The sequence below is a fragment of the Amphiprion ocellaris genome, chromosome 1 (genome assembly GCF_022539595.1).
Source record: "Amphiprion ocellaris isolate individual 3 ecotype Okinawa chromosome 1, ASM2253959v1, whole genome shotgun sequence".
NCBI classification, from domain to species: Eukaryota; Metazoa; Chordata; class Actinopteri; family Pomacentridae; genus Amphiprion; species Amphiprion ocellaris.
This window is the reverse complement of record NC_072766.1, coordinates 18,515,107-18,640,854: the sequence shown is the minus strand read 5'-3', so window position 1 is coordinate 18,640,854 and position 125,748 is coordinate 18,515,107. Positions and strand designations below refer to the sequence as shown.

Below are 125,748 nucleotides of genomic sequence, written 5' to 3'. Positions count from 1 at the left end.
TTTGTTGCTGTTGATTTTTCTTTGGTGCTGGCTGAAACGTCTATGGGGAAGGGTTATGTATAGTCATTCTATGTTCTATTTATTATAAGATTCTTGCCGAAGAAAACTACAAAAGGGCAAACAACCCTTTTAGAAGTAGCCCTATCCAAAAAAAAAAAATCACACTATTAAAAAAGGTTTCTGATTTGTTAAACCACAAACCTTTTTTTTCGGATCCAAACTGAAGTCTCAAAGCTGACAAGCCACTTGATAAAGTTAAACAAAGCAAGAAGAATAAGAATATTAGAGTTTATTTTGATGTGAAAGTACCCTTCTACAAATATTGTATCAGTTGATTGACAATAATAGAAATATATAAAACATAAAGAAGTCTGAATATACAACAAAATTTTTTTTTTAATTACAGCAAAATTATATCCAGACATGTAGCGCATACTGGCTGTGTTTCATATTACAATTAAATCTGTGTTTTACATTAGTCAACAAAACGGATTAATCTCTGCTAAAACATTCTGAATGTGTGCAAGGTAAAGATTCCACAAATTTCATACACATCTACTCCAGAGAACAATGAAGCCAAACTGAGCAATTTTAACGGTAATTCTTTTAAGAGTTCATTATATGTAAGTCATGGTGAGATAAGAAACACAACTAGAGAAATATCAGAATACTGTATTTTATTTTAATCATAGCTGTGGTTTGAACTATATCTTTTTATATTTACATTTTAGTTCAAACACACAACACATTTACTCCTCTGCATTCACTGTTTTGGGCTTTGGTTCATGTATTTCAGATTCCATCCCTGGCAAACTAGTTCTCCTACGTGCAGCTGTCTCAATCTTCTGCACCAGCTCTACATCCCACGGATGGGTGACAAAGCTCAGCACCTGCCCATCCTCCACCCCTCCTGCTCTCCCCACCCTCCCTGCTCGGTGGATGTAGTCCGTGTGAGATTCTGGGAAGTCATAGTTGACAACCAAACGCACTCTGGTAGTGTCCAGGCCTCGTGAAGCAATGTCTGTGCATATCAGCACATCGACCATGCCCTTCTGGAAGGAGTGGAAGATTCCGGCACGCACAGCTGCAGGCATCTCCCCTTGCAGACGTGCATGCTGAACCCCCATCTCTTCCAGTGAGTAGCCCAGCCAGTTGACGGTGGTGGACTTGTTGCAGAACACTAGAGCAGCGCCCCCTTCTTTGTCTTGTTGCATCTGCTTCAGGGCCTGATTGAGCTCCAGGATTTTGTCAGTTCCTTTTACCTTCAAGAACGTCTGTTTGACATGGGGCATGAGGAAGTGCAGCATCTTGCTCTTGACAATCACTATTTTGCCGAGGTCTGTCACCTGGCTAAGCACTTCTCCGACACCGCCTGGGAAAGTTGCCCCCACCACCAGGAGTTGGGCCTTATGACTCAGGCCATGTGTTTCCTTGGGATCACGTGCAATGTTTGTGTGGTGCAGGATGTTCTCCAACATGTCAGAAAAGCTGGGGTCAAACATAGTGTCAGCCTCATCTACCACAAAGAAGTTCAGCTCACTCAAATCCAGGCAACGTCTTCGCAGGGCCTTGACCAGAGCACCCGGAGTAGCCACTAAAATATGTGGACAATCCCTTTTGAAAACCATCTTGATGTGTCCGACACCTCGCCCACCACCTACAGTCCTTGTCAGCAGGCCAAACGGAGCACACAGTCTCCTGGACACAGCAGCCACTTGCTCAGCTAGCTCTCTGGAAGGCACGAGAATCACAGCACGAACCTTGTGTGTGCCCTCAGCATACATCTCTGCCTGTTTATCAGCCTGCAGTCTCTGAATAACAGGCAGGAGGTAACTCAGTGTTTTTCCGCTACCCGTCTCTGCAGCACAAAGAATGTTGTGACCTCTCATGACCTTTGGGATGGTCTGTAGCTGTACAGTGGTGGGTTGGGTAATGCTGTCACTCTCCAAAGTTTCTACCAGCTCCTTGCAGATGTGGAGTTTATTAAACGTCACTGATGATTTCTGTGCGTTGTCCTCCTTTTGGTTTTCAGCAACGTAGGGCGCAACAGGCTTAACGTTGTTAATAGAGAAATAGTCACCGAATGACTTGTTATGTTTCCATCCCGTCGAGCTGAGAATGGGCTGCTCGAACTTCCCAAGGACGTATCCAGCAGACTGGTTCAGATTTGGGTTCTTACTCTGGATGAGCAGCTTTCCAGCTTTGATGGTGTGGATCTTGTTTTTGCCTCGAGTCTGCTTCACGTTTTCAACGCGCTTCTGCAGGTAGCGAGGAACACGAATAACTACGATCTCTTCTGGCGTCGCTCCCGTTTGACAAAAGCGACTCTGACTGACTGAACAGCAAGCAGACACTTTCACAAGCTCTGAAGAATAAAGTCTACTTGAGCCGAGAGCTCTGGACGCAGCCAAAGCCAAATAGCCGACCTTCACGGACTGCATTCTGATGCTTAACAGGCTTGCTAGCATCCAAGAGTCAGCTGAGAAGAAGAGAAACGTGAATAAACGACAAAAACATGGAAGTGAAAGCGCTCGAGTACACTGCGAATCGCTAAAAAGTCACCTTAAAAGTCGGAGAAACACCGTACATCTGTTAGCATCCTCCACGACTTGACAGTAGAATCGCCATGCTGTCGTGGCGAGTATTGATGATGTCACTAGGCGTGGAGTGATGACGTGAGGAAAAAACTATGCATACAAGAATGTCAACATAAATTTAACTGGTTCAAAAATTCCCAAGTTCATGACAATTATTTAAACATCACTAAGAAAAGTAAAAATCCGGGAGACTATATACATTAGAATCTTTTGTTAAATTAAGTAATATCATAAAAAATGTAAAGAGAAAAAAGCGATATTTGCAACATATGACTGTAGAATGTTTTTATTGCAGTAAAGCTCTAAACATTTTGCTAATAAAATAAACACTAATATAATGAGAAAATATAATTATAAGCACAGACATTGGACGAAAAGGAAAACCCAGCATGCAAATGGTCTTCTCGTCTGACTTAGAGAAAGTTACCAATCTCATTTCTATTGGTATGGTTTAAAAAGGGTTGAATTTAGCCAACTGTGCACAAAAGGTTTGTTAGCTGCTGGTGGCAAATTCTCAACCACTGACTGAATCCATATTCTCGTCAGGTGTGACTTTGAAGGATAATGATCAGACAGTGTAACCAGTACACAGACACACTATAAAAGGCCTCCTTAAAATGCAGCTTTAGTCATATGACAGGACACCACAGATGACAAGAGAAAGGAAAGAATAGGCTTTTGGCATGCTGGATGTTGGCATGTTAGTTTGAGTTGTAGCCAGGAACTTGAATGGTTAGAACTCCACCATTTGTTGTATATGAAATTATATCAAACAGCGCGGTACGACAGACAATCTGGCGCATGATGGTCTGGATGAACGTGTGCATCAATGTGACATTACGTTTTCCTGTCCACCAAAGTGTCCAACAGCTTCACCAAGCTCATCAGGAAGAGCGGAACAACATACCACAAGCAGCATCGACAAACTCATTAACTCTATGCATCACTGATGTGTGACTCTTTACTGACTTAGGATTTCTGGTCTATGAGCCCACTCCATATCTGCACATTATCATTTCCAATATAGAGCTTATTTGGTTGGTTTGTGATGTCCATTCTGCTGTAAAGATGCTGTGTATTTGAACAAAAAATAATTATTCCCATATGTGAAAAGACAGGATATAATTTTATAAAATATTACCTGCTGCATTTATATGTTTGTTCAGTATATAATTATATAACATGAATAAAATAGAGTAAATATATGCAGTTTTAAACAGCAGACTAATCGGCCATTCCTGCACAAGTGTTCTACCTGATCACTGTACATTTTTTGGCTTGTTTTGTTTAAGTCTTGTACATTGTATGCCTGTTTTAATGAAAAATCAATTAGCTGATCACTGACCTAGTGAATCAGCACTGCCTGCAGTACCCTATTGTCAGAGATTTTCATAGATTGGATGAGGGTGAGAAAGAGCACTGTCATTGACACAACAGTGACAGTCAATAGCAGTCCACATGACTCTGAGTTCTGTTCAGTCCTCCTCATCAAAGACCAAACCTAAGACACCATGATGCATGAAAGAACACATTTGTTATTTGAAAAATCTCACATTGGCAAGAAGGTAGACATTCATTATGTCTGATTAGTGTTTGGACTTTCTCACCTTTTAAAGCATGTAACAACAGTATGCAGTCTACACCTCTAAATTACTGGATAAAGGCAAACACAGACATATTTTTCATGAGTCTGTCCTGGAGTTCTAAGAGGGATAATCCAGTATTGTTGCTTTGCCACCGGTGTGCAAGGTTATAAAAAAAGGAGACTAATCTCTCTAGGCATGCATCCAGAGAGGTGCCAAAGGGGAACACTTGACCGTTCTGTTTTGCCCAGTCTTTCTCCAGCTGTCTGATGGGAGGGATGTTTTCATACTTTTGAGTCATGCATTTCCCAGTACATTGTTTCCTGCAAAGGACAATGGTATTTCTACACAGCATGCAAAAAATCAGCTGTCGGCATCAGTGCTGCTGTCACATCTAGCATTGATCGTACATCAGCCACCCTTAACATGTGCTCAATGAATCAGCTCAGTGATTGATTTAGTGTAGCTTCAGAACATTACACACACGTTCAGTTATAGTCGCTGTCACATGTTGGACAAACCACAGCTCTGGCAGCTGGAATCCCAATGAACTTATTGACTGTCTCTTGAAAGAAAGTAAGAAAGAATGAGCTTGGTATGTGCAGCTAAATATGGTACACTGCTATACTGCAATCTTTTTTTTATGAAATGAGCCTCATCACTGCATATAAGGGTTTATGTTCAGTTCATGTCCGACCGGAGGCTGAACTAGCTTCACCAGGCAAGTCAATATTCAGTTTCACAGACTGAACAAAAGAGGGCAGCATTAAACATCAAGCAAATTTTCAAGTCACCCCAAATCTTAAAAGGAGCAATGATGGCAACAGTTTGCTTTGATTTCCAAGTCTACATTTTCTTCATACTGACACATATGAAGTAAAACATACATTGTCTTTGGCATTATTTGTTCTGCTACTATTAGCTATTATGCATACTTTCCACCCTTTCTGCCAGAGCACTTTTATCAGCACTACTAGTCTATTACTCAACCACACACACAAAAAAGACACAAAACAAAAAGTCAATTACAGCTCTTATATTCATGCATTTCATATAACTTTGTTTTTTTTTTATTTTGCTTTTTAAGAACTGGCTCTGTGAACCTTCAGTTACTTATCAGCTGACAGTCTGACACAGAACTGCATGAAATTTGATATTTAGTGAACATTGCACATGTTGCCATGGTGCTGCAGTGCATTTCTGCAGTGTGTGCAAACCCCAATCCTTGAAAGAATGACACCTCTGAAGCAGGACTGGTGTGGGGGCAGATGCCGAGTTTGTGTTTTGTTTTTTTTCCTTCATAACTTTCTTACTAGAACATAATATCACAAACCACATCTACAGCCTCCCACACAATTTGTTTTCTTTATCTTCTCCCTTCAAAGGTCATCTGTGAAGATAAGACATACAGGTAACCTGAATTAGAACCGGGTGGGTCTGCAGAAATGACTGCTGCTGCTGCACAGGAGAAAGTTCATTCAAGTCGCACGATATGATTAGTTAATAAATGAATTTAATATGAATTTAAATATACATGTATACATGGCATTGAATTTAATAAGAATTTATATATACATATGAAATATAGTTAGGTTTTCATTCTGTAAATTAAGGAACATTTGGATTAATCACAAAAAAATAACTGTCATCCTTTTTATATTTTCTTACAGTTTACTATGTGTGTTCACACAGTACTGTAGTCATTGTAATTGAATATGGCAATGATTATTGCATCCTTAAGTTGGCAATCTTATTATCAGTATTTTAGATTTATTAATTAAATACATATAATATGAAAAATAAAATGAATAAAGTAAAATTAAAACAATAAAACAGAAAAAAAGAAAAAAACAGACATTTCAAAGGGACAATTGGTCATACACTGATTTTGAATTTGTTTGACTAAATCATGCAAACCTTAGGATCAATGGGGACTTCTTTGAAGAGCATGATTAATTTTAGACTGGACATTACATACATTTACATGTGCATATGAGTCATATATTCACAGCAACAACAAGTAAGTGCTGCATACGGTGGTCTTCAAAATAGCTGCTGTCCAATACTCTGAATATGTTTATTCAAGAAAATCTGGATTCATTAGAGAAAAGTATGTTTGTGCTCTTTGAATGAATTCATGTTACTAACACATTTTGGTGAAATGGAATACTTTAACAGTATTTGTTGTCATTTTGTAGAATATGTTGGTAGGATTACATTAAAGTTTAGTAGTGAGACCACTGATAATGGGCATTTGGAACCTTGAATGTAATCAAACAAACCCTTGAAGAGCTGAGAAGAACAAACATCTTTTGGGAGAGAATTGCATCATCAGGTGGCATTTAAGTCAAAAAGGGGTTAAAATTTGTGCTTTTTCTTGGAAATAAAGACCACAGGAAATGTGATATTGATGCTTTCAGCTGCATTTGTGAGCTGAGCGCTTGTCTGTACGCCCACATGCATCTAGCATAGGTATATGTAGTGTGTCTGCATCAGAAAAATAAGAGGGTGTTGTCAGCTGTATATGCAGGAGGATGGCATGATTACATCAGAATCTGCACTGCCGACATAAGTTTTCAAAATTTAAAAAAGATCTGTTTTATTTCTTATCATTGCCCTTGTTCACCTTGATTTTAGCACTAATATTACATAGTGTATCGTTTCTGCTGCTTCAAGCTGATTATAATCTATGATTGGCAGAATGAATGGCAGTAGTAATGAACATAATAAAAACTTAAGATGTTTTATGACCTTGCTTATCAGTGTCGCTAAAACCTTTGGTAAAACATTAAAAACTTGCTAGACAGAGGCACACATTGTTGATCAGCCAGGAGCCTGTAGCTTGTGCACTTGTCCAAGTGTGTGCATGATGGTGACAGCAAAGAAACAATTTGAATATGTCCTACATTCTGCTAATAATGTAAGTTAATTGCTAGTAAATGTCAAGAGTTTGCACTACTGGTTTGGACTTTTATCTCTGACATGGTGGAAGCAGGAAATAAGAGACTACTAACACAAATGCTGTCAGACTACAAAATCATCAAAAGCAACAACCCATTACATCTTTATAGTTCACCTCTGTGTTGCTTAGCCAATAAAGATTAACCTGAGGAGATTGATAGGTTGGATAGAGGCACATAGGCTAAAGGGAATGGAAAAGAACATATAGTGACGGATTTATCTTCGTTTTATTCTAGCTGCAGATTTACTCAAACTATCTTTGGTAGGAAATACTCAGAACTGCACTGTGATTTAAATAAACAAAGACAGAAAGGTACAATTTAGAGCAGCAATATACAATCTGAGTACCAAAAATGCACAAGATATACAAGAAAGAAGTGCATATTTCTCTTTGACTGGCCATATATGCCCATCTTTTTAACCATCATTCCACTTGTGATTCAAATTTTAGACACCTAGTAAATGCAAAATTGTCATTTGAGCAGCCAGTAAATGGGAATATCAATCCTCTGAGCTCTTACATGAAGGGAGCGGGGGGCAGCAAATGAAAACGTATAGTATTATATTTTCAATGATGCCAAGTAACAGATGCTGTTTAGGCAGCGCCATCTCCTACTACCTAAATGAGCGACGAAGCCATGGTCCAGATGTCAGTCTCCTCTTCTCTACCTAATACAAGGTAGCCCATTCACAATGCTAAATGAGGCTGATTAGAAATTAATGGGCCTCTGTGTGTCCTGACTGGCTCCGGGGATCTAAAGGTAAAAAGTGCAGCTTGTCATTATACTCACCAATCCTGGCTTGGATTAGAACCACACAAAGAGGTTGGATTGAGAGCCAGGTGCAATCGGGTGTAATCTAATGGTGGGTGGATGGAAGAGAATGGAGGAGCAATTAAATAGAGGGAAGTGGGTGTAGTTGCTGCAAGGTCATTCAAATGCTTGTGTGTTTTGGTTTGCAAAAAAATAGGAGGACAACGAGGATAATATTAGATGTGCATGAATTTTAGATTGTGTTAGATGTGTATAATAAATTATTGTGTTTTTCAGGAACGAAATAGTAAATTTTAGCCTCGTAAAGTTTATTAGCTCCATGGATGTGTGTGTGTGTGTGTGTGTGTGTGTGTGCGCGCGCGTGCCCGTGTTGTGTTGTGTCTGCTGACGTCACCACTGGAACTGCCTTGTCACGCGGGGTTAGTAAAAGTTGGGATCGGAGCGCAGGAGAAAGAGAGAGAGAGAGAGAGAGAGAGCGAGAGAGAGCGAGAGAGAGAGAGAGCGAGGGACCGGGGCAATTATACGAACACTTCATCGGCTTTAAAGCGAGCATTAAACACACAAAACACTTGTTTTTTGTTGAGGATAAGCCGGGAGTCGGAGACAAACAGTGACACCGGGAGAGAACAGAGGGGGTAGGCGACTTTCTCTGAAGTTGAAGCTACAATTTCCCTCGTAGAAGGAGCCCAGCGACCCGTGTTTTTTTTATTTTTTCCCTGGATTTGTCAAACTAAAGAGGGGGGGAAACGCGGCTTCGTGTATGACACGAGTTAAATGAGTAACAAGTTAAAGTTTTGTGGCAGTCGGTAAATGTTGTGACATTTTAGGACGGCGTAATTTCGCTCCAGCGGTCGACGGTCGAGTGGCGGGGTAAAACCCGAGCTGTCAAACCCGATGACTACTGCAAACTGCCCCGGGAATGAGGAGCTGGACTTCAGACTGATCTTCGGGGAGGACGGGCAGCAGCAGCCGTTAGGCCCTGCAGGTCAGTGTGTTTTAATACTGCATGTACTGGTTGTAAACTCAGGGTAAAATGTGCTGTAACCGAAGTTACACATCTGTCACTGCCGCCTTACTTCGGCCGGCAACTTTCTAACCTCAGTCTCAATCCGTGTTTTCTAGAAAATAACCCCAACAAATGTTTATTTACGTTAATACAAATATTCAAATATTACACGTCTCTTCTTTCGTAGTCGTCAAGCTAATGTCCAAACCAGCAGCTGTCATTAGCTTGACATGCTAACTTAGCGGGTTAGCACAAGTGCTGTCACTGTCGTTTGTTAATTTAACAGCCGAAGTTATAAGTTGTAAACGTCTACTAAATTTTTGTTTGCAACAGACAGCGTGTCGACTCTTAACCTGACCGCCGTTTAACTCTGAAAGGACTGTCTGCAGCAGTGTTGTAGTTTGGTTTGATATGCTCTTCAGTGCGAGTATGGCTGAGAGAGGGAACAGTTTGAATGTCACTGAGACACATTTCTGCAAAGTAGCACATGCTAGTGTTGACAGAACTTTTATTCGCTCAGTGTTTACATAATAAGTTAAAGGAAGGGCAGGTATGCCGTTGTAATATTTGAACAAAACAAAATGGGATTGTATTACTAGACTACAAACACTGCTACAGATATTTATCAATTATTTTCAAATTTAAGCAAGTTGTTTGTATCTAATTCATATGAGATATCAGTTGATATTCGTAAATGGACAGATGTTATGTTAGAGCTGAGTTAGAGTTATGCAAAGCTGCACTGCTTCAGCAGTGTTTTAGAATAAGGTCTAACTAATACAAGCGAATTGAATTCTGTTAAAGTTTGTAAACTTTGTCACTAGCTTAATGGGTTACAATAGGAGGTTACAAAATTTATTATTTTTAAAAACTCAACCAACCCTGAAAATTTTTAATTTAGTTTCCCACAGAAGTTACTGGTTAGTTACTGTTTTTTTTCCTCGTGGTAGATGTCACAAATGTTGTGTAAAGAAGAAGTGAACTAAACAACTTTTGCAATGGGTTTAGTTATTAAAATGTATTAACAAATTATTATAATTGTTTAATGACAGAAACAAAGTAAGCGATTAGCAGAGCTTAACTGTCAAGGATTGACTATAAAATGACCAATGTCTATTTGAAAAGAACAGAATTTTTAAATTAAGTGGAAACTTTGAGTATGCTGGCATCATAGGCTACTTGGTAGTTCCATTATCAAAGATGCCGTATGTTTCAGACAGAATACTAAGGGATATGTCTAAAATGATGCAAAAAAGAAGCCATTTTTTTCAGCTGATAACATATTGCAGTCATAAAAATTAGGTGGATATTCCCCTTACTTTAAGTTTGTTTCACACCAAAGCAGGTAGATACCAAAATAAATGTGTGATAGTTTTTATAGCATCACAAAACTTGATTTATTTAGGTTTGTAATTTGGTTATTGTCTGAGACTAATGCTTACAGTTAACAAAGGAAAAAAAATTATGTATGTGCTTTGCACAAATGCACGATAAGCCTTAAGTAGTATCTTACAAAATTTGCTACAACATGTGTTACACATGTCTGTACTGAAATCGGAATTGTAGTCAATATACTGATCATTAAGTAGCGTTGAATGATTTAGGGAAAAAAGTTAAATATGATTTTTCTGTCCGATATTGTGATTTCTGATATAATGTTTCAAATTCAAGCTTCAATGAAATATTCACTGTGTATAAAATAGATTTAAAACATATGATGGAGTATTACTTTATGAGATACCATCAAAAGTGTGACTTTCACACAAGGAGGAGGCACAAACAGAACAGTTTGTATCAGACACGGTGCATCACATATATCCTAAACTGCAACCTTTGTTGCAAGTTGCATTGTTTCAAATCATGAAATGAACCCTATTAATTACCCAGCCTTAATATAAAAATAATTAAATTGTTATTTGTTTTAGTGGATTTGCATTTTCGTTGACTCAACAGGTTGTGTTTAAGCATAATGTCTAGCTGAAAGCAAACGGGTACAATTATTATCAATTAATTTCAATTATTAAATTTCCCTTTTGATATTTACTTGTTGTCGCTTGGTGCAACAGAATCATACAACAGATTTCAAGGATTTGCCTGCTGTGGAAAAAAGGCAAGAAGAGAGAAGTGCATTCGCCAGTGTTGGACAGAAATAAGCACTAATTTGCTGATTGAATTTAATGATTGCAGACACTTGAAAAGTGTGAAATAATAATAAATCAGAACAGACACTCATTTGCAGACAAACAGATTTCCCTGATGGATGCTAGACTCAGATGGTGATGAAATATAAATACTCAGTAGTTGAAGTGGCTGTAGAAGATTAACTATCTAGTATCGCTAAATATTGCATTCTTACTTGTGTAACGACAGAAGCTGCTGTTTTTTGGGGTTTGAGAGAGTTTTTTATGTAGTTTAAAATCAGGTATATATGTGTATAAGGGTCTTAAACACCTTACATTGTACACAGCCTAAACAATATAACGGTCAGAGCTGGATTGAAATCCACAAATTCATGATTTTGTGGTGTTTGCGTCTGTCTGTGGATCCATTGTAATTTCAGCCTCTTCATTTGTTACGTCTGGGTCTACAACACAGGAACCAGTGGACTCTGCAGCTGTGTCATTTTTTGTGAAACTTGGATAAAGTAATGACCCCATGAAGGTTTGGCTTGTACAATCTTAAATCAGATTTTCCTTTGATTAATAAATGAGTTTGATTTGGAGATGGGACGAGGGGAAAAACTACATTTGGAATAAGCGTAGGAATAAAAGCACCACTGTGCAAGTGGTTTTAATCTGGTCTGGACTGTATGACTTGGCCCAAAAAGGGAAGGGGGGATGCTTGTCCAAATTAATAACTGCAGTGTAATACAGGATCACTCAGCTACAGTAACAGGGAGTTGCATGCTCCTGAGTTAGTCTCCTCCTCTGAAGGCGAGGCACAAGTCAGGGCTTGTTTTTGTAACAACCTGGGGATCCTATAGTGTGAATATCTGAGGTTTCTACTTCTCTGACTTTCTTATTGTTACATGTTGCTTGAACTGGACTGTTCTCAGTTCAGTGCATTTGCAGTCAATTCTTTAGACTTTTGATCGAATTGTTGTAAAAAAGCAAAGGTTAATGTCTTCAAACATAGAAAATAAACAGCAAGTAATTGTCAATATCTAATTTTGCAGCTGCATAAAAACCTCTACACTAAGAATACTCATGTTTATGACAAATCTTGTCTACATGTGTGTTTTAAATGTTTCCTCTTCATCTGATTCTTTATTGGAGATGACTAGTAAGTGCTGACTTCCTGTACACTTTGCTCTCCGCTCAATTGCTGGTTAGCTTGCTGTCTTTGTACTTGCATATGTGAATGTGAAGAAAAATCTGTGTAATGGTGTGGTACAGTATACCACACCTCTGTCTGTCTTTTTTGTTCTGCTGTTCTTTGTCTACTTGTATGAGTGTCTGTCTCCTGCTCTTTGTTTGCTTGTTACTCAGGAAACACTTACCTCTTTTAGGTGAAATATTCCACTGTTCTATTCAGAGTCATTGGACACAGTTACTGTAAGGGTTTTCCCCTGATTAGTACAGCTGAATAAGAGAACAAGCGACTCTGAAGTAGCTTAACTAGAAAGTGAGACAAAGTCATTCAGAATTAATTGGGAAAAAAGGCAAAGAATTGCTGTAAAACCTGGACTTAGTAACAACAATGTTATTGGACAAAACAATCTGTTTAAATCTGTTTAAAATGTCCTTTAAAACCTCATCCAGGTGTGACCTAATGGTCGAATGCTTAGGATGTGTACCACAAAGACTGAAATGTCCTTAGCTGATGAGGCACCGGTTCAACTCATTGCTTGCTAGGCCTTTACTACATGTCATTCCTATTTAGTAACTATCTCCATTGTGGTACAAATAAAGGCAAACTATGCATAAAAAATCTCTTCTTCGTTCCTTTATGTTTTCTTTGTGAGGGAAAGTAATTAAAAATGCATTCATTAAGGATGAGTGTTTTGGCCAAAAGATCATATGATGATCTTTTTGAGCTGATTCACGATCCTCAATCTGAATCAGAATTATTCTCACGGGTTCAGTTGTACTCATTTGATCGCTTGCCCAGGTACAAAGACTGTCACTTTAACGCAAGGCTAATGGCACAATTCATTAATTCTGCATCCTGCTTGCATCCTGTTTTTTTACTGAGTTTGTTTTCCCAGAAAGTTCTGAAGTGGTGATTGTTATCCCTGCCACTTTGACACTTCTTTCAATAGGATGACTACCTACTGGTACCTATTCTTTGTCCACCATGTGATCCTCTTTTACTAAATGTGCAGGCTTCCCTTGAGCATGTCTTTCAGCTGCTTTTCCGGCGAGTGTCTTAACCCACAGACGGATGCCAACTTAACCATCTTGGACTGCATCTGGTGACAGTAGTTGGTTATCTCATCATGGGCAGACTGTATAGCGTTCTTATTCTGCTCTGCAGCTTTGGCGAGCTTGGTGTAGTGGCACATGAATCAGTTCTCCACCTGCTGCAGGTTCTGGTCAGAGTGGTCTTCAGGTTATCTCCCAACAATCTGGATGATTCCTTTGGAAAGCAGGTTGTGTGCCAAATTTAAGATAATATAGGATATTAAATTGTTGGATCACCCAAACACCCAAAAACACAAATTAATTGGTAAGCCAATATTGTTCACCACTTTTTGCCTTTAACATGTGCCGACATCTGCATATACTGAATATATGCCATCGAGTAACAAGAACATTCAGTATAGTACCGAAATATATTAATGCAACTCTTCAAACACAATACTGACAATTTTTAGTTTATATTTTAACTGTGCAGTATATATGTACATATTACATTTAACTATATATATTAATGAATTGCCAGATTTAGGGGTTCTTTATTACACAGATGTATCAACTGATATATTTTCTTTGGATTTTTGAACTTTTAAACATCAATATGACCTCAAAAACTGTTAGCTTGTAATTAGAAACATGCATTAATTTATTAGGTGTATGGTACAGACAAAGGTCGCCCAACTGTTCAGTTTTTTTTGTGTTTTTTTGACTGCATTAAGAATCCTAAGCTTTTCACCTAACAATTCACTGTTGGTTCATTCAGCTGTGGTTGAAATGGTTTAAGTGCCATATTTAGACAAAAATTTAGCCCCACTAAATATCCAATGTAATGTATGCTAGACTCTAGCTAGTAACGATGACTAAACGCAGGAGGAATGGGGGTGTAACTGAATACTGCCTGAGTGAGACAATATTTTGTGCTACAAAACGATCATGATATGCCATTGAGAAGTGGAAAATCAAGTAAAGTCAACTGATTTTCAACATTTGGCTATGTGACACTGACATTCTTGTGGGAACATTGATGTTTTCACTCTCACTTGAGGATTATAAGCAATCTGTATTTAAACACGAAGTGAGGGAAATTTTCCTGATCTTATCTTGTTTTGAGTGGTTTTTCAGCCACTGTCTTTTGGAAACAAATAACCAATGGATGACTTGAGACTGGGACAAGAAGTAGTGACTCTGTGTGACAGCTTGCGCAAAGTGATTTTAAGACTTACCAGGAACTCCTAATCAAAGTGTGTATTAGCTGTATTCCATTAGGTTTATCCCAGCTGACATGAAGACGAGGTCAGGTGACTGACGAGTCAGTTACAGAACCAGCAAACTTCTCGCAAACTACAGTTTGCAATTAGTGTGAATGTAGAAGGAAACTCAAGAACCCGGAGAAAACCTTTGCATGAACAGGAAGAACATGTAAACTCTGCAGTGAAAAGCCAAGAGCCCAGAACCATATTGTTGTGAGATGACAGTGCTAACTACAGTGTTACCATGCAGCCCACCCAAATTGAAATTTGTCTCATATGTGCCCTTCCAAGCACTGAAAAAATTAACATCAACATGTCTTTTCAAGAAAGCGTTTTTATGTTCGGCATAGGCAGAAGAATTGGCGCATGGATAAAGATACAACAGAAATGGGCATAGTGAATACATTGTGATGCACAAGAATCATGCGACTTAAGCTTTTGCTCCACCGAACAAACTAAAAATACCAGCAGCCAAAAACATGTGATCTGTGTGGAGCAATAGGGAAACTGAAACATCCCTTAAATTAATAAATGGAACAAACTAATATACCATGCTTCCTACATTATTTTCCACTGTTTGAGGCTTGACTTTCCCTCCTCTACTTGCGTCATGTCATTGCATTTTTCTTCTGTAATGGTGTGTTGGCACAGTGTTTGTTGTTTAGTTTTAAAAATCCAATAGAATTAAATTTGAAGAGATTCACTTATTTTTCTGGAAAGTTAGTTTAAAGTCATGTTACTTTTGGAGGGGAAAAGAATAATCAATATAGAAAATAATAAATGCGAATAACTGCCGGTTGCAGTCCTATGGTAGTGGAAAGATATCTCTAAACCTATACCTAAAAAACACACGTCGATTTACACACGTGGGTACACCCATGTATTAAGAAGTATGTAAGTCATGTTTTCAGTAACTTTATGCATAAATCTTTTATTCAGTCAGCCATAGACCTTTTTTACTTTGTAACTTACAGCCAACTGTCATTGTGTAACAAACAGCACTGAAAGTGACAGTGTTAAAGACTGGTGTGTAATGGTTTCGGATGCTACAGACTGCCGCCTCGAACTTGCTTTCATGTATAGTATCAAACAGGGTAAGCCTGATTCTACATACTAATTATAGAAGATATTTCTCTTCATTGGTTTTGAATCTTGTTTGATTTATAAAGACAATCCAGTCCATCTTATAGTATGGTACAACATGTATTTGGACTGGAGATATCACTCTCCCTACTTGCAGGAGAGTGTTGTGAAGAGGTTGTTTGAATGTTAGAAATAGGTATTGGTGAGTGTGAGTTCATGATTATGCAGTAGCCTCATTGGGTGTTAGAGGTGATATGAGGCACAGGGGAAGAAGTGCCCTTTATGGGTGGCAGACTAGTAGATCCAATGCGGAGGTGTCTGGCTGTCTGCCCGGACATGCCATGTGGGGTTCAGATGGCAGGGTGGAATGAAAGGAGAGAGGGGCACACCATTCTCTGACTGCTGGTGAGGGGAACATGAACAGCAGTTTTGTTCACTCGCTCACCTTAGGTACACTTTTCTCTGTTTCTGTTTTCTTTAGGTTCCACATTTGTTGACTTTTTTCCTGTGCATTTCTGTAACTTATATATCAAAAGAAATTTTTTGTGGCTTGTCAGGTGCTGCCTTACCAGCACAGGGAATTGTAGACCCGCCACCAGGACGACTGAGGCTTCTTTCCTCTCACTGCTTTCTCAGGATATCAAAGAGACCACCAGTGACATCAGAGAGACTGTTCTAGGCTAATGAAATCTCCAGATGCCAGCAGTCACCATAACCACTTAGTGACTTGTCAGGTTGGATTTTGTTCTGTCAGTGAGCTGTGACATTTCTTCTACCTGTGGGATTTATCTTTGTCATGCTTAGAGATGGGGATCTGTCAAGGCATATTTTTATCATAATGAAGTGATCAACGGAGTGGAGAAAGCTTTTTTTCCCCCTTGCCTGTGTTGTTGTCATTGCTCTACTTCTGTGAACCAAGAGCACGATCCTCTCAGTCCTTGTCGTGGGAAAGACTGAAAGACTGAAATTACATCGCTCTCATGGTGGACTATTTTGAGCTCCCAAAGAGAGTGGCAGAGGGCAGGCGGCAGGTTCTAGTGACTTGTTCATACTTAGAGCAGGAGAATCCCTTTCGTCCCAGCACGTCTGCAGCCTTCAACTTTTTACTGCTCAAGCACTTTGCGATCTTAACGAGGAGAGGAGTGGAAGAATGCTGTGTGCCACATCGCCAGGTGAGTGTGTCAGCACTCCCAGACTGTAGCCAGGTGTGTTTGGTGTGTATATGCATTAGTCGAGGCTTTTAGATTGAGGGGTGGGCGCCATCACTCAGACAAACAGCTGTTATTACAATTCAAGGTGTCATGAAGTCTGTCAAGGTGTTGTGAAGGATGTCAGTCATTAAACTTTAACTAAATATCAACAGAAGACATTACATTTTTCACTACAAACACATATTTATGGCCAATTTAGAGAGCTGTATCCAGCCTAAGCTGAAAATATGCTCAGCATAAAATCTTGCTGATAGAATGGACTGCTATGCTCCCACTACACTAATTACCAATTAAAGTAGTAGAGCTTTTTTATTGTAAATGTTTTCATTAGGGCTGCAACTTTTGATTATTTCCATTGTTGATTAATTTGTCAATTAGGTGTGAGACAAGGCGCTGTTATGAGTCTAGAGGTATAGATATTTTAACCAAAAAGTAAAAGATAGCGAGGTCAAAAGTCAGACAGTCCTGCATGAGGTCTCCATGTGGAGTTAGATCACCCTGTGGATGCCCCCTAACCCTGCTGAATTGAGGGGGTCCCAGCACCCAGTGTGATGAATGAGACGTTTGTTTCCCCGGGCCGAGGCATGAGTAACTATGTGTGGCATCTGTCTAGTTTAAATTTAGTGTAACTGAAGCTACCGCTGGCTGCGCTGTATCAACATGTCAGAGGCAGCATTACACCAGAGAGAAAGCTGTCGAACTCCTGCATCTAGTTTCATTTTTTTCTTTCTTTCTCTGGTCCCCTTTTACTATGAGGCGCGGCTTGCCACAGGAGGATTAGGGTGGTTTGAATCCCACTTTATTTTAGGCCGTCCCTCAAAGCCATATTTCAGTCAGGCTAATGCTTGGTATTGGCAATTTTAATTTAAGCAGTTTTTCTTGTGCTACTCTTGTTATGTGTCTAGTAGTCAGGTGTGACCTACTTTAAAATTTTCAGTAGAGTGTGATCATTACATTGAACTTTACTGAAAAGGTAAAATTATAAAAGGTTTTAGATGCAGTGAATAAGAAGATAATTTAAATGTTTTCAAAAAAGGAAGACTTCAGGAGTCACTTTAAAACTTGTGATGCACCATTTACTTTTCAGAGAGTGTGCTGATACAAATTCCATCAGAACCCCATGTGGCCGAGTAGATCCTACTACATAGGTCAAAATTGGAACGTGGACCATGTGGACTTTGACAACTGGACTAAAAGGGCATTACACACCAATTGTGGATAGATGTTTTTGTCCTATCATTATACAAAATTTGGACATTTTTAGTTATGCTCAGCAGAATAAATAAGTAAAGCATGGATCGGGTCTCTGTGGTGTAAGTATTCTAAACATGTAGAAGTTGTAGAGGTGTAAAAAAACGTGAAGGAAGTTTTTCTGTCTGGATTTATATACTACTTCCATTTGCGTTTTTGGAGGGCAGATTGCTGTCATCCTGTTTGCTCCTTGATTATTTCCTGGTTGTTCCTCTTTTTGTTTTTGTTATTTTGGGCCTGATTGCAAATATGATAAAGAGTAACATGGTTGTTACAAGGCTCCTCTCAATACAGAGCTGATGAACCCTTTTTTTGAGCACACAGGATTTCTTAGTACCATGTCATCATATACTCATTATATATTCTACTCCTGTGCAGACAACCCAGAGAATGGGAAGTGGTTTTGTTGCTGCAGTTGTCTAATTAACCTGTGTGAATGTGGGTCAAGGCCACCAGGTCGGTCGGATATCGTTGACATTAGGAAAGTGTTTGGATAATCCAGGGACATAGCATATACGATAAAATCATCTGTATGATTTGTTATAAACCTGGATGGAGAAAATTAGTGGACATGCGTGGTATGTATACTGTGTTTCCATAAAAATAGTAAGCAGGGCCTTTTTTAGATCTCAACAAGCCTTTATTTTGAGCAGGTTTGCATCAGAGACAGCATTTCATTTCTTATTCCCTCTATTTGATAAATATAATTGGTTTTATTTTAGTACAAAACCTCATTTTGATCCACTTCCATTTTGGTGAAGTTATTGTATTAGGATGTTAACACATACCGAACAATACATAACTGGCAAGTACATTATATGACAGTCACAACAAGTTTATCCACCCTCTTTTTTTCCCAGGCCGGCCTTTATTTATGATTACACCCCCTGGCCATTATTGCAAGCCTGGGTTTTAATTGACTCCCGGTATTTTATTTGAGAAAATACGATACATTGTAGACTTACTCTCCCAGTCTCATGGTGTGCAAATGTCAACTCTTGTGTCTCTCCACATCTCTCTGCTCTGTATTTCTCCTCACGCAATATGCTTCTCTCACTTTCTCTTTTTCTCTGTCACACAAAGGCAGACAAAAGCTCTGTTTCTCTTTGTGTCCCTCTCCCTTGCTCTTTCCTTCTTTCTTTCTTTCTTTCTCTCTGTCTCTCTTATTCTCCCTCTCCTTGGTTGACTTTTTCAGGCACTTGCACTGTCAGCTCTGACAGATTGTTTAAATGTCACCCCTGCTAGCCGTAGCCTCTGATGTTATCTGCTCTTGTTTATTACAGGCCACCAGGTCGCTTGTGTTCGCCTTGGAGGCCTATATTTTAATGCACAATAGGTCTCCTGCTTCACTGTACATATATATACCATCAAGACAAGTTTTGTTTTTCCGTGCACACAAAAGTTACGTACAGAGTTTGAACATCTATTTTAATGCAATGGAATAATCTTGATTACTCAAACATCTGTGTTTTCATGCAGCAAGTCAATAACCAAATCTCTCCCCTACCCCTCCATTCCATATTTTTAAACTACGGCTGGCATTTTTCACATGAATTTGGGTCTATGAATCCATAGCTGAGAGGATAAGCTCTTCAGTTTTACATGGTAGAGTTAAGACCTTGTTATATTATAGTCAGAAAGCCAACATTTCCCCCTTGAGCAAGCATTTGGCAACAGTGGGGAGGAAACACTCCTGTTTAACAGGAAGAAAACTCCGACAGAACTAGACTCTGGGTGGGCGGCTGTCTGCCTCGACCAGTTGGGGTTAGAGGAGAACGAAGGGAGAAAAAAAGTGAGCACTGAGAAACAATAAACAAAAAAACATGTATAGGAAGTGTTTTTCAGTATTTGTTATTTTTTCATTTTGATGTATCTATCTATTACGCTTAATGCATTTTTTGTTGCCACTGACGGAAGTTGCTGCTTTGTTATTATACTGCTATTCGTATTCAGCCTGTTTAGACAAAGTATTAGAGTGGTTGTGGTTTTGGGTTGTAGGTGTTTTCATTTGCCTTATTTTGGTTTTCATTATATTTTGTTGAGTTTCATTAATACATGTTTTTTTATCCTCTCATGTTGATGTTTCTTTTACAGTTTATAAAACACCTTCATACATTTATTTGGAAGAAAGTTTATTTTTATTAAAATAGTATAATAGGTAATAACCTTTAATGAGAGATTTTCAGAGTACCAAATTAATGTAGTGTTTGAGAGGGATCTTAGTGCGTTGGTGGATATTTAGTTCAGGTGGTTACTTGGCACTGTGTTTATCCCATAATGTTATCTCGGCATGAGATTGTTAATTAGGAGCTTAATTTAGCTGCCGGCATATGTTAACATTGGCTTAGGCTGCCATTGTTAAGCCTCTGCTGGCTGTCGAGTCTTCTGTGACAGCACCAGAAGGTTTTTTGATGTAACTTTAACATAACATTCCTGGATAAGACAATAATAAGGTTCTGCTGATGCTCAAATAAAATGAGACCTGTATCTCAGGATTCTGTTGTAAAAGAGTTTTGTACCTAATGACTCTAGACAGATCTAGGTTGTCTTATTGTGGTTCTCTTTTCTCCTCACTCCCACTGAATTTGTACATGTACACAGACCCAGCCACCTACACATAAAGGGATCACCGGTAGGTTTGGCACAAACCCAGTCAGCAAGTTTAGAGCCACAGGTGTAGGCCAACCCTTACAATACGCGTGTGCAAGTGCGTCACAGGCTCTGTGTTTAGAAATGCAGGCAACCAGCCAGCTGCGGAGTTCTTGGAAAACCCAGGGGGGAAGGAATTAAATTTGCTTTTGTGAGCTCTGCTGGTAATCACTGTTAATATCTGTATGAACCCAGATTTTAAATGTAGAAAGTTTTTTTGTTGTACAAATTGAGAGGGGTTGTCAAAATTGTTATGAACTATTTATTTAATTAATCAAAGTGTAATTTTTTTTCAGTGTCACGTGTTTTGTTTTTTTGCCATCAGTTACAGTCAAGCCACAGTGGGTCACTGCATAAACATGAACCCTAATAAACTCCATACAATGGTGTATACACACTTTAAATTTGAGAGCTACTATCTGATTTGTACTGTTGTACTGGCAGACATTCTGAGTTGAGGTATTGGCATTGGGCTTGTCTTTTGTAAGAAAGACAACTGGCAGATGTCTAAAAACATTAAAATAATGTTTCATTACGCATTTAGATTTAATTCTATATTCTTTATTAAAATGTGTCAGTTGAGTATTTATTTAAGGTACACAGCATTTGTCCCTTGATGTTTACAGTAGATTGTGTGTTGGCACACTTTTTGTCCGGTCTGTTTATCAGCAGCTCTTGAAGAGGGCTGAAAGAAGAGACCGAGCTAAACACAAAGCCTTCTGTACAGTGGATGTAAGCGGAGCCTGTTCTAATCAACCTGCTTGCCCACCACAAAGGGAACCCTGGCTTAGGTTACCCTCCTGCATCAGCAGCACATGGTGTTTAGGCTAGTTGGTAACCTAAGACAGTAACATGTGTTGGGCATGCGCACACTCGCACACATACACTCACATGCAAAGGCACATTCATATACCCATACAGTATGTGCACAAAACACAGGAAGGCACAGAGGTACAACCACAGGCACACAGGAACATACAAACTTACACCATGCGCCACCTACACTAGACATGTACACACAGAGAGTGGGAGACAGAAAGATCTTGGGCACATCGACAGGAACCTGCAGCAGCAATGAGCTTGTCATTCTCTCTGGGAGAGACAAATTCTTCCCTCCCTCCATAGTAAACTGGTCTTTCTCAGAATGTGGGCCTGTGTGTCACTGCCGGTCACAGGACCCTGACACATTTAGTGTGCAGTGAGAGTAAGAGGAGGGAGGGGAATAAAGTCTGTACGGATTATCCCCCAAGTGAGAATCCCCGGGCAGTGTGACGGTCAGCAAGAGGTCTCCCGAGCTTTGTGTCAAGAAGCCAAAGTGAATGCTACCATCACCGGTGGATTAAGTTGTTCCCTGTGGTTACCGTGAGAACACAATGGTCTTGGTGGTGTGTCACAAACATCCACCAATCCATGCTTCACTGAAACATGTCCCAGTGAGGCGGAGCTATTATTAGCTTAGGTACAGCAAAGCCTCTTAGATATCTTTATTTAACCAGATTGGCTGTCTGATGTATGGACACTTGAAGAGTGTGTGACGCACAACCCTTTCAGGAACAGTGCAGGGGCTTTGCAACCAAGGCCATTGATAAAACAACCACTCTACTACATTCTCCTCTCCTCTCCTCTCCTCTCCTCTCCTCTCCTCTCCTCTCCTCTCCTCTCCTCTCTCTCCTCTGTGATTCGATCCAATCCGACCTCCTCTCCTAAGGTGACAGGAGTTTGGCTCTGACAACGGGGTTTCCCAACACCCACTCTTTTTCTTACACTGGGGGGTTTTAGGTAGCAGGCTAATCTTATCTCAGAGTCAGGACGGGGCTGTAGGCCAGGTAACATGGTCGCCCCCTATCTGACCCCCATCCATGCACTACCACTTATTTCCTGTCCTCACTGTGTATCATGGTAGGTAAAAAATATGCCACTGTAGAAAAGTAAATGAACTTTTTTTGGCATCTCACCTTTGTCTATAATACCAAATAACCAAATGAATGTCTGTCGTATACCAAGAGGAACAGAATATGGTAAATAGCATGGCAAATAAAAAAATGTTAATCTGAGCTTAGATCACTGACACTGTAGGACAACTCAACAGAGAGATTTTTCATCTGTTTTGTGACAAGACTGAGAAACCGACAGTCCAGACAAGGTATGGCTCTTATTTCTATCACAAGACAGGGCTCCAGAATAACTTTTTACTTTTGGTTCCATTGGTTTTTCACTGCCTTGTCACGCTAATACATTTTAAGTTCCCATATACATTGGTAATTACTTAATGTATTACATAAATGATTGTAAACAGAAATAAAGGTACAAATATGTATTCTGTACTTTTAAAACATAGTTCTTTTTCTACTGTGCCTGCACCTATCATGAAGCAGAAAGAATTTCCTGAAGATACCTAACGTTTAATGTTTTGTTTTGGAATGCTGATGGTCCCGCAGCAAAATCACTGTTCCCAGCCATGCTTTTGCCACAACATTATACATTTCACTAAATGCATTTAAGATTGTTGACTGATTGAGAAATTCCTTGTGGTGATGAAAGGTACAGTGGCCAATGTGGATGCAGACACTCATGCAGTTTTGAGGGTCAGAGTGTAAACTAAGTTGTTTTTTTAACCTGCAGTTCACAGATGCCCCTACACGCCTCATGCGTTGGCCAATTCAGCAATTTAACAATGTTCTATAAATACCACAGATGCATCTGTTGATGCTACTAGGCAGCTTGTGCACAGAGAAGCCTCTAGTCCACACTCAGTTATTACAGTGCTGCAACTCAGACAGTTGTGTAACTGAAAATTAGCTGCCTCTGTCACCTTTGTCACATGCTGATGCTGACTTGTGCTGTTGTGGGCTTTTTCAACCACCCAAGTCTTTCTATGACTGATTTAATGTTTATTCAGTATATTGTTTGTGTAAATTTTCTGCTTTTTTCTTCTTGTTATGTAGCAGCATTACTCTATATTTCGTAAGGGTCCTGTTACCCCTGGTGAGTGATTGCTCGTTTTTAGATTATTTGCTTACTTTGCGCATTTGACACCAGCTGAATCCAGTCGACTTAATTTTTGTTCATTCTGGCTACTTACAGATCTATGAGAAAAGTTCTGGGTTTTCTACAAAATCTGTTCATGATACTGCTGAAATGTTCATTTTTGCTCAGCTTGTATTTTTGAACATGACAGTTTAGAATAAAACTGATATATCTACTAAATATGTGACAAGTTTATGTTGCTGTTGACCTACTGTATAGTTTTAATAAAAGTATATTTGAATATTATCCTTTTAAACCCTAACCTATGTATTGTCTTAACCTCCTCGTGCCTCTTTCTGAATATTGCGTCTTAATATCTGTCCTCCCCTGTGCTGTAAGGTGTTTAGCAATAACTTCTTCTCGGAGAAGGGGACAGGAAGGCACATTGTCTCAACTGTTCTCTTCTTTTGGTCTGTATCTTTCTTCCTCTCAAAAAAAAAATCAGTGAATCATGTTAATTAATTCAAATCCTTTGACAGATTGAAGTTTTGCCCATCTCATATATTTTGAAAAGCATGTCAGTGAGGGGAAGAAGGATATAATAGAACACTTCATGACAGGGGATGTGTTTTCAACCAAATATAGACTCTAAAGCAGATATTCTCTGTTACCATGCATTGCTATTAATATCTCTGCCCCCACTGCATTTTTTTCTGCAATTTAAATGTTTTTGTCATAACTGCACTTTAAATTAAGGGATTTTTTAAAAGATGGCTTCATGCTGAATGTAATTTGTTGTCCTTTTTTTTGCGGTTTTTGTAGGAAAAAAGAAAGACTATATTGCTATTATTATTATTATTACTAAAGACTAAATTATTAATGTGTATAGGGAACACATTGCAGCCCAGAAGAAACAACATAAACTCTAGTGGAAGAACCATGTGTCCCTGTAAAATTATGTATGAAGTTTCTGTTTTGTTGTGAGCTTGATAGAGTATATATCACGAGGAAAAGGATTATGTTTTGGCAATGCTTTGGTATTCCTCCCTCACTTACCTCACATATGTGTATCTGTCTTCGTAGCTGCCCTGTTTTGTTCTCACTTTTTCTTTCCTTCTCTCTTTTATATTCTTGTCATGCTGTTTCTCAATTCAGGCTATCATTGAATCAGAGGATACACTTTTTTTTAAAAATGGTTTCAGCTTCCTTCTCTTCCTCTCTCTGTGTTCCTTCTCTTACTCCCTGTCAGTCAGTCAGATGCTGTTGTCAGAGGATCCACTGCTGGGTCTTGTGACAGGCAGGCAGGGCCAGCGAGAAGCCAGGAGCTATAAATAAAAAGCTTGCTGCTGCTGCTGCTGTTGTTGCTGTTGGATAGAGATGGCAGACTGAATTCTAGATACCCAAAATCATTTAACTTTTAACAAACTTATTTAAGACTAGCTTAATGTCTAGTTAAATTCTCATTTGACATAGTTGTCATGTTACTGGTGAGTCTACCACTTAGGAAAGCAACAACAAATAAATTATGGAACTACCAGTTTTTCTCTTTATCCAAGTTTGATGGTTTAGGATTTGTTTTTTAATACTATTTTTCAGTTTTAAATCTAACAAAAATGTACTTTTAGGTAGGTAGGTACATTTGAGGAATAAAGGGAAGTGCTTTGTAACAATTTGACAACCTTATCCTGTGTTGGCTACACTGTGGTTTTAGCTAAGCTAAATGGTTTTTTTTGCATCTTTATTGACTTAAATTTTTACCCTGGTCATTTTGCCGTTTACTGAAGGATGTTAACCTTTGCATTTTTTGTAGTTTGCCAGCACAGTAAAGCAGAAGTTTTTATCATTATCGCCTACTGTAAAAGCTGACAGTAGGGTTGATATTACAAGGAGCTTACATTGTTTTACTTGTCATGCTATTTTCTATTTACAGTGGGTGATACAGTATGTGTTTTTTGTAACATATGTGGTGTCTATAATATTTGGTGCTGTGCAAAAGTAAACACTGTTGTGAAGTTGTCTCCTCTATGCAGAGTACCCATACAATACATACACCTTGTAGCAAGTGAAATACACTCATGAAGGCAATTCAGATATTCAGAAAAAATGGAAATTATTTCCTATGCTTCTAATGTGGCAGTATTAATGTGTCACATGTGAAACACTGACAGGAGTTTGGGGTGGGGGGAGTATTCCCAATGGGAGCAGCAGAGCATATCCAGTGTAAGTTTATCAATAAACTCTAACCGAATAGTGCCAATGGACACAATGGACTCTTGTCAATTTGTTTGTGTGTGGGTGTGTTTGTGTGTGTACATGCTGCCTGTGCCGGATGACCTTTGGTATAAATAGCCTGCCGGCGCTAGCTGTGATGACAGCCGACAGCACGCACCGTTGTGTGAATTTGTTTCCTGAGTAGTGCTGTTCATCGGTTATCCCTCTTGGAACAATGCCTGTATGACTCCCTGCTACCCAGCAACACTCTGGCCTCTAATTTCCTGAAACTGGGCTGAAGCGCAAACTCATGGAATAACCGCATAAATAATTTAACGTAATTTTGGCAACCAGGGACTCAAGTACAGCCCTGATGTAGTGCCATGTTGTGTGAAAACATGACTGAAGGATGATGGATGCACTATTAGTAGGAGGAATGTATTATGAGCAGGTGGACCTATTACATCTTTTCTTATTCCCTTTAAATGCGGCAGATAGTGTAATAGACTGTGTGTGTGTGTGTGTGTGTGTGTGTGTGTGTGTGTGTGTGTGTGTGTGTGTGTAATAGACAAAACCCTATATATGGTTACACTATTATATTTGGTTCCTTTGATGTTGCCTCAAAACCATTGTTTGATTCTGCATCTGCTGAGCTAGACAGATAAAGCAGTACTTTATTCTTCGATTAATTGTATTCATCCAGTTCTGTCCCTTATTATCTTCCGTGGCTGTGACCATGATGGCAATAATAGCAATAATTGTTTTTTTTGTTTTTTTTTTTTAATCAAAAATTTTTTTACATAGTTATTCAATGATGTCAAACTAAGGAACATTACAAATGGTAGTAACAGAAAACCAGATTGCTGTATCGTAATCTTCTCATCCTTTTCTTCTCCTAGATCTGGAGCCTGATGACAGCACATCGTTCTATATCCTAAATGTAGGCCAGCCCCAGTCTATGGTCTCTAACCACCAGTCTATTGGCCTGCCACGTCATGGCATGCAGTCTCACTCCCAGGTCATCAACACTTCACCACGCCTTCAGTCACACAAACCAGGACCTGAGCTCCAGAGCTATGAGACACAAGACTCCAAGTATGCCACCTCCCCGCTGTTGCCCTCTGTTCCTGTGGAGGCACCAAAGGCCTTTGAGTGCCCCAGTATTCAGATCACCTCCATCTCCCCCAGCTGCCAGCAGGAGATGGATGCTAATGAGGAGGATCTGAGGGCCAATGGCCCTGATAGGGATTACCACGGTGAAAGGCCTTTGTCCAGAGACCACCTGTATTTGCCGCTGGACCACTCATACCGGGACTCTTCGCTCAGCCCCAGCCCATGCAGCAGTCTCTCCTCAAGAAGCTGGTTCTCTGATGCCTCCTCTTGTGAATCATTCTCACATGTCTATGACGATGTTGACTCAGAGCTGAATGAAGCAGCTGCCCGATTTACCCTGGGCTCCCCTCTTACTTCCCCAGGTTGTGCCTCCCCTCAGACTGGGGGTGGAGTTCTGGAGGAGCAGCCCCACTGGCAGCACCACCACCCTGCCTTTGTGCACCACTCCCATTCAATCAGCCTGTCTCCTCGACAATCCCCCTGCCACTCGCCACGCACCAGTGTCACTGATGAAAATTGGCTTAGCCCACGTCCACCTTCCAGGCCTTCCTCACGTCCCACCTCACCCTGTGGGAAGAGGCGTCACTCTAGTGCAGACATCTGCTATCCCGGCTCATTGTCTCCTCATCACTCACCCACACCCACGCCAGGACCGTCACCTAGGGGCAGCGTGACAGAGGACACTTGGGTTGGCAGTCCTTCTGTTGGCATGTCACCCTTTCAGTGCTGCCCATCTGAGGCAGACATCCCCTCCAAAACAAGGAAGACCTCACAAGACAGAACAGCTATGCAGACTGGGAAAGGGGAACTGGGGCTAGATGACCAAGGAAATATGTCTCCTAATCTAGACTCACCTTCAGATGAGGCCCTCCACAGCCTGAAGAAGGATGGGCCTGCAGAACAGTTCCTCTCAGTACCCTCCCACTTCTCATGGAATAAACCCAAGCCTGGTCATACACCTATATTCAGGTAAATTTGCTGGAGGATTGTCTAATACCAAGCTAAATTTAACTTCATCTCACAGATGCACTCATCTAATCCAGCTTAAGCAACTGAGTCATGCAGATGTAGACGAGTCAGTAGGAGAAAATGTTTTTTTTTCACATGACAGCAAGGGTATGTCTCAAATAGTTCAAAGAATTTTTCAACTAGGCAACAGACACCTCTACATTATTAGAGAAGTAGAATCTTGAAGAATGGTATCCTAAATCCTAAAGTAGTGTTCACCTAAGAGCCAAAAACAGAAGGTGGTGTTTTTTTTTGTTTTGTTTTTTTGTGAATTAGCAATGCAACCACCACTTGGCACAACAGCACATGTTGTCAATAATAAAAACAATTGATGGGTCATGGCTAAACAATAGATCTCAGTGGTGAATGTTTTAATAAGAGTTGCGAGCTGTCATAAAAAGTAAACACCCTTTTTGATCTAGGAGAGAAGTTGCAGTGCAGTAAATTAGTATCATATAGCTATGTTAGACGACTATTTAGCCGGTGGATGAAACCCTGCAGATCAGTATTCAATAACTGGTGAACTTTGAGCTTTGTATCAGCAGCATAAATCTGATTTAGCTCCACTGTGGAGTAATACAAGTTTATTAGTGTGAGGAGGGAAACACAGGGACACACATGTGCTAATTTCTGTGAACACATACACACAGAAAGAGGAGTCCGCTGTGTGTTCTCCAATGTGTGCAGCAGATGAAGACATGGCCTTGTTTGTGTGCACTGGCCCCTAGCACAGTAAATCAGTACAGGGCACATATGGCAAGGAGGCCACCCCACACACCCACCCACCCACCCACCCACCCACCCACACACCCACACACACACACCCACACACACACACACACACACACACACACACACACACACACACACACACACACACACACACACACACACACACACACACACACACACAAACACACAAATACTTTCTCACACAGACTTAACACTGTCCAGACAATAACAGGGTCAGCTCTAAGATAAGTCACAATTCTCAATTTAATCTTTTTGTCCATCACTTTATATGTGAATTTTCCTGCTAGAGCTACAGCTAAGACAGAAACAGAAATATATATTTTTTGCTTGCCTAACTTATTTACAATAATAGGTGCTTTCATTGGCAACAAATATAATTCTTGACTAAATTTTCATTTTCAGACAGGAATTCTGTAGCAGACGACAGTCAGATGGTGTAAACCCCTGTTTGCCATGAGATAGGGTGTTGTTGATCTGCCTATGTGCATGCATATGTGTGTTAGTAGTGTTTTGAACAGATGGCCGAGGTGGAATGGGTGGGATTGGGTGGGATGAAAAACTGGTGGGGTGTTCAGACACTTGCTTTGACAAAGAATTGGATCACGCCTCACTTCTTGAGCTGTCTACACGACATGTTAATTAACTATTGAAAGTGAGGTGCCACAAGCTTTATTTAAACAAAAGGCCGGTTTTGCTTTGTGGCAATGTAATACGTAGATCTCCAGTCACTAAACAGAACTTAGGCTGGAATTTCTTGTCAAAAAAAAAAATCGTGGTAACAAACAAATAAAAAAAAAATGCAAAAAAAAAAAAATAATGGGATAACCTTTGGGCTGAAAAAGGCTTCATTTGATGGCAGCAGTCTAGGTGGAATTACTTTGCTGATGGTAATATTGGTTAAAGGTTATACATTGTGGGCTCACCAGTATACATAGATGGTAACTAATTGCAAATTGAGTCAGAAAATAGCAAGAAAACATCACAACTGTACATTGTTTTCCTTCATTGCTAAATGTTTGTCAAGTCTAATCATTGTCAAGACATCGTTTTGTGACTCGACCTCAATTCATGTAACTTGTGTAGATGCAAGATTATCCTAATTCATTTGATGGAAATTTTGCCAGTGGGACTGTGAACGCCATAGAGAAGACTATGTTATGGGAATGAACTGACGCACCTACACTATGGCTTAGACATTTGAGAAAGGTTGTGCTATGTCAGGACATAGTCCATCGCTCTTGCTCCATCACAAGCTCATGTTTCTTCTGTACTCCTCTGCTCCTGTTACTGTAGCAGCAAACCCACACTTCCTTGATGGTTATGTCATAGCTGCTGGGAGGAAAACACTGTCGGAGTGATGATCTTGTTCTTAATAGTGTCACCTGCTGTCAGTGAAATTGTAGATGGCAAATAATACCTAAAAGTATTGTCACTGTTATGCTGACTATTTTGATATTGACAGATTACTGTAGATAATATATTAATTATAGCATCATGCCATTTAAATGGCTATATAGTAGGCAGGGGAAGAAAAACAAACTCCAGCAAGCAAAACCAAAATGTCAGTTATTTTTGTGTCTGTAATGACATTATTTGCACAATCTGGCTCATTTCTCTTTATGTACATCAAAATTTAAAGTCATTGGAGAATCTCCAGTCTGTAGTTCAGTTATATTTAAAACTACAAGGCTCCATATAGCAGCACAAAACCTTTACAAAATATCTGACACTTGCCTTTTCTTTCCAAAATGCAGTCTTCCTTGTGGGTTTGGTGCCAGCCTGTAAGGCAGTTTATAAAAGCAAAATGGCTCCACTGAAAGCCTGACTCACATGTCTTTAATCCAGTCTGATCACACTGGTCTGCATGTAGCCAGCATTTGACAGGCATTTGGAAGAGGAAGAATTAAGGGAATCAGCCATGCTGGCTAAAGCTTTACAAACTTTCCCTTAAAATTATTTGTCCTGTCAAAGATCTGTCATGCAGTTTAGTTTGCATGCTAGGAGTCGGTGCTGTCTTTGGTAGAGTCAAATAGAAGTATATGCCACCATGTGACAGAGCGCACAAAGAGCCTACAGTGGTCAATGCTGAGGAAGAGATCAAGTATGAGACCGCCCATACTTTTAGCTGCCTACACTGTTGAGACAGTTCACTGATTCAGGCCTCACATACACAGCCATCGGCTTTCAGACACAAATGCATGTACACTTTGATAGTTTGGACACACGCACACGCACACGCACACACGCACACACGCACACACGCACACACGCACACACACACACACGTGCAGTTTGATTTACAATTACAAACTGTGCTATACAAAACAAACAAATTAAGCAATGTCACTTGTAGCTTCTGTCAGATAAAACACTTGAATTGACACATGTAGCGTGTGCTGCTCTGCAACAGACTTCTTGGATCATGAATAATTAATTGTGTACACTGTCAAGATGTGGACTACAGGTACAATAGAAAGAGTCTTCAAGTAAAACATATGTACTGTGTTAGCACAGATATTACAATGTGATGTTACAGATAATACAGAAAATAGTAGGATTATAAAATCTTAGCAAAAGACCAGGTGAAGGTATAATATAAGCAGAGTACAATTTATTAGTCTTCATGAAACTTAACTAATTTACACCGAACTGTGGATGAACTATATTCTGAAAATTTTATGGGGTACTATCTGAATAGACAGAATTAATACAATGACAAAGTTGTAAAGATTACTGTGAAAACATATGACAGAATTAAAATTAATATTAATTTGACTTAGTGTTCTAGTAAGTTTATTTCATTTAAATTGTTCCTATGCATTAGTTTTTTTGTATATCTTTAATACGGTTTATTTGGAATGTGGCACAACACTCTAAAATCCCTACTTTTAGTGGATAATAGTAAAATGCATTTAATAAATCATAATCATGAACAATACATACAACAATCACTGAAAAGGTTATAGCTTTGTTTGTTTTATACTAATGGCTGACGCCAGTGTTTACAAAATGTTTTGAGGATAAAGTGATCTAATGCACTCAGATGGAGGGATCCAGTTTCTCTGTGGAGACGGCCATTGAGTGTTTTATTTTTGAGTGCAGCTGTTCAAATATGATTGTGGCCTACACAGATAACAAAAAAGAGGCACGGAGGAAAAACACACAATGCTAGCCGCTGCGATGCACTACACATAAAATATACACTTGTACAGTATCCACACAGTCACACACACACAGTAATTTATGCACTGTCTGACACACACTTTTGTCCTGCCACCCATTCACTGACCCACACAGTGAATGGGTAAAGAGTCAGAAAAAAAAGTCCCCTTTAGGAAATGATTCACCCTTAAAGTCTTAACATGACCTATTACAAGTTGTTGTGTTTAAGAACAGGATTAATGCATGTGGGCATTCCAGTGATTCACTGTCTGATGGTGCTAAGCACTCTGCATTTTATACCCCCTTTTGCACCTATTGCACTGTATCAACCAATGAAGGGGGAATACCGCATTTTCAGCCTTAAGACAGGTTTCTGTCATCAGCCATGAGTTAGACTAAGTTTGCCCTGCTTGACCTTATACTATAATGTCACAGGATTAACATATCTGTGCAGAATTATTAAAATATGGAAAATACTAATGTACGTAGACCCAAGCAAATTTTCAGATTTTTTTTTTTTGATGCCCTCTCAATCTTAACCTTTAGGACAGCTTCTTCAAATGTATTGCCTGTCTACTAATTGCTACAACCACAAACATTTCTAGATTAGGTTTCAAATTAATTTTTGACTACACTTTTTTCACAACACTGTATGCTTTTAGAGTTTCTTACCAGAGCTCTAACATCCTCTGCCTCTCTGTGTGGGTGTGAATGTGCAATGCTTGTGGTATTCCTTCCTCAGGACCTCCTCACTGCCTCCTCTAGATTGGCCACTGCCAAGCCAGTTCAGCCAGTATGAACTGAAGATAGACGTGCAACCCAAAGCCCACCACCGAGCACACTATGAGACTGAGGGCAGCAGGGGAGCCGTCAAAGCAGCATCTGGTGGCCATCCAGTTGTCAAGGTAACAATTTGTGTGTTTTCCCACAGGTTTGGGTCATTTCCTACTGCGCCTTAAGCAAGGTTATAATCCTCCAAAATTTGGCTGTCGAAACTGACCTGAAACTTTAAAGATTACAATTTCCAAACACTGAATTATTGCTCAACATCGTGTACATAAAGGAAAATTACTTTTACAGAACACAAGTGAAAGTAAATACAACCATTGATGTCTCTACAATATTAAGAGGTTGAACTTTTATCTGAGGTCTGTTAACACTATTCTGGCAATGTTTAAAAAAATTACACCCTGAGTACTTATCCAGCTCCCACTGTACTAACCGCATAGCCAAAATGTCAACTACTGGAGTCTTCAGTGGTAAAATTTAAAGTGAAAGGAGGAGAAATATCTTGAACTTAAGTTGTTTTTTTTAACTTACCAGCAGCAGTTTGCATGTGACTGAAATGTATTTTCTCTTAAAAGTTTGCACAAGGAGGCTCCCATTGCACTTAAAATACAAATGCCATTAGCTGATGATATAAACCTGCCAGGATATCTTTTGCAGGACCTTGTTGAAAATGCTTTCACCTGCTTTCACAATGAGCTAAGCGTCCACCATTAATCTACTAATAGTAAAGATACATTATTGGTCTATAAATAAGTAATTGTTCAGCCTCGTAGCTCAAACATCCACTGGTGAATGGGCATGAGCATTAGATTTAGGGTTTCATTTTACATATTTGCATGTGCGCATTGTCACATGGATCCTCTCCTACTGCAACACTGTCAGTCAGCCTGTTGAAGCAGCGAGATTTGCAGGCAGGCAAGAGACCTGTCATGATAGCCCAGTCAGCTGGTCTGTCATCTGATAGCACCTGTGAGAGACTAGGTGAGCCTCCAATGAGCTATGGCTGCTTTTTTCACAGAGACGGAGAGAGAGAGAGAGACAGAGAGGGAGAGAGAGAGAAGATTTCAGTCTCATAAATTTTTCAAGGCTCCCGTGACAAGCTTTCCTTGTGTGTATGATTAAGAAAGGACCAAATGCTGGGCCATATCTATTGTTGGGGAACCTAACAATGGCAGAGTTCAGGCTGACAGACTGGTCAGCTGTCCATTTAGCCCAATATGACTGCCATGTACAGAACACTACCCTCGGAACACCTACATCTGTTCTGTTAGCACTGCAGTGGAACGTACATAATTTTCTTTGCCAAATTTTGTGCAGTGGAACTGAATAAGCGTTTTGTCTAAATGGTTTTTTTTGGGGGGTTTTTTGGATTGTTTATATATTATTGGCCCCATTTGGTTTCCCACTTGGACTAAATTTGTACTGTTAGTATTGTATTTGTTAGATGGGAAGTTTATTAGTCCTGAGGTGAGCTCAGTCACTGCTCATTATACACATTACACAGGCTATAACAATTAAGATAAAATACAACACTTGAACAGCTGTGGACACAAAATTTCCTGAAACAAGGCCGTCTAAACTGCTGCCATTTGTTGCTTTAGAAACAGCCTATGTCCTCATACATTCAGTCATGCAGGCTCCCTTCAGGCCAATCATTAACCATTTCTACCTCAGTTAGACCAAGATTCAATCCTGCCATATGTGACGATGCATAATTTAGCTGTCAAATTTTTTCAACCGAACGTTTGCCATGGTTGCCCTCATTTCTCATCCCCAAAGGCAATTGTTTAGTTTATCACTTTCCTTGCAGTAGCTAGTGACAAGAAAAAAGTATATCTTCGGTCAGACAAGGTAATTTCAAAGTTGATTCCAACTCCAGCTGCAATCTGGTCTGCAGTACCGACATGCTTAGCCTTGACAATCATTGCAGTCAATTTAACTGTTCTGTAAAAGCAGCAGACTCAGGTTTGTTGGTTTCGAATGGTTTTTATTATTGTTATTATTGTTTGTTATTCCTGTAGGTAATTTTTTAATGTTATTATGGTTATTAGTTTTTGTTGGGCTAAATATTAACCAAGATTAGAATCTGAAAGCAACTCCAATAAAAAGTAAATAACAGTTGAGGTCAAGGAGGCAAGAACAGATGATAAACTACAGACGAAGTCAGGCTGACTCACCATCGTCTACTGTTTCATTTATTTAATTTTTTTTTAGATCAGCATGGTTTACCAATCACTTTGTTGTGTTCTTGATAAATTTCAGTGCAATAAATCTCCTGTAATATGATTTGACCTAGATCTGGGAAGATCGTTGGTCAGTGTTTCTAAACATACAGCTGCTGTTTACACTCTGTCACAGAATGCTGCCACTACTTGTGATGGAAATGAAAATCAAATCCATTTCTGCTGGAATGCCCTTTCATGATCAAATTGACAGACATCAACGTGTTGTCATGGACAGCATGAGCAGAAAAAGCAAGAGAAGTACACATACCACATTTACTTGTCATCAGCCGCAGTTTGCAGAGCTCTGTGCAGAGAAAATGTGTGGGTGAATAACTTACATGGGTGAGAAGGGCGAAACAAGTGCGAGCAAGTCGTTTTTTATGTATATACATGTATATGTGAAATGAAGCTAAAGAAATCTTTACACCATTTTGTAGTCAGGCATTACACATATCCCTCCACGCTTTTCACTGTGGAAGCAGTTTTTAGGTTTATGTTTTTCATGTCCTTGATAATGTCCAAATGTGAATAAGTGAACGGCTGTCTTGTACTGTGTGAGGATGGATACATCAGCACTTGTCCAGCAGGTCTAACAGTCACTCTTTGTTTACTAAACATCCACTCCTCTATTGTTAATCTCTTTAGCTCCGTTTTGATGCTCTGTGCAAAAAAGTACCTTATATGAAAGGTCACTTCTTTATGCTGTTATGTCATTATTGTTTGTACAGAAACATTTACTTCAAAAACCACACACACACACACACACACACACACACACACACACACACACACACACACACACACACACACACACACACACACACACACACACACACACACACACACACACACAGTTTTCTTTGAGGTTATCAGAACATGCAATGAGATGCGTGTTCTTTTAATATATCTAGGAAAAATGGTAAAAATGCCTAAACAGCAAAGACTGAATCTGATTAAAGGGAGTCTAAAGTCATTCAGCCTCTGTTTTGAGCTAGTATACATTGGACGTAAAGGGGTCAGACCATTTGAAACCGTTAACAAGCTTGCATATATCATATTTCCCAGGTGCACTGCTGGTGTGAAGTAAGCTGTTTGCTGGAGGCAGAATGTCACAGGTGCATGTGTGATTGCAGCCTCTCTGTATTTCAAACACTGCACATATTAAAGGTTTTGGTGGGCAGCAGAAAGAAAAGGAGCTGTCCCTTTTTATAATTGAAAATTTTGTTTACAAATTGTCATCAATATAGATTTAGTATGATTTCAAAGATATATTTTGACTTCGCTTTTTGGCTGCTGTTATGAGCATTTCTGTTATTCTTCTATTCTTTTCTATTCCATTTCTCACTCCAAATTCTAAGCAAACATTGCTTTCATGATTTAATATTTTTGATCCAATGTACTATGATATTCATGCTGTTGTCCTTCCTATAGACTGTTCCTCCTCTGTGCTCTGCAGGACCTCTTACTGTCATTGAATCTTGACACTAGTAGTGTGATGTCACCAGATGACGCCATAGCTGCCATCTGGACATAGTGATGACTTCCTTTTGTGACCTCGCTGTTGCCTAAATCAGTGCACCACCAAGCTGCCGTGTCAACAGAAAAAAAGAGGATGTCTGAGCTGCTGAGCTGATGTAGTTTACATACTTTAAAAGTCTAAGATTGTTTGCCTTTTTCTGTAACTATGTAAGAAGGAAAATAGTAAGTTGCCACATGCCTTCTCTTTTGTGTTCGTCTTGAATATGGAAATGTTTTCGTTTCAAAAGTTTAACTACTAGATACAAGATGTCTCCTACTTCACTGAAAGACCATTCTCAATGTATACACAATGCAGCCTTCAAGGTTAAGTTTCACACTGGTGTAAGTTAACTGCTGACTGGACCGAGGCTGGACTTCAGACTAGCTGTCTGAAGTCCCATTTCACAAATCGTGCTCGCAGGTACATGCTTCAGACTCAGATTTCAGGTGAGCTCAGAAAAACTTTTCACTTTCAGCAAATGAGTTTGAAAACTTCTTCTAGGGCAGGGCTATTCAATTAAAAATTCACTGGGGCCGGATTTTCAGACTAAGAACATGAGCTGGGCCGGAAGTTTTTAGCAGACACTGAGCAAAGTTAACCATTTAAAATAAACATAAACAAATAAGATAACAAACACACTGGATGTTTATTAACGTACTGCCACATCCAACAGGACATAAACATAATAGAAGAGCAGTACTTAAACTAAACCTGTGCTGAAATGCTGCTTCTTTAAATTTTACATTTCAAACACACAACTTCAACGCATTTTGATAGGTAAATATAAGCACAGGTTAAGGTGCATATGAACATAAAAACTAAGTGCAGATTAGAAACACCATCTTTTGTTTTGGTTACATCTGAAAGTGCATTAAAAAGTAACTTGCTTAACAGTAACTTTTCAGAACTTGAGACATTTTTCTTCTTTTGAAATAACAAAAAACAGAGTTTGTCCCTGTCCATATTTGGTCTCTTCTGAGACAGTCGCATCTTCAGTGCATATAATCAAAAAAATAAACAGTAGGCACAGTGATAGTTACTATCCCTTTGGAACGAAATAAAGCTGACATCAAAGTGCATAATAAAGTGCAACTAAGTGAAATAACTGTCAAAACAAAATGTATTTCTTAAATATTAAACTTATAAGTGAACAGAAAATAGTCACATAAATACATAAAACTACCTTTAGTGTCTGCTACAGCACGCTGCTTTGTTGCACTTACCATGTCTCGAAGACATCTGTGGCGAGAATGTTTGACGTGTCAGACCTGTTTGATAGCAGATGTCACACTCGTCTTAACTTTATCGTCCGTTAAAACTTCATCCACGACAGCCAACATGCAGTCCTTCACAGTTTCTGAGTCTGTGAACGGCCTCTTTTTCGTGGCCCTTTCCTGAGCTGTGCAGGTCCGCTTCATTGTAGTACAGCTCCGGTTGTAAGATGCAGTCAAACTTTGAATTATAGCCGCTCTCTCATGACATCCCTCGGGAAAGTTTGTCCGAAACGCGGCATGTTTTTCAGTGTGGTGTCTTCGGACATGATAATCTTTCAGCGCTGCAAAGCACTCGTTGCAGAGTAAACGCATTGGTTTGGCGTTCGGACTTGGTGGTAAATAAATAAATACTTGTCAGTCCACGCAGGATTAAACCGACGGTTTTCCTCGCCGATTTGTCGTTTCAGGATAGAAAAAGACATGCTACTATTTTCGCCTGTATAGAACTGCTAATGTTAACTTTTCAAACGCGTCTCCTCAACGCAAGGCATTGTGGGTTAGTTGCTAGGTTACGGCAAGTGTTGCATTCAATGTTGGCAATAATGTTGGAATTTTTGCAAGAACTTGTCAGTGTTACCAAAAGATGTTTTTCTGTTTTTCTCGGACCCAAGTCCCAGTCACTCGGCAGTTGCTTTCGGCCATCTCGAGGGTTGCTTTCGGGCCGCATGTGGCCCGCGGGCCGCTAGTTGAATAGGGCTGCTTTAGATGGTTGGAAAGGGGTCATTGGGGGGTGGGCCAGTTGTGAGGGCCGTATGTGGCCCGCGGGCCGCCAATTGAATAGGCCCGTTCTAGGGTCTAACTCTGAACATACATTATTCTGTGCAGTGAAGGTCAAACATCCAGTGGTAGCAAAAACCACAGAAACACGTTTCTGAGTGAACGGGCAACAGAACAGAGTAATAGAAAAAGTATAGCATTTTAATCTTGGTATACAAGTGTAAGGTCTTGAAGAAATAGCGTGAAGCCTCATAAATGCAGTCTGTCTGCAAGGAACAGGGCTGAACAGTAGCTGTTGTTTGTTGATGGTCCCCAAAATAAAAAACAGGAAACATAACAGTTAATCTGTTCTGTGCATCTTTATATTTCACATGTGGTTAAAATGCTTATCCATGTGGCTAGAGGGCAGTTCTGTGGCTTGTCACCCGGTTTCCTTCTGTGCTGAATGCCCTCTTTGAAAGTGCTGGGATAACTAATCAGTTCTTTCCCAGTGTTTGCTCACTTTTGGAAAGTTCATTGAGATCCCTCCATCCAAGGGATCTGCATTTCTTGCTGCTTGGACTTGTTTGTGCTCTAAGTGTTGGTTCGTTGTTTTAGTCTGTCAGTCATACCAACTACTTTGGTTTGGAGTATTTTCTTGGATATGAAATATTTTCTCGGGGGGATGTATAGACTCTACTTTAAAACTCAAACCACTCTATTGTAGCAGTTGATGTCTTGACCTCATCTCTGAGTAACAAAATCAGTACTGTCACAGAATGGACAAACTTTTGCAGATGATTTGGGGCTTTGTTTACAAACTTGAGAATGTCTCCATTCTGACATGTAGACACCAGTGCACTGTTTCCTGTGTTCTGCCAGCTATTGACTTTGTTGCTTGATCACATTTTGGTGGAAGTCCCAACAGGTGTGTTATTGATCAGACTGTGGTCACACAAACTAAAAGGGCCACTGTGATAAGTCTTTTTGTTTTCGTGCTCCGTCAAAAGATATTTTAAAATGTGGCTTCTGTAAAATTTTACACAAATAGTTCATTTTAAAAACTAATTTTCAATGTTTTGTTTTTAAATTGTAAATAAAAGAAATAGGATTTACTGGTTAAGGCCCCAATGCTGATAATGGCACACTCACAAGGTTTTCTGTCTGTTAATATCTCATTTTGCAAGTGCATTTTCCACAAGACTGGATTGCTGATTGTTACACATAGTTTTCATGTTGACCTTAAAAAACGGGCTTTTCTGCAAGAAGGAAGTATTTCAGTGTGTCATTTTTTTTTATTCTTTATTTTACTAGGTAAGCTCAGTTGAGAACAATTTCTGATTTACAGTGATGACTTGGTCATAGTTTCTGTTGCCTACTAGCTTAAGTATCAAGCCTTTAAGTTGCTCTGCATAGAACTGATTGACTCAGATGATAAGCAGTTTTAGGCCAGTTATTTCGAACCTGTAGTTTTGGGCCCCAGACACAGGATGTAGCAGCTGTTAAGACGTGTAACCACAGAAAATAAGCGGCAATTGAACCACCAAAGAGATCCCATTGTAGCACTGGAATCAGAATGATTAAATTGTGGCCTATTGTCGTACTCCAACAAGATGATGTTGGGTGCAGGTACTTCTGTGTCCCCACTTGTCTCACTTTGTGACTTTAAAAGCAGTACAGTGTATTGTGTGGTGCATATTATATATATTAAGTAGACATAGCTGTAGCCTTTGAGTTTTGCTGTCTGGCAACAAAAGTTTATGTAACTCTTGCTTTGGGAATAAAGCATGAGACTGCGGTGTGTTGGGAGTTTGACACCAGCTTTGTCTGTTATTACTAGTACAGAAGACTTGAGGGTGTTGACCAGCTGTTGATCACTGATCTAACGAGAAACAGAGGTGTCATTATGCATTGGCTGGCGATGGTCATAGCAGTCAGATCATTTTCTCTCTGTCTGTATGTATGGTAGCCAGACAAAGACTACAAAGCATGACAGTGTTTACATTGAATTGTTTTGACAGACATGATTCATAGCACTGGGTTCTTTGAGGAATGCTATGTCTTCCCATGCAAAGACTGTTACTGAGGGCTATTAGCTGCTCACAGTGTTGCTTTGTGCTAAGTCAAGTATCTTGTTATTCATTAGGACAGTAACCACTTTTAAGAAAATTGCAACAGACGACTTTATCTATATGATTTATCTGAGAAATATTTTAAATTTGTGAACTTACTCTATAGAGACTCTATATTCTATAGACATCAAAATGAGCACTGGTATTAAAAATAATGTGCAACAATGGTTCTCAATATTCTGACAATCTCACCTTTTTAATATAATTGTACATTGCAGGATGGCTACATCTGTGACTGGCTGTTTTAGCCATTCCTCTGGGGCTAGTTGCAGACCTTAATCGGTACACCTGTTGCTAGGAGACATATAAGTCTAAAGCCTCTCTGGCTGGCTGACGGCTGAGGTATCCTTGTGCGTATTTAACCAGCTTATTTGAGTGCTGCTGCACCCACACAAATATAAGGAGCCCCTCTGGTATTACCGACGGGGCTACAGATAGAGACAGGCAGACAAAACAGAAAAAGGCTGTCAGATACAGTGAAGAAACAATCACACAGCACAGAAACAAAATGAGTGCACACAAACACAATATCTGACTGTGCTGTACGACAACACAAGTATGGAAAAATAAATATTAAAACCTGTTGCCACAGTTAATAAATCTAAATGAAGCTATGGTGTCTGGTGACAAGGATTTGAAAGAGAATACGGCAGAAGCTGTCCAAGACAGCCTTATATTTCCACCAGCTTGGATGCATTAAATGATTTTGATCCCAGTGCTTGAATGCACGGCCATGACCCCATTACTGCCTGTCTCTGTCATTCACTCTCACATTTTCAGTGTGTCTAATCCCTCCTCTTATTTTATCCATCTCTTTTTGCATCTGCTAGTCTACTTTCTTTTTCTTTTACTTGTCTTTTTCCTTTCTGCAATCCTGACAGGTCTCTCTCTCATACTCCAACTCCCTCAGTAGATTGACTGTCACAGTGGGGAGACACACGGACAACAATGTAGAGCCTTTCGGTTTGCACTGTGTGAACTGGCTGGAGCTTGTGTTGCCTTGCCCCAGGGCTGTATTTGATGTAAACATGTTGGAAGCTTGGCTCTCATTTGTTGTAATCAGGCTTAGCGCACAGCGAGAAAACAGTTGCTGAGAGGGGGAGAAAGAGACAGAGAGAGGTGCGTGTGTGTGAAAGAGAGAGTGAACGTGGGGGAGGACAGAATGGGGAATAAGAGGAATTGAGCTTGGACCAGTCTAGCAAGGCCATATACAGCCCTCATGCAGTATACAGTAAACTCTGCTCTGTGTGTGTGTGTGTGTGTGTGTGTGTGTGTGTGTGTGTGTGTGTGTGTGTGTGTGTGTCAGTGTGTGTGTCAGTGTAGGCGCGTGAATGAGCGTGCGCATGTATTGACCTTGTTTAAACAAACAGTCAACCGGCTCCCTGGCTAGTGTGCTGGGCAAACAGCAAGCCTGTGTGAGCTGCACTGTGTGTGTGTGTGTGTGTGTGTGTGTGTGTGTGTGTGTGTGTGTGTGTGTGTGTGTGTGTGTGTGTGTGTGTGTGTGTGTGTGTGAGACCATAGATCCCATGCCATGGTGCCACAGTGCCACACAAAGGAAACCACTGCCAGATAAAATGGGCCCTCTCGTGACCTTGACCACTGTTTCTCCTGTTTTTACATCTGTTACACACACACATGCTAGCCAGACTGCCACACACACAGACACACAGACACACACACACACACACACACACACACACACACACACACACACACACGCGCGCGCGCGCACACATGCTCTCTCACACACATCACAAACCTTTCCAAGGGCCACAGTTTACACCAGAGTCAGTGCGCTTAAGTCCACACATTCTGACACACACTCAATGTGAGTCTATGTAGCTGCTCGCTCACACACGCACGCATGCACACACACACACACACACACAGAGAGTCTCACCATGGCAACAGTAGAGCAACACAGGGAAACAACTTAGCAGAGTCAGGCGCTCGTTGTGAGAAAGTGTCGAGTTACGGCAGAGGGTTGGAGCTGAGGTAGGTGAGAGGCTCTGACAGGGACAGAGAGGAGAGAGTGACAAAAGGGAAAGAAGCAGGAAGAGATAGGAGGAGGAACGCAAGTCAGTGTTGAGGAGAAAGTGAAAAGGAGAGATGAAGAAAACGGGAAAAATAAAAGAAAGGGGAAGATAAAATGAGAAAAAAGTAAACACATAACGAATGGCAGGATGATGAAGATGTACCATGCAGGGAGCAGGTGATGTTCTCCCTCCCTGCTTTGCACATGTTAATTTTCCATTATTAAAACTCTTGGAGTCCAGAGCAGCCGTTACTAGCATAACAGTGTTTTTTTTTTTTTTTTTTTTTTTTTTGTATTGTAAACAAAGCTTATAATTTTTGTTGTGTGTATGCCTGCATGCCTGCCTATGTGTTCTTGCAGTGATGGGAGATGTTTTTCCCCTCAGCCTGCTTTGCCTTATTACTGGATCAGTGGAACAGATGAAGGCCAAAAATAAGTAGGGACTTTATTTAGTAGGAGCTGAGTATGTAACTGTATCCAGCGGTTTTATTTTAGGGGAGAGAGTTCATCCTAAACTCGATCCACATTCAGAAGCTTGAAGTCAGAAGTTAGTTACGTGCTTCAGCGAACATAGGCCTGGGGTCATGTGACCACCTTTAATGTCACTGTGGTTTAATATAAGAACTGATCTCTATCAGGCCTGGGTTACTTGCTGACTGACCAGCTGGGCTCCATGCACTCTGGACAGGCTGAAAGGTGAGGAGTTGAAAGTGCAAAGACCACCCTCCTGTGGTATTTCACACTCAGCCATAGATTTAAGGGGTGGCTGAGGGGTGACTCAAGAATGTGAAACAAGTCAAGGGTGTGCGCCGTGTGCGTTTGCTGTCAAGAAGCCTCGTTTGCCAGGAGCATGGTGGAATCCATGTGTGCTTGTTTACATGTCCTGCTGTTTGCAGGTGGTGCTTTACCCATTTTCTAAACTGAAAGTGCAAATAGGCCCCCTGAAGTGTAGTTAGACTACTATTTGAGAAGTGCCTGATATCATTGTGGTCAGCAATTGTTACCCACTCCTAATGCTGTCTCAGGGATGTTAAACAGGGTGTTTGGGTTGGAAAGCCAACTGCAGCATTTTAAAAGGGAGGCATGAATGAATATCAGCTGATATTATGCTGATGTATTTGGGGGGGATGTGCTAAGAATTTGACACTTTTGGTGACATTTCTTTTTTTCCTATACAGCTTCCACTACTTATATACTAGTCCCATGCACTAAGTTATCGTGTGTTTTAAGGTATATATATGTACTTGAGCTTTGTTGCTTTTTACAGATTACTTCTATAAAGCTACTCTAAGTTTTACTCTCATGTAAATTAATCAAATTAAACCAAATTAAGGAAACACCAACCAAAAAGTAATAGTTTTTAGTAACAGCTGTCACTGTGGCATAGTGACTAAATTAGCCAGGTTGTTTGGTATGCTTCTGTTTGCCCTGGAGTGTTGATTCACTGGAACTTTTGATGTGAGCCTCTTCTTTGTGGTTCTGTAATCAGGTTTTCCTGGTTGATTATTGGATTTGGAAAAACTCCTGGCCTGGTAAGTGTATGTTTGTCAACACTGGCTCCACAACAATTACCTTAGGTGTAAAAGAGGATGTAGACAGAGGAAGACATGAAGAGGACCTGGAAGGAAGAAAAAAATTATGCTTTGTTGTTTGATGGTGACAGTTTGATGATTTTAGCAGAATTGACAAGCTGGAAAAATAAGTCTTAGATAGTTTCTCCTTCATATTTCACATTGCTAAATACTTAGCCTCAATAATTTAGATGCTTTAAAAGAAAAGTTTCACTTTGACACTGACATTAAGAAATTGACTCTGCTTAAAAAAGGTAATGTTTTTCTGTCATTTTTACATTTTGTATTTTAATTTACATTCATGAAGTTCTTTCAGTTTCTTATGTCTGTCCTTTCTCACAGATACATTCCTCCAGACACTGTTAACTCTTTTTATCCTGTCTGGAACACACATGGTGTTGCGAATAAACATGCCCTGATTTATGGACACACACACACAAACACATACAATGTGTTCTACAGGCACACAGACACATGCATGCACACACATGTGCAAGCACTGTCTGTGTTCACTTCCACAGTGTGCAGACATGATCATAAAACAAGCAACACAGCCCGCAAGACTGTTGATTCCTGTGACTCCACGTTTCTTTGAATCCTGAAAAATTGTGTCATTTATAGCCACAGATCCATTCAGGCCTGGGTGCATAATTACCTGTTAGCTTGTTACTAGCACAATTTATACTTTCATGTGGCTCTTAAGATCTAATGTGGCTTTTAAAGATGAACCCATTACTGGTTATTATGGGGGGCCTCATGCCGTTCCCTGGTGCAACTTCCTTCCGAATACATTTTGTGTGCTGCAGCCAGTAGTTTTGAACATTCTGTTAATTCCAGTTTGTCATGGGTTATGGTGAGAGAGCAGAGTGAGGAATTATTGCAAGACATGCCACATCTGTCAGTTCTACTTTAAATTTTGGCAAAACATTGTGTCTCTCTGACTTTATGTTTGCTTTGCTTTGTGGAGCAATCATCTCTGTGGATCGTGTCCTGCAGCACACTTTACACCTCAGGAACCAACACAGACACACACCCAAAAGCCATGTGAATTACTGATCTGTTTAGTCATTCACTCTAATTAATCCGTCACCGAGCAGTTATAAAACACATTTGGAGGATGTGGTGGAGTGTCAACATACCTTGGGACAGGGAATTTTTGCTTCAAAAAGCCTTACAGGGGAATTTTGTTTTAAAAGCCACAGTTTGAAATGTAATCACTGATTTATTGGTACCAATCAACAAACCATTTCCCCCATAATTCTACATGACCATAACCTTAGACTTCCTCGTGAAAATACAACAATGCTTTTAATAGATTTCTGGTTAGAAGTTTTCGGGATATTTTGAAAGTAAAGGTATTTGTGAAGATCAAATCACCAGTGTATTAGCAGTGCCAATGACGGGGTTGTTTTTCATCTGGCCTTTTATATATATCCATCCATCCATCCATCCATTATCTATACACCGCTTAATCCTCACTAGGGTCGCGGGGGGGCTGGAGCCTATCCCAGCTGACTCGGGCGAAGGCAGGGGACACCCTAGACAGGTCGCCAGTCTGTCGCAGGGCTACATATATAGACAAACAAGCACTCACACATTCACACCTACGGGCAATTTAGAATAATCAATCAACCTCAGCATATTTTTGGACTGTGGGAGGAAGCCGGAGTACCCGGAGAAAACCCACGCATGCACAGGGAGAACATTCAAACTCCATGCAGAAAGATCCCGGGAAAGCCGGGACGTGAACCAGGGACCTTCTTGCTGCAAGGCGAAAGTGCTAACCACTACACCACTGTGCAGCCCATCTTTTATATATAAATTTCTTTAAATTTCTCAAACTTAACTGGCTATAAACACTGCTTATATAAACTCAGCAAGCAAATACATGAACATCAAGTGATACAGTGACCTGTTTGGACCACAGTTTCACAAGCTGTTTTTTTCTCATAGCAGTTAGTATATGATGCTGTTTTGCCAGCTTGGACCTGAACTTACTAGTCTGAAACACTGGAAGTGAAAGAGAAATATGCCACCATACTAAAAAGTTTCTTCTATCCACAAATGTTAGGTATGTTGAAAGTATTCGTTCAAGGTAATTGTGCATCTCCTGTCCTGCTTGGTCTTGAGTAGTAAGAAGCCTAAGTCAAGTTTTGTTTACAAGCCAGAAAAATATTTTTCTCCTGTTTTATTTTCAGTTTAGCTGTCCTTTGGGAACCAGTGAGTCCTTACTGAGTTCAGTAGCACAACCCTTTAAAGATAGAAGGTTTTTATTCAGTTCAGAACAGTGAATCATTATTAAGATTTAAACTCCACCCTGCCTCCCTAGTATTTGCCTCTGGAGGCTCGTCCTGTCACATAGCCTGCTGTAAACACAGCATATTTCACTTTTTCCACAGTTTGGTTCAACAAAGGTACCCCCATACCTCCACTTCTTTCACCACAGGGAACTGTCTTGCAAGTAGTGAGTGAGAGTGAACAAGAGGGTAATGCAAAATTGAGCTCAGGCTACCGCTAAATCCATTAGCAAGAGTTCCCAAGAACACAGATTCCACTGCTGATTCCAGCTCACCTTTTACCAATGCTGGAAATAAGTTACGTTTAAAAATACTTCTGAAACCAGTGCGGTTTAAAAATTGGCTTCAAAGAAAGTCAATATTTTGAAACCATGCACACATTTTTTTGGTTTGCTCACTGTTTGTCTCACTTGCGTATGTTTCCAGGGCCTGATTGTGACAAATTTCACTCGTTTTATTTTAGCTAGTTTTGGAACAGCACATGACAATTCCCAAACTACACCCACTTTCTGTCCATCCAGACACCAAACATTTTGTACTTAACATTGACACAGGGGTGTGTGACGCAAACCTGCAGTGAGGAAAGGGTCAGTAGCCAGCTGTGGTGGGGTTGAGGCTTGGCAGTTCCTGGGGTGAACTAGCAATGAAAGACCTTGTTCTTTTCTGTTGCCCTCAACAGGCTGCCCTCCATCTGAGTTGGAGGTGTGGGCTTATGAGGGCAGTATGGTGGGAGTGTGTGCGTATGGGGGGTGCCATCCTGCCGTCACAGAGTCTGCCAAGTACAACATTACAACAGTAGAGGGATTGTGTGGCCTGTGTGTTTTTTCTGTCCCTCAGAGGAGAAAAGGTCCTGCTCTCCTTTCCATCTTCCTCTTGTCTTTACCCAACACGCAACACTTTTCCTACATCAAACATCTCGCCCCTCTGAGTGGGAGCTGAGTTGCCGGCACTCGTGGACAACCGGAGAGGACAGCTGCTGCTAGATGCTCAATGCCAACCTGATTGGCACACACAAACCACTGCATTTGAATTGACATTTTGTTTTTACCACACTATAACACTTAAAGGCCATTTTATATTTATATGTATATGTATGTGTGTATGTGTGTGTGTGTGTGTGTGTGTGTGTGTGTGTGTGTGTGTGTGTGTGTCTGTGTGTCTGTGAGAGAGAGAGAGAGGGAGAGAGAGAGAGAGAGAACAAGTGGAGGAACATTTAAGAGATGTTTTTTGTATAATTGTAATTTTTTCTTATATCTGTTGAAGATGGTTAGCACTTTTCCACAGGTTTGTGCTAGTTGTTAGTTTTTCAGGTTGTTATTGTGTCTAAAGTGACATATTGAAGATATTTTTTTCTTCTGTAAGCTACAAGTCAACATGACCTTAGCAGTGACAGTGATGTGTAAGTTTTCACCTATCCTTTTTTGTTAATTTAACTGTTTTCTTGCAACTTTGTGTTGTCTGTGAATCTACTGTAGGACAAATGCAACTGTTTTTATTAAAAAAAAAGATTGAGTGCATCAGGTTTTCTCTAAAAATATTTCCTTTAGAAAAAGCCTGCAGACGGAAAAATTTGAAGGCTATTAATTGAAAACATAAGTGTCAAACTGGTAGGAGGCCAAAGCGTCAGATGAATCTCCAGTGGCCCTGCCAGAAATATCACAACACCCTCGACCTGCCATTAAGGTTCCCTCCAAAAAAGGGTGGCCTTCTGAAAGGGAATGGAAATGAAAAGAATATTCATTTGTTCACACCTCTCTCCTGCAGCCCAAGGACTCACATCTGTTTTTATTCTGTTTTTCTATCTCTCTCTGTCATGTCTCAGCTCATTGGCTACAGTGAGAAGCCTGTCAACCTGCAGATGTTCATCGGAACAGCAGATGACCGTTACTTGAGGCCGCACGCGTTCTACCAGGTGCACCGGATCACCGGAAAAACTGTAGCTACAGCCAGCCAAGAAATTATTGTCTCCAGCACCAAAGTTCTTGAAATTCCTCTCCTTCCTGAAAACAACATGTCAGCCAGGTAGTTGTCAGAAGCACTTCAGGGTTACATTACTCAGTTATGAGCTTACCACCATGAAGGAAGCCCTGTCCAATGAAAAATAACCACAATTATGATTATACATGGTTGTAATACCTTCCAAAGGGGATTTTATAGATTTTTCTTAATTTAAACCAACAGGAGGGTCAAGCGCAGAAGGAAAATGTGAAGGTTTCCCATGAAGCAGAGAAACAAGCTTTATTAATTTGTTTATGATCCTGTAACACTAGAATGACTATATTTATATGAGATCCGGTTTCATTTACACTGCAATTCATAACAAGAGATTTGGTAGGGATTTTTTCATTTACAGTTATACTGAATCATATTCACAGACATTTTTAATTTGTGACTCAACAATGCCTCTCACTTCCAATCCCCTGCTGAGCTTGTGGTTGGTTTTATCACTCATAGGCCTTTACTACTTAAATATGTCTTAGATGCTTGCCATCCTGGTGGTGCTGTATGGGGCCAACTATTTTCCCTTTACCTTGCAGTATCGACTGTGCTGGCATACTCAAGCTGCGGAACTCAGACATTGAGCTGCGAAAGGGGGAGACGGATATTGGACGGAAGAACACACGGGTCCGCGTGGTGTTCAGAGTGCACATCCCTCAACCCAACGGGAAGGTGCTTTCACTGCAGGCTGCCTCCATTCCTGTAGAGTGCTGTGAGTGTTTACTTCCCAGCCTGAGTCTCACACATAAAAATATTCGTTCAGAAAACCACAGACAGGATAAAGACATACGCATGGCACACAAACGATCCTATCCACATGCCTTTATTAGCAAGCTTGCAGTCTGGTAATTTATATGTTGATTTAATCTACTGTTTGCTCTTATTGAAAGTCACTTTAGATTATAACGTCTGATGAATGTTACAAATATAAATGTGCTCAGGTCTGTCTGTGCCCTTCTAGCTTAATGATCACTTAAGAAGCTACACACACACACTCATGGCACATACACAAGTGCACAAGAAGAATACACTTGGCTTTGTTCTGCAATTTTATTACTGAGGCTTTCAGTGAGGTGTTGAATCCATAGTCATTTCTGGCCGCATGTTATATTGAATTATATGATTTTACAAACCATTGTCCACTTACAGTACATCAGCACAGCTCAGCAAATGATCGACCTCTTTTCTCTTCAACCATTTCTGCGTCTCTCCCAGCCCAGCGTTCAGCTCAAGAGCTGCCCCAGGTTGAGAAATCCAGCCTGACCAGCTGTCTGGTCAGCGGGGGAGAAGAGATGGTCATCACTGGCTCCAACTTCTTCCCGGAGTCCAAGGTCATCTTCCTGGAGAAAGGCCCTGGTAAGTGTTGTGTTCACACAGCAGCTTAGACTTGAACTGCTACTGCAGGAAGAGCTAATACCAAGTGTGTGAGCAAAGATATTTTATGGCTGTCTGACAGATCTATCAAAAGACTGAGCAAAAACACGTGATGTGTCATTTTCAGCTGTACTTTGTAACTCAAAGACCAAGCTGAGTTTGATAGCATTCATTATATTCAGCTCTTAAAGGACAGATTCTATACAGGCACATTTTTTTGCAGTAGTGAAAAGAGGTCCACAACATAATATTGTGTCTTCTGTATTTCTACTACACATTGATTTTTTAAATTATTTCTAAAATATTAACTTTGTTGTGGCAACAAAATACTAACATATGGAGAAAATGAATATTTCTTACAAATGCAAAGAAATACTCATGACTTCTGGTATCAAAATCGTTAATGTCTGCATACCAGTTCTCAGATCACATCTATCATCATCTATCATTTTGTGAAATGTTAATCAGACTTTGACAGTACTGTTTTCAGTATATAGATCATGCCACTGCAACAGGGATACTGTGTATTACACAAAACAAGCTTCAAAATTGCATACATAAGATTATTTTTTTCTTCAGCCATGCTTGACTTACTGAAATTATTTTATTAAAAAAAAGTTGAATGTGTTATTAAGTTTTTGTGATGTGGTCATGCTGCATCCAGAGCAACTCCAATTAATGCATTTAGTAAACCAGTCTTGCACCACCTGTCTAGAGAATTTGAGTTTCAGGATGAATGTAGAATCCTAAAACCAGTATTTGTAACTTTAAAAGTTGCTTGTAGCTTTTTAACAAATACCTAGGCTAAAGAGATTACTTAGTTTACTCCCTGTGGTATTTATATGTCTTCTTTTAAGTCATTGTCTTTTGTCCTATTCTTTCTCTGTTGTACACGACTCTATTATAAAAATACATTTAAGAGCTGTTACTTAGGATGGAAATTTTAAATGGATGACAGTTTTTGAGCCAGTCTCTGCCTGCCCGAGGTACCTTTGTGATGTAGAGCAACAGAATCAAGTTCACACATGGCAGAAAGTTGAGCGGTGTTGTTTTTGTGAGTGAGAGCCATTCTCTAAGGTTTTCTAGGGAAAAAAAAAGTTGCCTGGAGGAATGTTTAGCGCTTTGAGGTGTACCAGGTGAAGCATGGCATAGGAAAGTAGCAAGAGGAAACTTTGCGCATCGTGGGTAGGGAGTAAAGCTGGGTCCTATGGTGCATGAAGGCCGTGGACTGTGGAAGGAGACAGAAACAATATGAAAGGGGAGGGGAACATGATGTTGATTACGTTTGTGTAAATGATCCTCCTCATCATGACTAATCCGTCCGCTTTAATGCAGAAAGGCACTGATTGGAGTAAGTATTGGAATGGAAGAAAAGAAAAAAAGAGAGGCAGTGACAGATATTTTTCCACCATCTCTCATAATTGAAAGACAACAACATATTCAAGAGGAGGAGGAGAGACTGGTCTATTGTTTCCAATTATATCCAAACAGTTACTCAAGTGAGATCCTGCTCAAGAAAATAAATGTCACACTTCAATAACATAGTTTGGGTTTGCTATCTTTTGGTTTGCTTAGCTTTAGCGGGATTCTTATTTTTTGCTACCTTAATGCAGCCTGTTGTAAGAAAGCAATGTTGAAATATATTTTTATTTAATAGTAAATGTAATTTTTGGTTTATTGAAGTTGAATTTAGGCAGTGAAGCAGTATAAAAGAAGAGAAAAGGGAAGGCAAGTAAAGGGAAATTGTCTGAGCTTGAGGATCTAGTGACTTTATTTATACATAAACTACTACAAGAATTAATTTTTTTAGGAGAGAGTTTGCATGCAAAATACATATATATTTTTGCCTAAAAATAACTATGTTGACATTACTAGACTACATCCAACACTGAAGTTAAAATAAGCCCATAATTGGTATAAGTCTTTCAGTTTTACAAGCATGAATGTTTACACAAGGGATTTGACTTTAAAGGCTGTAACACTGCCTATCTTGAATAGTGACTAATACAGCAAGAGTACTGCGGTGTTGCATTGTAAAAGCTACAAAACTATGGCTTTTTACAAAGATATAAAAGCCCACGGTTGCAACATAAACAGTAATCACCTTCTTTGTTTTTGTTTGATCTTCCGGCACAATGGCTGTACGGTCTTTTCCCTTCTGAGCGGGGTGCGTAAAGTGTTTCGATGATCCAAGTCATTGTCTTAGCGCGGTATGAGGTTCCTGTCGGTGCTTGTTGTCTGAAAGAGCATGTGGGGCCCTTGCTCCTGCCTGTTGAATGTCAACAAGCTGCACTGCAATAATGCACTGCTGTCAGCTGCAAGACATTCAAGGTCATTTGCTCATTGGAAAAAAAGTACTCTGTCGTCAACAAGTTAAGCTCTTCCTTCACAATAGAGAGAATCTGTTTTGGGTTATGACTGTCTAATGTGCCAGTGGATTACTACTACTAAGGCTAATGTTCTGGTGAGGTCAGTGCAGGTAAATCACCTACTTATAGCTACAGTAGAGTGGATTTTGATAGAAAACTGAATAGCCTAAATGTACCAGGGCTTACAGTCGAGTGCTTGCTTTGTTAAATCTACATATAGGCTTGGCCTCTTTGCAGACATGTTGCAGATGCCTGACAGTGGTATTTGGGGGAATCCTTTGGGTTTTGTGGAAGAGGCCATGCAGGTGCAGAGTATACTTGCACCATGTGCGCGCCATGAAAAAGGCAACTGCAAATAAATTTTCCTCAGCTAAGAGGCTGTTCAGTAGTTAACTGTCAGAGTTTTTATTCTTCTCAGTGCTCAATGAGTGTGATTTCTTCCAACCACACGGCAAGCCTGTCAGTGTTTTCACCCCAACTGCTTCCCTTCGAGCAGCTGCCCCTAAGATGTCTGGCCAAATAATTAGATCCCTCATAGGAAAACTGGAAAGGATGTTTTCTAGCCAGAAACCTGGCAGTGTGTAAAGTCATTTTAAAATAAATACAATTATTCCACTGCTCTCTCCATAATTTTAACCAGACAAGACAAACAGCAGGATATTTGGACATTTGATTACTATTTAATAGCTGCTAATATTTTTTCCATGGGACTTTTGGGCCTTTAAAAACTATATAGTTTAAAATGCTTGTGATTCCCCAGAACAAACTGAAATTGTGTGCTTCTCTGAAGCCTCACGTGGTTCTTAAGCCCTGTCTGTTTGAGAAAGCACTCCACATTGACATTCATTTTGGAAAATAGAAAAGAGAGAGCTACTCCAAATGGGGAAAGATAGTTATAGATATTACAGCACTCTGGAAAGATGTCTAAATTGAAATGAGGCAGTTATTAATGATCATTTCAGGTCTGGGTTTATCACTGATTCTGTGTAAAGTAAAATTTTTCTCCACTATTCTTACAAAACAAGTATTACTCTGCTGTCCCTTACAGACCAACACTTACAGCCTTTTCTCATGTATTAGCCTGAGCAAATGTGACCGATCTTCTTATGATATTGCAATTACTTACATATTAATCTGATTAAAAGTGGGGGAGTTTACAGTATAATGTTTTAAGCATATGACATGAGGATTGTCACTGGCTTATTCATTTCCTTTTTTTGTTTTAAACATTCCGTTTAGATGGACGACCACAGTGGGAAGTTGAGGCAAAAATAGTCCGTGAGAAAACTCAGGGTGTAAGTAGTTGCTTATTTTCCTGTATATACTACACCATTTTTCTGTATCATTTGCAAAGCTTTCTACAAGTATTTTCATTTTGATATGTAAATTGTACTTTTTCCAAAAAAATAGTGTAAGCCAGTAACGTCCTATGTTTTTGTAGCCATGCATTGTGGTGGAGGTCCCTCCCTACCATAGTAAGACTGTGAGCTCAGCCGTGCAGGTGCAGTTTTATGTCTGCAATGGAAAGCGGAAAAGGAGCCAATCACAACGCTTCACTTACCTTTCAGGTGAGTTTAGAGGTGATTTTTAAAACATATTTGAGACCTTTGAGATGTGTTATTTTGTTGGACTTTGAACTTCTGAATGTCGAAAATGACTACTCTTAGGCTGGTTTTAGTTGTTACACTATTAGAGACATTTCCATGTTGAGATGCTCCCAGAGGCTTTACTTTGTGAAGCTTTCTGCAGTTATGAATCTCCCAGTTTATTGACAAGAAGTCTGACTGACGGCAGCGACAACGTGCTCCACAGGGACTTTGCTAACCTTGTTTCTGTCTTGCTCTCTCCAAAGAAAGCATTGCTGTGGTTTAGAGGGGACTCTTCCACTAACAATAACATTAACACCTGCCAACTGTATATTTTGTAAAGCCTCCTCAAACTCCCAAGCCAGCCTTTTTTTCCCTCACATGCACTGCATTTGCATGGGTTTTTATGATACAAATCTTTTGCTATCCAGGAAACTTTTACTATATGTAGACCATGAACTGTGGTTTCATGCAATTATTTTGTATTATAGCAGCAAGGAAACTTAATGTTCATAATATTTTGATCCTAGAGTTCCTTAATCTTTTTCATTAAAGTCAAATCCGTGCTTTGTTATTTGATATTGTTATTGTGTTTTTTTTTTCCCTTTTAAAGCCAGTCATACTGAAAACATTGTTGGCGGAATATAATGACATGTGAGCATTTTGTGCAACACATCCAAACCCTAACTTTCACCGCAACAGCGTGCATATATTGGTGTGTGTGTACGTCTGTGTATGCATATAAGCGGCCTTGCCCATCCACCCACCCAGTCTTTCTGTTTGCAAGCACGCCCACTCGGCACAGGCAGTTCCTGTTTTCCCCCGCTGACAGATTAGAGCAGCCAATCAGAGCAGAGAAGAGTAACCCTACTCTGTCAGTCAAGTTGGGTCGCTGACACCACTAGTGTCACCACGGACACCGCCTGCTTTATTGTGGCGAAAAAAAACAGAAAAAAACTCATCTAATCAGTTTTGTTTCATGTTTCATCATGGGCCCTGCTACAGAAGCCCTGGCCCAATTTAAGGATGATTTTTGAGAAAATTTGCAGAAAAAGACATGTTTATATGGAAAATGTGAATAAAATGACATTTTTGCATTGTCAAGCAGATTCTAGTATTTGTGAAACCTCACACAGTTTGGCTCATTTTTGTTCTAAAGGTGAGAAAAAAAGAAAACTCCTTGACTTCGATTGTACACAGCCATGTTTAAATATAAAGTACATCAACCTTCTCTTACCCTTGGCATCCCCTGGTTCCATTTTCAGCCAGAATAAATCCCGTTTGGCCTTTCTGTGCCTCTTGCCTTTCAATCCCAGAGGCATGACAGGGTGAGTAGAGGGCACAGTCAGTGAACTCGTTTGTTCTGTTGGTCTGATCTGGGCTGGGGGGCATTCAGCTCCTCTTCCCACACAACATTTCACATGATGGCACCCAGACTGACAACATATGCTCTCCCTCTGATTCAGAGCTGGATAAAAATAAAACTCACTGTCACAAGGCACCAGATTGGGAAATAGGTTACCGATTGGCATAGCAGTGCTCTAAGCTGTCACAGTAAAATGGAATGGCCCCATTTATGATGAAAATGTCACTCTGTTTTTGGGAGGCTTTTTTAATCTGGGAGGAGACCTATTTCAGCATCCATACATTTCAGAGTCTGTTTACTTCTTTCGAAATCTTTTGATTTATTTTTTTCCCGGTCTTAGTGGACATATTTCAGCTTTAAGCCACAGATCAAGGGAATTAGTGGGGGTTGAGAATGTGGAAAAACTTGAAACAGCTACTCCCTTTTTTTAGCAAGTTGAAGTCTCTGGACTTCTCTGCCTGAAGCAAAAATAGTGTCAACACTGTCAATGTGCAATGCATTGATATGACAAATTTATAGATTATGTGTTTTTCATCAGTTTTCTTGCAGTATTTGATTAATAGAAATAACTGACAATGTGTTTTTTCTTCTTTTGTCACCTTTCTCTTTCTCCCTCTCTTTGTATACCTCTCTCCCTTCAGTGATGGTTAAACAGGAGCACAGAGACGAGCTGGACCTTACTGCTGTACCCCCCATTTCCATGCCCCTGGCACATGCTCCCAGTCTGGTGCGCACCCAGCTGCCTTCTCCTGAGCAGGGCCACCCATCGGACAACCTTCTGTCCAGCTCCCCTCACGGCCTGGGCACGGGCTCCGGACCTGGTCTGCTCCCCCTGCAGGCCCCCTGCCCCTCCCTGGGCTCCCCGTCTTTCCAGCACCTGCCTCACCTCCAGGGTCGCAGTTTGCACCACTCCCCTGCCGACTGCCACATGACGTTCCACTCAAGCCCTGCTCCTGCTCCTCTTGCTGCCCCTCCCCGGCCCTCCTACCAGCCTTTGCAACACAGCCACAGTCACGGTCATAGCCTATCCTTCAACGGCCAGCCCAGCCTTCCTCCTCAGGGCTATGAGAGAATGCCCTTTCAGCAGAGCCCCAGTGCAGCATCACACCCAATGGGCATGGGAATGGTGTACCCCACGTCCCCTTGCTCCTCGCCATCAGGTCCCTCCTCCTCAACTACCAATCCCATTGCTGGATCCCCCCAGAGCCAGCAACCCCTGCTCACCCCTTCATCCCCACATCTCCACACTCTTGGAGGCTATCACTGCTCTCCAAATCCCACCCAGGTGCCCTCTCCAGGTGGGCACCCCCTTGCAGGGCAGCACTCCTCACAGCTGCAGAGGGCCATGGGCTACCACCCAGTAAGTCAAAGGTCAGCTTCGTGTCCCACACCATCCAGCGCCCCTCCACCACGGATGATCCCCTCTCCCCACTCTGGGCCTTCATCTCCTCAACTCCACTCCTTGCCCTATCAGTCTCCCACTTCATCCTCCCCCACCTCAGGTGGCAGTCCTTTGGGGGCCATGCAACAGCAGCATTCAGGACAGCCTTCCCCCCAGGCTACAAGCCCAGTCATGACTAGCTTGTCCCCAGCAGCAGTGGGGCCTCTTGTTCATCCTCTAAGCCCTCAAGGACCTTTCCCCTCAGACGGGGAGAGGCTGAACATTAAACAGGAGCCAGAAGACAGAGAGCCCACCTTCCGCTCCATTGGCCTGCAAGACATCACGTTGGATGATGGTGAGATATATTTACATATTTACCGCAAAACATCTTTTATACTGTTCACTTTGTCCACCTGGTGTCTTTATCACACAGTGAAACACTTTGATCCTTTAGAAGCAATAAGGTCTGATTCAGAACAAGCTGCCTTCACGACTTTGATTGTCAGTACTTGAAAAATGACGAATATTAGAAGTTTATGAAAAGTTGAATGTATTCACATTTGACTGTTTTTGTAGTGGCACAGAGCAGACAATGCCATCAGAAGTAGACAGCCACCATCATTTCATCAACCTTTCAACCTTCTTTTACTTTCCCTATTTAGGTCTGTCTTGCTCTGTGTACAACTGTGCGTCTCTGACTCTCATTCTACTGCTTTCTGTCAGTCCAATCTTGTGCTCTCATTATCACATTTTCCTCTCTCACACTGGCCTTTAACACAAGATATTTAAAGCACAACCATCTGTTATCAATCTCATTTTCAGCCTCAAACAAGGGACACCAAGGGATTAAATTTACCCTACAATATGTGACGCACAAGATAAATTTGTATCTGATGATGTAAAACAATACAGGACACCAGTTGTTGTATTTTGAAGGGGCCGAAACCTTGATGCCTGATAACAGTGATAGTGTTTCATCTGTCATTGCAGTGCGCATTTGTGTACACAGGTTCTTTACTGAGCGGTCCTGTGACTAAGTATTGGGTAACATAGACAAAATAGGACTGATAACCATAGTATCATGTTAAAGAGCCTAATTGTGAGCTGCTAAGCTTTTGTGTCTCTGGCAGCAGTATGGAGATTAATTACACTTTGAATTTTATTGACTTCTTTGAATTGGTAAGAGTGAGAGGATTGCATCATTTTGTGCTACTTGCAATGGGTGTAGCTGGAACTCAGAGCGTACCGTTGTGTGTTGCTGCAATAATTGCATCCTGTGTGTGCTTGCGTTTATGTGAGCGTGTGTGTACTTGCGTTAACAAGTTTAATTAGGATGCTCAGGAGAACTTGTTGACTTAACGTTTGACCATGAAACCAGCGTGTGCATTTAGCACCTTTTCTTCTCTCATCCATGAACTTCTTTACCTAAAATATGTTAATCCAAACTGTTCTAAATCATCTACCTCCTTATCTGCCATTCAGAACCTCTCCTGGTTTTGTTCACCTCGGTGCCGTATTCAAATTAGAGTTCTAAAGATTTAGGGTTAATGAGTAGCCTGGCGAGGCTGTGTCAGGGAACTGTGATGTTGTGTGTTAGCAAGGGTCAGCCTAATTAACACTGTCAATAAGTCATGTGTAAAAGACTAACAGCCACTGGGGTTCATCAGTGCATAACACTTAAGAACGCATATTCAGTCTCCCTTTTCACAGCCTAATTCGTATGCACCCATGAAATGTGAAATCTATTTTTCCCGAAATTTTTCACAAGTGTAACTCCGATTTATTCAGGCTGTCCCTGCTGTCACACAAGCGTAAAGACACAGCCAATCTGAAAGTAGCTGCCTGCACTCGTTCTCCTACAAAAAGTGTGAGAAAAGTTTGTGAGTGACACGGTTCAGCCGGGAATGTAAGCTCTCCCTCTGAGCCTGTGGCTAAAAATAGCTTTCTGTGCCAGCCCAGCTCTGTAGGCCATGTTTTGAAGTAGCAACGTGGAGTTTCACCCAGCTCTGAGTTTTAGGAGGTCGCAACACACTCTCTAAAGTAGACCACATTCACCCCAGTATGGCAGACAGACTGGTGAGGATGGACACAAATGCAAACATATGTGAATATAGAGCATACTGTTATACATGTATGCTGACTGTTTTGCATTATAGTTGACTGTGGAATTCACATCATTATAACAGAGGAAACCTGGGCTTTTGACATTTCAAATAAGATTGCATCTTCCCTCCCTTAAGCTCATGATCTTCACCTGCTCTTCTGTTTTTTGCCCGTCATGCTTTACTTTATTTTTTAGGAAAAATTCACATTGTAGTTAAACATGAATGTTTTGAAACCGTGTATTTCTGCATGATATCACAATATATGTTCATCATACATGAAATGAACTCCTGCAGTAGTGTCACAGACTAATTTGAGTGGTGTAAGAGCGAATGCAAATGCGGGTGTGTAGAAAACTGCTCTGGTTAGCAAGCAGATGGCCCTTGTGACGCACACCAGGGCATGCTTGAGATGTGTGTCTTGGTGTGTGTATGAGAGAGAGATGGTGTATTGTGTTTGTGTGTGTCTGCTTGATGTTGTAGAGGTGTGAGTGTATGCGTATACTGTATGTGTGTGTTTGCATGCAGAGCAGGAGACGCAGGAGGTGAGAAGACAGACTGACAGACAGATGGACAGACAAGTTCAGGATCCAACCCCACTGCTGGGTCACTCAGCCGAGACATTCAATCTGAAATGTACTTGGCATCTGAGACTAAGGTGTATACTGGACAATCTAATGCTTTTCAGAGTATGCAAGTCAGATAAAAATTTTCCATCTTGACTAAAATAGGTGGTGCAGTTACGGAGAAATCGCACTTAATGCAAAATAGAATGGATAAACAATTTCATCTTTGAAAATACAGCAGATGGAGGGACAGTTATGCTTTATTCTGATTAGACTTTGCAATGAAAAAAAAGGAAAAGGAGATATTAATGGATATGATAAACCAGAAAAGCAAAAAAGGAACTTTTAAACAAAGCAGCGAGGGACATAACTCAGTGTCGCTAAAATGTGCAGCTTTGTGTATTTCTATGGCTTTGATGTCTGAATCAAACCAGAACAGCGTCTGGTTGGGTGGTGCCTACATGAGAAATGATCAAAGACAGGTTTTTCATGGTCACCATTAAGCACATTTGGCATAAGGAGCAGTCAGAACTTTAACCAAAAAACAAAATAGAAACTCTGATTACAGGATTTAGGATAATCATGTGGTGCATAGATTATTGGTGGATTTGGAATGTTGTTATTCATTTTTATGAAATAATTGAGATCTACTGTCTATCCCCAGTCTGCATGTCAACCAGTTTTGCCAAACATCTGTAAACTTGTGTTGAAGTGTCCATAAAAACAGCAGTGACTTGAAGAATGGGTGCTCCTGTGATGTTAAATAACACGTCCTTGTGACGTAGCCTGAATCTGCTGACTTGTGCCTTTAACTAATTAATCAGCATCTGACTGCCTTTATGATTGTAGAGCATGGGTGGGAGAGAATAGCACGTGTGTGATTGTCTGTGTATGCACGTAAGTGGTTACTGTAGTGTCGGCACTCTGCACAGCATGTGTCCACAACAAAAGCTGGTCTTTTGTTAGCCCTGCCCTTCCCAAATGCATAGCTGCCTCAAACTGTGAGCACTGCTTTGAGGGTTAATAATAGGCCAAGCCCTGCTCCCTGCACTGCTTGAGAGACACCGACACAAATGTACACCTAGACACACAGGGAGCGACACACATTATCCTGTAGATGTAATCAAATATACAAGGCAGTGTCCATGCAATGAACACATCTTTAAATTCTATGCTTTTATTGTTCTGTTTTTCTGTCTTTACAAGCACTGCATAGAAATAGACAGAAATTGCCAGCAGCTGTTGCTAAAAACATTGCACCATGTGCATATTGTGCCGCACAATAGCTCTTAACCTGTTCTTGACTTGTTTATTTCTCTGTTTTTTACTAGTCACCTTTTTATTCAGGAGACTTGCATGCATGTACTGTTCATTTCTGATTTCGAATACCCATAATACCCATAAAGCAACATTTTTAAACAACAGCTGCTATTCTTGTTCATCTTCTAGACTACTTAGATGACAGAATCAAGACTGCTCACTTCTTTTTGTAAAATATGGAGGTCCAGCCAGCTGTGCACTGGGCTAGCCAAGAGCAAACTTTAATAGCAACATCTTATGTGTTATTTAATGCGCTCTAACGGTACCACTGGTGCATTTCTATGGGGAAAAATTTGTAATCTTTAGAGAGAATGAATATAAATCTTTCCCCATTTCCACTATTTTTGACTTCATCATCTTCTGCTGTTTCATACTTACTGGACATACACTACCACTGAAAAGTTTGGGGTCACCCAGACAATTTCATGTTTTCCATGAAAACTCACACTTTAATTCATGTGCTAACATAACTGCACAAATGTTTTCTAATCATCAATTAGCCTTTCAGCACCACTAGCTAACACAATGTAGCATTAGAACACAGGAGTGATGGTTGCTGGAAATGTTCCTCTGTACCCCTATGTAGATATTCCATTAGAAATCAGCCGTTTCCAGGTAGAATAGTCATTTAACACATTAACAATGTCTAGACTGGATTTATCATTCATTTATTGTTATCTTCATCGAAACAAACTGCTTTTCTAAACCCCAAACTTTTGAACAGTAGTGTATATAGTTTGGGTTTTCCCATTTTATTGTTACAAACATCATCATGAACATCAAAACATTGATCTTTATCTAATAAGCATATTTATGCAGTTAACATGTGCCAGACTTATCATTTCTCTCGCTCCCACTGCGCCCTTTGTCCCCCAGTCCCATTTTCAGCACACACACAGAATGTAAAGCAAGCAGACCATGACCAGATATTCACGGAATCTGACAACAAAAATGTGCTAAATTTGAATTACATACTCTACCACTAAACCCTATTCATTTAATAGGCAGCTGCTCTTTCCCAGGACTCCCAGGATGCTGCAAAATGACTGGGAGCCGTAAAATACGTAAAGCAAGTGTCAAGTGAGTGGCCAACATCGAGCTAGTTAATATAAAATGTAATGTTTTTGTCAGTAGTTGGCCCACCAAACCCAGAGTAGAAAATGCCAGTAAATATTGGATTTACCTTTGAAAGATAGGTAGCAAGAAATGTAACTCCGGATGTATCCCAAATTAAATTAAACATGAAATTAGACTTGGAAAAGACCTTTTGTCTTTTGCTCAATTTGTAAATTGTCTTCATTTACCTTTTTTTCTCCTTTGGAAAAGTCTGAAAAGCTTATTTGTACGTTTTTTTTACCATTACACACTACATAGAGTAGTTGGTAACTTTGGCTCAGCAGCCTTTTTATGAAACATTACAGATGCATCAAACAAACAAGTTTTTCATAACTGCTGACTTCTGAAATGTGTGCAAAACCAGAAAGAAATGTAAACATAGCTGTAGTTTATTTAACTGATTATTTGTATGAAACAAGGAAGAGTAAATCATCTGTCGTTGTTTTGTTTGTGTGCTCGTGTGTGTGTAAGTGTGTGTGTACATCGTGCATGCGTGCGTGTTTGGGGCCATCATGTGAGTCAGAGGCTTCATCCTACCATGAACCAACGAAAACAGCAATAACACTGAAGTCTTGATTCAATGGTATGAAAAACAGTGGAAGGAAAATACGTTTCCATCAAATGCTGCTGCTCTTTAAAAACAATGGCAAACATTTGCTGGTCTTTTCCCCTTAAACAAGTGGAAACGGACTTTCTGTGTCATCTTTCCACACAATTAAGGTCTTAAAGAGTGTAATGCAGAGGTCTTGGCAGAGGCAAGAGCCGAGTGTGGAGACGCTGCCAGCTGCTGCTTTTTTCGTTAGACAGAAGGAGGGGAAGCCTAGAAATCCCTCAGTGGGGATGAGAGCAATGTATTAACTCTTAGGTTGTTTTTATGAATATACACATACCGCATTATTCTGAAAAGTTAAAGTGCTGCTTTTGCCAAGATTTGTTTGTTGCATTGTTGTCTGTTCTTGTTGCTCCTCTTGATTTGTGCTCTCAAGCCAGGCATCGAGCACCGGTGCTCAAGTGGAAAATGAATGCTAGTCACCACATTTTAATAGTGCACAAGTGAGGACTTGACAGTGTGGCGAATTATAGTTTATTCCCCCTTGTAAATGTGGAGCCGCTGAAATATGTAATCATGTTTGTGTGTAAACAGTGAGCTTTTCTGTGAGTCACAGTGCAGAAAACAGAAGTTTTTAAACTCGGATTTTGGTCTGACAGAATAAGTTGCTTGAAGATGTCACTTATTGTTACAGTTTTGGAAGTTTTAAAGGGCATTTTATTTGCCAAAAAATCGGTTACTGATGAAAATAATCATAAGGTGCAGCTAAAAAGAAAAGGTTTGCAGCTATTATGTGCAAATGCCAATTACATAGCTAAAAAAGATGAGTTTTAATTAAGATTGCTGCCAGAAACTCACGACTGTCAACTCCTACAGTATTTATTGCTAACCGTTATAGTATAACGGTTATAGTATTTGCTGATCTGCCCAAGCGGCCATTCAGGTTCCAGTTGTTTCCCTCTCTGAAACCCGCTCCTCTCATCTTCTGCAGAGTAGAGCCACTATTTTGTGTCCTGGATAAAAGGCGAGAGTCTTGTGAATCACTTACCGTCACATCAAATGGGAAATCCACAGATGATTCACAGAGATGAGTGACTTTGAGAAACTGACTTTGTAACGGTCCTCTCCGGTGTGCTCTGTGCCCTCAACCCACTCGATCACTTACTCCAGAAGTGAAATTAAAATAAAGCAGAAAGGGATCACAGAGCAGCAGCACAGATAAAAAGACTAAATGAAAAGGAAACGGCTTTGCTGAGCAGGCCTGGAAGATTTCACACACGTTCCATCAACTGACCGTCTATTTCCAATGTGTGTGTGATCGCTCAGTGGATTTTTACTTCACGTTAGCTCTCTTACTCAAGGCTTTGTGAAGACGTGTGCGTGTCATTACAGGGCCCTGCAAGTGGAAACTGTGTGCTTTGATATTCCTTCTTGCAGGCAAAGAAAGAAAGTCTTGCTTCTCTCTATTCCCTTCGCACAAACGTTTTCCATCGTGGCATGTTGTCTTCATTTACTGGACTGAAGAATCAGTCAATCCTTGAGTTATTTGCTTAAGCTGCTCTGCCAGAATAATGTTTTTTATGCCTGGGTCAGGGAACTTTTTTCAATGTGTCATAGAGGGTTATGATAATTACCCATTTTCCATTTCGACAGTAGACATGTTTATCGTACTGAATGTCCATCTGCTTGTTTCACTTCTGTTTTGCATTATGGAAATCTTTTCAATATGCCTCCTTTGACATGCACTTTACAAATGAAGACGTGCAAGTACCCAATTGCAGTGGTCTCCTGCAAGATGTAAAACCTTCTTTTGGGGAAATGAAAGAAGTCCCTGATGCTCTTTTATTCACCATATGCAGATTTGACAGCAAATTTACTGTTGAAACTTTACTTTAAAGTCTACATGACCTTTTGAAGTCATATTTTTCTCAGTGTGTGATATCTTAAGTCTTTATTTTTCTGAAGCTTCTTGCTTATTCCTGACTCTTACTGATGCCTGCTGTTGGTCAGTAGTGTTGCTTAACTCAAGAAAACAACTGTAGCCAGCCAGAGACATGTATGTCTAGAAAGCAAATGTTCCTCTCTGCTTATTAAGATGTACAGAAGATACAGTACTACCTTCACTGCTACAGAACATAATAATTATACATTTTATTTGAAATCGCCTTTCTTGACACCCAAGGTCACTTTACAGGAAAAACTAATACAACAGAACAGATAAAAACCACACAAAAAGGTTAAAAAACAACATACATAGAGATAAAAGAACGTACATAAAGAAAGATGACTTTTGAGTATGGATTTGTAGAGAGGCAGAGAGTCAAAAACTGCTTTACTTCTGAACCAATACCTCTAATCACGCAACACAAATGCAAGGATTAAAAGCATCAGCTCACAGGGGAAGGAGTAATCTGATACAAGCCTCGCAGTAAACGGCTCCCAGCAGTAGTACATGTAGTAGTAGTCGGCTGACTGCAGATGTATATTTTGGCTAGGGAGCCCCCCTCCCAGTCATTAGCAGAGGATCTCCCTCCGGCTGAGACATTCAGAGCCACAGATACTATGACAGGCAGCGCTGAATCACTGGTTTTCTGTTGCACTGTCATGAACAATACCAGTAAATCTGAGAAAATACTATCGGCATATGAAACTTGCCAGGCTGTGCGCGACTCAAACCTCTCTTTCACTTCTGAATTATTGATGTGTCGAGTTCCAGCTTAAATTGAGGTGTAGATTTTCTATTGTTCTGTTTTGTACGGGAAAACTACCATTCTGTTTTATGTGAATTATTTGACTTTTGGTTCACTGGCTTAACTATTTCTATAGTTAGTAAATAGCTGACGGATGTTTATTTTGTGCTGTATATTTTTAGATTTCATTCCACGCGCATACAGCTTCTGCCATAAAACTAATTCTGTTCCGAGTAATTTGTAGACGTGTAGCGAGAAGGAAAACAGCCGACGTAAACGGCCGAAGTTGCAGTCACCTCCTTTCCAATTCTATGTCTGTTGTAAGACGGAGATGGAAATTCACTTTCGAAACAAGTCCAACTTTTGTCAAACAGCCCAAAGTCAAACCGTCCAGATTTACATCTAGCACAGCTGTAATATCAAGAGTGAAGCCTCCTGAAAGTATTTTAGACAGATTGCATGGGGAAACCTCTTCCTTCACCTCTTTTATGAGAAAACCGAATGAACCAGAACGAGAGGAATAAGTCTAAAGTTGCACTTGATCGTTTCGGCAGTTTTCAGGTTGCTTTATGCTAATTACCATCAGTGTGTCTCCTCTGAGTTATTTATCAGTCGATAGGTTAATGTTTGCCTCTGCAGCAATCTAATCAGTACAGCGGAAAGTGATATGTTTTTGCAGACGCCCACTTAATGTCGGTCTGTCGCACTTCACACTATGTTGCTCATATTCCTGTGGTATTAGAGCAGATTCACTCCCATGAATCAACAGAGCTACAGAGTTCACCACATAACACTTGAGTTGTGCAGAAGGCTTCTGACAGGCGTGTACCTATCGCTCTGATTGTCTCAGTAATTTAAGATACACTGTTTAGTTAAGAGCTTTTTTACACACTAATTTCAATTTTAAAAATGAAGTCTCAACTATTGTTGTGATCAAACCATTTCATACATTTCATCTAGATTAGAAGTGTCAGAAGGAAAATATGAAACATTGGCAGAATTTCACTAAACTGTTTGAGAGGCTGGACAAACGAAGCCCAGCTCGTAGGTTTTTAGTGTTATCGATACAGCTGCTCTACTGCTCCGATGCTCTTTTACCAGCTCTAAAAGTTTGAGCGCAGCTGAATCACTTGTCTTTCAAAAGGTCATGGCTTTTAAAGGAGGTCTGCAGTTCTCCATCACAGTTTTATTTCACACATGGAATTGTGTGACAAATCGATAAACTGGCCCACTTGCTGTATGTTATACCTCAGTGTTATACTGTATATTCAAAGGTAAATGTTTGCTTTGATAGTCACACGGTATTCTCACAAGTGCGTGGTGGTGCTGTGAGTGTAACAGTGTGTGTGTGAGCATGGTTGACATGGGAAAGGAAGAGCCTCCCACGCTAACAGGATGATGTGAGTGATGGTGGCCAGACACAAAAGCAAGCAGCAGAAAACACAAATAATGTACACCACGGCTCTAAATTAAAACTGCTGGGCCCGTAACAAAGGCCGTAAGACGAATCGCATTTGATTTGACCTAGAATGCGCTGTACTTTAAAGAAAGGGTGATGATGTTCTGCATCACTTTGCTGTGCATCGCTACATTTAAAGTGGGTTTCTTTTTTCTTCTGAAACACACTTGGCTGGGTTGATTTGCTCATCGTTGACTGAGTCACCCCTTGCCCTCTTTTTTGTATCTGAGTTACAGTAAAACATTTGCTTATTATGTTCTGGGAAATGTGTTGATTTGACAGTACAGTTGCACAAGTGGCCAGCGAGCCGTAGAGAAGAGAAGAGCTGTATTTTGACGGTCATGTACAGACAGGTCTGCTCGTAAATATCTGAGTGTCACACTGGGATAGAGGTCTCTGCTGCACCCTCCCAAACCAGTTCGCCCAGCCTGATTTGTGCGATCCATGATTCTGACCTGTCACTGTCACATTTACAACAGTTAGGGAAGTCCCAAGACGAAAACTGAACGCATACGTATTGTTCCACTGGAAAAAAAGAAACGGCACGCTTTTCAGAAATTTCAAACAAATGAAAGTCTTCTCTCTCTCTCTCTTTGTGTCCTCATGTTTTCCTCACCACGTCAAAGTATCTCAAGCTGATTTACTTCACGGCTGCAGTTTTTACTAGCTCCCTGTTGTGTTTCTTGTGGTCCCAGTGTGAGTACTGAATGGAGGTAGCAGATATAAAAAAATCGCGCTTGCTGGCTGAAAAACAGACTGCAGCACAGAGAAAGAGTTATCTGTTATTTATTTAAAATCAGGCTCTAACTGAGTTGGTGGAGTAATTAACCTCGCTGTGCCTGAGTGCCTCTTTAGCCTCAACAGCATGTTTTCAACAATGGATTGGTTTTACGCGGCCCTTTTGCCGTGCTTACAAACCCTGTAAACGGGCCTGAGGAAATGCACTGAACCACCATTAAAGCTCTAATGAAGTAATGGACAGCCCTGCTGGTTGGCCAGCTGCACAGGAGTGTGTTTATAGGAGTCAATGTGCTGTGCTAACTGCTAACATTTCTTGGACTCAAAGAAAGGTGAGAACTGGCACATTCAGTGAATGGAATAGTTTCCCTCATTTGTTATGTCAGGAGTGATTATATCTCACGTCAGAGCCATGACTTTGTGACCTTTGGGTTTGCCAGTCCGTTCGAGTTTTTCCACTTAGAGCTTTTGGCAGCCAAAGTTGAATGTTTTAGACTTGTGAAGACCTCAGTGTGGAGCTACACTGCCCTCTGCTGGGGAAAAAATGCCCATTTTCTGAGAAAAAATAGTATAAAATGTGCTCTCAGAAGGCAAATAGATCAAATATATGTTGTATACATAGTTTAAAAGTGTTTTTTTTCTGTTTGTGTTTTTCTCCACAGTAAATGAGATAATCGGCAGGGACATGTCCCAGTGTCCCGCCACTCGCGGTCCTCCATCAGCACACAACCAGTCATAGCTCAGCCCTGGCTCAAGCTCTGACACAGCTCATGCACCATCCATCCCCTCCAGCTCTCAACCCTGCAAACTCCACAGCCCCAACACAGACCCAGATCCTGGTCCAGGTGCTGGTCCTGGTGGGAGAGGAGGGCTGAAGAGACAACTTGGTGGTCAAAGACAGAAGACGACCGGTGACTCTGTTAAAGTCACACAGACGTGCACGACCACCAGCCTGATGAGAAGACACTTCTTTGATTTCATTTAAAACTGTGCTATTTCTCTCCTTTAGAGACGATGATACAGAACCGACAGCTTCACACAGGTTCAACAGAAATGTGAGCAGGAGATTATAGCCATGTGGAGTTAGAGTGAGACCGATGTAGGTGGAGAACAGCGTTGGAGAAGCAAAACGTGCTGTCTCTTCAGCTCTTTTGCTGTCTGTAAGTTCTCGGGCTCGTGTTTGACCTGTCGCTCTTCGTGAAGTGTGTGCCTGACCCTTCAAAGCACCGCTGTCTTCCTGACCAATCAGCTCTGTGAGTCTGGAGCACTCGCTTACAATAGAACGGAGGGTGTCGCCCTCTCACCAGCATCGACCTTCATGAATGAAGATGTCTTGTGACATGTAAGAATACAAGACACTCAGTAGCGCACAGTGTTGCCACAGGGAGCCGGAGCTGGGTTTCAGTCTCATTCAGAGGGATGTTTTTAAGGAGTTTCTCAGACAACATCGTTAAAAAACAAAAACAAAAAAACATCAGGATATAAACATTTCCAGAATGCTACAAAGCAAGCTGAGTGAACATCAGCAAAAGTGTGGCCTGATCAAATTGGATCACCAAATCAAATCTAACCAGCCCGAATGATCCCAGTGCTCATAATCAGTAAAACAAATCTTTCAGAAGGATTTCAAATTTCTCGCTGTCGAGCTAAGAAAGTAAAACTTGTGATGCGGTGTCCACTCCTGGTTTTTCCCCTTTTCAAACGGTAAACCTATTCAGGTCTGGAGTGCAGGAGCCTGGCAGGGAGAAGGAGCTCCCATGATGCTGGTCTTTGATCTGCAAACCTGCAACATTCCACAACTTTTAGTAACCTTGCAGCCGTGTAGATAACTGTACATTATTTCCCACTTTTTTCCTTCTTCTGTCTCTTCCCAACCCATTCTTTGCTCCCCCTCCCTCTCCTGTGTTTCCTCTTCGATTTGAACAAATGCCTTATAAACATTTAGCAGCTTTGAAAGGTAGTGAAAGCTTTTTTTGTTGTTTTGCACAGCAGGCTTTAAGATTGACAGTAATACTTTTTTAGAAAACGGGTGTGCAAGTCGGGTCATGTGGATGTGATTTGATGAATCCTGATGAGGGATATTTGAAGATATACAAAGATCTCGTTCTAAGTGTTTTCATTGGTCCACAGAGACAGAGCTCACTGCCTCTGAAATTTCTATTCATGCAATAACTCCCCAAATCTCACAGGGGCCTCTGTGTGCCTTCTAAATCCTAAGCCACAATACGAATACAGGTATGGCAGCCTGGGTGGCTTTTAAAATAATCTGATGAAAGTTTTCAAAGTATTTTATACATACACATGTCTATATATTCCATTTATGTATTGTGTCCCTTTCTGTAATGAACAAGGTAAAATCCCAGAGTCCAGACAACAACATCTGGATATAATGGGGTCTTCCACATCCCCGTTTTTGCAACAGTTTCCTATTAAATATGCAGTGCCAGTATGGCAGCAGTAACACAAACTCGAGTGTTTTCAGACAGGTTTCTAGTCAGAGATGACATGGGTTTGAACAAACAAGATATAGATTCTGGTTTTAAAGATTCCCATTGGCTTTTTTTGCCTTAAGCTTGACAATGATGCTCCTGCATATGAGAGCTGATGAGTATTGCTTATGATGGTTTGAAGTCAGTTTCCAGGTGAAAATGATTCTGCTATGCATTCAGATTCTGCCTAATGCCTTTAAAAATGAAAAAAAAAAGACAAAAAAAAAGACCTTGATGCCTATAGTAATAGACTGTAGACTTGTAGATGCTTGATTGATTCTGTTAGCATCGTGGATTTGTCCATCAGCCAATCTGCCTTGTCAAGGACACAGTGCAAGCATTCTTAATAGGTTCAGGTGTGAGTGTGTGTGTGAGAAAGAGTGAGTGTTGACGGATGCTTGGTGTTTGTACCAAATATGCTGTACAGAAGACAGAGTCCTATTTTCAACAACAGAAGCACACACATGTATTTAGGCTATGCAAACTGTAACAGCAGCAAATGTGAGATATGACAATAAATATGAGAAATGAGATTATAAACTACTTGTAAAGTTGCTTAAGAACTTCACAGAGAAAAAAAAATAAAACCTTCAGATAGTGAGAGTATCACGTCACTATGTAAACTATTAGGATGCCTTAACTCTTGTTTGAAAACCAGTTTGTCAGTGTGTGTGTATGCAGTTCTGGGTTGATTTTCTTTCCCCTTGACTAAGACGTAAGTCGGTAACTATTATTATTTTTGTTTGTTTTGTGGGGGCACAGGGTGGACATTAAGCGTTGGGTGGGAGAACTGAGATGGCTTTTTGCATATAAAGTTGGTTCTGCAGCTTGAAAGACTTGAGTCGACAAAAAAAAAGAAAAAAAAAGAAACAAAACCAGCATTGACAGTAAACTCTGGCTGCCGTCCTCTTCTGTCACAACCAAAGACCGAACAATATGTTCCCATTTTACATGATAGTAAAGCAACAGAGACTGTACAACTCTATTTTTGATACTTTGAAATGGATGTCATTCCTAAAAGGTTGGGGACATGTATGACTGTCTATATATATATATATATATATATATATATATATATATATATATATATATATATATATATATATATATATATATATATATATATGAACACAAATATATATATATATGAAATTGTTTTGTAAAATAAAAGGGAAATACAGGTTTAGCTGATGTTTACCAAGCCTTGTATTGTCATTTCTTGTATATTTTGTATGTTAAAATTTTTGTAATTTTTAAGACTGCAGTGCTTTTTGAAATTATTCAAAGGGAATAATACCTTGCATCATACTGTAGGCTCTAAAGTAGTGTATGTCAATAAAACAGAAAAGTCAGCCATGGCTTCATGTCGCTGTTTCCTCCGTCTCTCTTTTTTATTTTCTGAGCTTTTCAGTTTTCCACAACCTTATCCACCACCTTTTCACATCCTAGAACAGTGCAAATATTCAAAGGTGAAAATGATAAGCTGCGATAAAAAGAACATATGCTGAGGAAAAGGCAGTGATCTGATACTTACTCATTTATTTTGCCTTTTATGAAAAGCTACAGAGACATCCAAAGATTACTCAGCCTACTTATCAGTATAATCGTAATGTAATAGTGGTTTGGGATCATAACTGAGGCAGCAGAGCCAGAAATGTTATTTTATATGTTCTTACTGGCGGCTACGTTACCCACAATACAACGCGGCTGCTGACAGCTTGGTGACTCGGGTGTGTTATCTTGAGCACCTCTCTGGAGCCTTCAGCAGACCTCCCCAGGGCCTTGAACATTTCTGAGGGTTTTTCCTCGAAGTTCCAGTGTGTAAAATTTGAAATGGTAGTGCTTTGGCGCCCCCAGTGGTAGCAAAATGCTCATTGCAGCTGGCAAAGCTTTGTTTTGTGAGTAAAATCAGTTGTACATTTGGAATAGTTTTATTTCAGTGACTGTTTCAACAGATAACACTGTAGAAGGTCTGCTGTCTCTTGAGTGCTCTTAAAGCTACCTGTAGTATTATTAAAATAGGTGGTTTACTGTTTGCTTGCTATGCTTCAGCCAGTTTTCTTCTGCTCTCTGTGCTCACATACACTGCAATCTAATGCAGCCAAATTCCCAGCAAAGCTGGTCTCATTTACTTGTTTTTCTGTGTTGTTGTCAGACAACAAAATAACAGTGTGTGAAAAGCAGCCCACTAAAACTACATGTCAACCAGCAATCATTTCCAACATGCTGCTCTGTACTGATAAACTACATCAACCCTTGTGTGACAAACTCACCGAACACGAGTTAAAGCACTGAACTCCTTTATGCTTCCCCAAAACGGTCACTCAGAGAGAAAGTTAGAAGTGACAAAAAGTCCTGGACTACAGTCAGTGACAATTGTGTCAGCTGTAGCTGTCCAAAAGTGGACAGCAGCAGCTCAGTTGCACTTAAAGCTACAGACACTGAAACAGCCCATTAAGAACAGGCCTAAAACAAGGGGTTACACAGCTGTAGTAACATGAACCATCTTTGCAGTGTTTTGAACAGCGAAATTAAGACACATTCTGGGGATAGGGCTGCATGGTGGATCAGTGGCTAGCACTGTCGCCTTGCAGCTAGAAGATCCCTGGTTCGCATCACAGCCTGGGATCTTTCTGCATTGAGTTTGCATGTTCTCCCTGTACATGCTTGGGTTTTCTCCAAGTACTCCAGCTTCCTTCCACAGGTCAAAAACATGCTGAGATTTATTGATAATTCTAAACTGTCTGTAGGTGTGTGCCTGTTTGTCTCTCTGCAGAGCCCTGTGATAGACTGGTGATCTGTCCAGATTGTTCCTTGCTTTTGCCCTAAGTCAGCTGGGATAGGCTCCAGCCCCCTTGCAACCCTAATGAGGACTAAGCGGTGTATAGATAATAGATGGATGGATTCTGAGGATGTGAAACTTTAATTGGGTGACAAAGACCACAATATGGGACCTCTAAAGCTTGTCTGTTCATTGTATATATTTAAGCAGGACACTTTCCTTCTATAAGAACTCTTTTAAAACCATTTCAAGGTGATTCAGGAGCAGTGCAATTACCACAGAAATGTGTAACCTCCTGACAGTAGTAGTGTGACAAATAGCCTTTCTGCTTTCCTTTGGAGAAGTAACAACAACTGACACATGCATCATTGTCAACAGTTTTATCGTTTACAGTTTATACACAAGTCTAAATTCATACAAGTCTCAAACTTGCATCCAAAGAAACAAATAGCTCTTCTGCCATCAGAGGTTGATCTGGCCCCATATGGGCCAGTATTGCACTCTGGGTAATGTAGGCACAGTAAAGGTGAAAAACTAAGGCATCTATCAGCAGGCCTGTCACAGGAAAAACTCATGCAGCTTTACACAACACTCTGGTAGATGGCAGGAATGAAAGCATGCCACAGACTGATTGTTAGTCTGGAAACAAGAACGGAACAGATACAGCAGCTAAGGTCGATCATTATAATAGACTTGAGGATATGCCTCTGTCCTTATACATTTCATAACTAAATTTCAGCTTTTGTAAAGAAATGGCTTTAATAAAAATAGGATCAATTTGTCTTGCTACTCTGTTAAAGATGCTCAATTCCTTAACTCTTTGATTAGAGAAAAAAATTTAGTGCTAGGAAAAAGTAAATGGATTGTTATCATACATAAATGCTTTTTACAGAAAAAAAACTAATAAAAATAAAGTTAGCCATTAGTTGGTACAGCTGTGGTGTAATGTAGAATAAGCTAGTAGTCCCTGAAGCTCAAAGCAATTTAAATTAATTCATTCAGCTTAAGAGTACAGTTGTACTCTGTTGTCAGTAGTCTAAGTCACTTTTATGGCTTTTGTTCTTTTTTCAACGACACCACGGCACTGCTGGAGGCCGTCAAATAATAAACATGGAGCCTGCACATACACACAGCTGTGTTTGCATAGAACTAACACAAAAGGTTCCTAAACACAAAAATCTCTAAATCTTGTAGTGGTTAACAGTGAAAATTTAGAAATATACAGAGAAGATTGTGTGTAGAAGTGGTTTGTACAGCCTCAAGCATTTCAGGACGAACATCTGTACAGTTTAATGGGGCACACACATAGAGAGTATTTAAACATACCTGCATGTTTGGCTTTGCAGAGCCACTGATATAATCTGTCCAGAATCCACACCATCTCCTCTCCACAACCAGCTATTAGAATGTGAGCAAATACAAAGAAACACCATCCACAAAGTCATTCCCCCAACATGAACCTTTACAGACTGTAGCTGCTTCATCTGTGGATGTTTCAACTCCATCAGCAGCTTCAGGAGCATCAGAGCTGACAGGTGTGTGTTTGGGTCAGCAGATCATGGAAGAGGGAGAGGCTAGTTAGGTGTTTTACAAAGCACTGAAATCTACTGGAGCTTGGAGTTGAAGCAAGTGCCTAGGAGAGAACAGAGACTGTTCTTCTGCGGGATGATAAACTGAGTGTGGTGGAGAGAGAGATGGAGGGCTGGTGGTCAGTTACAGAAGACCAGGTGGATCTGCTGGCCGTAGAAAGTGTGGCTGGAGCACTCGGCCACAGCCTGCCTGGCGATCTCCTCACTAGGGAAGGTGATCAAGGCCTCGCCGCTGCATTGGCCGCTGAAGTTATACAATATGAGAACGGCGTCTGGTTGGAGCTGCAGGGGGAAAAAAAGAAAAAGAAAAACAGAAGAAAACCGGTGACTTTATTTTCCATGTAGCTGCGGCATGAAAACACCAGGGGGAGCCCACAAAGCTGAGGAGGAAAAATGCACCAGGAAAGATCATCTCATCAAACCAGTCCGGTTAGGAAGCAGTTAGGAAGGAATAAGCAGAGTTTGAAGAGTTGAAGCAGAGTACAAGCTGTTCTCAAAGACCTGAAAAAACCCACATGGCAGGTTGTAATGCAACACACAATAAGTATCTGTTAGCTTGCATGCACTCACGTCCTGCACCACAATCACGTTTGATAGAAAACAAGAACAAAATCTGATTCCTTCAGACATGCACATAAGAAACAATTCACTGATCACAGAGCAGTGAATTAGACCATGAAGGTGGGATAATGCTTTCAGTATTTATCCACTAGAATGATCAAGTTAGTGAAGAAGTTCTGGACTCAATGGTTAAGGATGGCAGTGCTGAATAAGAGTGATTTATACTAAAATTGGTACATTGACAGTGATCCTGCATCCAAATATTCTGTTACTGGTGTTGTGCTAATATTTTAGCTGTCAAACAAATGCTAATATACACTTTAAACGCTTCTTTTAAAAAAAAAAAAAAAAAAAAGCAGCTCGGTGGTTTATGACGCTGTTGCTGCGTTTTCACTGTTGCTGTGAGACAGGCGAGGCCCATCAGGTGCCAAAAGTCTGCATGCTTTTAATCCAACACTAAAACAGAACATGAGCTAAAGTCTTAGTCTTAAGTTCAGATTGTTATTCACTGAACTAATGCTTGGTTTGAATAAGGAAAAGAATTAAGACATTGCGTCCTTGTGCAGAATATTTATCTGTTTCTTCTGTAGAACTGTATCTACCAAATGCAGAATGTACAAAATGTTAATGTCATCTTCTGCATATTGCCTTACAACCTTTTAGTCACTCTCAAAACCTTAAGACCTGCAGTCAAAGTGACACTTTGCTTCCTGGAAAATGCGACTTTTGATTATTACATTTCACTTTTCCTTATTGTTGGGGCAACACCAAAACATAATGGCAATACCAAAGTCTTTGCCTTAAGTGGGCCTCAAATGATGTGACATCTCAGTTATTTGCAGGAAGCAGTGACACCACAAAGGTTGTGAGGCAAAAATTTAAAAAATAAAGCGTAGGGCAGGACTAATAACTGACATTTAGAAACAAGACAGAATCAGCCACCACAATCTTTTTTAAATTTTGGACGTACACAGATTTTGGTTTTGAATCACTTAAAGGACTTAATGCCTCCAAAACAAGATCTTAACATTTCATACATTCTCCATATGTTTTGCAAAAGTGTCTGTCAGGAACCTAGAATCAACGCTCCCAGCAGCAAAGACTTCAGTTCTGAGGCAGACGTGAAGCAGCAGGCCGACATGACGGATCAGGAGCTTTAAACCTCGCTGGCTGGACTGGGCCGTTGTGGCTTCATTATGAGCTGACTTACATGTGTGTGTGTGATGGATTATGTGGTAGTGTTTCTAGCAGCAGTTTAAGTTGTACAATTTTTTTCTGTTATTTTCTATGCCTGTCATATTAAAGAAGTTATCTGTAATAAATCAATTAAAAGACTTCCTTGGTTAAGTTATGGTGGCTCATTTCGAATCAGTGGGCTTTTGAGTCAGATTAAAAACTTAAAGATTATTCAGCAAATAATAAACTGGCAATTTTACCAATAAAATATACCATTAAAGGGAAATTTGTTTTTCTTCATTATATAAATGACCATATCTAATGTAATACATGTAGCTAAATACAGTCACTGAAAAGCTTTCACCCCTTAAAGCAGAATTTTTGACCAGCAAATCACCATTTCAGCATTTACTGGGCATTTTAAAGCTACTAGCCTACAGTAGACATTAGTTTCTGATGTCGTGCATAAGCCAAAACATATAGATGTTATTTAATCTAGGAAATGCCTCCTCTCTCCACTCTGCTTCTCTGGTCTGGAGGCTCTTCTTACCTTGGGGTGAGTCCCTAAAGACAGAGCCATTCTTTGGGCTGAATCAGACTCCTGGCCTGTTCGCTCATCTGAACCACGCCGCTGTACTCGTCAGGGGCGTACTACAGATAGCATAATAATGAGCAGTCAGTCAGGGTGGGGGGCTCCACATCATTTCACACATGATAGTACACAGTTTTAGACACACACAAGATGCAGATGTATATGCCCTCAAAATGTTTTTCAAGTAGGAAGACAAAAACACACCAAACCAGATGTACACACTCACCAAACACTGTCTGAACAGGTTACATTTGAACTACACAGTGATTAAGTCTGGGAATGTGTTGTAAAGGACACCAGTGCTGGTGTGGGAACTGGTTTCTCACCCAGGGCCAGTGTGAAAGACGCTACTGCAGCCAAAAAAGCACACACTCGCTCCATTAAGGATACAACTGCAGTAGTTCAGCCAACAGTCAGGACTGGAGTCAGCTCTCAGACACACACACACACGGTACACTAATGGACTCACATTTCTGTGACAGCATATAAGTTCTCCAGTGTACAACTCAAAAAGAGCCCCTTTTTGGTGTGAATTTGATACTCACACACACATACACTTAAAAGTATAGGGGTTTTACAAGTACAAAATGGCATGAGAAATAGAGACCAAAAGCAGACCCAAGATCTGTGCCCCAACAATAACAACAGCACAACTCCTCCACCTTAAACCCCACTCCTCCCCCTCCCCAACTTGCAGACTGTCTGAAGCCACACCTGTCAGGGTTCATACCTGCTTCAGGGGACTCCACCTAATTTGGGCTGGCAGCAATAAATATGGGAAGCAAAGATGAGTGGGAAGAGCACAAGTATTTACATGTCCCTTAGTTGAACAGTAATGTGGTGTGATTCTACAACAAAAAGCCTCAACAGAAATGCACTTAATGGTACAACAGCTAGAGATCTTATCATGTGGGGTAGCAGATTATGGGCGTTCATAAATAACAAAATAGAGCAAAAAATACTGGCAAGTCTTATCCTGGTATTCCCATCATTATCTGCTATGAATGCTCATCAGAACTTACTAAAGTACTGTCCTGGGCCTTCTGGAAAGAAGGTACAGCTAAAAGCGTGAGAGCATTTGACATATGGAGCTAAAATGCTAAATGCTAAAATAGAGACTTCATTTTAAACAGCATCCTTTCACTGTGTATTGCTATGCATTTCCATACGAATCTTTGTGTGGCACATCCCTCAAAACACACATTTCTGTCTGTGCCTTCCTTCAGTGCTGCATGTACTGACCTGGTATCCCTGGAAGAAGCTGAGGATGTCTTTGACTCCAGCATTGTAGGGCAGTCCCTGCATCCTGACCAGGGCACCAGGCTGGGGCAGTACAGGAGAGGCGGCGGCTGCAGCGGGGTGGGACTGAGCTGCGACTGCTGCTGCCATTGCTCCTGGTGGAGCTGCAAAGTAGCTAACAGTGGAGGGAGAAACTGGAGGGCTGGAGAGCAAATGGTCAAAGGACAAGAACAAAAAAGTGAGAAAGATGTGGTTTCTTTTCATCCACCGAGTAGTTTGCTGCAGCTGATGCTGCACTGACCTGGGGTAGTAAGCAGTGTAGTTCATGTTCATGTTCATGTATAGATGTGGCTGAGGGGGGTAGTAGGCCAGAGTGTGAGCGGGGCTGTGTGCGGTGGTCTGAGGTGGTCTGGGTGCAGCCAGCAGAGGGGGCTGGTAGAGGGCAGCCTCAGAGAGAATGGCAGGTGGAGTGGGGAAGGCAGCGTAGGCTGTGGGGGGAGACAGACCTACAGACACAGACACAGACATGTATGTAGAGAGTGCATGTACAGTCCTGCCACAACTAATGTGGTACTAAACATATGAATCATTTGGCTGGATGCATGAGCATAGTATACGACACGACAATGTTCTGAAGGCTAAATCCTGTTTGTTTTCTATCAGATTTCAGTGGTCAGACTTGAGCTAGTCAGTTAAAAACTGATGAACACTGTAATTTTTGACACTTTCTTCATATGTCTGTGTGGTTTCTCATGGTTATCCAAAGTTGTTTAAATCAATCCAACTGGACTTTAAGAAAGTTACTTGAGGACGTTTCACCTCTCATCCAAGAGGCTTCTTCAGTTCTGGTGGTGGTTCTTCATAGACTGCATTTTCTAACTTGATTTGTTACATCAGTAAACATTTTCCTAACCTCACTCTGAATTGCTCATTTCAAGACTTTTTGAACACAGCACGATATTCATTCACTAAATTATGGTCCAATTAGAGATGAGAAAGCAGGGAGGGTTTGCAACTGACAAGTCACTGTCATACAGACCTACCCCTTGTTTGTCACATCTGGTTTCGAAAAACCATCCAACCAACATGGCAACAGCCAGTTTCCAAATTCAAGGCTTTACAATGGCAGTCCATCAACTAATGAGTGATGAACAGTAGCTACATCCACTTTCTTCCTCAACATTTAGCGCTTACTATTGTTGGTCTGGATTATGACATTCATCTTCAATTTTACTTTCAAATAGGTGGTTTAGATTATGGGAGCAAACTGTCGTGCTTATTAAAGCAGTCACAGCATGAGGAAGACGAACCTGTAACAATAAGGCTGAGGTTGTTTAGATTTTTTTTCTGAAAAACAACACATCAGACTGAAAAGGTCCCACAAAACCTCTTCTGTAGCAATGTAATTTACAAAGCTTTAAGTGTCCTTCAGACTGTCATTCTTGCAACATAAACACACACATGATGGTACAGATGTATTTACATACTAACAGCCACTATCTGTGTGAGGCTGTGGGCAGCAACGGTCTCCCTCAGTGTCCACCAGGCGGCATGGCGACAATAGTGCCGACTTCGTGGGTCAATAAAATTGAGTGCAAAAAATATTACGTCACTTCCAACTGCATTTAAAACATAGATGAAAAAGCAAAACCACCTTCATTTGGCAAATATTTAATAAATCTATAATAAAGACTTTCAAAATTGTTGATTAATGATCATTAAAAAGTTCACACAGAAAAGAAAAAAAACTGATGATGCTCTCTTGCTCTGAATCTAATCTCTAGCAGCAAAGACTGATATGAGTCATAACTGAGCAAAGTACACAGAACTGCATTCAATCCAGCTTAAAATTGCATCACTATTTCCAGACCAGAGACTGTGCACAGTGACAGATAGCGTTGCCACCTTTCAGAAATGAAAACAAAGGATGCCCACCACGGCTCCTTGGGGCCACAGTTCAGTAAAGTTGGAAAGATATTCACAGATTCAGACTTCCAGCATCAATAACTCTTTAGATATATGTTGTGAAAACATAAACGATGCCTCTTTTCCATCATTATAAGGTACACAATGTGCTACTTGATAAAACTGGGCTTGTAGCATATTGTGTACCTACAAAGTACAAGATTGAAGTTATTGAATATTTGTGTCTCTCTTCGCTGTTGCAGCGGTTTTGCAGACAGATGTCACTCAGCTGGCTGCACATAGACATCGATGTTATTTGTGCAGCTTGAAAGACAGCTACTGTTGATAAAACTGGCCTTGTAGCACATTGTCTGCCTTACAACGATGGGAAAGAGGCATTGTTTATGTTTTGACAACCTATATCTAACGAGTTACTGATGTCAGAAGTCTGAATCTGTGAATATCTTTCCAACTTTACTGAACTTGGGGCCACTACCACCTAAGGAGTGATATATTTAATTCTGAAAAAAGCATTTAGCCATACTTAAAGCTTTAAGTGCTTTATTAACACGAAATTAAGAGTTTTGTATTGTTTTATGATCACAGGTTCTGCCTGAACAGAAGTGGCATCATTTTAAACAGTGAAACCACACTAATGAAATAAAATGAGCAACCAGTGTGAAATACTGGATTCTGCAAAAACATAAACAACTGAATGCAGAATACTGGACAAAGAAATTCTCTACAGACATTTTTTTTTCATCTAAATGTAAATCTTATCTTAACACAGTTCATGTATTAACTTATTTTTGTGTGTATGCATGTATTTATTGATTTATTTAGTACTGTTAACATATCAGAGTTCTGAGTGAGTTTTTCTTTAGCTAGGCAAAGGCCATTTATTGATTACATATTGGCTATTACATAAATGATTATTAAAAATTAAAAAGCATTAAAAAAAAAAAAAAAAAACAACTTATGCATTTATTGAATCACTAAAACTGTGTAGAGTCTAGGACCACATCAGCATGATTCTAAGCATCCTCTGGTAAATTAACAACCAGATACTGATGTCTCTCACCATATGGACTTCAGGAGATGATTAGATGATGATAAACTGTGACCTACTGGTTGGGTTCTCTCTGTTCTCATATTTCCTCCATGTTTGTCTCCTGATGCTGCCTTACTTCAGCCAGTCCATGAACAACAGAAAACACAGTTTGCCTTGTTCCCATTGCCAGGGGTTTCTCTCTTCCCACTCACGTCGGTACATTTACAAACGTTTTTGCTTCTGTGGACGTTGTGAAGTTTTGGGTGTAAACATTTTTAAACATGTGGGTGCAGCGTGATCTGCTGGACCTCGCATCGGGTCCTCGCTACGTAGGTCCTACGAAGTTTAAATTGGCTGCCCTTAGTATTTCCTGTGTTTTATTTTGTTCCTTATGCAGTTTTGATGAGTGTGTGACAGACATGTACGGGACATTTATGAAAAGACGGAACAATTTGCGTCCCGTATTGATTCAATACGGGACACAACAATTAATTGTCAAATAAAGGACGATTCCGTATTTTAAGGGATGGGTGGCAACCCTAGTGGCAGAGCTTAGTAGTATGTGTGTTCCTACCATCTACCAACAGGCTATAGTGCAGTAAAATACTTTAAATACATTTGAAGATTAAAAATGTGAGGTGATTTTTCAAACTGTGCTTTGGGTAGTTCAGAGATCACATATTTGGTCATTTCACTGCTGAGTCAATAGTAATACAAGCTCCAAACTACTGTTTACCATGTTAACCATATTTTTTTAACATGCTAACATTTGCTAATTAGCACGAAAGACAAATTGCAGCTGAGGCTGAATATAATGGAAGTAATTTTGCAAGTATTTGGTGATGAACTGAAGTTATTACGTTTCATTCTGAGGGAGGCATGAATGCCTTTATGAAGTTTAATGGCCTTATATTCAATAGTTGTTGAGATATTTCAATCTGGATCTGAGGGGTGAAATGAGCAAAGGCGCAATCAGTCTTGATACTAGTTAATAAACTGTCACTATTATCAAACAGATATAAGTCTGATTGCTGCCTTAAGGATTGTCACTTGGTGAGTTAACTTACAGGGAAGTTTGCAGGGTGGAGGCGAGAGGCCACTGCGGTTCAAGGTTCCCCCCATCAGGACGATGCTCATCTCTTCTGTGGAGCACTGGAAGACCTCAACATATCGGTCCTTCATTGTCTTTTTATGGCATTTTTGGGCTACCATAAACGCTTTGTCAGATGACTTCATTTGGATGAAGGCATCACCAGAGGGTCGCCCCTGCACGGAGAGAAAAAAAAGTCAGAATAAACCAAAAAAAAAAAAGACTGTGAGCATCACGTGTATGTGTGATTTTGTCTGAAGTAGAAAAATCTGTGGGTCAAATGATAATTATAAAAATAGTAGAGTAAGTCACACTGACAAATAACACTGCTCCCAGCACTATTATCATGTGATTTGCTTAAGGTACTTTCATATTTTACAGCTGTTCAGTTTCTGATGAGGGGATACTTGATAAATGGTGAGTACAGCTTACATTTGACATCATTCTAAGACATGGAGCTTCACAGTAACGTATGTGGCAGGGTCCATGACTAGTCTGACCTGCTGGTTGAGGACCATGTGAACTCCATGAGGTTTGATGTCAACAGTGTGTTCTCCCATGAATTCCAGGATATCTTCGATGCCGGCAGTGTAGGGCAGGCCACGGAGGCGAATACAGTCTCGAGTGCTGCTGGCTGCTGGAAGGAAGGGAGGTGTAGCGAGGACTGGGACCGGCACGATGGGTGAGGGTGGTAGTGTGGCGATCAGAGGTGTAGACATGTAGCGGTTCAGGACCTAGAAAAAAAAAATCATCAATCCAGCAAGTAAATTATCTCTTCCATAATAAAAAGACAACAAATTTCAACTTGCCCTTTTCTTCACAAAGGAAGTCCTACAGTGTAACAAGAGGCTTGACTACAATCATTACAATGCTTTGCAAATGCAAAATGTTGACAACACAATATGTAGTAATGCACACTCAAAAAGACTGACTTATGGTCTGCTAGTTTTAAACAAACTAATTACTCATGGTGATTGATTAAAAAAAAACATACACTGTCCATTTATATAAATTTAATTATCAGTTGCACTACTCTATGATCAAGTGAATTATTGGATGTCTCGACTGTTTTGTCACAGTTTCAACACAATGTTTGCTCGCTTGTCTGTGTTGTCATGACATCAGCTCTTTGGAAACATTTCTGACAAGGGAAGCAGCTGCTGTGGACTTCAGCCCACAGTGACAAGTATGACACACTGGAAGGAAACCGTTATGGCTTACTCGTAGATGACAAAAAGGCTTACAAAAGAACTTAATTATGAGAAAATCAAATGCATGGATTTGTTAATATATTTATCAAGAGAAGCTTTTTATGTATAAAACAATCTCACAAAATATGCCAACGACAACACAGGCATGTTTCTGTCTAAAATAGAAAACCATAACTACAAGTTCCCTTGTTTTTAAGAGATTTTTGCCATTACACAACACCAACCTATATTAGGCAGTTTGGACAGAGGAACTTAAAACCCAGTTCTTTCATTAAAAAGGACCATCTCCTGTTCAATACATGCAGTAAGGAACTTATACTTGTTTTTTCACATCATTTTGAATCCTTTAGAGCAGACATCACAAGCGTTTGCCAGATAAGAGTAATAGAAATCCGGCATTTGTGTGATGTGTGACACAATGAGTCCACACAACTAAAAGAATTTACCTGTTGCACTTCGGCCGCGGTGCTCCGAAACAGCTCAATGTAACGTTTCCCCAGGATCTGCTTGTGCTTCTTCAGAGCATTCTGAGCATATTCTTCACAAGAAAAGAGCACAAAGGCGTCGCCAGTGGGCCGTCCATCAGGATACTTGACAAATAGCAGACCCTCACCACCATCTGTAACTGGGCTCTCGGGACCAAGAAAGGACAGCACTTCCTGTGGCGTGGCAGTAAACGGCAGCCCCCGCATACGGATAATCACCTGATTCTCTTTGGACAGGAACTGGGCCACCTCATTGGATGTACCTGAAGTCACAAAGAAAGCAAGGGTTAAACATGTTGGATCGGAAGACCTCTCAAACACACAATTTATTCTCAAGTAAAGTCAACATATTTTCTGTTGCTGTGGAGCAAATTTCTTTTATCAGCACAGCAAGCCACACGCTGAGTGGGCATGCTCAAGGTGCATCTAATTTCAGATTTTGACATCCATGTATATCAAGATATTGTCAATTTTCTGTAAAAGAGTCTCAGTCTATTCTGGTCCATGCTAGTTTAGCATATTAGCTTTATAATAGTTGTTGATTAGCATTAAAAACAGTGTACAGTTAAGGCTTATGGGGTGCAAGCACAAAATCTTAGAACTTGGTAACTTTGGACATTATAGCCACTGGATACATATGTAAGTAGTAAAAATGTATTATCTGCTATAAAGTTTGTCCCTGCAAGTCAAGCCCCCAATTTAAAACATGAAAATGTAATTTTGTCCTTAATGATTGACTTTTCTTCATAAAAATGTCCTAACAGCTCTGATGGAGCTCAGGATTCATCCAGAGAAGCCTTATTACTATCAGTTCCTCTGTATGAATCTGCAATCTGTGTGCAACAGCTGACCTGTCACATGTGCATCAGAACATGGAACATCATTTAACATCAGATCCTGACTCTTCCTGAACGTGTCACTGCTGTGTCACGTGCATTAATGCACACACCACTGTCAATTTGAGAAGGCATTTAACATTTCTTCTGCTGTGTGATGCTGCACTACACACAACTACAAACAACTATATAACTATTTCTACAATTATATAGTTGCGTTTACAGTGACGGTGGCCAAGTACATTCTTAGAATTTAAAAATCAGTTTCATACAATATTGTTATCTCATGGTATATGCATTGCCACATCTCCCAAATCTCCCTTTCACACTCTGGCACATAAGCTTTTCCTCCAACAAGACAACTACAGAAATCTGTGGCAGGTCCAGCTTCAGAGCGAACTGCAAGGATCTGCTCCAGGAGTGTTTGCACCACAAACTCTTAGTGCACAACAAAAGTATTCTTAGTTAAGTATTCTGCATCCTATTTGCTATTTTTAGAATAATCATTTTTAAACATCTCATAGCTTAATTCCCTAGCTCTTATGACAGTCATCTGCATCTGGTTTCTAGTTTATTTCCTTTGCTTATATCCTCCCTAACCTGCTTTACCACAAGACTGCCTCAGGGTGAGCGTTCCAAAAACTGCAAAATGAGGAAATGTTAACGTATATGACCATTCAAACAGACTATAAAAACAAATTGTCTTGCTTTATTTCTGAGTCAACCCTTCAGTTTGCAAGTAAAGCCGTCTAGTGTAGAGCTGTTCAACCAACTGACCGAAAGTCACAGCACCTGTAGGCATATCTACTCACCACATTCAGCTAAGTTTTCTTCCAACAATTACAAAGTAGAACGTATTAATTAAAGGGAAAAAATTAAACTGCAAGCCCAGCCAGAATGAGAATTCTGATGACTTATCATACGATACAATTGTCTTTCAGTGATGACGCCAACAAACACAAACAACTGTGGACATAAGGTTCATGAAAAGCACTTACTGACTAGTCAGGTCTAGTCAAAGTACTGTCTAGATAAGATAACTAAGTACTGTCCCTGTTCTGTCTGCCTTTAAAAAAACATTCAGACAATATTTTTAATTTGTACAGATTAAACAGCCACATCAGATTTTACTTTCAAATGATGTTGCCCCATACGCTTAACATTTTGTATTGTGCATTTGTTTACATGTCTATTGCTTTCAGTTCTATTGACAAATGCAACTGTGTCATGTCTGCTTGAACTACTTGCATAAAGTCCAGTGTGCTGTCAATCTGTATTGATCTTAACTTATCTGAGTAAAGTCCAGAGTCTGACTAGCAGCCACTGTAAGTTATCTGCTGCCAGTGACTGTGTTTCTTTGTCTGCCATCTCTATCCGATGTTACTCCTGACTGCTGCTCAACGGTCCAGAGGCCCCGGGCCCTGCCTTTGTCTCTTCACACCCCTTTGTATCAACACTGAGTGGGTTCATTCAGCCGGCGTCGGCCCTCTCTCCCTCAGGGGAGTGGAGCTTGAGGCTGAACTGAACAGGTGAGCTGCTGTAAGCTCAGAGTAAAATTTCCTCTTCAACTGGCCTCTGAGGGGTTTGCGTAGGGAAGAGGAAGTGAGGAAGGGACGGAGGCTCTGGGGGACGCTCCTCACAAAGCGTCTTTCATTAGTCCGAGATAAGCTGCTCGAGAATCGCTGGGATGAGGCAAAGATACAGGTAATAGGAGAGAGAGTCAGAGAGCAAAACAGATCCCTTCCTTTAAAGTCACTACAGAGCTGCACTTTTACACATGTGGGAAGTGGGGGATTGTTTGTTCTCAAAGGTGTACGAAAGCCACAAAACAGAATGCTACCTCAGCTAACAGAAAGTCTTTCACTATGACCATGGTGAGATGAGGGAAATGGGGAAAAAAAATCTGAAATCTGACCCCCCGCAATCTTGAGGAATTCCTCTCCTGTGGCCTTGTAGACCTGAGAAAGACAAGAAGAAAACTGGATTAGTCAATAACCACAATTTTAACTCACAAAAGCGACATACACTGTTATGCCTTCAAACTGAAGTTAGGAAGTCATAGATCTTGAATCCAATTAAGAAAAAAAAAAAGACAGCTGTAAGACAACAATGGGGTTTAACTCTTACAAGCAGAGGTATTAATTGTTTTTCTGAAAATTCAATCATCATTTAGTTAAGAATACATTTACATTCACTGTCTATTAATGACCTTAAAGAAGAAACTAGTGTTTGGCTAAGCAACTATTTTTAAAACACACAACACAATGACATATCACACTCAGTATGAGTGAACAAGTTACCTCAATGTAGCGACTGCCCATGTGGTGTTTGTGGCGCTCCAGAGCCAGGTCTCTGTGTTCCGAGTTGATGAAGCGAACTAAGGCTTCGCCATTCCTCCTGCCCTGAGCGTTTAGACACAGTGCCACACCACCCCTGAAACACACGTACAGACACTTTAATGCCACACATGTAAATACAAGGATCCACAGTTGGGTATAAAACAGACATTTCCTTTCCACTTTCACATCTTCACTTCTACAACCATCTTTGCTTGGTGTTGTAATCAGAACTGTGTCAACAGGGATACCAAGAATCTTGTCATGTCAGTATCAGGAACATATCGAAACACAGGCAAACACTGAGTCTGGATCTGTCTAAAAGTAACACAATCAGAATACCAGGATTTTAAATCCTAGCAATTACGTTCCCTCTATACTGTTTCCAGACCTTGTGCTGTTTACTTAAATGCTGCTGGCTCAAGCTACATGCTGTATTTACTGTACAGACATGAGAGTGGTATTAATCTTCTCAGGAAGAAAGTGAATATATACGTTTCCCAAAATGTCATACTATTACTAATTACTTACTATTTCTAAAGACATTTCTGTGATTATCTAACATTTGAACAAGACTATATCTACTGCAAATGAGTGATGAGCAAATTCACCATCTTAGCTTAGTATGCCAGAATGCAACATTTCCAAAATAGAGCTTAGCTACAGCTGAGGCTGAGTACAGGCCTCTGTTAAAATGAGAAGTGCCTTTAAACATACATTTTCTCAGTGATCTTTAAAGGTTCCAAGGGACTGCTGGAAGTATTTTATTTGACCGACAAACATTAATGATTAAAAACAAACTTAGCACATACAACATCAAAAGTGAGGAGCACCAGAAAATACAGAAAAAGTCAGCACCCTGTTCTAACATGCCGAAAGCTCCAAAAATCCCTTTTAAGTGTTTTGCATCAACAGAAGTTTAAATAAAGTTCACTGGAGTAATGGGACTGTTGGAAGATACTCAGGAAGTCCAGCGTACTTGGCAATATTAAGGCCTTTAAAGAAGCGAGCGATGTCTTGGTCTGAAGACTGCCATGGAAGCCCTCGTGCTCTGATCACTGTCTCACTGTCAACCGGCTCCGTCTTACTGCTGCACAAAAAAACGTGATTACAAAAAGAAAGAAAAAAAATAACACATTTGTTCCATCCCCATAACAATGACAAAAAGAACAATAATTAGCACAGGCCATTAAAAGCATTTCCACATATGGTTAGAACATATTTTTTAAAAGTACTATCACTCTTTTCATGTTTGAACAAATTGTCCACAGATTGTAGAGACAGAGGCCACTCACATTAAGTGCTTAACTCAGGAACACATTCTCATGATTAAATGTCAGAGGGTTGTCAAGGTGATAGGCTTTTGGCTTTCTGAGAGCAGCAGGATTTGGTGCTCTGCTACTAGATATCCAGGTAAGCACTTGATGGCAAAGTTGGACAGCTTTAATGACACACTTGTGGTTTTCTTGTTGCTGTAATCAATGCTCAGAGCCTGAGGTCTGAGATCTGAATACAGTTGAGGGGGGTTGTGAGTCTGTAAACAACACTGCTGGCTAACACTTGTGGCAAGAACTCACACAGAGATGGACTGAGATAAAAGTGTACTGTGTGTATTAACTGTTCATACGTACCATGTGCCAGAGTCGAACTTGTACTTCACAGTTTCAACACAGCTGAACTTGTGATCTAAAAAAACAAAACACAAAATTGCTTTATTATTGGGAGATGTTGTTTGATTCTCATGTTTAAAACAATGTTGTCTCTCATGCAGTGAAGAGGTTCATTCTGCCAAGCAGTGTGAATTTTAAGCTCACTGCATTCCTGTAACCTATCACACCCAAAGACATACTTGGCTGTTATGAAGAGAGTAAAGCCAGAGGGGACTCCCACAGTCAAGATGGAAAATTTCAGATTTAAAGTTTGATTTATTTGTACGGCAACATATCTGGAGTCATCCGAGTTCTATCTATAGAGCAGTAAATTGTCTGACGATGGATAAGTGCTTGCTGCTGTAACACGTGTTTTTGAGATCTGGCTTTAATGGGGAAAAAAATAGCACAAGGGTTTCTGACTGTAATCATGACACTTTTCAATAATCATCAAACGATAGAAGCTCCTAGTTAAGTGCTCTTTGTGTAAACATGAAGGCCTACAGTTTCCATCAATTTAAAAGCAGGAAATGCCCAGACTTCAATGCCACAGTACTCATTACATAAAATGGTCTTTAAAGTATGTTAACACAAACTGAGAACTGTTTAATAACTGCATTTCACTTCACTGCTCTTTCTTGTGTCCAGGTATTTCTAACTGAAACAAGGCATTTGGCATTAGTACAGCATCAGATTATTTTAGGTGTAAAGTCTGGTGGTTACTTACTGTAGGGCTCATCCAGGATGCAGAGTGTCAGCTGCACCATGCTCATCACCTCCCTCACTCCCATCACCTGCTCTGACACAGCAGGAAGACCAACATCTGACACACAGTTAAGGCTGCTACCCAGTTTTAGCAGTTTGTTTACTTTTTTTTTTTTTACATTAAAGATTTTGCACTTACATCCTTAGCACACATTAAGTGCATTAGCAAAGAAAGGCCTATATACTCCGTAGTTACAACTCTGCTTATCAAAACGATTAAAAAGCTTCTGATTTTGGTCTGGCAACGGATACATTCCATCATGGAGGTGAGTGTGAGCTTCTGTGCAGGGCCGGCATTTGGGCAGCATTTGTGAAACTCCTTTCTCACATCCACAAATGAAAAGAAACATTCAGGAAGGACAAGATTCTAGACAGGAAGAAACAAAAAGGAAATTATTTAGTGTGGTAGTACAGCAGTAAAGATATCTGATAAGGATATTGGATATACCAGGAAACTTAAAGACAAAGAGCAGGAAAGAAATAATTCCTAGGTAGAGGATAAGTGCATGCTCAGGTCATCCTGTGTTATAGACAAAATCATATCTTTGAAATTCTATATGATTCAACAACAGCACATTTCAAAAAAATGAACTAGTTATGTGTTTTGGATTAGTAGCTGCACAGTGGCTCAGTGGTTAGCACTGTCGCCTCGCAGCTAGAAGATCCCTGGTTTGTGTCTCAGTCAGGGCCTAGGATTTTTCTCCATGGAGTTTGCATGTTCTCCCTGTGCATGTGTGGGCTTCCTCCCACAGTCCAAAAACATGCTGAGATTATTAATAATAATAATTGCAGATTCTAAATTGTCCATAGGTGTGAATGTCTCTATGTGTGGCCCTGTGATAGACCGGTGACCAGTAGAGGGTGTCAACTGCCTTCACCCTAAGTCAGCTGGGATAGACTGAATCTCCCCTGCGACCCTAATAGATAATAGATGGATGGATGTTTTGAGTTTTCATTTTATCACACACTATCATATATTTGAAGCCATGAACAGAGAAAACCGCCGCTGATTTAGTGGAATTACAAATACACTATGAGTTTTATGTGCAAATGATTAGCAATTTGCAAAAAAATAAAAATATATAGCAAATGTGTCTGAAATAACCAAAACTACTGGAAACATATTTTCACTTTAAAATCCTGAATTTCTGTATTTTCCTAGGACCATGTGCCTGTCCAGACAGTAAGAGGAAATATTCACCTTTTTGGAAGCCTCGGGGTGGAGGGCCTGTCGAATGATGAGAGGACTGTTGACACAAAGTGTGTAAGAGTTCCTGTCAAGACATTTTACTTCTGATGACACTGACTGCTGGAACTGCACAGTGAAACAGAGAGGAAGGAGAAAAGAAAATCAAACATGTTTTTTGTGTGTGTGTGTGTGTGGGGGGGGGGGGGGTATTTTTTCAAAGCAGAACAGTATATTAATCTGAACATGTTTAATTTAGATTAAAAAATTTCTTCAAATAGAAAAAAAACAAGTAATATTATATTTTGATTATTAGTATGTACTTATTGTGCTTATTAGTACACTGGTCAAATATGATTCAAATAACTGCCAACCACTATTTTAAAGAGAGAATCAAATAGTGGACTTGAGATCTAAAGGTAGAAAAGCGAAGGTGGTGTTTTTGACAATGGAGTGTTTCTCAAGAGGAATGAGTCTTGTCTAACAGGTTTTAGAGTTTGCCGTGAGAGGGAGAGAGCAAACAAAGGAGACGAATGATCACACCACTAATCACCAGGATCACAGTTTTCTCTTTGCACAACCAACAGTCACAGCCAGGTAAGAACACAAAAACAACCCATACGAGTTCAACCTGCCTGTCTCCACTTTACGTAAACTCGGATGGCTACAGTCCTACATACCAGCACATCCCACATATTCATGTTTGTTTACAACAATCACGAGTCCAGCAAGTACCGTTTCTTTTGTTGTGTCAACCTGTTGTTGGCTGTGTTTAAATGTCAACAGAGACCATCTCTTTAATATCAATATGCACTAAAGCTCATGACATTCAGAACACTGCATTTCTGAGAATCATTTTCTTATGATTTCACCTCAATCAACTTCAAAGGCAGCCAAATGTTAGTGACATTAAAGAAGGAGGTCCATTTTTCATCAAGTTGCTGTTACTGTTTGTTCTTTAAACTCAATATACTGTGACAAATAATTTGGATGTCAAACTGAACAAGAGTTATTCCTTTCTTAACTTTTATTTTCATGCTAACCATCATCTAACATCCACAACCTCCGTTCTTTTTGTTGTCTCAATCCAGGTGTTTTATATTGGGTATCAGAATAATCCATTTAGGCCATTGTTAATTTCATACAGTATTTGGAGAGGATGTGGGGACCCACCTACACAGATAGCCGTATAGTAATGACATCTTGAAACTTCTTTAAAGTCATACTGAATTGAATGACACATTCCCACGCACAATGAAGACCACCATTTGCTTCTGTAATTAACCACTTTACAATGCTGTTAGTTTCCCCTCTTTCTTCCCTCAACACTCAGAGTTTGCTGTAAAAGCAGTTACACCATCTGGATATGGGACCACCTTAAACTCAGTGACTGTATAGTTTCACATGGCCACTGGCTATGACAGACCTTCAGACAGAGGGAGAGTATATTAGAAGTGCATGTTGGGGCATGATCCTCAACAGTCACACAGAAATGTGGTACTATTTGGCAGCAGCAACCCGCTACTAGCAAGAGAAGAAATGCTTCAGGGTTAGATTAAGAGATGTTTAGGATGGCTGGACAAAAACACTAAAGACTCACTTCACCTTGTAAAAATTACAGTTTTTAACATGACCAGATAAAGCATGTTGGTTTTACACTGAACAAGTGAGAATCACAGGATGTATAAGGTCAATGTGTGCTGTCAAACTACATTATATGCAATTACAATGTGTCTAAAACTGGCAGCAGGAATAACTTCCAAAAGCACACATTTAACACTGACGTAAACAAAACTAAAACGCCGCAGACACTTTCTGCAGTCTAAGAGCTACTGAACAAGTGAAACCACAGTGTTTGCATGGTGCCCCTAAATAGTGCTTATTTGAGTGTCAGCGTCACCACAGAAACAACAGGATAATTTAATGACAGATCCGTTGCGATGCTTCACATTCTCATACCAATTAAGAGTGTGTGAGAGCAGCCACTGCAGAAGTTAAAATTGGTAAAAGGACGTATCACACATAAAGTACTCATCACAAAATACTCATCTGTGCACTTATCTACTATATAATACTTAAATAGCATATGAAGCTTGTCATATGACTCTCATTTACAAATTTTCAAATGGTCCATACACACCATGAGGGCCTTACAGGTGATGGGAAATAAAACATAAAAGACATCCGACCATTTGTTGTCCATTCAGATAAAAACACTCTTTGGTCATAATTTTAATCCTCACACAAACATTATAAACTGCAAAGATGAAGCAAAAAGGTACAGATCTTTGATGTGCAGCCCAGGAAGCCCTGGACTTCATTTAATGTTCACATTCTATACATTGACAACAAGTCAGGGCTTTGTATGCATCTGGCTTAATACCTGGAGCTTTCATTTTTCTAACGATAAACACAGAAATCCCACACTACAATACTCCAGAGTTTTATAGATTAACTTAGCGGCACATTTTAAGGTCAGCCATACAGCACCATTTCATGTTTACAGTGTTAAGAGGACTGTTTGCTCATAGCTGTGCATGCAGCCCCACCTTGGCCTATTACTAAAGCCAGATTACTGAGAGCAAAGCAAATGTTACAGAAGAGGTAGCGGCACACCCTCATCCTTTCTCGTCAGTGTCAAAAGCCACAATTAGACAGAACAAACAAGCTGAGCAGAAGACAAATCTTGCATTGATAGGTAGAGACAACAAGCCATTGAGCAAACGTCATAAAATAACCACAAAAAGGTCATGGCTTCCACTTAAACTGGCTATATTTCATTTTCAGTGGGCACAATCTAGAAAATAGTAACTACAGTCAACAACATGAAAGGACTATTGTACAATATATAAAGTACAACATGTTATCAAGTGTAATTTTTGCAACATCCTGCCAACAAAATTAACATCTGTCTGGTTACTGGCTACTGATACATTTGGCTCTGTTGTAAAAAAAATGGCTGCTCATTTGCAGTTCCTGATGTGATAATTTACCATACCATCTGTAGAAACACTACATATTTTATTTTATTTAAAAAAAAAAAAAAATCAATGTTTTTCCATAACTATTTCAGGAGTTAGACATATTACTAGTGCAACTTTCTGTTTTGCGCTAGCTCTGAAAGGCATTTCCACAGATGAGGGGGAGGAAGCGGCCTTTGAACACGATCCTGTCAGAGCTTCTCTCTGGTGTAGCTGGACTGTTTGTATGCAGCGGTGAGGTAGTGTGGTGGTGGATGAAACAAACTCCGATAAGAGCAGCAAGGAGTGTCAGGGCAGTCCCTGTGGGCAACTGTTTAAACACACACTTCCACCACAGCACGTTTTGTGACACAAAGTGTTGTCCCATTTGTGACTGGGCCAAAATTATGGGTGAAATATTCTGGAAGTTGGAGTTTAAGTATTACCTTAAATAAATAAAGTACCTTTCCCTGAGTTTACACGGACTTAATTTTTTAGTCACTACGGCTGTTTTTCTGTAGTGACCCAGTTTCTTAAACATCATGTAAATAAGAAATTCAGCTTTGTTTTGCAGCAAAGGGATAAAGAAAACGAGTTTCATGTGCTGAACAACTGGTTATCAGTCGGTGTAAGAGTCACAAACGTGCACACAATAACTTCTCTCCCACAGCAGTCTGTTCACTCACTGCACTGCATCAGAATCAAATCAAACAATCTAAAATATATTAAGGGTCAACTGATAGGTTTTTCTCAGGCCCGACACTGTCACGAATATCAGCAATCAAGGAGACTGATGATGAACATTTCTAATCGATATACATTTGCAGTAAAAAGGAACACCCTGATGTCAAAATTGTGAAAAACACACTCCAACACAAAACTGCATTGAAACACCTGTGATTATTTTTGTTCTACATATGAGACATTACTCGAGACCAAAAAGTGGTCACAATAGACCGAGAGAGGCAGCTTCGTCACAGCCAAAGTAGCACATGTTTAAATTATTTTATTTTATCTGGAAGTGGCTAAAACATATTTCTTAGCCTGATTCTCCCCAATAATTTGTCTTCTTCTGTAATTGTAAAAACAGCGTTTGCAGCAACATGTACACATTTCTTTTAAGATATTCTTTTTGAAGAAGCACTGACTAGACATTCTGATCTTAAGGATCTTTGGTATGTTGATGCAAATTAGAGCATTTTATGTTATGCAACGTTTAACTGAAATATTGAAATCCCAGTTGTGTGAAACACCCTTTAACGCGATTCATCATGTGAACCATTTCAGAAGATGGCTACCTTTGTAGCAAGCGCCAAATATTAGCAACTTAAATCAAAGTCAGATCCAGCCAAGACTTCTGGCTATGATCCAAAACCGTTGAAAAATTTTTAAATAATGAGCATATAAATGTAATGTCTCAGTTTCACAACAATGTCCGTGAACTCTCACATTACATGCAACACACCACAGGCTGCAACATGCCGTCAATGCCCCCAACTAAAGTCAAGCATGTACAGTCAGCGTCAGCATGACTACAGCTAAACCATCAATCAGTCAACTCCACAGAACCAAAACGAACGTGTGTGATAAAAGTGTCACAGCTGCACTCATAAAACACACATGTTGGATGTTGGCTATATCATCTTATACATCAATTTATTCCTGATACACAGAATTTAGTATTTAAAGTCTTATTTAATATGTATTTCCAGTATTTTAAAAAGACAAATTTCGCAAATGTCCAATAGAGGGTCTTGAACATAACAAGTCTTTCTGAACTAAAACGGAGTATCTGTTGTTGTTGTACCTGGCTGCAATAGATTTGCATGTACTGGAACAAAGAAACTAGAAACAAAAGTTAATATTTAATTCAGGTTACTTAAATTTAATTTTGTAGAGCTTCTATCACAGTTCAGCATAACTTAGGATTTTTATGGCACATTAATCTGAGCTGCTGCAAATGGTGGAGGAAAAAAAACAGGCGGAACTGAATCTACCCTGGTGTCCATTTTTACAACTTGAAATGAAGTCATTTGCTGTATTTAATAAATATACAGTTTGTACTCATTTTATAATAATTATCTTACACACAAGTGAAAAACATCATGCAAAGCACGTGAGAAGGTCAACTAACAGTGACTGAATTTAACAGAAAATGGACCGTGATATGGTTTAAATCTGGCAAACTGCATGAGAGCCAAGTGTTTAACAGCCCTGGTAATGTCTCTAGCTCTCTCTACCTTAATAAATCTTTCACCAAAGAAAAGCAGCAGACGTCCTTGGGAGCTCTGACCACACGGGTCAATACGACAAGCCCACCAGTAACAGACAGCTGCTTGTTTCCCTTCTGCACCAAATAAGTTGGAATGGGTTGACACATCTAAAACAACAACTTTGAACCACGTGCTTTTAAACCGCAATTCCAAAAAATGCCTCCAACTATCTGAACAATTTTGATTTGCTTTTCTTCCCCATATCAGCAGGGATAAAACTAATCTTAGAGTGACCAATAGTAAGAGAAAGTTAGCAGTGAGACAAAGGTATGAGAAGAACAAACTGATTGCTTGGGTTAATATTTGAAGGTTCAGCACACAATCTAACCTAGAGTGGCTGAAGTCTTACCCGCTCTGTATGTGTAAGGCCCAAATGACATCGGCATTTAGACTTAACTCCCAAGAAATTCTCTCATTCTGTATCCTGCGTGTTGAGTTTAATAATTCTGGCAGCGTCATTAGTGTAAAGCCCCAGGGAGAATTTGAAGAAAACAAACAAGAAAATTCATTATCCAAACAAACCTGAAAGCACATGCACTGCATTCACTCCACAACAGCACTAATCTCAACGCCGACACACCGGTCCGGCATGATAATGAGAGGTTTTCAAACTGTAAGAACACTGCACCCAGTGCAAACAAACACTCCTGCAAGGGTGGCTGAAAAACATGCTTGGCAACATAAGTACGTATGTCACAACACACCTCTTGACAGGGAGAACCAAGAAAGCAAATTCACATCTTGACCATGAAGTGGTAAAGATGAAGCCCCTGATCTGTGAAGCCTCGCCTCCTCTCTGTCCTGCAGCCTAAAACAGAGGTGCGGTCCGGGTAAACATTCCGCCTTCCAGATGTCTGCAGCAAGCATCAGGCCGAGACAAGACTAGACCTGCGACTCCTCCTTATCTCCAGACACCTCAGGCTCTGCCCATCCTCGCTCCTGAGCTTCTACAAAACTGTCAGCAGAGTTTAATTGTCAGGGCCAAACCAATGACACATCTCTACCAGGTGGAGGCCCATTTCTTCTCAAAGGTCATATGGGAAATTTGACTCTCTTCACATTAGCTTACAGCTTAATACCCAGTCAGGCTTGTCGTGTCACATCTCGCTCCTGGCAAAAACTGTCAGAGGAAAGTTTTCTTGGTTTAATAAGTTTCTTAAGTTTCTTCTTGATAATGTTAGAAGGGGTACAGAGGTTTTTCTGTATAAACTGAGTACATTGACCACAATATTCACTCTATTTTTGGTTAAAGTGACATAAAGATTCCTCGTGGAGATTAAATGACCTGATATTCAAGGGACCAGTGAGACTCACCTGTTGCAGAACTTTGTCCAGGGGCTCAGCTTTGATTATTTCGTCCAAAGTCAGTCCTGTCTCTTCTTTACACTGGTCTGTCAGCTCCAAAGAGTCTGGCTTAACATGACATTTATGAAGCTTCCCGACCTGTGGAGGGATTTAACGTTTCATAGCACGGAATACAGAGTAAAAAAACAAAACAAAACAAACAAAAAAACAGCTAATTAATGGCAAATTACTGTTGTGCCAAAAAGTGGTCGTCTGCCAAAAACGGATTTCCCAGTTTATATACATCTACGGCTGCTTTTATCTGAATCGAACAGTCGTAACACAAAAAAAAAACAAAACCCGCAAAACTCATTTAAAAACAATGTTGAACTTGTTTCTTGTTGTCGATTATGGCATAATTTGGTAGATTGTGTGAAGACGTGTTTAAAATCCTTGTCTATATTTGTATATCCTATAGGCTGAAACCTTTAAAACATAACCCTGAAGTCACATTGATGCATTAATAACATTTCGGTCACAGTATAGGTGTTGTAGTCACTTTTTGGCAAGTAGGAAACTGCATTTTATGAGTTAAATTGGTGCTCCTGAGCTACAAAAGAACAGAATTAGTTATAATGAAGAGCACAGAGCTGCTAAAATAATGAAGAGACATAAGGATAACAGCAAAAGCGTTCTTTTAATGACCCAGATAAAAGCGACTGTGAACGTATATAAACTGCGCCATATCGGTTTTGGGCAGACGACCACTTTTTGTGGCAATGACACCCCCCACATAAAGGAAATTAACTCTTTAAAAAGTCAAACAATTGACAATGTAGTTGCAATGAAAGCACTTAATTGTCAATAAAGCGTCGTTTACATGGACAAGCTGACATGCTAAACCAAAAAGGTGTGTTTTCTCCTTTGGGTGAAGCTACATCTCTCAGCTGCTCGTCAAGTTTCACTCGCACACCTGTTAAAAAAGGTGAGCTAACGCAGGCAGAGCTGATGTAGCGCTAGCTAGCACGAAACACGGCTACAGAGAGCACACCATGTTGATTTAAATGTCAAACACTGCTCCTCTACAGGTAGACACTATGCCACAAACACTCTGGCTACACAAGAAACCGTACAACGAACGAAGGGGTCAGAAAGGTCCGTACCTTTTTCTCATGTAGATCCACAATTTGCCACACCAAGAGAATTATTTCCCTCTCATCCGAACCCAGTTTACCCCCATTTGCACCAGCTGTTGCCCCAAAGAACACCACCAGAGTATCACTGTGCGAAGCCATCAGGGACCACAAGGGTAAAAACTACAATTAAAGCAAAGATTCAAATAAAAATAACACGAGGGTTCACCTTTTTCCAAGTGATAAGAAGAGCGAACAAAAGGGCTGGAAACTCAATTGAGACAAACGGAGAGAGAAAAAAGGGGGGAGAGATTATTTTCAGAGGAGCCACGGAAGAGTTTGCGGTCAGAGACTCTACCTGTTGCTGTACTTGAGTGTGTTCTATCCAGAGATACTGGTTTAACTGGTAAAGAAGGGTGGAAATCCGTGTGTCTTTCACACGAACTCCATAACAAGCCCCGGAGTTTTTTTTCCTCCTCTCCTTTCTATTTTTTTCTCCGAGTTACCTGTGTGGCTCGGCCTCTGCGAGAGAGGAGTCAGAGCGGCGGCGTCTATTGGCTGGTTTGTAAAGGTGAGGGCGGGACGATGAGGTAAGTGCTGTAATATCATTGGTCGCTTCTGTTGAATCAGGAAGTAATCTGGTTAAACGGGGCTGCAATAACTCCATGAGGCATATCCATATAGCCTGCTGATTATGATACTGATAGTGGAGAAAAAACGCACAGGAGTCTACAGGTAATTGAAAAAAAAACAAACGCAACATAAATAAGCTTTCTAATATTATTAAAGTGTTTGTGCTTTAAAAAAAACATTATTATTTGCCATTAAAATTATTTTTGTATTTCCAGAATTTGTGAGTGAGTTTTCACTAGTCTTTGGCCCAGTTCCCAGAACGCCCAGTTTTGTTGTTCCCGACACTCCCTTCTCTGCTCGCTCTGAGCCAACAGACTGCAGTGAAAGCAAGGCTTTTTGTCTATTCACCTCCTTTCACTCAATTAAATCCTCCAGCCTCAAAAGTAATTCCTTGTGTCTCCTTCCTTATATGAAATTGCTATTTCCAGCTGAACCAGTCTGATTACTTGAGGGTCACACTGGAAAACCCAGGAACTGAAATCCTAGACACATAATGATATTCCACGACAACAGAAAAGAACATTTATCTTCATGACGTCATTTAGTGTGCATGCTCGTACATGTAGAATGTCTATAAAGTGACAGTAAAGTTTGTGTCAGCTACCATTGTACCCAGAAAACAACTTTCTGTGTACTAAATGATGGATTTTATGACCATGTGGTGTGAAGTTGCAGGCCTTCCAGGGAGCCAGTGGCAAAAGCACCACCAGCACTACTCTGTAAACCTTAAGGCTTGTCAAGATTTGTGGCTCTGTTGCACCAGTTGCCAGGTCTTTTCCTGTGGTGTGTCTTTAGCAAAGAGTAAGTATGATTTACATTTAAAGGAATTACAGTCATCACATTTTAAAGGGGGGAGAAAAGAATTTACTGTGACCTCAGTGTGTCACAGTATGTTAAATACCAATGTTATATGTGTGCCTACATTATTTTTTACCTTCGAAGCTAATTATGCCACAATATTTCACTATACAGCAACACATAAAACCCAACCTATATGTAGTAAGTATGGGGGAATATACTTATGAAATGAGTGCACCATAGGCCCATACCAGTGTTTTTGCTGCTTCCTCATTCTATGAGAAAATATGCAACTTGTCTCTGATCAGCTACGTTTTCTTGTGTGATCTCATCTTTGTCACACCCTTTGCTCTCTGTAATTTTCCACTGTCACAGTGAAAATAATTCCCGACCCACTAATAATCAGAATCCAGTGAAGTGACAAGTGCTGTCACAATGGGTTTATTTGATCCTCGCTTCAAATCATTTTCACAGCGAGCCATTTCATTGCATTTAGCACAACATACAAATGACACCCCATGTAAAAAAAAAAATCTGTTCTTGTAGATGTCTGAACTTTCAAGGCTTGTAATTCTCTAAAAGAGTGCAGAATCTTATCAAATAAAAATTACCGTAAGTCAATCAGACTCGCAGGATCTTAGCGTATCATGAATAGTGGGGTAAATTTGGCATATTGGTACAATAATTTTGTTGAGCCATCATATTTTCCTGTAAGGGATTCTGTCATTGTCAGAACACAAAGCTATAGCCACAGCAGTGTCATATTACTTGACCTATATACTGTATATGCTTCATATTAACATCTTATGGGGGCTAGGTCAAGGATCAACTCTTTAGACAATCCCACAAACTACTGAGAAAGAATGGATAATCTTGGTTCCTTCCACTTCATTACTTGCAAGTAAAAATTATTTACACCACACTGTAATGATGTCAAAACTCTATTATCAGAAACACAGTTAGGAGTCACAGGCAGCCATCACTGCCATCTACTGGCTAATAAGGTTCTATGTCATCCTATCAACATGCTGTAAAAGAGTGAGTTATTAATATTTGTGCATTTAAAGATATCAGTAAGTACATACTGAAATATTTCGCGGCTAAGTACGAGTTTCAGTTTTATAAGACTGTGGCAAACATTAAGACATGATTCCGCTTTTTGCTGCTGAACAAAGGGAACATGCAGTTTTTCATTTGGCAATCTTTTTGTGAGGGGAAGTTGAAAGCACGGCTGTTGTCTGTATTGGGATACCAGGACAACTATTAGCTAATCTGTCACGAGTGAAAAACTATTTTGTTGTAGTTGTAACTTTTGAATTCTTTAACAGATTAAAATATAGCATTATATGTGGATTTAATAGAATTTGTAGAGAATGAGTTCACAATCACTCAGTCAGATTTTTTTTGGAGATGTTACAGTTCACCAAGAATAAAAGGTAGTAAGATTAAAACGCTCTTAAAGTCCTGTCTGCATCAAGACAGCTGTCCTGACAGAACTGCGTGAACTTCTTTCTGTGGCAAAAATATATAAATAAAAAACAAGAAGTGGCACACAGGATTACAGAACAGCAAACCTATTGTCCTCTGTTTAATGGTGTTCCCACAGACAAATTTTTAAAAAGTTCAGAATCAATAGCATAATCAATACAATTTCTCATTGTTGGTATTAAAAAAAAAACAAACAAACAGAAAAAACAGCAACAACAAAAGAAAACAAAACATTTACACTGTATTTTTACATAAACTTCACACTGAGTCTTTTTCATATCTAATTACTTATTGTTTTATTTTTGAATGTTAAATGGCATAAACTGTAAAGAACAGAAAGAAAAAGGCAAAACATACATAATATATAACATTTTATAAATATATATTCACAATTTAAAAAACAGGTAAAATGGGTAATTTACAAAGTTGGACAAGCATTGCACAGCTGTACTCAGATATCTTGTTTGTCTGTAATTTCATACAAAATTAGCTTCATTTCAGGCAAAATTTCTTTCATTTCGAAAATGAATACGACATACAAAGAGAGATCTACACTGACACACAGAGTGCAGACAGGAGCCCGAACAATTTCAATGTCAGGATGGATTGTTTTCACACATTTTTATTAGTATGTTCATTTGGTCTTTTGGTTCAGACGCGCAAAGGGAGCTGTTGGTCTGGTTGCTCTGTCTCTTGGACACAAAAGACATCTCTCTGTTTCCCTCACCTGGAGAGGTGCTGGAGATGTGGCGGAAAAGCTTTTGAATGCCGGTGTCTCGCAGGGAGCTCCTGAAGGAGCGAGCCGCAAACATGTAGAGAATAGGGTTAACCGTGCTGCTGATAAAGACCATGGCTCCAGCGATGAAAGCCATGGTGCTTCTGACACTTTCCAGACTCTGTGCTGCATCATGAAAGGAGTTCTCAATGGCCAGGACGATGAGCGAAAGGATATTTCCTATGTGGTAGGGTGTCCAACAAATGCCAAACGCAACCACTATACTGGCAATCAAGACGGTGGACTTGCGTTTGGACTTGAAGGTCATCTGAGTAATCCGGCTGCACAGACAGCCATAGCAGACCACGAGGATGGAGAAGGGTATTACGTAGCCCACCAGTGTCTCCAGCAGCACACACACCAGCTCCTGGGCCACTGAGGTGTACAGGCGGTACAGACAGTGCTCCCCATCAGAATCCTGCCCAACAACCTGAGTTGGGATGACAGGTATGCTGAACAAGAAAGCTGCCGTCCACAGAGCGAGCAGCACTTTATTCAGAGCTTGTTTTCTCTTCCAGTCTAATGAGGCGAAGGGATAACGCACGGCCACAAAACGCTCCACGCTCATGAGGGTGATGAGGAACACGCTGCTATACATACAGACGTTGATCATGAACACCATGGCTTTGCAGGAGGCCTCACCAAACACCCAGGAGTGGGCGAGGGAGTAGATCCACAGAGGCAGGGTGATGAGGACGAGCAGGTCTGCAGCAGCCAGGTGCAGGATGAGGATCACAGTGTGGGAGCGCTGCTTAACATGTCTCAGGATAGTCCAGATCACCAGCAGGTTCCCCGGAGCTCCAACCAGGAAGGATAGACCCAAGATCACACAAGCCACAGCTGTCCCACCATCAAACTCCTCAGGGGCCATTTTCTCTGAAGTAGACAGCTCAGCTGAGTGGTTCATGCTGCGAGTGTATGTGCTGACTGTGGTGTCTGCATGAAAAGAAAGACAAATTGCTGTACAAGTAAGTCCTCACTTCCCTTTAAGTATAGACTGCACAAGAACAGGGTTTCCTCTCTGGGCTTTTTTAGACACCAAGAGGTGATTCATGCATACACAGTCAATTTTTTTTCACCTCAGTTCATGGATTATGGTGAAAAAGAAGCATTTAAAGAGTGATAATATAAATTAAAAATCATTTGCCAGAAATTGAAATGAACTAAAACAGAAATGAGCCCAGCTGCTGCATTAGACGAGAGCAACACTATGGACACAATAACATTATTAGCAAGCACATGAGCCCGTGTTTCAGAGCAAAGTTTGTAAAACTTTTAGCTTCACAAAACATCATTTTTAGCTACCCGGAAATGAGTTATTTACAAAAAAGGGATTGTTCATCATTCTGTTCACCACTTCAGAACTATAAAATTACAAAAGGGTTCAAAATTTGAGTCTGTGATAACTTTGTGTTTCACTATTTTATTTAACAGGATGCAGGATTATTGTGTGAACCAATACAATTTAAAAGCTACAAATCAGTAACACAATCAGGACAGTTTCACTTTACTGACATCAACAAAATAAGGAAAAATACATTATTTTTAAATACAGCATTTGACTTTTGAATGCTAAATGGCATAAAGAAAACAACACAATGTAAGTACATAATATATAACATTATATAATTATGTATTCACAATTTTTAAAAAAACAGATGTAAAATGGATAAATTACAAGAAACTGTGGACTGGAAACTGTCCTCGTGTTGTTTTATTCCAGAGGGAGGAGATGCTTTAATTTGCACTACCAGCCATAAGTTTGGACACACCTTCTCATTTAATGCTTTTCATTGAATTATTTTCTAAATTGTAGATTAATACTGAACACATCAAACCTATAAAGGAATACATATGGAATTATATCGTAAACAAAATAGTGTTGGTCATCAGTATTAATCTCAAATGTAGAAAATAATACAAATAAATAAAAAGCATTGAATGAGAAGGTGTGTCCAAACTTTTGACTGGTAGTGCAGTTGTGTCAGGAAGTGAACTTAAAATATATGATTCAAGGCTCTTTCACCCATCAATGTATAGCATTTTGAAAGACTATGCACATGTGGCTGAGTGGCAATGATTGATTCATACTCAATATAAAAGTACAGTACAGAGGACAGTATTTTTTTTTTTAAAGAAATAAGATCTACTTGTAACTTAAAGTACAAGTAGTAGTAGTAGTAGAAATAAAAGATTTAGTCTTATTTAATGATCAAAAGTGAAATTTGGAGCAGTTTTCAGTTTTCAAATGCATCTTTAATTTTAATTATCAACCACGTTATACAACACTAAAATTGTAACTTTACAACAAAATGTAAACAAACATAAGTTATAAATATTCTCCAAAACATGATATTACAATCATATATTTGGCTGTGTTGGGTAAATCTGCAACAACAACAGGAGGGTACAATACATAGTAATGGTATAAATTACAGCACACTGTCTCCTAATTAACTGTAAAAGACACGTGTCACATTTTCCTGTTATCCCATTTTCAGGGATTCACAGTATTTTTCTCACACAGAGAGTCCGACATCAGCTCTACCTGTGTATTTGCTGCCCTCTGGCCAGCCTGTTGTTGTAATGCCATCTCCCTGAGTTTGTTTGTGTGAGTGGCTATTTCCTGAAACAGCCTGACCAGCCTGGACTCCTCGAGACTCCCTCGCAAGTTCCTTGCAAAGAGGGCATATAACACAGGATTTACCGAACTGCTGATGAAAACAAGGGCACCAGAGGTATAGACAATACTTTTCGGGACACATTCATGTTCTGTGCCGGATCCTAGAATGCAAACCAGATCAGTAATGTTGATAATGTGGTAAGGCAACCAGCATACTGTGAAAGCAATCACCACAGTGTGGACAAGAACCATGGATTTCTGTTTGGAGTTGAAACTCATTTTCCTGAGCTGCGCAGCTACAAGACAGTAACAGACAGTGAGAATGATGAAAGGAACAACAAACCCCCCAAAGATCTCCACACATAAGAAGAGGATTGCATGGGTCAAAGAGTTGACCTCCATGGAAAGACACTGTTCAGCTCCATCACTTTCATCCACAGTCCGGGTCAGAATTGCAGGCACTCCCAGAAGCAGAGCAAAGAGCCACAAAAATACAAGACACCTGTTCATGATGCTCTTGGTCTTCCAACGCATCATCACAAATGGATGACAGATGGCTAGATAGCGCTCCACGCTCATGAGGGTGATGAAGAAGATGCTGCTGAACATGCATACATTGACAATGTACACTAAGGCCTTGCAAAAATGTTCTCCAAACACCCAGGTGTGTGCCAGAGAGTAGATCCACAGAGGCAGGGTGATGAGGACGAGCAGGTCTGCAGCAGCCAGGTGCAGGAGGAGCACCACAGTGTGGGAGCGCTGCTTAACATGTCTCAGGATAGTCCAGATCACCAGCAGGTTCCCCGGAGCTCCAACCAGGAAGGACAGGCCCAGGATCACACAAACCACTGCTGTCCCACCATCAAACTCCTCAGGGTCCTCTGAAGGAGACAGCTCAGCGGAGTGGTTCATGCTGCGAGTGTATATGCCGACTGTGGTGTCTGCATGAAGAATAAAACAAAGTGCTGCATAAGCAAGGCTTCACTTCCCTTTATGGATGAATTGAACAGGAACCAGGTTGCTGACATTACCATCTGAGTATCACAGATGTGAGGTGAGTCAACTGATATTTGCCAATAAACATTTTTATTTCTTAATAGTTTTATGCATTTTTGTAAGGTAGGGGCAATTAAGAGAATTTTCTATGATCATAGGTTGGCGAGAACCTCTATTATTGATTTATCACAGAACAAGGCAGGGACAATTTGAGTATTTATGTATCTGTATATTAAATTATCTTGTTTGACAAATACAAAAGTCAAAGGTCTTTCATAGGTCTTTTCAAATCCAGATCACTGTCAGAGTTTCAACTTCCCTGCTTCTCAAGGGATCATCTATAATTTTGTGACCGTAATTATCCAGTGTTACATGCCTCACTGCCCCTTTCCCTAGGTAAGTATACCAGACATCATTTTTTAAATTGGTGTTCTATTTTGCTTATTGTCTACTCTTGCTGCCTCAATATCTTGGACTATAATCACATTTCCACAAAGAGGCAGTGGCTGCTGACAAACGGTCACGATGCCACAAGATATCAATAAGTAACATGAAATACACTAAATCACTTTTCTTTACTCACCTCAAATGATTCTATATCTTTCTCCTTTCCACATATCACCATCAGCAGAAACTGCACTTGACAGAAAGACATAGTTAAACATACTGGAAAATAAATGGATTGATTACGCTCCCAACTGCAATAGCCCAGATGAGTTGCTTGAATCTTTTTCTCGTTTCTCTGTATTTGTAACAACACTCCCACAGACTTTAACTTTGGACTCTATGCCAACTCCATCTGTTGAATGGATGACATCTATTTCAATAGTTAATTATTACCACTACTTGCCTGTACAGTGACATAATCAAAATTGGTCTCAAGCCGATCTCCCCTAGTCATTCATTGTCTTTCATTTCACAAATTTATCTATCTATCAGTCATCATGTGTTTACTGTTTATGCTGTTAAATAAATGTTTGTTCATTTTGTGAATGACTCCTATTGATATTGTTTCAATTTGAAAACTAGTGGAATGTTTTCATGTGATCTTTGGTCTATCTTGTGACAGGCTGAAGGCAGAGCAACACGACTATGCTTTCAATTTCAATTCTTACTTTTCCTGTTCTTCAGTGAAGTCACGACCTTCAATAAAGTCATGCAGTGACAGATTACGATTTCATTATGCCATTTCTTCACCTAGTTCCTCATTAGTGATGTGTTTCACTACAGATTGCAATGTCTATGGTGATTTTAGTTTAGGAACTCCCTTTGCAGCTGTGTGTGGCTGTATGATGTAAATTTTAAAGAATGAATCAAAATGAATGGCTACTGTCTTGAAATTTCCTGTTTTTATGTTCATTTACTGGAATTGCTATACCTGATATAAGGCTGTGACAGCAGATGTGATGGTTGATAATAAAAAAAACACTTTCTATGATACTCATTTTCCATTTTATTTACGTCTGTTTGTGCATAGTGTATTTAAGAGCACAACCAGTACAAATAATAAAACATTTTTAGAATTTCTACTAATATCATCATCTTTCGAGACTAAAAGAAAGCTCTAAAGATGCTAACGATCCTGTCTGCAAAATGAACTAGAGCCTTTGATCTGTCATTAGCTTAGCTGAGTGTAAAAGGTTTAGGTTGTTTTAAACCTATATTGATTCAAATATATCTAAGGACACAGTTGTTCTATCCTCAGAAGAGCAGCTGTTGCGTCCATCACCCTTTAGATATCTGTGTTTCTGAGGTTTGACTTCAGCGTGCTGGGGGCCTGGTTCAATAGAGTTTTAAATTTATAAAGTGCACTGTAATAGCAGATTTATAAACCTTAGACTAATTTATTAATTTTGACAGAAATGTAGCATTCAAAAGAACAAATCCTCACATATGTGTTGTCAGATCAGCTCCCACCACAGTTTTACTGTAAACTACTGAATGTTCCTCATGTGCACGTGTGTGTGTGATGAATTCCCTCTCCCTCCAAGCTTTTTCGCACTTGTGATAGTTGACTAGTTGATAAATAAGATCTACTTTATTCATCCCGGAGGAAATTATTTTAGGTAATGATTAGGTGATTAGGTAATATTGTAAATATTTCAATTACATCACATCATACCACACTTGTATCTTGGTTCTCTTTGACCCACTGCACTATAAAACAGCTATTTATCATAAAAACCAGTAACCATGTTTTCTTCACATCTCTAATTGTAATTACTTAATTTATTTAACAGTACAAATTCTCTAGTGTTTTTTTTTTGTAAATAAAATCATCTGGGCAGGAGTTTGGGTTTAAGTTAGACTAAAGCTCAGAAACAGTGGCCTCTACAGGAGTTTGTTGATGGTTTCCACAAGACGTATCAAAGGGGTTTAAATGATCACGTGGCTTTGATCCAGACAATACATATATAAACACATCCTAAACCTTCAGCCACAGGTGATCAGAAACTGTAATGCATATAAAACACAAATATTACAACAAAAAAGAGGAAACACACACTGACAGTGTGGCAGAAAAAAACAAGCAAGCAAAATCATGATGATTTATTTTAGTATCAAGCAGAATTAAAAGTTAAATATATGTACTGTGTAGATTCGAGGTGACGAATAGTTTTGTTTTTGGTCTCTTTTTTTGTTTTTAATAAAGAAGGGTCATTTCTCGTCTGTTCAAGCAACTCCATGATCTCAATCACCTAAACAGTTTTCCAAAACATAACTAAAATTAAAATAAAATATTAAAAATAGATATTTTTTGTTTGCTTGTTATTTATAGTTAATCGGCAATTCGTGTTTATTATTTAATCTGAGTTGACAAAGTGAAAAGATATTTTTATCCACTATGACTTTAAAGTTGTTGTGATGACGTCGCTACGCTGCGCTAAGAAGAAACCCAGCCTTCAGCCAGCTGCCTGTTCCGTGAAATAAACATGGCGAGCTTGTCAACTACGATGTCCTCAGTGCAGCAGCCCTGAAAGTACACGTCTGAATACAATAGGGGACGCTGGATATTGTGTTTAGCCAAATTTGTGACAAACTGTAAGTGGCGATTCAATACGAATCTGGTGTTTGGTGCTTGCTAACACTGGCTAGCTACGTAGCTAATTTTAGCTAACAAGTAAGCTAGCATTAGGTAACGTACGCCAGGTAAATAACTAATGTTAGGGGCGTGAACTCCCTTAATTTAGCATTTGCTTTACTAACGTGTCGCATTACAGTATTGGTTGCCAGTTTGGTCGATAAGGCACGTTTTCCCTTTCTTTGGCTGGTATAAGCTAATATTTTAACACTTCACCTAAGACAGTTCAATACGGTTGGAATTTGCTCCTTTACCAGCTCTGTTGAGCTAATGGGAAGTTAGCTTTGCTTGGGAACTGAGAGTACGTCAACTAGCGCAACCGTTGCATTTTAACTTCATATAAACTAGCAAGATAATTATGTACTAGTGCCCCCCAACTGGCTATTTCAAAGTCAATACTGAATCATAGCGGATGCTTACACTAAATAGCTGTGATCGTATGCTAGCATTGTTATATAATGTTGACGTTTAACTCAGTAAAGTTTGGCTAACGTTAGCTAACTCACTCATGCCTTCACAGGTTGTTGGACTGACACGTTTTCACACATTTCGAAGTGGACCGTGACCACTGCAATGCCTCTGCTGTTCTTGGAGAGGTTTCCTTGGCCCAGCCTGCAAACCTACACAGCACTGAGTGTGGCTTTGCTTGCTGGGAGCATCTTCAGCGCCTACACCACTGTAACCGACCCGGGGTTTGGGGCCTTGGAAACTGATGAAACACAAGCTCCCTCTGAAGTGGATCTTGAACATCTAAATAATGATATTAGTAACACAGAACTGGCAACGACCGTCCTGTGGTATCTTGTGACTGACAGTCTGTTTGTATGGGTAAGTGTCAACCACGTAATGAGTTTGTATACTGTGATAAGATGATGGAACTAATGGTCACTTTGTTCTCTGTACTCTCATAGGTGTTGGTCAACACATTCTGCTGCTTTTTGATGTTAATTGCTAAAATGATACAGTATGTGGTGTTTGGGCCGCTTAGAGTCAGCGAGAAGCAGGTGAGTCTGTTTATTAAAATACTGTTTGAATAATAAATGTCTGGGATTGGTAATTTCTTTCCAAAAAAGGACCAATATTCTTTCAAATTATACTTTGGTAGGAGGAGACATCTTATTTGCTCTGTGTTTATTCCTCAGCACCTCAAAGATAAGTTCTGGAACTTCATCTTCTACAAATTTATTTTCATCTTTGGCGTATTGAACGTGCAAACAGTGGAGGAGGTGGTCATGTGGTGTTTGTGGTTCTCTGCCCTGGTCTTCTTCCACCTCATGGTTCAGCTGTGCAAAGACCGTTTTGAATATGTAAGTATTGTTAACGGCAAAACATTCTTTTTTCACACTTTGTAGTGCCCCAAACCTCGTAAAATGTACTGAATTATTGACATTCACAACCGCTCAAAAGCAGTCTGATCACAGTTTTCAGAAAATGTTGCGAATCAGTCCAATTCAATCGTGAATTATGTGTCAACCAATGATATATTTCAAGATGTGAAACAAGTGTTAGACTGCAATATTTCCTGGGGCATACTATAATGAATGGGTTAAAATATATTAAAAGCAAGCTATTTATTTTGTGGATGTCTTAATATGAGACATTAGATTTATTACTAATTGTATGGCCGTTTCATCAAATTTTACAGTGATAGAACTTATTGCTACTCTTTAAGCTGTTTTGCCTTGAAAAGAAACACCTCTGAAATAGACGTGTCAAGTTAAAGGACACTGTTGTCATGGATATCTGTAGGTTATTTGCTTTTTCGCTAGACCTACCAAGATCTTAAAACTTGCTTTTACAGGAGGGTGCACATGTTGCTTCAGAAATGTCAGCTAGAAACAGTATACCAATGTTCTTACCACATTACCATTCCTACATAGCAACAAGTTTTAGATACAAAGAAACCTGAGTTCCTTGTGCTAATGTGGTATTGTGCAAATAATGGGATGAAGAGCTTTTATTTGCAAAAGTGTACATGTTTTGTCTATTTTGTTCTTTTTATCATAGCGTCAATGAAAAACTGCTTCACTGAGCTGCTGAGTAGATCAAAACTTGTTTGTGTAAAACATAGAAGTATGGGCGGGATTGCAAATAGGGGCATCAATATATATGTGTGTAGAAACAGCCAGGTGTGAGTCATGTATGCTAGTATGTTGCTGTGTGGTTATCTGTATGTTTTTGTGTGTATAGACTGTGAAATCACGTCTATGTCTGGCATAGCAAAGATAGGCTACCTGATAAGGTTTAAATGCCTTTATATGAAATTTGTTCCTATATAGGTTACACAGTAAACATGACAGGACTAGAGCTACATTTTTTGCAGCTGGCTTGTAACCCATGAGGACTGAGAGCAAATGTAAACTAGTAAAATACCTGGCATTTGATGAAATCTGATAACCAAACTGACACACTTTCTATAGCGACCTTTTTAAAAGGTGAGCTGAATGCCCCTCAATAGTCTTGAGTGCACCTCGGGATCTATTAATAGTTCCTTGTACTGGCATGTTTGACGACCGATACAGTTTCAGTGGCAACACTGGCATACTCTTGTATCAGATTGGGCTCTGCATGTTGGGGAAAACAAAATATCAAATTCAATTTCCTTCTTGCAAGCAGCTACATTTAAAATTGACATTAAGTTTGTATGTTAACTATAATGTAACGCTTACTGGCTCAGCGTACCAGAAGGTATTTTCCGCCTGCTTTGCTGTAAAAACAGACCAGTTTCTTTATATGAATATCTTGTGCTGCCTTTGCTTGTGTTTACGTATGTAGTTGTGTGCTAGTCTTTGTTCTTGTCTCTCAGCCTTGACCATAGATCCGCTTTTATTCATGTTTTTAGTTCGTCAGTTGTGTTCCCCCAGCTGTCTTCCTTCCTGTTTCTGTGTCACTGTGGGTTCTAGCTTCAGGGAAAAGAAAACACATGTAGATCAAAAGTGCTACAGATGATGAAACTTTGTGGTACAGAACCAATGAAACCTGTCTAGCTGCTCTTTTGTAATAAGCCCAAACTTGTATCCTATACTCGCTAGACAGTGTTAGCTGTCAGTTTACAGTCTTAAGCAGTGTTTTGCCATTACGCAGATGTGTGTTGGGTATTCACTGATATTGTAAATTTGGAAGGGTAAAATTCAAGCATGTTTTTCTTTTTAGCTCCTACAGCAGAGCTGCTGTTTGAGTATGTTACTGAGCCACATATTAAATTATTCTTATTGACCCATGACCAGTGTTGGACACGAATGTATAAGCAAGCATGTGCTTTGGTATTTGGTATTATATATATTTTTTATTTTGACTTGGGAGTGTTCCTGTTTTTAACTGTATTGTTTTTTTTTTTTTTAATGTCATTTAGCGATTTTTCCATGGACAGCTCAATCTAAATGCAGATTTTGTAGTGGTAGATTTGTTGTATCATGACCCCAATAATCTGTACTATGAGATTGTAAGCATAAAAGCAATATGCTTGTTGTACATCCTTTGCTTACTGATATTCATTAAAAATTGACTCCGCTTTATTTGTACTGGGCTACGTGAGCAACATTCCTCAAACCAGCACAAGCTCTCTAAGAAAACAACCCCTGAAAAGTTTAGGGCACAAGGAAAAAGAGACCTCTTCAGAAGGTACAGTGTACTCATAACTTGCATTTTTGTTCCCACAGCTGTCTTTCTCCCCCTCCACTCCTATGAACAGCCATGTGCAAGTGCTCTTTCTGCTGGTCTCCCTGCTCCTGCACTGCTGTGGCCTGGCTGTAGTATGTGGCCTGCTGGGAGCTTCCCATGGCATGCACACCCTCTCCTTTATGGCAGCAGAGGTGAGAATCTGGAGTTACATCTGTATAAAAATGGAGGCCTGCTGTGTGGACAAAGACATTTTGACAACGCTTTGCACGTGATTGTGTTAACCTTAACGTCGGTTAAGGTTTTGTTTAGGCATATCTATTTACATGTTTACATCAACTTTCAAGCTCAAGTTTCAACTCTTAAGTTAAAATTGGGAGAATTATTTTTATTAGATAAGAGCAATTAAGATAGACAGGAAATATGGTGAAAAAGGGAAGGCAGTCGTCATGCAGTAAAGGTTTGGTCGGTTAGGAATTGAACCAAGGACTCATTACTGATTGCATTTGTGTTGATGTGATATGAGCCCTGACCGCAGGACTATCAGAGCGCCCTAAACCTGTGTCTTTAAAAGAGTTGGATAAATTGGTAATGAGTTTCAAAATCTGCTTTGTAATTCTTGTTTCAAACAAAGATTCTTGGCCTGTATATATATATATATATTTTTTTGTGATTCTTTGCATATTTCCAATCCATGTTAAAAGCAAATAATGCTTTTATTTTTATCAAATGAATTACTGAAAAAGAGATGTCTCATGTCTTGAGGCAAACATTTTTTACCCTAGAACACAAAACTGTTTTCACACAGAGATAACATTTTACACAATCATTGCTGTGTTGTGTAAAGCTTAGTTACACTTGCAGTGGTTGTTCTGATGTACCGCAGATACATTATAGCTTGAAAAGCACAAATGTTAATTTAAGTGTGTCTGTTCCAGTTCCCTGGTGCTGTGCAGTCTGGCTCATACTTATGATTTACTGGTGAAGTGGAGGCATTATCAGTGTTATTACAACTGCGCTTTTTGTTAGGGAAAAAATCCCTATCATATGATACAGAAGCTGCCTCCAGAAGGAATTATGTAAGATTTAGTGTGATATCAAACAAAAGCATGATAAAAAGAAATTTTACTATTTAAAGTCCATTGGATTTTGAATTATGTCTTTTAGATGGTGTTTTTAAAGTTAACTGTTATGTCATATTTGATATTCGTCTGTATGGAAAGCAGACTAGAAGACTTGCCTCACTGTCACATGTACTTTTTTCCTCAGTGTCTGCTGGTGACTGTACGCACAGGGCATGTCATCATGCGGTAAGTCTGTTTAAAGCCTCTTTACACATGCACTGCAGCAGTATGGACGACGTAGCCAGTGCAAATTTAGAATCAGGAGCTAATCTGAGCAACACCATTTGTTTTCCTCTGGTTACATTACCAGTAGTGTGAAAGGCTTCTTTGTCCAAGAGAGGGTGGTTAGTATTATACAGCAACTCCTACCAACTTTAGTCAACCAAGGCAGTCATACAGTAGCTTTGGTCTGACATTAAAACTGTTGTCTGCTGCACTGCTGTGGTTTGGTACATAACAACTGTTGTGACTCAGTCTGCCCACTATGGGCCAGTGATGATCAGGCAGCTCTGTCAAACATGTAGTCATAAATCACTTCTTGATCAAATATTGGAGTCTTCAGAAAAGTTTTCAAGAAAGAGTCTTCAAACAGTCTTCAGAATCTGATGTGAATAATATTAAATACAGAGGCTGTAATAACAAACATGAGCAAAATCTCAAGATTTTAACTGACTACACAATGCGCTGCATCTTATATACTTATGCAAACTTTGCCTGGAAAATCACAACCCATTCTTCTTAAAAAACAATCAGGACATCTCTATCATCATTATTTTTAAATGTATTCATGGCTAGGGTGTATGATCTAGTCGTGGCAAGTGTCCAATTGCCTCCCCTCTTATTTAAAAAAAAAAAAAGAAAAAGAAAATCAACCCTGTTCCCTCTTCTCCTTCTGCAACTATTCCTCCTCATCCTGGAATCTTTCCACCGCTCCATGCTTGCTTAGACCATCATAACTCTGGTTTCAACTCACAGACAAATGCAGATAGAGCAAGCTTGTGCTTGAGGCTTTGCTGTATTGTATAGGTTTCCTTTGGGTTGCACTTTACACAGAATTGTTCAATGTATACATGAATTCAGTTACACATCATGTTTTCCAGTTTTATCATTAGTTTGTGCTTGGGTCTGATTTACTTTGGTTTGCAGAGTTAGATAATTTCACTACTGTGTTTTAACTGTCTGTGTTGGCTTAAAGCTGTTGTACATCAGAAACATTATGTGGCAGTTATGACTTTGTTTTTCCCTTGTTATCGGGGTTACTCAGAACACTGCAGTTTCATCCTAGTGGTGGCAGTCTTATCTGCTATAGTATTGTGTGTGCTTGTTGCGTAATTGTTTCATGCAGTGATTTGTCTCAATTACCAATTGCCACACTGTAAATATCATCAATATTTCATGACCTGAAAGACATTTGTGTCACCCCTCAGGTACTCCATCCATCTGTGGGATTTGAACCATCCAGGGACTTGGGAGAGTAAGGGAACCTATGTCTACTACACAGACTTCATAATGGAGCTGGCTATGCTCTTTCTGGACCTCATGCACCATATCCATATGCTGGTAATACACAGTTATAAATGAGTGTAGGCTTGTCGTGTTCCAAACATTTAGTCCCTGTTCCTGCCTCTGTCTTTATGCTCTCTTAATCTTACCCCTTTTCTGTCAACACTTCTTAGCTTTTTGGAAACATCTGGCTATCCATGGCAAGCTTGGTTATCTTCATGCAGTTGCGGTATCTCTTCCATGAGGTCCAGCGCCGTGTCCGCCGACACAAGAACTACCTTCGTGTCATCAACAACATGGAGGCCAGGTGATTTTAATTAGATTTTTTTTCTGTTTACCTTACGTTTTTGTGATTCTGTTATTTGAACACCCTTTTTTTCCCCCCCCAATGAAGTCTTTGCATGTTGCGTTGATCATTTGATTATTTGTTCCTTAAATATTTGCATATACTGTGAACTTTGCACAGGTTTGCTGTTGCTACTGCAGAGGAGCTGGCAGCTAATGATGATGATTGTGCCATCTGCTGGGATACTATGTTGACAGCACGCAAACTACCCTGTGGTCATCTTTTCCACAAGTAAAGAAGTTGTTCTATGCGATATACAGTCCATGCACAAATTACTGCACCTCTGACCTGTTACTGCATACCCGAGAAGTTTATCTTTACTTGCTAGAATAAAGACGGCTAAAAGAGTAATTTTGTGAACAGCAGGAAGCAAGATATACCAGCCTTGGTAGCTACAGAAGATTTGTACTGAGCCCTAAAATTACAGTCAAGTATTTATACAGACAAATGTTGTAATATAATTATTGACTTTTAGTGTGGTTTGTGTCTTTGCAGCTCTTGTTTACGCTCATGGCTTGAGCAGGACACATCATGTCCCACATGTCGGACATCCCTGAACATTAATGGAGATGGGGGCCAGGCCAGAAACCAGCAGCAGGGCGGAGGTTTAGAGGAGAATATTGGCCCAGTTGGAGCTGCCCCAGATGCTAGACCACATATCAACCAACACAATCACTTCTTTCACTTTGATGGTAAATCTGCTGGACACAAATCCAAGTATCAGTCTGGCTGTGAAGTTAACTGTGACTGATGGGCTGTGTGTGACAATGAAATATAAAATCCATACCTTCTTCTTACAGGATCTCGCATTGCTAGCTGGCTGCCCAGTTTCTCAGTAGAAGTCATGCACACTACTAACATACTGGGCATCGCTCAGGCCAACAACTCCCAGCTGATGGCCATGGTGAGTTCATGTTTACCATCTGATATATTCTTGTCGGCTTTATGAAAGGCGATACACAGACACCAATCTTTTTGCCTAGACAATTGCTGACAGTTGTTTGATACTTGATTTGCATAAAGCCACTGTCATTACTTTTTTTCTAGACTTCACTAATGGCCTTGCTGTTCGCTAGTAGACAGTGTCTATGGCTGGTTGTGCACCATGGCCCAAATCTTCTTACCACAATTCCCTTGATGAAATGATATTTCAGCTCCTGATACATGTCTAATGTTGTAGAGACAACTATTTAAACTACTTAAATGACAGATTCACTTGAATATATTTAGACAAAAAAGGATTTTAATGTTTGACTTGATAATCACTGATGTTATGTGTTTAACTTGTTTGTTTTGCACCTTGTGGCCATCAGGCCCATCAGATTCAGGAGATGTTCCCTCAGGTGCCCTCCTACCTGGTAATGCAGGACCTGCAGTTGACCCGCTCTGTGGAGGTCACCACTGACAACATCCTGGAAGGACGCATCCAGGTCCCTTTTCCAACACAGGTCAGTCAACTGTAGGGTGAAAGGCAGTGACATTTGTTATCTTTCCATCTATCCCTATGAAAATGCTGAGTTTGTTTTGTTAACTCAATGCTCTTCCAATTTCTCCAACAATCTGTCAGTGTTTGACTGCCTTGCTCTCTGTTGATGACTTTATATGGTTTTGTTGAACTGCAGAAGACAACATATTGTTCCATAATTAAATTTTTTCTTCTTTAGGCCATAGAGCGTGCCCCTCTACAAGTGAGCCCTGCACTAGATGAACAGCCAGGGCCCAGCGGAGCAGCTGAGCAGGGCCTCAGTGAATCAGACAACATGGAAGCTAGAGGAGGCCGCTTCTCTAAGTCGGCTGAAGAGAGGCAGAAGATGTTAAAACAGAGGAAAGAAGAATTGCTTCAGCAAGCACGCAGGTTGGTACACTACAGACTGGAGTTTTCTACTTCATCGGAAGAGGTGCTAACATAATTTTTGTATTTTGTAGCAGAAATGTTAGTGTGGAGACCTGATCTGTGAGCCAAGACAGAGCAAATAAGATGTTTAAAGTATTTCTTTACTCAACAGACAGAATATCTGAATAGGTCAGATGTACAGAATGAGCTAGTCTTAAGTTGACAGGCCTTTTCACCAGGAATTCCTGGTTGCCGGCTTTTCCCCATGTTTCACATTTTCTGATTTAAAGACTACATCCTTATATGCTCTCTGATTCTCTGCAGGAGATATCTAAACAAGAGTCCAGAGGATCAGGATGAGGATTTGCCCGGGCTGGAGGAGGACACTGTTCCACAATTGGACTCGACTATGCTGAGGCGTCGAACCATGGCAGCAGCCGCAGAGAGACGCATGCAAAACCAACAAGACCCTTTACCCTGATGTACAGATTGGCTTTAGCAGAAGAGTCGACCACAGCATCATCCCATGAAGCAGTGAAAGAGCTATATCAACTTTCCCCCATTTGCTGTAGTCAGTGGTCGTCACTTATTCAAAACTATAAGTCATAAGCATTGCAGACATGGCCTGGGGACTGTTTTTGGCTGCCCAAAAAAGGTGAGACTATTGTATTGGGTGTCTGCAATATTGATTCCAGCCTGAGTATTTGGAGGATTATACAAATTAATGGGTGCAAGTCAAGAAATGCAAGGTTGCATTGCCCTTTATTCACGTGCCACACATTGCAACCACCAGCTTAAATAGACAGTATCTGTCATGATTTGAACTGGCTGTCTAAAATGAGCATGCTTTGCATTCCGAAGATGATTACAGAAAGATATTTTATGAGAAGGGTTTGACAGTGTCATCTCTAGATAAAGCTACTATCTTGGTCTTTGTTTTCCTTTCATCAGATGTTTTTTCACTTGGTTTGCTCATACCAGAAAGCTCCGTATTTTGGGTGGAGAAACTCATCTGATGTAGCTGTGTTTGGTTTTCTGAGTTGCAGCTGTGAATTAAGTGTAGGCAAAATAACACCATGCTTTTATTTCTTACCTTGGTGTAAGAGAATGTCACTTTAGTATTGTTCAGCCTTTCTGTCAAATATGAATGTTTCTATCACAGTAATGCTGCAAACAAAGCGTTTTTGACCCGCATGGGTTGTTCTGTATTTAGCGTGTAATATCACCCGTTGCAAACTGTTTGCGTTTTGTTATTTAACAAGAGGGATAAGTGGGCATGTAAATCTTACTTTTTCCAATACTTGCCCCTTGAGTTGCGTAGGCAGCAAAGGAGGATGTATTACATTTTGTACAAGGACAGCAGGTGTTATCCTCAATATCTTTCTTATATTACCCTCTGCTGATGAGCAGTGATTATTTTCTTCTGTTGGCTCTTGATCATTTTTGTCTACCACTTTATAATGTACGTAGAAATAGTTGAGTCTGCAACAGCTGGACTTGCTGCATTGGATTTTGAAGATGTTTTGCTGGATTTATTGGTGAAGCTCCTGGTCTTCCTGTAGAAATGGTAAAGCCTCTTGCTTGTCCACCAAAACATTTTCAAGACTTAGCAGCATATCTAGTTGACTTTGACTTAACACTTCTAAATATTCTACAACTGGAATGACCGAGAATCTTTATGAAGTAATTTTTAGGGTGTTTTAGTTGCGCAGCCTGTGTCGACTTTCACTGCAGAGTGCTAACTGAAAAATCCTAACAGCGGGGAACATAATCATCCTCTCCTCAAGGATAATGTACAGCGATATAGAGCATGGACTGGGCCCTTGAAGCTTTTTGGGTATTTAAATTTCACAGAACCTGTAGCTGGTTGAGACATATCGGTGGACACAAATGTGGAGACTGTGTGTATTATAAGAGTTTAATTTCTGTCATTACAGTTCAAAGGACAGTTTGGGGTAAGTTTTGCATGAATCTAGACAAGTGCTTTTGTTCCTTCCACTTTATCCCAAAGAACAGCCCACAAACTTCCACTGAAAGCTGAAGTGTTGTGATCTTTTATTGCGTGTTCTTTTTATTGCTCAAAATCTGTTAGGATGTGTTGTAAGAAGATATAATATAGAATTTAGGTTTTAGATTTCAGTCAGTCAAAATGTAAAAAAACAACAAAAAAATGAACTGTTTTTGTTTTCATTTTCAGTTTGTCGTTCAGCTACTTAAATCCATGATATATTTTCCTATTCATGGGTTACCTTTCATAACCATTACTTATTTAATCAAAACTGAAATATTTTTTGGACTGAGCTTTCCTGGATTTTTGTGCCTAAATCAAGAATGGTTCAGTTACGGATAATTTCTGTAAATCTAGTTTTTGTAAAATATGTTAATACAAAAGACACAATAAACAGAGCTTCTACAGCTTTTTAACAAACAGTGGTTTGAATCCTTTGCTTGTCTGTGTTGAATTGTTTATCCTTGAAATGAACAAGCCTCTTGCTCAACACTGACTACAACAACAGTGATTCTGAAGCCAGTCTAATGTGTGGTGGCCACTTTCCAATAGAGTGGCCTTTGCGTTTATTAGTCTAATAAATTGTGTGCGTCTGTGACAGATTAGATGGATATGTTCTCTCATTTCACTTTGAAACTTCACTTTGACTGGACTTACAAATCACTTTTATTTTGTAAAATGATTTCTGTTTACATTGTAATCATGATTGTGTATTAAGTTTCAGTTCAGTCCAATCCAGTATTCTTTACTGACATATTTATCAGGACAATTAGTCAAAATGAGTCTGTATTTGGTCATGATTTGTCTCTGCTGACAGTAAGAGATAATCTACCAATTCATATTTGAAGTCTAGGGTTAAATAGAAATGGAGTTTGTTTTGATTTTTCGTTTGATTCCTGCAAGATCCAGATAAGTATCTTTTGTTAATGTAGTACTTTAGTTGACTCTGATTAGTGGCTGAAGAGCAGTGCTGTTATGAGGTTGATCAGTGTTGAATGTTATCTGATGAGTAAGTCTCAGGACCAGCTGACCAGAAAGGATTTTATTTTTTTAATGGGGTGCAGCTCTTGGGTTTGTATTGCTTGAAATCTCAGTGTGTCTTGGGGCTTGATTTTAGATGCAACCAAAATGTAAGTGTTCTTTTCAAAAATAATTTTAAACAGTCTCTGGGTAACAGTCTAAATCCCTGAACACTCATCAGCCACCCTTTGACCACCTCAAATCTGACAGGTTAGGTTCATTCACTGAAACTCTGATATCCAAGTTTCTGTGAATGCAACAATGGTGCCAAATGACAAGTAAAAACGGCATTACATGATTGTAATAGAGCTGCACAGTCCCTCTGTGGTTAGTACTGTTGCCTCGCTGCTAGAAGATCCCCGGTTTGCGTCCCAGCCTGGGATCTTTCTGCATGGAGTTTGTATGTTCTCCCTACGAATGCGTGGGTTTTCTCTGGGTACTCTGGCTTCATTCCCACAGTCCAAAAAATATGCAGAGGTTAATTAATGATTCTAAGTTGTACATAGGCATGAATGTGAGTGTGCTTGTTTGTGTCTCTGTGTAGTCAACCTGGTGACCTCTGCAGGGCATCCCATACCTTCGTCCTAAGTCAGTTAGGGCCCCAACCCCCACGACCCTAATAAGGATTACACAGTGTATAGATGATAGATGGATGGATGATTGTAATGAACTATAAACATCACAGCAAGTGCCTGTAGTTGGTGGAGGCACTCACACAGACCTCAAAACATTAACAGGAGCTGAAGTTTAGTTTGTTGCTTCCACCTTCATGTCCACCTTTGTAGGAATCTTTCCTCTGAGTTCATGCTGCAGGATTCAAAGACAGAGATGTGCACATTTATGCACACAACACAGCGAAATTTCATTAACTACTTTAATTCTAAAATATCCCTGACATGACAAGATGAATCCAGATCTAACAGTATGTCACACTGTATACTTTGCTTCACACACGGAGTTACAGTTTAGAACTTGCAATTAAATCATTTGTTAGACACAGGTTTCTTAGTTTGTTCGTTAGTTGCCTAGCAATGAAACCATATTTTGTTGCACCATAATTGGCTGCAGTTAGATAACCTATTATCAGATATATAAAGAATTTTCAATATCAAATGTATAAATACTATGCCTTTAGGCAGTCTTGGGCTAACCAAACTGTTAGCTGTACCTCTACTAGCATATGCACACCAGATAATTAGTAACATTAACTATTAAAATTAGAAACCAAAGTATTTCATGATATGAATTAAATTTAAATTTTATATACTCATAGTTTCTAACTAGCCTGTATACTACAACAGCGCAATAAAATTCCTGAAATTCAATCATGGTCTTTGTTTTTTGTTGGCCACCCATGGATTTCCATTGGCCAACCCTGTGAAAAGTTTCTGGACAAACCTCTTGTCTATTTTTGCTAAATATTCTTCTAAGCTCCACATGGTTTCTGTCTCAGCGTAGTCACTACCAGACCCAAGTTACCTGAGGCACTAGTTAACCAAATGATTAGCTGAGCTTCCCATAATCATAGTATAAAGAGATGCAGATGGATGCTTTCTTCGGCGTATGATTTACGTCATTGGGCTGCGCCAATTACCTCAACACGCCTGCCACGTCATACACAAGGGCTGGTGCCCGGCGGAAACAGCAGCAGAGAACACCCACACAGTTCAGCTTCATGATGTAGTTGAACCTCATTCAAAACCACCAGTGGACCTACCCGGTTTTATTGGACGTTAGTGCAGTCTGGGGTTTCAGCTGGACCGTCTCTTGTTGTGCGGGTTTTATTGGTAAGTAGTTACTCGGTAGTTAACTAGTTAGCTAGGGCACTGAGGTAGTGACGCGGAGTTGTCGCTCTAAAGTGTGAAGTTACATCTCTGTCACTAGCTTGGCTCAGTTGTTTTGCTTACGTGAAAGTGGCCTCGTGTAGGTGATTGACAGGACACACGAGCACACTCAGACACTTTACATGTAACGCTGTTTTGCTAATTACTTCGCAAACTAAATAGATTAGGCAAGAGACGACGGTCAAGGTTTGTCGCTAACGTTATGTTAGCTAGCCAAAGCACAGTGGAATGATTTGAGTTAGTATGAGCACTTTGGTAACTGCTACACAGGCTACTGCGGGGAAATATCGTCCCATTTGACACTTAATACATCAATTCAGCTAGATTTTAATACTTTTAATGTAATAGTTTCAATGTCGTTATTTCTAGTTGATCAGGAAAGGATCATGGCAGCAACGTGTCACTTTGGTTGACTGCCATGGAAACGAGATTTTAGTTCAAGTAGAAATACTTTGAACCCTCCCCCCCACCCCCTCAGTATTACAGTCACCGTAAACAGGACTCTCAGTGTTCCCTGCTGGCCCTGCTCTGGCATGTTAGTGGGATGGGCCCCTCTCATATTTCATATCCTGGACAGAGCCCGGGTCCCATCCTGGAGAGAGAACATGAATGAATGCTAAACAGTGGAGTCACAGTGTGTTGTAAGAGAATGATATCTTAATTTCTGTGTGGGTGTACCTATAGACATCTGGTTTGTCAACTATCAAAGCATAGTAGTGAAGTAACGACATTTTTTTAACAAGTGAAGGTGTATTTGTCAGGTCAAAGTTCTCTGTGGCTCTGAACAAACATATTTCTGACACATACTGACCGTATGAAGATTTTAACTCATTGTGTGGATATAGTGTCCTAAATTTAAAAACAAACAAAACAAAACTGTGTCGTACTTATCGTAATTAGAACACATACTTTTCTGGGTGTGTGCCTGTGAACTTGCTTCTCTATATGTGTTTTTGTTTCCTAGTCAGAGATTGTGGAATGCTGCTGGACGAGACTCCACTTTTTGAGCCCTCGCTGCTTCAGGAGCTGGACTGGAGTAGCAACACTGTCTCCTTCTCTCCACCCATCTCCCCGTCCAATCCAGGGGACGGTCTGGTGCTCAGGCCGCTCTGTATGGCAGATTTCAATAGAGGTGAGGCTGGACAACATATTCCAGACCATTACTTGTGTTATCAAGAAAATGTCTAGTTATGAACCTGAACACTTTGTAATTAGAATTATGGAAAATGTTTTCGTTCCTTGGTTTCCAATTTGGAAATTTACTTTCCTAAAAATGTAAAACTTACAGCAATTTATCAAAAATGAAGGAATCTCAATATTTGGAGTGAAACCCAGTGATTATTCACCAACTGGTCTGCTGTTTTGTGTTCCAGGATTCTTCAAGGTTTTATCTCAACTCACCCAAACAGGCGATGTCACACCAGAACAGTTTGCAAGTAAGCCATGCTTAATGCCACTTTCAAATAAGACAAAACTGAGATTCTAATTGTTTTGTTTAGAAATGTGCTGAAATAGTTCTCCTAGGAGACATGACATCACACATTTTAGATGGGGAAACACTCTTCATCCTAGAAAACAAACTCTAAACACAAACCAACATAATAAAATATCAAAGGCCGTTAAAAACATTATGTTTTCTGTTGACTTTCAGAAAAGTTTGAGCATATGAAGAAAACAGGAGACTACTACGTCGTTGTGGTGGAGGATACAAATCTGGGACAGATTGTTGCCACGGCAACATTGATCACTGAACACAAATTCATTCACTCATGTGCAAAGGTATATTACACTCAACAGGCTACTTGTGTATTTAACAGTGAACTTCTGTCTACATTTTCCTTATCTCCAATAGATAAATTACTCATTAATGTAATGGTTTAATGATTGTTAGAATGTGAATAATTAGTTAACCCCGTTTATTCCCATGAACAAAAGTAAAGCATTGCAAAGTTGACACACTGGTTTATTGATCTCTAAAATTAGCAAAATGAGGATCTTCTCTGTTTCATTTTGTTTGTAGAGAGGCCGGGTGGAGGAGGTAGTAGTCAGTGATGTGTGCAGAGGGAAGCAGCTGGGGAAACTGTGAGTACGACAGTGTCAGCATAACAGACATTTTGCTTAAGTTTGATTTTTGTTTTTATTTAAGACTTTGTAAGTCTTTAACAAATTCCACTTAGACTTATTCTTCCCCTGTCTTCTTTTTCTACAGGTTAGTCTCAACTCTCACTCTGCTCTGCAAAAAATTGAACTGCTATAAAATCACTCTGGAATGTGCACCTAAAAATGTGGCTTTCTACCAAAAGTTCAGCTACAACGCTTCAGACGAGACTTACATGCAGTGTCGATTTTTCGACTGAGGACAGCAGCAGCTTTAAACCCCAGTTTTTGGGGCGTGGACCATCTCTTCATACACCCACTGTCAGCAGAACTTGTAATGTACGTCTTAAGAATTGGGAGAACTTCCCGAGGAAGACATGCAACGCAGCTGAATGGTCCCTGAACACTCATTAGGTTTCCAATACACTTGATAAATATACATGAAGCTCAGTCTAACATAATCCTCCGCCCTTCTGGTAACCATGACTACCTCACCAGGGTAAACGTCTGTCATCATCTTTCCATCCATTTTAAGAAAGAAATGCCAAGTTAGTGTAAATTTAACGTTTTATTTTGTTACACTGTTAACAAGTCATTTGCTTTGTACTAACAGAAAAAACACAAAATGGATGTCGTGAGAATACAGCTGTGAGTAAACTGGAAAATCAAGATGGTACCATATTACCAACTACATAATTAAAATTATTCACTACAGGCAACAGCTTCTCAAAGTCACTACAAAACCAAATATGCTTGAGGAATTTACAACAGATCATGATTCAAGTTTTTCTGACACATTTGTCACCAAAGAAGAGCAGCATTTTCTTTTCCTTTATCTGTGATTAGAAAGGTACTTTTGTAAACGATTTTGGTTTTACTTTGGTTTTTCTAATATGCCCGCTTGGTACAAAGAGCTCTATCTCATCAGGCCTTTCTCTCTCAGACAGCTGTGTTACTGGATAACTAATGGAATTAGAAAAACTACAGGACATGAAGAATTACATAGAATCAAGACTGTTATAATGTAGAAACATTTCCCGTGAACAAAACATATATTTTGTGAGGCTGTACTAAGAAATTAATACAAGACTCTTAAAGTTTTGTATCTGGTCAACAACTGGGATTAGGATCAAAACATTTTGTAAGGGGAAATGGTGATCTTTGTAAATCATCTCTTATTTAAGCTTTTGTAGTTACATTTTCTAATTATACTGCTATTCTGGAGAGCCGGGGAACATATTTAATGTAATTTATTTCCAAGAGCCAAATAAAATATTCTATGACCTAGTGTTTTTCTTGTGTTAGTAGTTGTACAGCATATGAGGAAAAATGTACTACAAAGCACTGGTGGAAGAAGTATCGATGCAAGAATGTAAAAATACTTTATGAGCAAAAGTCCTGCATTAATAATTCTACTAAAGTAAAAATACATAGATGTAGATGAAGTAAAAGTATTGACTAATCTATGTGACACCACTACATTAGTAATAGTGAAACATCAGTGAGTAAGCAGCATGTTACTGTTGCAGCTGCTGGAGGAAGAAGTCTGAAATACTGATACAACTCTTTTTCTCTTTGATTTGTGGTGACATTGGATCATTTGAACATTTTTGTGAAGAGAAACTGACAAGATTGAAAGGAAAAATTTATTGCAAATGTTACAAACAACTGAATCATCAAAAGCCCCAAAAAAAGGATTGATCTTTACGAATGTGTTGTATTTTAAAAACTTGTTAATAAATTCAGTAGAAGTATAAAGTAGCTTAAAATGAAAATGCTCATGTAAAGTACAAGTACCTTAAATTATATCCAAGTACAGTACATGAGGTACCTGGTTTCTTTCCAACACCGTTACAAAGCAGGTTTGTGTTTAAACTGAAGTGTGACTTGGGGTATTTAAGCTCTCTTGCACAAACAGGAAATTATGGGGTGGGCACGTGTAGTAGGCATAACAATGAAAATTTCTAACATATATAAATACAAAAGTGAAAGCAACTGGACTTGCTCTAGTTTGTGGAATATGTTTCACCTTCAGAGGGTGACTGAGAATCTTAAGATTTATTTCTATTCATTATTACCATAAAGCCGCAACCATGAAACTTAAAAATCCTTATCAAGTGTGATAAATGTTAGGTGCAGCCTACTAGACCAACAGCAAAAGTTATACAACATGAATTCTGCCACACAAACCTGCTGCCCTGCCGTATCTACCATATTTAATGTAATTCAAAGGTAACTTACCTCAAGGACTCTTTTTAAAAATTGTAATTTTAAGTGT

General features: G+C 39.9%; 7 protein-coding genes across 13 annotated transcripts; 3 read left to right on the top strand and 4 right to left on the bottom strand.

The window, feature by feature from the left end:
* Window positions 1-274: 274 nt before the first annotated feature.
* ddx28 (DEAD (Asp-Glu-Ala-Asp) box polypeptide 28) lies at window positions 275-2,650 on the bottom strand. Its single transcript, XM_023291350.3, has 2 exons — window positions 2,563-2,650; window positions 275-2,479 (listed from the first exon to the last, which is right to left on the bottom strand). Exon 2 carries the CDS (start codon window positions 2,466-2,468, stop codon window positions 750-752), a length of 1,719 nt encoding a protein of 572 aa, XP_023147118.2. The 5' UTR covers window positions 2,469-2,479; window positions 2,563-2,650; the 3' UTR covers window positions 275-749.
* A 5,726-nt stretch (window positions 2,651-8,376) lies between these two features.
* Window positions 8,377-70,637, top strand: nfatc3a (nuclear factor of activated T cells 3a). Of its 3 annotated transcripts, none has more exons than XM_055012374.1 (10): window positions 8,378-8,899; window positions 26,800-27,982; window positions 32,679-32,841; window positions 48,297-48,496; window positions 49,012-49,184; window positions 49,688-49,828; window positions 53,455-53,510; window positions 53,657-53,783; window positions 55,809-56,903; window positions 67,752-70,637. In XM_055012374.1, the coding sequence occupies exons 1-10, from the start codon at window positions 8,809-8,811 to the stop codon at window positions 67,826-67,828; spliced, it is 3,306 nt and encodes a 1,101-aa protein (XP_054868349.1). In that variant the 5' UTR covers window positions 8,378-8,808; the 3' UTR covers window positions 67,829-70,637. The 3 variants fall into 3 exon arrangements, with proteins under 3 accessions (XP_054868355.1, XP_054868349.1, XP_054868352.1); XM_055012377.1 differs by lacking the exon at window positions 8,378-8,899 and adding an exon at window positions 16,038-16,783; XM_055012380.1 differs by lacking the exons at window positions 53,455-53,510; window positions 53,657-53,783 and having other exon boundaries at window positions 8,377-8,899.
* Window positions 70,638-72,725: 2,088 nt separating this feature from the next.
* Window positions 72,726-98,186, bottom strand: esrp2 (epithelial splicing regulatory protein 2). 5 transcript variants are annotated; one of them, XR_008602316.1, is made up of 17 exons: window positions 97,712-98,021; window positions 96,579-96,707; window positions 90,047-90,160; window positions 89,098-89,212; window positions 88,808-88,903; window positions 88,063-88,117; window positions 87,411-87,521; window positions 86,396-86,528; window positions 86,011-86,053; window positions 83,221-83,522; window positions 82,064-82,297; window positions 81,541-81,739; window positions 77,819-78,023; window positions 77,521-77,719; window positions 77,009-77,037; window positions 76,237-76,337; window positions 72,726-74,231 (listed from the first exon to the last, which is right to left on the bottom strand). XR_008602316.1 is itself a non-coding variant. In XM_023272783.3 (17 exons), exons 2-16 carry the CDS (start codon window positions 97,841-97,843, stop codon window positions 76,251-76,253), a joined length of 2,154 nt encoding a protein of 717 aa, XP_023128551.1. In that variant the 5' UTR covers window positions 97,844-97,864; window positions 98,040-98,186; the 3' UTR covers window positions 72,726-74,231; window positions 76,237-76,250. The 5 variants fall into 5 exon arrangements, 3 of the variants coding, with proteins under 3 accessions (XP_023128551.1, XP_035805082.1, XP_023128543.1); XM_023272783.3 differs by lacking the exon at window positions 77,009-77,037 and adding an exon at window positions 98,040-98,186 and having other exon boundaries at window positions 97,712-97,864; XR_008602315.1 differs by having other exon boundaries at window positions 77,009-77,719.
* Window positions 98,187-100,670: 2,484 nt separating this feature from the next.
* On the bottom strand, window positions 100,671-102,681 carry si:dkey-148a17.6 (uncharacterized protein LOC108190685 homolog). The gene has a single exon (XM_023272727.3). It carries the CDS (start codon window positions 102,280-102,282, stop codon window positions 101,197-101,199), a length of 1,086 nt encoding a protein of 361 aa, XP_023128495.2. The 5' UTR covers window positions 102,283-102,681; the 3' UTR covers window positions 100,671-101,196.
* A 97-nt stretch (window positions 102,682-102,778) lies between these two features.
* LOC111570144 (leukotriene B4 receptor 1-like) lies at window positions 102,779-105,753 on the bottom strand. Its single transcript, XM_035949178.2, has 2 exons — window positions 105,578-105,753; window positions 102,779-104,939 (listed from the first exon to the last, which is right to left on the bottom strand). The coding sequence occupies exon 2, from the start codon at window positions 104,908-104,910 to the stop codon at window positions 103,873-103,875; it is 1,038 nt and encodes a 345-aa protein (XP_035805071.2). The 5' UTR covers window positions 104,911-104,939; window positions 105,578-105,753; the 3' UTR covers window positions 102,779-103,872.
* A 2,123-nt stretch (window positions 105,754-107,876) lies between these two features.
* Window positions 107,877-118,931, top strand: amfra (autocrine motility factor receptor a). The gene is made up of 14 exons (XM_023272713.3): window positions 107,877-108,036; window positions 108,597-108,904; window positions 108,988-109,080; window positions 109,219-109,383; window positions 111,736-111,888; window positions 112,964-113,004; window positions 114,246-114,378; window positions 114,495-114,628; window positions 114,788-114,898; window positions 115,163-115,359; window positions 115,468-115,571; window positions 115,981-116,115; window positions 116,332-116,522; window positions 116,826-118,931. The coding sequence occupies exons 2-14, from the start codon at window positions 108,650-108,652 to the stop codon at window positions 116,980-116,982; spliced, it is 1,869 nt and encodes a 622-aa protein (XP_023128481.1). The 5' UTR covers window positions 107,877-108,036; window positions 108,597-108,649; the 3' UTR covers window positions 116,983-118,931.
* Window positions 118,932-121,150: 2,219 nt separating this feature from the next.
* Window positions 121,151-124,758, top strand: gnpnat1 (glucosamine-phosphate N-acetyltransferase 1). Its single transcript, XM_023272823.3, has 6 exons — window positions 121,151-121,316; window positions 122,338-122,505; window positions 122,747-122,809; window positions 123,025-123,152; window positions 123,394-123,455; window positions 123,583-124,758. Exons 2-6 carry the CDS (start codon window positions 122,352-122,354, stop codon window positions 123,728-123,730), a joined length of 555 nt encoding a protein of 184 aa, XP_023128591.1. The 5' UTR covers window positions 121,151-121,316; window positions 122,338-122,351; the 3' UTR covers window positions 123,731-124,758.
* Window positions 124,759-125,748: the final 990 nt, after the last annotated feature.

What these genes read in the sequence shown, in the direction of transcription:
- ddx28 (XM_023291350.3), bottom strand. Translation starts at nt 2,468, where the DNA reads ATGCTAGCAAGCCTGTTAAGCATCAGAATGCAGTCCGTGAAGGTCGGC.
- nfatc3a (XM_055012374.1), top strand. Translation starts at nt 8,809, where the DNA reads ATGACTACTGCAAACTGCCCCGGGAATGAGGAGCTGGACTTCAGACTG. An exon ending in GTGGCCATCCAGTTGTCAAG is followed by an intron (nt 32,842 to 48,296) that starts GTAACAATTTGT and finishes GTCATGTCTCAG; the next exon opens with CTCATTGGCTACAGTGAGAA. An exon ending in CTCCATTCCTGTAGAGTGCT is followed by an intron (nt 49,185 to 49,687) that starts GTGAGTGTTTAC and finishes CGTCTCTCCCAG; the next exon opens with CCCAGCGTTCAGCTCAAGAG.
- esrp2 (XM_023272775.3), bottom strand. Translation starts at nt 97,843, where the DNA reads ATGGCTTCGCACAGTGATACTCTGGTGGTGTTCTTTGGGGCAACAGCT. An exon ending in CATCCTGGATGAGCCCTACA is followed by an intron (nt 88,118 to 88,807) that starts GTAAGTAACCAC and finishes TTGTTTTTTTAG; the next exon opens with ATCACAAGTTCAGCTGTGTT. An exon ending in AAAGGCCTTAATATTGCCAA is followed by an intron (nt 86,529 to 87,410) that starts GTACGCTGGACT and finishes CGTGTGTTTCAG; the next exon opens with GGGTGGTGTGGCACTGTGTC.
- si:dkey-148a17.6 (XM_023272727.3), bottom strand. Translation starts at nt 102,282, where the DNA reads ATGAACCACTCAGCTGAGCTGTCTACTTCAGAGAAAATGGCCCCTGAG.
- LOC111570144 (XM_035949178.2), bottom strand. Translation starts at nt 104,910, where the DNA reads ATGAACCACTCCGCTGAGCTGTCTCCTTCAGAGGACCCTGAGGAGTTT.
- amfra (XM_023272713.3), top strand. Translation starts at nt 108,650, where the DNA reads ATGCCTCTGCTGTTCTTGGAGAGGTTTCCTTGGCCCAGCCTGCAAACC. An exon ending in TTAGAGTCAGCGAGAAGCAG is followed by an intron (nt 109,081 to 109,218) that starts GTGAGTCTGTTT and finishes TTTATTCCTCAG; the next exon opens with CACCTCAAAGATAAGTTCTG. An exon ending in ACTCCCAGCTGATGGCCATG is followed by an intron (nt 115,572 to 115,980) that starts GTGAGTTCATGT and finishes TGTGGCCATCAG; the next exon opens with GCCCATCAGATTCAGGAGAT.
- gnpnat1 (XM_023272823.3), top strand. Translation starts at nt 122,352, where the DNA reads ATGCTGCTGGACGAGACTCCACTTTTTGAGCCCTCGCTGCTTCAGGAG. An exon ending in TATGGCAGATTTCAATAGAG is followed by an intron (nt 122,506 to 122,746) that starts GTGAGGCTGGAC and finishes TTTGTGTTCCAG; the next exon opens with GATTCTTCAAGGTTTTATCT. An exon ending in TCATTCACTCATGTGCAAAG is followed by an intron (nt 123,153 to 123,393) that starts GTATATTACACT and finishes TTTTGTTTGTAG; the next exon opens with AGAGGCCGGGTGGAGGAGGT.